At 40.4% G+C, this 144,179-nt stretch overlaps 3 protein-coding genes, 1 non-coding gene and 1 pseudogene across 7 annotated transcripts; 2 read left to right on the top strand and 3 right to left on the bottom strand.

Annotated features, from left to right (window-relative positions):
* The first annotated feature begins 1,943 nt into the window (after positions 1-1,943).
* Positions 1,944-3,042, top strand: LOC143678893 (transmembrane epididymal protein 1A-like). The gene has a single exon (XM_077155763.1). It carries the CDS (start codon positions 1,948-1,950, stop codon positions 2,719-2,721), a length of 774 nt encoding a protein of 257 aa, XP_077011878.1. The 5' UTR covers positions 1,944-1,947; the 3' UTR covers positions 2,722-3,042.
* Positions 3,043-18,767: 15,725 nt separating this feature from the next.
* Positions 18,768-99,256, top strand: RGSL1 (regulator of G protein signaling like 1). Its single transcript, XM_077157185.1, has 24 exons — positions 18,768-18,849; positions 22,100-22,182; positions 25,990-26,064; positions 27,299-27,428; positions 29,442-29,546; positions 30,559-30,720; positions 31,994-32,976; positions 38,935-38,997; positions 39,397-39,619; positions 42,790-42,897; positions 51,991-52,096; positions 57,339-57,532; positions 58,855-58,972; positions 59,377-59,485; positions 62,130-62,259; positions 71,675-71,849; positions 75,553-75,691; positions 75,939-76,063; positions 78,319-78,428; positions 91,795-91,887; positions 92,942-93,008; positions 93,990-94,188; positions 96,160-96,246; positions 98,249-99,256. The coding sequence occupies exons 1-22, from the start codon at positions 18,837-18,839 to the stop codon at positions 94,018-94,020; spliced, it is 3,342 nt and encodes a 1,113-aa protein (XP_077013300.1). The 5' UTR covers positions 18,768-18,836; the 3' UTR covers positions 94,021-94,188; positions 96,160-96,246; positions 98,249-99,256.
* Positions 31,258-31,328, bottom strand: TRNAG-ACC (transfer RNA glycine (anticodon ACC)). The gene has a single exon. It is a non-coding gene; the product is annotated as a tRNA-Gly (tRNA).
* Positions 99,257-121,198: 21,942 nt separating the features above from the next.
* RNASEL (ribonuclease L) lies at positions 121,199-134,714 on the bottom strand. Of its 4 annotated transcripts, XM_077157187.1 has the most exons (8): positions 134,600-134,714; positions 131,214-132,848; positions 129,183-129,268; positions 127,534-127,739; positions 127,096-127,228; positions 123,696-123,829; positions 122,887-123,079; positions 121,199-121,579 (listed from the first exon to the last, which is right to left on the bottom strand). In XM_077157187.1, exons 2-7 carry the CDS (start codon positions 132,676-132,678, stop codon positions 122,893-122,895), a joined length of 2,211 nt encoding a protein of 736 aa, XP_077013302.1. In that variant the 5' UTR covers positions 132,679-132,848; positions 134,600-134,714; the 3' UTR covers positions 121,199-121,579; positions 122,887-122,892. The 4 variants fall into 4 exon arrangements, 3 of the variants coding, with proteins under 3 accessions (XP_077013302.1, XP_077013301.1, XP_077013303.1); XM_077157186.1 differs by having other exon boundaries at positions 121,199-123,079; XR_013174152.1 differs by lacking the exons at positions 121,199-121,579; positions 122,887-123,079 and adding an exon at positions 124,809-124,910 and having other exon boundaries at positions 123,719-123,829; positions 127,534-127,597.
* Positions 134,715-135,792: 1,078 nt separating this feature from the next.
* On the bottom strand, positions 135,793-136,429 carry LOC143680209 (mitochondrial fission regulator 1-like pseudogene; annotated as a pseudogene).
* Between the last annotated feature and the right edge of the window lie 7,750 nt (positions 136,430-144,179).

Raw genomic sequence — 144,179 nt, forward strand, 5'->3', positions numbered from 1 at the left:
CATCTCTTCCTCCCATCACATGGCGATCTCTCTTGCAGTTTCAGTTGACTTCTGGCTTCTTCTTGTGGCCTTCTCCTACTGCCTGCATCCGAATGTCCTCTCTTTATGAGGTCTCTTATATGGATCAAGACCTACCCTGGCCACACCTTAACTAATAAAAACATCTTCAAAGGTGTTATTCACCATGGGTTCATCCTCAGAAGAATGCATAAGATTCAGTCCACTACATATATAAACCAGATTTTAATTTGAGACAGCCCACTACTTGGTTAGCTGTTGTGAAGGATCATATGACTGTAGCATTCTAAATAAATGCTTATTTCATGAGATAAAATATTTGAAGGGTGAATTCACACTATGATTATAGCTTGGTATGGTTTCCTTTCTTACCAGTACCTACATTTTACTCCTTGATTCTCAAAATTTAATGTGCACAAGAATTAATAACCTGCCAAACCCCAACCAGGACCATTCCAGTCAATCCTAAAGAACACCTATAGCAATATATAAGATTCCACAAGGGTTCCATGCACGGGGGTAACTTTCCAGAAACCTGCAATTTCCAGATGGGTCCCTGGTCCAGATAAGTCCTGAAACCTAGAGGGCCAAACCTCTCCAGAACATCAGATAGCTCCATCTCCCTATCCCATATTAGTGACAGACCCTTCCAACATGAAAAAGTTAGAACGGCTTAGCGCAAACACCCTTAAAGAGAGGGAAAGAAAGATCAAAGGTGATGGTGGAATTATACAATATAGGATTTAACAAATAAATATAACTTCTGAATCACTAAATTGATATTTCCTTTAGTCTCCAGTATCTTAGAGCAGCTAGAAGTAAAAACCTAAAACTGTGGAGTTGTAACCCACGTCAAAGTCTAAAATATGTACCACAACTAATTGTGGTGCTGTGCTTTGAAATTTATTGCTTTTCTGTATATATGTTATATTTCACAAAAAGAAAGTAAAAAAGCTGTTTGAGGTGATAAAAAAAAATACCTATTCCTTCTAGCCTCCTATATATTTGGAGCAGCTAGAAGGAAAAAATCTGAGAGGATCATATTGTAACCCATGACAAACTCTGGGATCTGTCCTGTAGCTACTTGTTGAAGAGTGCTTTGAAAACTCTTGCTTTTTTATTTCTTTGCTTCGTATATATGTTATATTATAAAGTTAAAAAAATTTTTAATGTTCACAAGAATTACCTGAGAGTGTTTATTGAAAGGCTTATTGCAAATACTACCCTAAGAGATTTCATTTCAGTACCTCTGAGTAGAACATTTTCACTTAGAAAAACACTGCTTCAACTCAAGGGAAGGAATCTCAGATGGTAGCATCTCGGTTCTATCTGGAGATCAGTGGAAGAGATGTTCTGGGGCGTGAACTTTTTCTGGCAATTCTCAAATTATGTCAGGATATTGGGCACTGCATGGACTCACTTCTGGTTCTAGGATTACTTACAACCAGGGACTACTTTCATATCTAGTGCTTGTATGAGGTTATATGTGAGGAAACTTAAGGTTTATACTCAACTTTGTGTGTCTTGCATGCTTCCTCTGAGTTTTCCCTTATGTTCAGTGCAATCTGGGAGGGAAGTACGGAAGGTAGCAATGGCGTCAAGAATAAGTAGAAGGAGTGGCAAGGAGGGCCCTGTGATATTGTCTCTGAGAATGGAAGATGCACAGCTGTTGTGCTGCAGAATATGCTTATTTCATTGTTTGGCAAAGGTTAGTCAGGTCTCAATGAACCAGAGCAGAAGAACAGAATGGAAACCATGACACCCACCCCACCATAGGTTTGGGCTTCCTCCAAAACCATTTCCCTTCTGTATGTGGACACAGTAGGCTGGGGAGAGGATATAAGTAAGTGAGGTGACCCTGAAGAAATGGCCATTCTTGAGCTTTTTGCCTCTGCTCTTGATTAGACCTCTTGATTAGACTTCAGTTCCATGGGAGGCTTTGAGGGGCATCTGTTCCCAGGACTGTCTCTCTTCTTCTATGGACTTTATCATGCTCGATTGGTGTCCAGGGCCTTGATATGCAACACTCCTGTCCAGTATCCCCCACGAAGTCCTTGGAGCAAGGGAAGATGGGCCAGGCTGCAGCAAATATACTATGTTGGGTTAATGAAGATATTGAGCGCCTGCATTTTAGTAGCTCAAGAGGTGCATAGCGTTCATGGGAAGTTGGTACTTATCAGCAAGATATATCATCAGAGAAACTTTTTGTACCGCAAACAGTGGCAGCATCTCACTATATATACGACTTATTTCCTGAGTGGGTGTGCAGACATAATAAGCCAGAACCTTCTGCCCCAGAGGTGTTCTGCTATGGAGCAAGGTGCCCAAGTTCTGGGCATTTTTGTGTTTCTTCCCCTGATGCTGTCGCACATGCAGGACGTAGAAGGAGTGGAACTGCAGGCTCACGTCCTGCTCACCCAGGCCTCGTTCTTCCTGATGCTCGTTGTGACCGCAGAGCTGTGGGCTCCCAACATGCCTCAGATCTGGATGATGAAGGCCTTTTTTTATATGATGTTAGGCTCTTGGCTGATACAGATCGCCTTTATGCTGTACAAACCAATCTCTGGCTATAAATGGATGGATGATGACAAAAATGACATTATGTTTGTCACCACGTCTTTCTGCTGGCATGTGATCCTTACTGCCATTTTGATGCTCTGGATCCACGGCTTCTCCTTTGTGTGGTATCGTTACATTCGGTGACGCCTGGACTTGGATGAGTCCCACAGGTTTCCATGTCCCTTGCCCACGCTGGGACGTCTGGATGAGAAGTTGCGAGCTGCCAGAGAGGACGATGAGGAAACCCTCTTTGAGAGAGTCCACGCCAAGTTAGCAGACTGTGCTAGGGTGGGGTATGCCTCCCTTTCCCCTTCTGGCCTCTCTCAATCTCATTTGCTGAAGAGGATGCAAAGGAAAAGCAAGGGAAGAAAGGGGGGCAGATTCACTCTCAGCTCCCCAAGTATTTCTCCAACCTCACTTCCCTCTCCTCTACTCCAGCCAAGGTAATCTGGTATCCCTACTTTTCTCTGCAAACCTGAACTTTCATGCCTCTAAGTCTTTCTAAATACCCCTCTCCCCACCAATTACTAACGACCAATTACAACTTTTAGTACATCAGGTTATTTCTGCCCATCATAACAACTATCTCTTCATACTTTCTAGTTATGGATCTCTTCAATGTTCCTACTAAATCCCGACTCTTTTGGATGATATATAAGTGCACAGAACTGCTTTTGAGTCTGTTCACTTGATTATTATATTATTCATTAACAAAATGTCAGATCCTTAAAGCCAGTTTCTTCTGCAGGGTCTAGTAAGGCAGAACAACACCCTGCATGTAGTGAGGGCTCAAAAGGACATGTTTGCTTCCAGAGGTTCTCTATCCCTGGCTCCCTGAGTGTCAGATTCTTCCTGGGCAGAGCGGTCCATTGCTCTGAACATGTCTGAATCAGTTCCCAAGCCATGGACTCACCTGGGCCCACTCCTTTCTCATTCTCATGTATAATAAAATCCAATGGCTTGTTTATTCTGCATGTTTTTCTTTTTAACCCTCATAACTATCCTATTGGGTGTATTATAGATGTGTAACCTAAAACTAAAAAGGCTTAAGAAACTTAAGGTAGTCGCATATTTGGTTGTGTCACAATGCTATAGCTGGGTGTCATGAGCGGAAGAGAACATTTACATTATTGGGGTCTTGCAAAAGAATGTCTCTATGACATTGCTATTACTTTTCTCCCTGGTATCCTCAGGATATGAAGAATCTGCCAAGCTTTTCTCACTCCAGGTCACTGCTAAAACATCTGTGTTAGGATGGAGTGGGGTTGGGGCAGGGAAACTAGTTTTCTTTTTTCTTCTCCTTCCTAGAAGAACTAGATGTATCCCTGTTCCTTTGGTTCTAGTCCCAGTCTTCTTTGTTCCATGCTCCATGGCAAAGGGGAATTGAAATTGCTAATCAATTGACCTTCAGATGGGGAGACTATCCTGTATTATTCCAGTGGGCCCAATGTCATCACAAGGGTCTTTACATGTGGAAGAAGAGTTAGAAGAGTCAGTGTCAGAGAGAAATGTGAGGAAGACTCGGCTGACTTTGAAGATGAAGAAAGAAGGGGCCAAGAGCCAAGAATGCAGATGGCCTCCAGAAGGTGGAAAAGGTGAAGAGACAGATTATCTCCCAGAGTCTTCAGAAGGGAATGCAGCACGGCCAATATTTTGATTTGGGTTCTTTCTTCTTAAGGTAGATATTTAGGGCTATAAATTTCTCTCAGCAATGCCTCTGCTGAGCCCCATAAGTTTTGATATGTTGTGTTCTCATTTTCATTCGTCTCAAGATGTTTACTGATTTATCTTGCAATTTCTTCTTTCACCCACTAATTGTTTAAGAGTATGTTGTCTGACCTCCATATAATTGTGAAATATCCAGTTCTCCATCTGTTATTGCTTTCCAGCTTTATTCCATTATGATCAGACAAAGTGCCTTGTATAATGTCAATCTTTTTAAATTTACTGAGATTTGTTTTATGGCCCAATATGTGGTCTATCCTGGAGGCTGATCCATGAGTACTTGAGAAGAATGTGTATCCTGCTGCTTTGGGGTGCAATGTTCTGGATGTGTCTGTTAGGTCTATTCTTTTATCATATTATTCAAGTTTTCTATTTCTTTATTGATGCTCTGACTATCTTTTGATGAGAGTAGTGATTTGAAGTCTCCAACGATTATTGTAGAGAAATCTATTCTTCCCTTCAATTTTGCTGGTGTTTGCCTGATGTATTTGGGAGCACCCTGGTTGAGTGCATAAATATGGCTGTAACTTCCTCTTAGTGGATTGCCCCTTTTATTAACATATGTCCTTCTTTATCTCATAATATTTTTGCATTTAAAGTCTATTTAGTCTCATTTTAGAATTGCTACCAAAGTTGTTTTTTGGTTACTGTTTGTGTGGAATATCTTTTTCTAGCCTTTCACTTTCAACCTATTTGTATCCTTGGGTATAAGGTGAGTCTTATAGACAGTGTATAGCAAGATAATACTTTTTAAAAATCCATTCTGCCAATCTGTGTCTTTTGATTGGGAAATTTAATCCATCAATATTCCATGTCATTACTGTAAAGGCAGTACTTCAACGATTTTATCCTTTGGCTTTTATATATAATTTCTTTTTTGTCTCTCTTTTTACTGTTTTAGTTAGCTTTACTGATAATCTTCACTTCCACACTCTCCTGCTAGCCTCTCTCTCTCTCCTATCTTTTCTTTCTAGCCTGTACCTTCCAACATCGTGATTTTGATCCAGTGGGACCTGTGTCACGCTTCTAACCTAGAGAATTATAAGATAATAAATATGTATTGTTTTAAACCATTAAACCTGTGTGGCAACTTGTTACAGCAGCAGTAGGAAACTAAACCCTCAGTCACTGGTTCAGCTTCCATGCTGCTCCCTGGTCCTGGTGACCCAGGGAGTTCTCCAATCTTCCCACGTAGGGTCTGCCCTTTCTCTGGGTCCCCTCTCCTTGGCTCTCCCCGTCCTCCCCACCACCTTCAATATCTTTTCAGGCTTCGGTCCAGGTCTATGGCAACTCCTTACTCTAGCCTAGCTGAACTGTTTCTCACCTTCGCTAATGACCTCGGGGTTGGGGCGATGAGGAGTCAGTTCTTTCTCTAAATTTTCTCCAGTTTTACTGATATGGCAAAACTCAGTTTTCTACTTCACTCAGGCCTCCTTTTTTTTTTTTAATATATGTAAATCTGAGTATGAATTTTTTTAATCTAAAAATTGATTTTTTGTTGTTGTTGTTAATATACTCTGACCTGGCTTACATCACTTGAGGCAATATCTTTGGACAAACTTGGAAAAAAGTCATAGACAAGATGTGGGAAAGTGAAGCCCAAATTTTGTATTTCAAAATATTCTCTCTCTACAAAGGTAAAAGTAGAAGAAAGGCCAAAGTCACATATTAACCCTTAGATCTGTCCCATTTCAGTACTTTTGAGGCCCATTGAACACTAATATCCTGTAGCACATTAATACATCCAGTAAAATAATAAATAATTATCTGGGGTCTTCAAAGCCACAAATAATTATTATTAAGGCATGAATATAAGGTGAAATGGCGAGATCTGCTATTTGGAGGATAAGGGCCTTTCTGTACTCCTCATATCACGTACTATGAGCACTCTGACAGTAATCCTAACCACATCAGGAAGTAAAACCAACTTAGTAAATTTGAAGTAAATCTGGAGAAAAACAGAAACAACCCAAATAGGTATTTGGGGAGAGAGGTGTCATTTTAGCGTCTTCCACCAGAGGGCACCATCTTCACATTAGCCTGGAAAAGTCACTAGGTTTCCATTTGGTATTGAACTATTAATTTAAAAGAAGTAAAGAAGGGACCAAGAGAAGAGCAGGAAAACTCCATAAGCTAATGTATTAGTCATGGTTTTCAAAGGAAACAGAACCAACTGGAGATGTCTGTAAATACTTGATTTTATAAAAGTGTCTCACGCAACTGTGGAGATGCATGAGTTCGATTGCCGTAGGGCAGACTGTGAGCTAGCAACTCCTATGGTATTTGATAAATTCCCCAGGAGAGGCTGGCTGGCTGACGTGGAGAGACACATCCTCTCTTCTGACTTCTCCTTTAAGCCTACAATTGATTAGTCTCTCATCGCAGAAGACACTCCCCTTAGCCGACTGCACATGTAATTAGCCATCGATGCAATCAAAGGGCTGATGATTTAAGTCCACAAAAATGTCCTCACAGCAACAGGTGGGCCAGTGCTGGCTTGACCGGACAACTGGGCACCATCACTTGGCCAAGTTGACACATGAACCTCATAGCTAACAAAGGTTGCCCAAGCATCCGGTAAACATACTGTGGGTATATTGTTTCCTGTTAAATTTTGATATGTGGACTTGAAACAGAACTCTAATCTACATAATGATATAGATATATAGATATATGTTTGTGTGTGTGTGTGTGTGTGTGTGCATCTCAAAAACACACCAGTGAGCAGAGTTCTCGCCTGCCATGCCAGAGAACCGGGTTCAATTTCCAGTTCCTGCCCATGCACAAAAAAAAAAAAAAGAAAAAAAAAAAAAAGCACCAGTGTCAAAATGCCCCTTGAGCTAGAATAACTGCATCTTAGCAAGTCTATAAAAATCATCAAAACACCCTAGTTCAGTCCATCACATAATAGGCTTGCAATAAATAGCTGGTGAATGAAAAAATATGTTTGTTGCACAGATGAAATGGTTTCATTCTGATCTTAGTTCTGAAGGATGCATAGGTATTAGAGGAATGCAGGGCAGGCATTCTGAGCTTTTGTGTATTGCTGTACCAGGATGTTGAAACACAGCCACCACACGCAGGCAGTGCAGTTCCAGTGATGGGGATTTCATGGAACCAGAGAAAGTAACTGAATTCCTACCCCTAAGGAGGGGTGGCTGAGGAGAAGCCATGCAAAATTATTTTGTGGAAAATTTGATGATTTGTTTTTCAATTTGAAGTCAGAAGGTTATTAATGGACTCTTATTCGTTGAGATGGAACGATGCACCCAGAAAGAAATGCTTACAATTGCTTGTATTATAATCAACATTAATTCATGAAGGCATACGTTTAATAAACTAATTACTAAGCTTTTACACTTGACATACATGTTTATACATTTTGTAATTTTATATAAAATTGTTTTCATTTTTTCTTTATTTTTTTAATAAGCCCATACATTTGATAAATTTTTCTCCTAAACATTTCCATATTTAATTAATCAAAATTCCTTAGATGTTTCCAGTAATGAATTTAAGATATCGGAGTCTTTTAAATATTTCGAAGGCCTAACAAGGTAGTCTTAGAAACCTAACAAAGAAAACTTTCCTAAGAAATTTAACAACTCTTGTATACGTAATGTCAGACTTTTCAAATAAAATTAAAAGGAAAATTTATAAGCATCTTATTTGAGAAAGCAAACAGAATATGTATGAAATAATATAACTTTTTTTTTTTTTGTCATAGGCAGGCTCCGGGAACCAAACCCGGGTCGCCGGCATGGCAGGTGAGAATTTTGTCACTTGAACCACCTTTGCACTGCCCTGAAATCATGTAAATTTTAAAGATATATTCACACAAGTTGAACCTACAAAGAAAAGTTGTTTCTTTATATATCTGGATTTTTTTTTTTTTTTTTTTTTTTAGGGAGGAAGGGAAGGAAAGACAGAGAGAAGGAAGGAAGGATGGAAGGAAGGAAGGGAGGAAGAAAGGGAAACATCTTTAAACATTTTCTTGTTTTATTGTATTTTGTTTGTTTGTTTGTTTTTTACATGGGCTGGGGCCGGGAATCGAACCGAGGTCCTCCGGCATGGCAGGCAAGCACTTTGCCCGCTGAGCCACCGCGGCCCGCCCTATATATCTGGATTTTTAACGTACTCACCTAACTAGAAGAAATAAAACTGGTCTTTCCAACCAATTGAGACTTCTTTGTCCAAAATTCAGGACTCTTAACACATTTCATAGGTCAAGAAATATGCGACTACAGAAGCCTTCTAAGATTAACTTTACAGCTGTCAGGGTAGCCTCTTTGGTATAGCCATAACATATTCATGAGGTTTTTTTTAAACCTTGGTTAGGAATTAATTAATTACCAATACAAAAGCTTCTACTTTTTATAACTCAGTATCTTTCTCTGAAATGACCTGTTACTTAAGCAGTTATTTTTTTTATTTTTTTATTAATTAAAAAAGATTAACTAACAAAACATTTAGAAATCATTCCATTCTACATATGCAATTAGTAATTCTTAACATCATCACATAGTTGCATATTCATCATTTCTTAGTACATTTGCATCGATTTATAAAAAGACAACAGAAAAAGAAATAAAACGATAATAGAGAGAAAGAAAACCACTATACCTCACATGCAGCGTCATTCAATGTTTTAACATAATTACATTACAATTAGGTAGTATTGTGCTGTCCATTTTTGAGTTTTTGTATCCAGTCCTGTTGCACAGTCTGTATCCCTTCAGCTTCAATTACCCATTATCTTACCCTATTTCTATCTCCTGATGGTCTCTGTTACCAATGACATATTCCAAGTTTATTCACTAATGTCGGTTCACATCAGTGGGACCATACAGTATTTGTCCTTTAGTTTTTGGCTAGCCTCACTCAGCATAATGTTCTCTAGGTCCATCCATGTTATTACATGCTTCATAAGTTTATTCTGTCTTAGAGCTGCATAATGTTCCATCGTATGTATATACCACAGTTTGTTTAACCACTCATCTGTTGATGGACATTTGGCTGTTTCCATCTCTTTGCAATTGTAAATAATGCTGCTATAAACATTGGTGTGCAAATGTCCGTTTGTGTCTTTGCCCTTAAGTCCTCTGAGTAGATACCAAGCAATGGTATTGCTGGGTCGTATGGCAATTCTATATTCAGCTTTTTGAGGAACCGCCAAACTGCCTTCCACAGTGGTTGCACCATTTGACATTCCCACCAACAGTGGATAAGTGTGCCTCTTTCTCCACATCCTCTCCAGCACTTGTCATTTTCTGTTTTGTTGATAATGGCCATTCTGGTGGGTGTGAGATGATATCTCATTGTGGTTTTAAGCAGGTTATTTTAATGGAAGACTTTCCAGGTCTTGAGTCTTTATTTTTTCCCTATTACTACAGTGTAAGTGCACCAATAGCTAATACAAATAGTATTATGAACCCATTACTCAGGCTGAAATTTCACTTTCTTTGTCTTTTAAAAATTGTATATTTTGCATTGACTACCATCTGGAAATCTTAGTATTTAAATTTATTTTATTGACAATGATGGCAGCAATTGGGGTAAGATACAAATTTTTCTCCTTGTGTCTTTTGCTTTATGAAACCAATTTTCACTAGTGATAGCAAACATGGAAGAGGAAACTGTGGATATGTCAAAATTATATCTAGAACTTTTATCAGTTAATACTGGGACAATGACTTTTATTTGCTCGCTCTCTCTCTTACTCTCTTTCACTGCCCCGACCCCAGTCCAAAGACAATTTTTAAACCTTAATATTTGTAGGAGACTTAAATTTTCAAAATTGCCTTCACATTCATTTCTCAGTTGAGTTCCACAAACATTATTGCCCACCTACTATGTGCCAGGCACAAAGATGAATTGGACAGTGTTTAAACACTATGTATATAACCTCTCCGCTGGGTCATTTCCTTTTAGCTGAGTTCATTCAATTACGATTATGATGTTAGTTTGAAAGAACAGACTGGAAAAGCTGCAGTTGCTTCAGTTTATTGTCATCCAAGTTTCCATTTGTTTAATAAGCTGTAAATATGTAATTTTTGCCCCTTTCCACAACACTTTAGCCTCTCCTACCCTAGAGTGATTTTTGCATTGCCAAACTCAGCTCCCAAGGGTTTTGTAAACTATTTCTCTGGTAATATTTCCTGGATATTCTGTCCACTTAACACATCAACCTCCAAGAGGCTTGCATTCCTTCCTCCCCTTGAAGTCACTGAGGACTGTCTGGCACTGTATTTTCTCACGCACAACTCTTCCATTTCTCTTGTCCTCTTGACAGGAAAAGAATGTTAAGGTGAAAGAGAATCATCCCTAGAAACCTTGATAACTTAGCCAAAAGTGACTGAGAGAAGAAAAAATTTTCAACGTCAACCCAAGAGAGGGTTAAAAGAATTTAGGAGTCCCGGGATTATTAGGAAGCTTATATAATGTTTAAAAATCCTTACTGTTCCCCAAATGAGAAGACTTTTAGAAGATGCAAGGATTGTTGTTTATAATGAATTGCCAATAAATATCACTTGCACTTAAAAGTATTATTCCTGGTTTAGTATATATGCAGGCCAGATACTGTTTTTTAAAAGTGATTTTAGTGAGAAGAGATTCTTTATTGCTTGGTGTTTTTGTGTATCCCAAGATGTGTTTTTAGCCTGCCGTATTTCTTTAATCAATTGCCTTTCTCATTTAATCGTGTCACACACATTCAGAAGTCTGTATGTCTTATAAGTGCCCCAGATAATAATTATTATCAGGAAAATATAGGAAATATTGGTTTTTTAATTAGGTAGTCCTGAATTCACATCTTAGATCTGATACATACTAGCCATGTCTTGGCTCAGCTCCAGAGTCCAGTAATTTTCCAAAGCTTGGGACAGCTCCTTTTCCCCAGAGTACAGTTAGCTTGCCTCGAAATGATAACAGGCCAATCTGGCAAAGACTAGAAAGAACACTTACAATAACTATTTGGAAAAATATTGCAAGAGTCTTCCTAAGAGGTAAAATACTTTCTTTTTATTTAAGAGCTTCTAGGTCTGACTTGGTTTTGAAAATTGGATGAGAGGCCTGATTCTCTGAAATAGTGCCTTGTTTTAGGTCTCAATTCATTCACTCAACAAATATTTATTGAGCACTTCCATGGGCTAGAAGTAGTCTTAGATGTTTGATACATATCACTGAAGAAAATAGTAAAAAATCCTTGCCCTGATGGAACTTATATTCTCAAATATAATTTCAGTTAGCGGTCCACACATTTTCTTTAGTTTTTAAAATTTTTATTCCACTTTTTATTAGAGAATTGCCTACACATTTCAGTTCAGGACCCCATGATCAATAGCCACCATAAAGAATCTGTGGGCTGGATCATTCTGATATCCAAACCCTCACACTTTGTCTTTGAGGGTTAGCGCCCGCTCCCACTGAGATCAGAGAGCCTGCTTTGATTGACAGCATCTTTTTCCTGCATTTCTTTTTTTTATATATGTACTTTTTAGTATGAAAACTTTAAAAAATATATAAAAGTACAGACTAGTATAAAATGAAGCCTTATGTATCCATCAACTCAATTAAAAATATACGGAATCAAGACATTTATCCCCCTGCTCCCCCATCACACCACATAAATTAATGCCTTAATATTTGAATATGAATCTCTATAAGATAAAGACTCAAAAAACATGTCATTGCCTAAATATTATCACCTTTATAAAAATAATTCCCTAATATAATTTTCCCACATCCCGCTATGGTCTAGTTTGCTAGCTGCCAGAATGCAGCACACCAAAGACAGATTGGCTTTTGATAAAAACGGATTTATTTCATTAGTTCTTTAGCGGAAAAGCAGCTAACTTTCAACTGAGGTTCTTTCTTACGCAGGAAGGCACAGGGTGATCTCTGCTGACCTTCTCTCCAGGCCTCTGGGTTCCAATACCTTTTCCCCGGGGTGATTCCTTTCTGCATCTCCAAAGGCCTGGGCTGAGCTGCAAGTGCTGAGACGAGATATGCTGAGCTACTTGGGCTGTGCTCATTTAAGCAACAGCCAATTAAATCAAACATCATTCATTACAACAGGCATGCCTTTTAGCCGACTGCAGATGTAATGAGCAACAGATAAGGCTCACATACCATTGGCTCATGTCCACAGAAACAGAGCTAGGTACCTTCACCTGGTCAAGTTGACAACTGAACCTAACTACCACACACTAGGTAACTGTGCCACTACTGTTGGCTCCACGGCTGTTGAGCATGTGTTGCCATCGGCACCACTATGCATAATCTCTAATTGCCCTTCAGTCTTCAGGTCACCCCTTCTAGATGAAAAGTTCTGGGTGGCCCTTCTGACTTGCTGAGTCCTGTCCTTGCTGCCAGGGGGAGGGAAGGAGACTATCTGCAACGTTCCTCTGGCATATATAGTCAAAGGCAGTCCCTTCAAGACTCACACAGTGATTTTTCACCCAAAATAGGAAAGTTAATCAGAGATTGGCCAAATAAAACAAAACAGAATAAATCCTTATTAAATGCACTTGCTCCTGTCCCAGAGCCCCTTTCCTTGAGCTAATTTACAGGTATCCCAGAACATTGCAAGAGGGCTAAAGATGGAAAATCAGACCCAAAGCCTGGATTATCCAAAAATGATTTACTGTCCTTGCAGTGAAGAAGAGCTTAATCTTTGAAGTGTTTCTGGGTAATAAAACATGAAGAACAACAGAAGTTAAATTTCCATATTCAAATACCCTGAACAATTACTTCTTAGTACAAGTTGTTCCCTATCGGCAAACACATGCTGGTTTTCAAATTTCCAACTTATAAACAAATGTTTTAGATTTTGATAAGATGGGAATGTTCTAGAAGACTCTTCTGTCTCCTTTCTTGTCAGTTGTAGTTGTTTGTTCATCTCTGTGTATAAACAGTTTCTGCTCTTCTCTTTGATTTGGTTGTGATGGCAACCATAAACAGGCCTGCCCCTGCTTATAGATGAGAAACCATGTGCTGGTTTGAAAGGATGTATGTACCCTAAAAAAGCCAGGTTTTAATCAAAATCGCATTTCGTAGAGGTAGAATAATCCCTATTCAATACTGTGTGTAATTAGATCATCTCCCTGGAGATGTAACTTAATCAAGAGTGGTTGTTACACTGGATGGGGGAGCTGTGTCTCCACCCATTTAGGTGGGTCTTGATTGGTTTACTGGAGTCCTATAAAAGAGGAAACATTTTGGAGAACGTGAGATTCAGAGGGAGCAGAGAATGCTGCAGCACCATGAAGCAGAGAGTCCACGAGCCAGTGACCTTTGGAAATGAAGAAGGAAAACGCCTCCCGGGGAGCTTCATGAAACCGGAAGCCAGGAGAGAAAGCTAGCAGATGACGCCATGCTCGCATGTGCCGGGAGAAGCCCTGTGTTCACCATGTGCCTTCTCACATGAGAGAGAAACCCTGAACTTCATTGGTCTTTGAACCAAGGTATCTTTCCCTGGATGCCTTTGATTGGACATTTCTATAGACTTATTGTAATTGGGACATTTTCTCGGCCTTAGAACTGTAAACTAGCATTTTATTAAATTCCCTTTTTTTTTTTATTATTTTTTTATTAACGGAAAGAAAAAAAAAAGAAATTAACACAACATTTAGAAATCATACCGTTCTACATATGCACTCAGTAATTCTTAACATCATCACATGGATGCATGATCATTGTTTCTTAGTACATTTGCATCGGTTTAGAGGAACTAGCAACACAACAGAAAAAGATATAAAATGTTAATATAAAGAAAAGAAATAAAAGTAGTAATAATAATAAAAAACAACAACAAACAAACAAACAAGCAAACAAAAACAAAAAAAACCCTATAGCTCAGATGCAGCTTCATTCAGTGTTTTAACATGATTACTTTACAATTAGGTATTATTGTGCTGTCCATTTTTGAGTTTTTGTATCTAGTCCTGTTGCACAGTCTGTATCCCTTCAGCTTCAATTACCCATTGTCTTACCCTGTTTCTAACTCCTGCTGAACTCTGTTACCAAAGACATATTTCAAGTTTATTCTCGAATGTCCGTTCACATCAGTGGGACCATACAGTATTTGTCCTTTAGTTTTTGGCTAGCCTCACTCAGCATAATATTCTCTAGGTCCATCCATGTTATTACATGGTTCATAAGTTTATCTTGTCTTAAAGCTGCATAATATTCCATCGTATGTATATACCACAGTTTGTTTAGCCACTCTTCTGTTGATGGAGATTTTGGCTGTTTCCATCTCTTTGCAATTGTAAATAATGCTGCTATAAACATTGGTGTGCAAATGTCCGTTTGTGTTTTTGCCCTTAAGTCCTTTGAGTAGATACCTAGCAATGGTATTGCTGGGTCATATGGCAATTCTATATTCAGCTTTTTGAGGAACCACCAAACTGCCTTCCACAGTGGTTACACCCTTTGACATTCCCACCAACAGTGGATAAGTGTGCCTCTTTCTCCGCATCCTCTCCAGCACTTGTCATTTTCTGTTTTGTTGATAATGGCCATTCTGGTGGGTGTGAGATGATATCTCATTGTGGTTTTGATTTGCATTTCTCTAATGGCCAGGGACATTGAGCATCTCTTCATGTGCCTCTTGGCCATCCGTATTTCTTCTTCTGGTAGGTGTCTGTTCAAGTCTTTTTCCCATTTTGTAATTGGGTTGGTTGTCTTTTTGTTGTTGAGTTGAACAATCTCTTTATAAATTCTGGATACTAGACCTTTATCTGATATGTTGTTTCCAAATATTGTCTCCCATTGTGTAGGCTGTCTTTCTACTTTCTTGATGAAGTTCTTTGATGCACAAAAGTGTTTAATTTTGAGGAGCTCCCATTTATTTCTTTCTTTCTTCAGTGCTCTTGCTTTAGGTTTAAGGTCCATAAAACCGCCTCCAGTTGTAAGATTCGTAAGATATCTCCCTACATTTTCCTCTAACTGTTTTATGGTCTTAGACCTAATGTTTAGATCTTTGATCCATTTTGAGTTAATTTTTGTATAAGATGTGAGATACGGGTCTTCTTTCATTCTTTTACTTATGGATATCCAGTTCTCTAGGCACCATTTATTGAAGAGACTGTTCTGTCCCAGGTGAGTTGGCTTGACTGCCTTATCAAAGATCAAATGTCCATAGATGAGAGGGTCTATATCTGAGCACTCTATTCGATTCCATTGGTCGATATATCTATCTTTATGCCAATACATGCTGTTTTGACCACTGTGGCTTCATAATATGCCTTAAAGTCCAGCATCGCTAGACCTCCAGCTTCGTTTTTTTTCCTCAAGATGTTTTTAGCAATTCGGGGCAACCTGTCCTTCCAGATAAATTTGCTTATTGGTTTTTCTAATTCTGAAAAATAAGTTGTTGGGATTTTGATTGGTATTGCATTGAATCTGTAGATCAGTTTAGGTAGGATTGACATCTTAATTATATTTAGTCTTCCAATCCATGAACACGGTATGCCCTTCCATCTATTTAGGTCTTCTGTGATTTCTTTTAGCAATTTTTTGTAGTTTTCTTTATATAGGTTTTTTGTCTCTTTGGTTAAATTTATTCCTAGGTATTTTATTCTTTTAGTTGCAATTGTAAATGGGATTCGTTTCTTGATTTCCGCCTCAGCTTGTTCATTACTAGTGTATAGAAAAGCTACAGATTTTTGAATGTTGATCTTGTAGCCTGCTACTTTGCTGTACTCATTTATTAGCTCTAGTAATTTTGTTGTGGATTTTTCTGGGTTTTTGACGTATAGTATCATATCGTCTGCAAACAGTGATAGTTTTACTTCTTCCTTTCCAATTTTGATGCCTTGTATTTCTTTTTCTTGCCTAATTGCTCTGGCTAGAACTTCCAACACAATGTTGAATAATAGTGGTGATAGTGGACATCCTTGTCTTGTTCCTGATCTTAGGGGGAAAGTTTTCAATTTTTCCCCATTGAGGATGATATTAGCTATGGGTTTTTCATATATTCCCTCTATCATTTTAAGGAAGTTCCCTTGTATTCCTATCTTTTGAAGTGTTTTCAGCAGGAAAGGATGTTGAATCTTGTCAAATGCCTTCTCTGCATCAATTGAGATGATCATGTGATTTTTCTGCTTTGATTTGTTGATATGGTGTATTACATTAATTGATTTTCTTATGTTGAACCATCCTTGCATACCTGGGATGAATCCTACTTGGTCATGATGTCTAATTCTTCTAATGTGTTGTTGGATACGATTTGCTAGAATTTTATTGAGGATTTTTGCATCTGTATTCATTAGAGAGATTGGTCTGTAGTTTTCTTTTTTTGTAATATCTTTGCCTGGTTTTGGTATGAGGGTGATGTTGGCTTCATAGAATGAATTAGGTAGTTTTCCCTCCACTTCGATTATGTTGAAGAGTTTGAGGAGAGTAGGTACTAATTCTTTCTGGAATGTTTGATAGAATTCACATGTGAAGCCGTCTGGTCCTGGACTTTTCTTTTTAGGGAGCTTTTGAATAACTAATTCAATCTCTTTACTTGTGATTGGTTTGTTGAGGTCGTCTATTTCTTCTTGAGTCAAAGTTGGTTGTTCATGTCTTTCCAGGAACCTGTCCATTTCATCTAAATTGTTGTATTTATTAGCGTAAAGTTGTTCATAGTACCCTGTTATTACCTCCTTTATTTCTGTGAGGTCAGTAGTTATGTCTCCTCTTCCATTTCTAATCTTATTTATTTGCATCCTCTCTCTTCTTCTTTTTGTCAATCTTGCTAAGGGCCCATCAATCTTGTTGATTTTCTCATAGAACCAACTTCTGGTCTTATTGATTTTCTCTATTGTTTTCATGTTTTCAATTTCATTTATTTCTGCTCTAATCTTTGTTATTTCTTTCCTTTTGCTTGCTTTGGGATTAGTTTGCTGTTCTTTCTCCAGTTCTTCCAAGTGGACAGTTAATTCCTGCATTTTTGCCTTTTCTTCTTTTCTGATAAAGGCATTTAGGGCAATAAATTTCCCTCTTAGCACTGCCTTTGCTGCGTCCCATAAGTTTTGATATGTTGTCTCTAGGTATTTACTAATTTCTCTTGCAATTTCTTCTTTGACCCACTTGTTGTTTAAGAGTGTGTTGTTGAGCCTCCATGTATTTATGAATTTTCTGGCACTCTGCCTATTATTGATTTCCAACTTCATTCCTTTATGATCCGAGAAAGTGTTGTGTATGATTTCAATCTTTTTAAATTTGTTAAGACTTGCTTTGTGACCCAGCATATGGTCTATCTTTGAGAATTAAATTCCCCTTTTTAAAAGCCATTCTGTTTCTGGTATATTGCATTCTGGCACCTAGCAAACTAGAACAAACCATATACCATCTTAAGAAAAATTAAAGTGAAAGGAAAATAAAACTTCCCTTCCATAGTGCCTCTTGCTCAGTTCTGTCTTTTCTGAAGTGATTGTTCTGAATGAATGATGGAATGATCAGGATTAGAAAAGTTGCTGTCAGAATTGGGCAGGGAAAATCTCTAGTTGTTAAGTACGCTGTGAATTGATGAAAATCTCACATATTTTGTTTCAATCTTCTGTAATAATCTTAGATATTCGAGGTACCTGTTCCCAAGTAGTTCCTTTCTACATGGATAATATCTTCCCTTATAGCATATGTTGGAAGGAAATTCTGATTACACATACAATGATAAACACAAAAAACTGTGTTGGGGGCTAGTTACACAGAGAAATAGGGCATTGTGAAGAGGTCAAAGGGAGTTATTTTTAAGTCTGTTAAACTACATTTTTCAGGTGAAAAGGAAATTTCATTTATTGACATTGCAAATACTGTCATACTTGTAAAAACATGGGTTCTTGAATCAAATAGGCCAGGGCCAAATTTCAGGTTGTCAACATTCACTGAGAAGTAAGTGATAATAATCTTTGTTTTGTAGGGCTCAGGGATTTAATGAGAACAAAATACAAAACATCCAGTGTAGCTTATGTTTCATGGAAGGTATTTCGCTGATGTTCTAGCTCTCCTCAGAGTCAATGGATAATAAAGTAACCCACAGCCAACCAAAGTAAATTTATTTTGGAAGAAGGAGAAGGGATGGAAAACAAAAGTTTTAAATTTGGTTGAATGTTCCAGCTTATCTGAGACACAAGTCAAGTCATTAGACATTCATTGAGCATCTTCTAAATTTCCAAAACAGTATCAAATCATAGGGGGCACATTAAAATAAATCCCTGATTCCCTGCTCCCCTGCAGCAGACCATTAAATTAAAGAGAAGAACTTAAACATGGGATTTCAGACAACAATGATAAAGAAGCTGTCAATGTTCAAAAATAGGACAGACCAAAGCCCTGAGATAGGAGGAGTCTGGTGAGTTCAAGGGGATCCAGGAGATCAGGTAGGACAAAGACAGGTCTACGCCAGAGATAAGTAGATCACTGACTGATGGAACCTGGAACCTCTTGGAAGAGGAGTCATTGTGCATTCAAAAGTGGTGGGGTTCTGTTGACTGGGGGCTAATTCTGCTCCTAATGAATCACAGTGACAGGAAGAGCATGGTAACATGAGCACCGCTGGTGAGTCTCTGAAAGAGTGATGTTTTCCAGGCTATGAGCCCCCCAAAGAAGGCAAACCACCACTTTCCCAATAATTAATCAGGGACACTGTGGGTGACTTCTATGTTATTCATGCCCTTTGTTTTCCTTCTCTCTTCTTCTTGTCCCTTCTTCTGCTTTCTGCCACTTTTTTATCTTTTTTTATCTTTGGGGCGTAGGATAGCATTGCATTCATAAGACAGCTAAGGTAGGAGGAAGTGAGATGCCAGTCAGACAAATGCGTTCCTTATTTTCTCCCAGGAGAAGGCCAACATGAGGTGTGGGGTTATCCAATGATTTCTTTAGTTCTTGAGTCAATATTGTTGTGTATAATGAGTGCTAAAAGCTTTCCAGATTATTAGGAATTTGAAGGCAGAACAGATGAGAATGGAAAAACAGGAGTGAAGAAATGGTAGGCTGGGGAAGGGAAGGAGGTGGAGAGCATTTTTCCCTTAAGGAACCTCAGAGCACATCAAGATTGTCTTGTCAATGGTAAGGCCTATCACAGGCGAGCCCCTTGTCACTAGCAGTGTGGGTGACTATGGAAAACAGAATCAGTCGAGAAGTTTCTGCTGAACTCCACTTGCCTGCACTCAATCAGATGGTCTCAAATAATGTATCCATTCAACAGATCCATGCGTGGCTCCATGAATGACACACGCACACGAAAAAAGACTGAAGACAGTCTTTTGAAATAACAATAACTCATTGAAAGAACAATTCAGTCAACATTTACAGAACTCAGACAGTGCACGAACACTATTGGTGCTGAGGGAAATATGAAAAGAGAACGTCCCTCTTCTCATAGAGCTCAGTCTAATGATAAAGACAGATACATTACTGAATAAAAACAACATGATTTGTTAATTGAAATAGCAGAAGATGTACATGACCCTGCAGGAGGTAGTAACTGATTTTACCACTCCAGGGTGCTTCATCAAGAAAATTGCGTGTAAACTAGTTCATAATGGATGACTAGTAATTTGTGAAGCAGATTAGATTAGGAAGGGCATTTCAGGTAATGGGGTTCAGGTGGGAACAAAGACATGGCAGTTTGAAGTGAGAGTCCATAGCATGTGCAGGAAATAGCAATGCCTTGATTTTGCTGGTAAACAGGAGGCAGCATGGGGGTAGAGCAGAGTGGCAGGAGATGAGGCTGGGAGGAAACCCCAAAGCCAGATGGGGTGGGGCCTCATGTGCTGTACTAAGGAGACCAGACTATCTTGTAGGACATCAAGGAGGTTTTGAAGGGTTTTAACAATAGTATGAGCATATTGAGGGTGTTCAATGAAAGCAACTGGAAATAAGGAGACCATTTAAGAAACTGATGCAATAGTCTAGGTAAGAGGTGATAGGCGCCCGGAATAAGAGTGATTTTATGGATGGAGAGGCGAGGACAGATTCCAGAGAAATGTAGAAGAAGAAACCGCACAGCATGTTCCTTCATTGCATGTGGTGGGGGAAGGGAGGAATCAAAATCAATGCTCAGGATTTTGGTTTAGACCATTGGATGGGTGGTATCTGCATTAACTGAGATTGGAAATATGTGAAAAAGAGCAGGCTGAGAGGCGAAATGGTAAGATCAGTTTTGGACATGTTGAAATGAAAGTGCTTGACAGGTGTGCATGTAGAGATGTCCCATAGCTCATCAGACATTTAAACTCGAGTCAAGGAGAGAAGTCTGGTCTGAAAATACAGATTTTGAAATCATCCGTTTGTGTACAGATTACGTAAATCAGGGAATGCTCAGAAAAGAAGAGAAAAAGGCTGAGGAGGGAAATAGGAAAACACATATAAAAATTTACAACACTGGACAGCAAGCAAAAAGATATCTGTGGATCAGGGGACAAGAACTGACATTAGCTCTGTTATTCACAGTAGCCCTGATTTTCTGGGTTTCTATTTGTATTTCCATAAATCAACCCCAGTGTTATCAGGAAAAATGATGAAGGGGATTCTTTAGTTATTTTTGTATTATTATAACTGTACTCTAGGGATTGTGAGTGGCACTTACTCTTCTCACCAGAGCTTTAACATGATTGAAGGATAGGTCTAGTAAGTATTATTAGAATGCTCACTTTACTGTCTTTCATTATAAACTTGGGTATGATGGGGAGATGCTGTGTCATTGATAGAACAATTAGTTGGTTATTCAATAGTTGAACCTAGTGCTCTAAAGAGCAAAGACAGTGGATTAAAGTAAAGTTAGAGGCGTCTCCTACTCCTCCTGCAATCTCTGTACTTGGCTTTAGGGCATTCAACATTTATCCCCTTGGACAATCTTGGGCAGCACAATGAGCAAACCAGAGAGGAGTAGTGAACACATTGAACAACCAAATCAGTATTCATAAAAGCTGTTGACAGGCTGTGATGTTGGGCCCTAACCAATAACAAATTGAAATTCAACTGGAATAAATATAATTTCCTGCTGTTGTTTTTATTTTTACATGGGCAGGCACCGGGAATTGAACCCGGGGCTCCAGCATGGCAGGCGAGAATTTTGCTACTGAGCCAGCATCACACCGTCCCTGCACTTGGTTTTTGAAAAACAAAACAAAACAAAACAAAACAAACTACATAAATAAAGGAAGGTGGAAATAGCGGTGTAATGGGAGAGCCCCCCCCACCCCCATGGCTAATCACATTTCGTGCAAAACTGACATAATGTGCCATCAGGCAACTGCTCTATTATACTCTGCCCTAAAAGCATGAGGACTTCAGCTGTGAGTGCCCCTCCAACCACCAAGAGAGGAACCAGAATGGAAATGAGGCCATGGGAGAAATGGTTGAAGAACTGCCTAGTGACTAGTGGAGAGGGGTTGGAAGGAGGCTGAAAAAAGTTAGGATGGCTTTGTAAATATTGGCAGCATTGTCCATTTAAAAGGACTTAGATGCATTCTGTCAGGCTGCAGAGTGCAGAATTCTGACAAGTGGGAAGAAGGTGAAGGGATGCTATTGACAGGAGGAAACATCTTTCTAACCATTTCATCTCTTCATAAATGGAATGGTAGTTCTGTGAGGTGATGAGCTCCCCATAACTAGAAGAATTTAAGCAGAGTGAGATTTCAGAGAAAAGTCCTGTGGAGGGAGAAATCGAGCTGGATGACCCTGAGGGCCATCATCCTGCTGAGATTTGGCTATGTGAAATGATTTATTGAGTATCTTCATTTTCTCATCCTGAATGCAATCTTGGTTCATGAGGGCTTTTTCCCCCCTTTTTCTCCCCATATAGAGATAATTGGTTCTACAAATCTAATAATTCTACTTGAGGATGAAATCTTTGCAGATTTTTTCAACACATTTCTTTCTCTCCCGGTAAGTATTCTCAAACTTATATCCAAATGTTTCACTGACACCTGAATAGTGACTCTCCTTGAGCTGAATGCCAAATTATTATTATTTTTAACTAAAATTTGTTACCGAATAAAAACTATTTCAACCAATTTGAGCAAATAGATATGAGCCAGAATCTCCCCTAAAAATCTCCAGGAGCTTCCCCTTATTGGTATCATCAAACCCCAGATCTCAGCCTCTTTGATTACCTTTTCCTCTATTATACTCTCTGCTGGTATCCAGTGTTTTAGCAATGGTAGCACTACCCACTGAGCATACCTGGTGTCTCCACACCTCAGTCCCTCTCCTCGGGCTATTTTCTCTGCCTTCAATGCCTTCCTTATCATTCCGTCTACCAAACCGTTATCATTCTGCACATAGCTACTTAAATCTTATTCTACTGAAGGAATTCCTAGGTTCTTTTGATCACAATTTATTTCTCTCTGCTTTTGTGCCCTTGCCACTTTGCAACTTTCTCTCATATGCGTGTGTGCATGCACGCATGTACCCTATATTGTCTCCCTCACTTGATTCTGAGATTGTAAATTCCTGCAGGACAAGAACCATGGATTTTCCATCCTGCTCCCTTCACCAGATGCCTGGCATATGGCAATGGTTGAACTGTTAAATCGTTGAAACTATGTGACTAACACAAATCTCAAACATCAAAATACTCTTAAACCCAAAGTGAGACTAATCTTGTATCTTTTTGGATTTAAATCTTTGGTTACATTTTAATGTCAGTGCCTTATAAATTGTGGCATTCTCTTGGGAATGCCATCTATAAAAAGCTGAAATTTCAAACAAGAGGATGAAAACACTCTGCTGCTTTCTTTTAGTCCCTTTATTTGTGTCAGACCATGTCTAATCCCACAAGCGTTTATCAGGCAGTTGCTCTGTGTCAGTGTGTTCCATATTGGTGATATGGATATTAATGATCCTATCTCTGTCCTCAAATAATTCCTGGTGTAATGCAAAAGACAGGTTTTTAAAGTGAGTGCAAAAAGGATTGTGGGTGACATGTTAAAAGTCTCTAGGAGGCAGCGGGACTAGGAATACATAAAAGGGAGAGAGCGGTCCTGATTGGAAGAAGCAGGAAAGGCTTCATTAAGGAGGCAGCATGAGCCCAGTTCTGGAAGAAGAGTAGGGATAGGGAGGTGGTGGGGGAGGACAGGGTGGGTAAAGAAGTAAGAGGATAAAGGCTGGGATTGGGGTAGCAAGAGAAGCAAAGTTCCTACAGATAGAACCGAGTGAGTAAAGGCACCTAGGAATGCAATCCTGTGACACTTTGGGGGAAACTCTGGGTGACACAGTAAGGTTGAAGAAAAAGCTGAGAGAGGGAGACACAGCAAAAAGTAAGGCTGCGTAGACAGACAAAACCAGGGTAGCAGGGCTGTGCTCAGGAGTTTGAGCATTCTCCTCTAGATGAGAAGGAGCCATTTTAAGTAAAGGAGTAACATGATCAGCCTCTCATTTGAGAAGGATCATTTCTGCAGAGGTTTAGCAAATGAGTTGAGATGGCAGGATGCCATGCTAGAGGCAGGAAGGCCACGTGGGAGATTGTTACAGTAGTTAGTAGTCAAGGTGAGAGAGAAGGTGTAAAGGGAAAAGATGGAGAGGATGAGACAAAACAAGATTTTTAACAGAACGAAATTTGTCACTATTTGAAGATGGGTTTTCTAGTTTGCTAACTGCCGGAATGCAATATACGAGAAACAGAATGGCAGAATTGGAAATGTCCCAATTAAAGCAAGTTTATAGAAATGTCCAATCTAAGGCATCTAGGGAAAGATACCTTGATTCAAGAAGGCCTACGAAGTTCAGGGTGAACAGGGCATCATCTGCTAGCTTCCTCTCCAGCTCCCTGGGAGGCATTTTCCTTCTTCATCCCCCAAAATGTCTGGCTGGTGGACTCTCTGCTTTGTGGTTCGGTGGTGTTCTCTGATGTGGCTTTCTCGTGACTCTGTCATTCTTCTCTGCTCTCTCTAAAGCTCCCCCTTTCTCCAAAATGTTTCCTCTTTTATAGGATTCCAGTAAACTAATCAAGACCCACCCAAATGGGTGGAGACATGTCTCCACCTAGTCCAGTCTAACAACCATTCTTGATTGAGTCACATCTCCAGGGAGATGATCTAATTACAGTTTCAAACATACAGTACTGAATAGGGATTAGAAGAAACGGCTGCCTTTACATAATGGGATTAAGATTAAAACATGGCTTTTCTAGGTATATACATCCTTTCAAACCGGCACAGTGGGGAAAGGTAGTGACCAAAACGGTCAAGGGTGATAGGCTTGGGTGTTTGGGTGGATGGTGGTGCTAGTTGCCAAGGTTAAAAAAGAAAAAGGATGGAGGGAGGGACTGCGCCGATGGATAACAGTTCTTTGGGGTGGTCCTTACTCATACTGATGCCTCTACCACTTCCTTAATGAAAGGTTTTAGAAGTAATCAGAAGACATTTTAGTTAGTTAATTCGTCAACACAACTTAAGTCCACAATAACGATTTAGAAGTAGGGAAAGTGATGTGGGAAGGTGGAATTTCAGTTAGAGTATAAGAAAATTGTGGCCATTTAAGCAGCTGTGGTCTATTTGCGATAAAATAGTATTTCACATTGAATACTAATCCAATTTCCAAACTGCTACCATTTAATTCCCACAATCACCCTATGAGATGGGCAGGATTCTCCTTCTGCAGATTCCCATTTTACTGCAGAAGCTAAAAGTCCAGCCTAAGATGACAGTGAAGCTGGCACAGCCCTGGTTGCTGACCAGATTTTCAGTGCTCCACCTCGCCCCCTGCCCTCCGTGGTGCAGCTGTCATGGATAATCTCATAGCCTCACAGTCTACTGCATATCCCTTCACATACCCCGTAACTACCATTACTTAGTACACCAGGCAGTGGATGGTGTGCAAGTACTGCATGCAGAGCATGGAGGGATCACCAAGGACTGAGCTCCTTCATAGACTTCTCGTTGTACAATGCAGCACCATCACCTTCCTTCAGTCCTCCCAGCCAAAGACAAAGGAGATAGAAGTGGCGGGGGGGGAGTTGACGGTGGGCAGAGCACAGGGGGTGACAAATGTTTAGACCTGTAAGTCTCAGGGAGATGGTCAGATTGACAGGATGTGCTCAGAGTTCAATCAGGAGCTGGGCGTTCAGCCACTTTAATTTATCAGCATTTCTGGGACACTTGGAGGCACTTCAGAGCTTGCTGAAGTGAGACTGCTTAGCTCAGATACCTATAAACCTAGATGCCTTTTCCTATCGGTCTCAAAGCTGGTTGCCTAGACATGACAAAAGTAGACAGTAGCTGGGAATTGCTCGTCAATTTTGGAAACTCATAATGCCTGCTTAATTGACTTGTGCCCCTAATTCTCATATCCTCCATCCTTTCTACTTTCTCCAGCTGGAGAGTTTATGTAAATCCAAATCCAATCATTATGAAAAGGTTTTAGATCCTTGCTTTAACTTCATGGAGAAAGTGAATAAAATAAAGCATAAAGCCAACTGGTTTTAAATTAAGGGCTTTGGCCCTTTGCACAAGACAAGTTAGTTCCCAGGTTGGGGGCTGGGGTCGAACAAAAGATAAATGTATCTTGTGATTCTGTCTATCTGGGGTGTTTCTGTGCAAGACAAGCTGATTCAGTAGGATACATTTAAAAATTCACATCCCTTGGAATAGGAAAGCAATGGGACCTGTCTTACCCTGTGACTGCAGATGGACCATGTCATATATGTGAAGTGAAGCACTATCTCCTTGGCTGTTTCTTAGCTTTCTTTTACAGGTTTTTGGTCAGGTACCATTTTATACTGTTGAAAATTCACAGTGGAGCTTGTGGCCAGAAATACCACATGACTTGGTGAGTAAGAGTCTTGAATGATGAGGGGTTTGGGGTGGAGGAAGAGGGAGCTGAAAGCGGAAGTGTGAATGGGAGAGGGAGATGGGGCTAAGCATACCGGAAGAAACTGTAAAGCAGGCGAGTAGAACAAATAGTGGCAAGCCATATACGTATTTTCTTCTTACTGTTTTTATCTCTTGAATCACCAATTGCTGGTCAATTCTTTCTTTTATGTTCTAGTTCATAGTTAGCAAATGGGATTCATCTCTTATTTCCACTCTGATATTGACTAGGGTGTTTGAAGGACTGTGTTGGGAAGAGCTTTGAGGGCACATTAAGTTCAGTGATAAAGAGTCTGGGAATTGATTGGCATCATCTGCCATGAGCAAGGGACAGAAAGTGGCAGCCTTTGTGCCATGCGTGTATCATTTGCATTATAAGGTGTAGATCAAGTTCTGCAATTGGCTACTCATTCTCCTCCGAGGCATCTCTTTCTCCCAAACATTTTTTTCCTCTTTTACCTTTTCCTTTTACCTGTCTCTTGTCTTTCTCTTCTCCCTTTCGTCCCTCCCTGTTCCCTTTCAGCCATGTAGGACTTGGATCTACCAATGGCTTCCATGTACCCTACTGGTGACAGATGGGACCAGAAAGATGGCTCCAAGCTCTGCTTGTAACAAGGTTTTGTTCCCTAGGATCTGCAGAGCTTAGGAGGACATCCCACTCTGATTATTAGATTTGGTTTCCCTAGGAGAACCCTGAAACTCAAAATTTTAATTTTTTTTCTACTTTCTCTGATGGTTTGAGTCCTCAGGGATCCATGCTATACTCTAAACAATGAAATTTGTGAGTCTTTGTGTGTGTGTATTTTACACTATTTTCAGTTTATATTGAGACTTTGTGAGAAATTATGTGAGTTTACAAAGAAGCAAATTGAATAGAGTTATGACATGACAAAACAGACACAAATCTCTTCTGCTTCTCCTCTGTCAAGCAGGTATTAGATCTTATTTTAAACAAATTCACTGAGGAATAAGGAAGAATTTTTAAATGAAAGACTAAGACTTTCCTTCCCTATGTCCATTAATTTCTTTGGGAGCCTCCGCTCAAGTTGCTTCTCATATTAGATTATGCTTTTCAACATTCCCTCTCCTCCAAGCCAAATATTTTGAGTGTGAGCTTATTAATTGCCCCGTGCTAAGTTGCATTTCTTAACATTTCCATATCTCTTTTCCATTCCTATTTTGTTGGACTCTAGATCGCCAAGTACAAAGGATTATTAACCTGGTTAGAGAAATACCGGTTACCATTTTTCTGTAAGACCAACTTATGTTTCCAGTACATTCTCTGTCAGGAACTCATCAGTTTCATTAAATCCCCAGAAGGAGGTAAGCGTGTGTGCCTGCATGCATTTGTGTGGGGCGGGGGTGGGGGGGGGTGGGGAGGGAAACATGGAAATACAGGCTGCATAACAATCCCTGTGCCTGCCAGTCCTAAATTAGGGTACACAGTCTGGCTGCCTGTATAGCTTTAGACATGCAGGAGACCCAGTTCATGTTACGGTAATAAATGAAATCTTGGGCTGAAAAATTTATAAGAAGAGCTATAAGCAAGAGTTGGATGGACTGGACTATTTGTCTCTCTGCATCCAGAAATGAGAGAAATATTGGTGGCCACAGAAAGAACATGGTAAAATTGCCTAAAATATATCCAGAACCTAACAAATCTCACTACCATCTCTGCTACCATTCTGGTCTGAGCTGCCATCGTTTCTCACCTGGGTACTGTATGTATCTCTTAATCAGTCTCCTGCTTCTACTCCTATACTCCCGCACACAGCAGCCGGAGTGAGCCTTTTAAATATAAGCCATATTGTATCACTCCTTCGCTCCCTCGTTCAATCCCCACCCATGGTCTGTGATTTAGGAAATGGTTTCTCTCCCTGATTCTCATTTTTCAGACAAAATTCAGTTGTCCCATGATCCGTCTCAGAGTCTTGCAGTTTTCCCTAAAGTGGCACCCCACCAATCCAAACCCCTTCCAATGGGCTGCGGAAGCCAAGAGACCTAGACCCCATTTCCTCTCTGACCTCATCACCTACTTTCCCCCAGCTCACTCTATCCGGCCACATTGGGCTCCCTGTGGTTCTTCAAATAATGCTGGACACACTCCCACCTGAGGACTCCCTCCCTCTGCATTGCTCTTCCTCCAGATAGCCACTTGTCTCTCTCTCTCTCTCACACCTTAAATCTCAGTGCATTTTTTACCTTCTTGATGAAGCCTACCCCAATGATACTATATCCTATCCACTCATCCAACCCTGCCCCAGCACTCCCAATCCTCTTTTCCCTGCTCTACTTTGTCTTTTCTTCTGTAGCACTTATAACCTTTAAACTTCATAGATAATATTATTTATTATGCTCATTGCTTATGGTCTGTTTCCCTTACTAGACTGTAAGCTTCTTTTTTTAAAAAAATACATTTTAATTGAGAAATCTTCACACACATACATTCCATACATGGTGTACAATCAGTGGCTCACGATATTATCATATAGTTGCATATTCACCACCATGATAATTTTTTTTGAACATTTGCATCACTCCAGAGAAAGAAATAAGATGAAAAAAGAAAAACTCATGCATACCATACCCCATCCACCCTATTATTTTACCCTTTGTCCCCCCATTATTTATTTATTTATTTATTTATTTATTTATTTATTTATTTATTTATATCCATATCTTTTTATTCATCTGTCTGTACTATGGATAAAAGGAGCATCAGACACAAGGTTTTTACAATCACACATTCAGAATATAAGCTTCTTGAGGAAAAGGATGCTTCCTGATGTGTCCCAAGCATCTAGAATATTCTGGCACTTAGTAGACATGTAATAAATATTTGTTGACAGAAAGGATGAATAAAATCCTGAGCCAGAGTTGAATTGGTAGCCTGACTATCTGCCAAAGGAAATTATGTTCTACAGCCGGCAAAGTTAAGATTCAGGAGCACCCATGGAGTGAAATGTTAAACCAAATCAATCTCTACCACCAACCCCCTTCTTCAACATATGTTTAGGAAAATTGAATTCAAATGCAAATTAAGGGCTACATTACTGCCAGGTAGGGTGTGCAGAAGGGAGAGGCCTTGGCTGGAGGATGATTTGGAGCTGTGGATCATGTACACACTTGTGGGTCCCTCACATGCCACCTGGCACTGTGGCAGAGGGGACATCCGGTGCCCTGGTTCAAAAGCATCACATAATCGGCTCCTCTAAGGGCCACCATTTCTCCTCACTCATACTAAGTGCAAGTGGGGCTCTGGCTGTGTGCAAGGCTGACAGAGGGGCTGGGAGAAGAGTTCGTTCTTGCTTTCTTACTGTGGACTTTTCCTGGCAGCCAAGATGATACGATGGAGAAAGGCAGACCAGTGGCTACTCCAGAAATGCATTGGCGGGGTCAGAGGGATGTGGCGCTTCTGTTCCTTCCTCAAGGGCAGTGCAGGTGGGTTCCCAGAATTGTCCTTGGGGTCCCCGCAGTCCTTACTGTTTCTACGATGCCCAAAAATTTGATTGGCAGTTAGGTATGCTTGTGGTAAATATTTTTTAAATGCCAAATAATGCATTTTGGATGAAAATCTGAAAACCGAGTCCATAGTGTAGGTCGGAATAAAAACGATCAGAGTTCATTTCATCCATTTAACAGTGTTCATTGAGTACTACTATGCGGGAGGTTTGCTGGTAGCTGGGGATACAGAGATGAATAAGAGCCGCAAGCTCATGCTACCTAGAACTGCGACTGTGATAGGAACTCAGACAAGGACCAAAAATATATTTAAAAATCTCTATGGTGAAAATATTGGGGTGCACTGACTGGCAACCTTCTACTTCCTGTTCTGTTGGGCGCGGAGTTGCTGGAAGGCTGGCAGCCAGCTCTGGTTAACACTACAATTTAGCAACTTTAAGCTTTAGTCCAGAGAGAAGCCCTGAGAGTTTAAAAGTGAAATCCTAGGTCTTCAGGAAGCAGGTAAGGAAGAAATGTATCATTCAATTTGTCACTCAGAGTTTAGCCCTGGCCAAGTTAAGAAACAGGGAATGCAGTCTTTCATACCTTTTGGTACCAGGGTACTTCTGCAGGCTGTTGCAAGTCCATGTTCTAGGAAATAGTTTCTCTCCCTTATCTTCATTTTTTGGACCAAACTCAAATGTCTCATGATCCATCTCAGAGTCTTGTAATTTGCCCTAAATTGGCAGTTTTCTAATTTAAAAATTTCATAATGAATCTCCACCCTTTTAACTCCCTGCCCTGTTTTCTCCCTGCACCCTTAAGCCCCCACCTCCCAACCCCACACACATTAGGGATTTTCTGGAGATGAGGCTTTAACACAAAGGAGTGGCCTGGGTGATGTTAGAAGCAATGGAGCAGGCTGGTGGGAGATGTCAGTTGCTCCATCCAGATGCAACCGCCCATGGCAAGGTTGGGGTGCAACTCTGTGCCCTCCCTATCTGATTGGTAGGTGAAGAGCTGGTAGATTTCTGGATCCTTGCTGAGAAGATCCTGAGCATAGATGAGATGGACCTGGAACGGCAAGACCATTACCTGTCCCTCCTGCTTGTGTTGAAGGCCACCCATCTGCAGGAAGGTTCCAAGGTGGTGACTCTCTGCAACACGGATATCAGTAAGGATTCTATGCATATTAGACATGAAATCCTTGGGGAATGTAGCAACAACAAATCGACCTAGCATCTGATAACCCTCATTCTCTTGCTTTGCGAACCTGCCCCTTTTCCATTTCCTCTGTATCAAGGAAACCAGTGGGAATCCCAGTCCTTACCACGGAAGGTGTGAGAGAGACAAACTTGGCATTTAGCACTTAGCATGGACTTTGCTCTCTCATGAGTTATTTGCTGCCAGTACAAGCTGGCTGGGAGGAGTGAGGAGGAGCTGGGAAATGAATTGGATAACTTCTGAGTCTGCATGGCTCTGTCTTTTCTTTTTTTAAATTAGGGCTCTCTAGAACTAAAGCCCATAGGCTGAATGTAGTCCACGTGGCCTGCGAGTTAAGAATGGTTTTTACATTTTTATTGGGATTTTTTTTTCCGTGTGCTGTGTGATGGGGCCACATGTCATAATTTTTCCATTTGAGTATCTCATTATTGCAGCACCATTTGTTGAATTTTTGTTGTGTTCTCTGTTTGTTTGTTTTTGGGGGAAGCGCATGGGCCGGGAATCGAACACGGGTCTCCTGCATGGTAGGCAAGAGTTCTACTACTGAACTACCCTTGCACCCGGGTTTTACACTTCCAAGGGGTTAAAAAACAGAAGAAGGGTATGCAGCAGAGACTGTATGTGGCCCACGAAACTTTAAATATTTACTATCTTGTCCTTCATATAAAAAATTTATCAATCCCTGTTCTAGAACATTAGATTAATCCAAATATAAAAGAGAATACATTCTTAATCCAAATACAAATGTATTCCAGAAGATCTGCTGTTTAGGATTAGCCACTTTCCTCTCTGTTCACGTAGATCATTGTGAAGTGATGACACTAAATTCAGGGCTAGTAAGGATTCCTTCATATTATCCAGTCTAAACTCCCTCCTTCAGTCAGATCTGACCTTGAGGAATCCCATTCAAAGGTATTTTTCAGTTCTTTAAACATTTTTTTCTTTTTTATTTTTTCCAATAACATTCAATTGTTAAAAAAAAAAACTCCAAGATTCCCATAAAATCACTTATTTCTATGGAGAAGAAGGAAGGTAACCAGAGAAACTGGCCACTGTGTACTGAGGGAATCCTTAAAAGGCGTCAATGGTATATTTGACTGATTACATCTTAGAATTGAATGAAGAACTAATAAACTGACCTATGCAAAAACATTTGGAAAAATATCATCACCACCACCACCATCATAACATTTTCACCCTTCACCTCTCTGTTTTGCTTTCAGAGGCCCTCTTGAACCTCTCCATCTGGCATCCAAATCAGTCAACCACCAGGAGAGAGATTCTGAGCCACATGCAGAAAGTGGCTCTGTTCAAGCTCCAGAGCTACTGGCTTCCCAACTTTTACATCCATGCCAAGGTGAGCATGGCCAAGGAGGAATCATGCAAGGGGCTGATGCAGGAATATGAGACTCGCCAGTGCAGTATTTGCTGCACCCACACAGGAGGGCTCCCTCTGAACATGAGCGTCAAGAAAAGCCACCACCCCCAGAAATGGTACTCGAGCAGGAAGAACAAAAGGAAGCTGTGGCAGTTGATAGACCACAGTGCTTGGTCTCTGGAAATGGAACAGCCATCCACTTACTCCAAGCCAGACACTACCACTTTGCCCCCACAGGAGCGATGTCCTCAGGAGAAGGTGGTTAAGCAAATGCCTTCCCTGAAAGTGACCGGTACAAAGGAAAGAATAATCAGTCCCCTGGAAAATAATTTTCTGTGTGCCAAAAGGTCCAGCATGAAGAAGGAAGCCAAGAACCACTTCTACATGGATAGCCTCTTTGAGCCAAAGTCCTCTACCCACCTGAAGACTGCCACCCCCATCATTAGTTACTCTTCTCAGATGACACTCAAGAAGGCCATCAAGCAGAGTCTCTCTTTGGGGTACACCCACTGGGCCTTATGTGCTGACACCTATGCAGGGAGTCCTTTCCATAGCTACCTGAAAAAGCAGAATCTGAAAGTAGAGACCCAACTCCTGGACCTCTGGCAGGATCTGCACTATTTCCTCAGTGTCCTGATGAGTAGCAGGAAGAATGGAAATGCCATCTTTCGGCACCTGCTGGGCAACAGGATCTGCGAGCTCTACCTAAATGAACAGATGGGTTCATGCCCACCACTCAAATACCAAACCATTCAGGGCCTGAAGGAGACACTGCCATCTGGGGAGGTGAACCCCTGGATTCCCAAAGCCCAGAAGGAGATCTGCAAGGTAGGCCAGGCTTCCCCAAAATGGGTTAGTATCTGGCAGATTAGGTCAAGACCGACTCCACATCCTGCCTGCTCCTCTGTACTGGCTAAGTTAACTGTACAATTACCCACACAACCCTTCACCAATTGAAGGATTGGTTGATCTCTTGAGAGCAGGCCATGCAAATTCCCAAGAACTGACTCCATTTCTAGTCCAAAGTGGAATGACTGGGGGAAGGAAGGGGAAGTGGTCAATATCCATTTTCTATTCTTTCTTCACTTTCTCCTTACACAGAGTCTCCACAAACCAGGCACCTCAGAGTGTCCTACCACTCTGTGAGCTCTACCTAAATGAACAGATGGGTTCGCATCTACCACTCAAATCCCAAACCATTCAGGAGATGCCAAAGGAGATGCTGCCATTTGGGGATGTGTTTGAAAGGGAAGGTTTGAAAATGCTGTTCTAAGCATCACGTATTGAAATGCAGGGTCTCTTTTTCCCTGACCTGCCAGCCAAAAAAAAAAAGGTTAATTAGGAGTTGTTTATTCTTATCTCAAAATATTAGAGGAAAGACTGGAATGTCATGAAAACTCACAGGAAGTAAAGTCCATAGCACTGAGTAGCAATGCATGACTTTAGTATCCTTAAGATCTTGACAGAAAACAAATGGCAGAGCGAAGTTGGATAACTTACAAAGGCAGAGTGTAAGGAAACTACAGGGGATAGTGCAATATCCCCAGGTCAGTAAGAGAAGACACCTTTCTCACTCCTAGCCTGAAGAGTAAAGAAAAGGAGCAGCGATAGAACCAGGAGGGAAAGAGCTGTGTGGAGTGCAACACTTGGCAGGAGCTGTAATCTTAGTAAAGAGATGTTGTCAGTCCCCAGTGATCTGGCAGCAAGGGAGCAGGGAAAATAGATATTTCAATCTCATTCTCCTTTGGCTTTCCCATCTCCTGCCAGGCCTCCTCACTGGATGAACCCAACAAGAGGACAAGGAAGCCTGTTGGTGTGGCACAGCAGGGTGACGAAGGGTAGAGAGTCGATCTAGAGGGGCAAATGGATGTAAGCAGCAAAGTACTTAGTGCATCTTAAAGCATATGCCTCCGAAAGCACATTCATACATATTGTTTACATTATGCCTCTAGCCACGTCTGAGAGGTAGGCAGGGTAATATACTTGCTTCTGTTGTGTACAAGAGGAAATAAGACTCAGTGAGGGTAAGTGAGTTCTTCCAAAGACACACAGCTGGCTAGTGGGTGAACCAGGATCAGAACCCAGGAGTTCGTGGTTCTAAATCCACAAATTATCATCTGGGTAGTGTCAGATCAGAGTGGGTCCTAGAGCCCTGGCCCCAGTCTAGTGGAGCCACAGCCAAAGCTTTCCTTTGCACAGCTCTCCATTCATGAAAGCCCTGCCCTTTCTTGGGATTCAGACTAAGATTGCCCCTCCCTTGTCAGCACATCCCTACAGCACAACCTTTTGCCTGGGACTTGATCTTTAGCCAAGACATTGGAGGTGCTTGCATGTGGATATGGTTGGCCTTTATCATAGTTTCTTAGACTAAAAATCTTGATATGTTTCTCTCATACACATGTCTGTTCTATCAGTGAATCCAGTTAGCTTGATCTTAAAAATACATCCAGAAGCTGGCCACTTCTCACTATTATAACTGCTATAGCCCAAGCCCCCATCCTCCCTCTCCAGGGTTCCTGCTGTTGGCCTCCAAACTGAAGCCTCTGCATCTGCCTTGCCTCACCTGTCAGCTTGTGTCTGTACCAGCCACAGTGATGCTATCAAAACACAAATCTTGTAATTGACCTGAAAATAGGTAAAAGATGTGAGTGAGGAGTTTGAAAACAAATGGCTCATTGTATCAGAGTAAATTCCAAAGTCCTCACAAAGGTCTGACAAGATCCGGCATGATCTGCAGTCCACTTCCCTGCTCTCTGGCTTCACCTACTATTTTTCTCCCCTTGTGCTCTCCTTCCCAGCCATGCCAGGCACACGGCCATTCCAGATGAGCTGACACTGCCATGACTTGGTGTGTCACTTTCTGGTCTTCAACCAAGAGTCATCTTCTCAGTGTGGCTCTCCATGGCCACTTCATATAACATTTCAACCCTACCTCCCTTTGTTATTTTTCCTGAGAAGTTCTCTCTCTCATCTAAATATCTATCTATCTAGCTACCTATCTCTCTATCTATCATCTATCTATTGCCTATGTATAAGACATATAATCCTTACCATGCACATATGTGCATGTGTGTATATAGTATACATCTATTATATATACATATAATACACCTGTATTTCTAATAGATACATAGTATGTATATATGTTTATTCATACGTGTGTGTGTACACATTTATTATTATTTTTTATTTTCTTTCTCCCTATGAGGGCAGGGATTTTGCCTATTTTGTCACTCTTATCTCCCAAGTATCAACAACACTGCCTGGTTCGATAGATGTTTGTTGAATGCATGAGTCAATCAATCCCAGTTGGAAATGACCTCTCTTTTGGTCTTGTGCCAAGACCACCTTATTTGGTTTGAGATAAGTGACTCTGTAGAACCTCTGATTTTTGGCCATCTGTTCATCCATCCTCCAATTATTTAATAAGGCTTTGTTGAGTGCTGGGAGCATGCCAGTTAATACGTTTGTCTGCCGACTTCAGACTCACTGGTAGGAAAATAGTCTGCACAGAACAGAGGGAAGACTGGTGGTTTAAGTCCACGCTCTGTCACCACTTAGCTTTGTGGTCTTGGGTGAACTCAAATTCTAAATTTTTTAAATTTCTCTAGGCTTCTTCGTCCTCATATGTAAAATGAGGCTTGGCACAAAAATCATTCTTTGTGATTCTATTTGTGAATTTAGGAAGTTTTTAGATGTCTTGAAGATACTGTATTGTAAGGAGCAAATAGGTAGAGAGAAGAGAGAACCTTGAAGACAGAGCTTCTGCCTAAAACTCTGCCATTTGTTCTGAGGAGGGGAAGCCTGAGAGGAGGTGTGAAACAGCCGGAGGAAGTGCTATAGAAACTGGCGGGCGATATGCAAAAGGCTACATAGAACAGCAAGAAATTAAACTAAAAGTGCCTTAATTTGATAAAGAGAAAGTCTGAGAATAGGGTACAAAGGGCACTGAGGTGTCATGAGAAGAGCAGGCAGAAGTGAGTTTGTATTCCAATTTTTCCACTTACAAATCGTTTGATTTTAGGTAGAGAGTTCCTGGGCCTCTCCAATCCCAATTTCCTCATTGGTACGAAGGGAATTAAAATGTTTGGCTCAGAGAAAGACACGGCATGTATGGGTCTGGCAAGTAGTAGGCGCGCAAATGTTCTTCCTCTTTATTAGAGCCATAGAACTTTAGAACAAGACAAGAACTTGGGGTCCCCTCACTTCCCCTATCATTGTCCAGATGATGGGCCAAGGCCTCAGGTCTCGCTGCTGCTTATTGACAAATGCAGAATTCGTGTCCAGATTCACACTCAGTCGATCGCAGGGTCAGCAAACGACAGCTCACAGGCTGAATGTGGCCCACCATCTGTTTTTGCTGGCCAGTGCGCTAGGAATGATTTTACATTTTTTTAGAAAAAATCAAAAGAAGAATATTGTGTGACACGTGGAACGTATATGAAATTTAAATTTTAGAGTCTGTAAGTAAAGTTCTATTGGAACACAGCCATGCCCATTTATTTATGCACTGCCCATGGCTGCTTTCATGCCACAATGTTAGAGTTTAGCAATGAGACCATATGGCCCAGAAAGCCTTAAAATATTGACTGTCTTGCTCTTTACAGAAAAAGTCTGTAGACACTTGGTCCTTTCATCACACACAGCTCCAAGGAGGGCCCAGGAGGGTTTACCAAGTGACACACAAGCTCAATTGTGAAGAAAATCCTAATGCATCCTAACAAAAACAATTACAGGGTTTTTAGACACTATTTTATTATGGTTATTAACTGGTTTGTTACTATTATTTTGTTGCATACCCGATTAGCTCTTCTAATGGAAAATGCTCTATTAAGTACTATTTCTTAATCATTTATTTATTAGTCACTAGATAGAGTAATACATTTTTTAAACTCAAAGAGATATTAATAGGGTATTCATTTTACACATGTTTATTTAATTGTTCATATTTTATATGTATTTAAAATTCTCTATTCATCAATAGCATTATATTACATTTTACATTTCTAGTATTCAGTCATTGAGCTGAATTCTCTCAAAAACATATTTCACTCCAGTTCCCCAGGAACTCAGACATAGCTGAGAAAGAAGTTAAGGCTCATGCCCTTAAATTCACCTTTTGGCAGCATGACTTGGAAGTGCATTGTGGCTTCAATCTCATATTCCTTAAAAATTATTGTTTGTGAGGCTATTCTAGAGGTTATCCTTACTCATTATATAGATATCCCTTTTCAGTTTATGGTGTATTTGAGTGGCTAAAGGGAAGTAACTGAAACTATAGAGCTGTTCTCCAGTAGCCTTGTTTCATGAAGATGATTGTATATTCATATAGCTTTTACAATGTGACTGTGTAATTGTGAAAACCTTGTCTCTGATGCTCCCTTTGTCCAGGGTATGGACAGATGAGTAAAAAATATGGATAAAAAATAAACAAATAATGGGGGAACAAAGATTAAAATAAGTTGGTTAGTTGGAAATACTAGTGGTCAGTGAGAAGGAGGGGCAAGGGGTACGGTATGTATGAATTCTTCTTCTTTTTTTTTGGCATGGGCAGGCTCAGGGAATCAAACCTTCTTTTTTCTTTTTCTTTTTTTTTTTCTGGAGTGATGCAAATGTTCTAAAAAATGTCCAAGTGATGAATACCCAACCATGTGATGATATTGTGAGCCATTGACTGTACACCACATATGGAATGCTTGTATGTTAAGAATGTTTGTGTCTGCATGATGTTTTATCAATAAAAATATTTTTAAATATTTTTTATAAGGTATTGTTTGCAACTCATTGCCTGAGAAATAATGCAGACCACTTAGCCAGACATTAAGTCCCTCACAAATAGTCCCAAACAACCTGCCTGGCCTGATCTCTTGCCACTTCCTCATGCCCCATGCTCTTTGTGAGAATAGTGCATTTCAGTCACAATGGAATACTCAACATTTTCAGATGCTACCTTTCCCATTTCTGTGCCTTTGTTTCTATCACTACTCAGTTCCCAATGTTGAGCTTCTACTTATCCTGCAAGGTCCAAATTCTAGCTCAACTCTCTTTGCTTTTATCAATTCTTCTGAGATCTCCCTGAACCAAGTAGAGATGTGTTCCCTCCCCTCTGTTCCCAGAGACCCTTGTTCATCTCTCTGTCACAGCACATGTCTCATTGAAGGTCACCATGCTGGGAGGAGAGTTTCTTGAACACAAGGTTTATAGTCTATTGATCTCTATATTCCCTGCAATTTAGCATATTAGCGGCCCTTAGAAAATACTTGTCAAATAAATAGTGAAAGTGTGGACAAATAAATCTAGCTAAGCACAGGCTCATAGATTCATAGGGTGTTTTTTTGCTCTGTTTTTTGTTTTAATGTAATGAAATATTCTTCACAAATGGATAAGATCTTCTAGTGGGAGATACGAGAGTAGACATACACCCCAAAAAGAGATACCTGCCTTTCAGAGATGTTCTGAGAATTAAATGCAATAGTGCTTTGGAAAGGAACAAAGTGCTATGCAGATGTCATATAGTTGTCCTTCAGTAAATTATTTGTTTTGTCTCTTCTTAAGTAAATATCGATTACTGTTCTCTGATGCAGGGAGAGGTTATATGGGCTACCATATTCAGAGAGGGAAAGGAGCGGCTATGGGTTGGACATGGCTGATGTTTGATGTTTCATTGAATCTCCAAATTGGAGAGTCCAAAATCTGCAGCGTATCCCACTCCCAGGTGCCACAAGCTGGGAGATGCACCAAGCAGAGCACCCACCTCACAATGCTTGTGTTGTGTTTGGATTTTAGATGCTCAGTTCCTGGTATGACCAATTCCTGGACGAAGAGGACTACTGGTTTCTCCTTTTTACAGTAGGAAGCTCTTTGGGTTAGGGAGGAATTATGAGATCGAGGGAAGGGAAGAAAGTCACTGTTCTATTAGAGAGATCGTTAGATTTTTCTTGGTGTCAATGGGGGGTTACGGTGCTTCCTAATATTGAAAGAACATTGAGAAAGAACTCAAGGGTATAAGAGGACTTTGAAAAAGTCACGTTCCTATGGAACTTACCCCTTATAGAAAATGGGCTTGAATAGAAAGGGGTAGGGGGGTGGATGTAAAGAAGCAATCATTCTCAACAAATTGAAAAACAATCCGCATAGGTCTGAGTAACAGGGAAGCACAGAAGGAAGGAGTTATTACAGAAATCTTGCTGCTGGTCAGTTCCTATGGCAAATGCTGTGCACTTCCAACTCCTGCCTTCCTTCTCATAGACTCAGAGCAGGATTATCAACATTAAGAGGCATAGAAGAGAGCCTCTGAGCAAAGAGGAGAGTGTTCTTCTCTTTAAGAGGATTCACGAAGCCCTGGAGTTAAGTCAGGCTTTGGCTAACATGGAGGAAATGGAGTCTCTCCAGTGGCCAAAAGTAGCTACTGAGGACCTGAGACAAGGCGGGTCTCTGCAGGTAGAGCTGATGTCTCAAGTTGTTCTGGAAGGTAAGGGCAGTCATTGTAATGTTTTTGATCTTTACTTATAGGCAACTGGGAAATATTGATTTTAATATATTGTGATTATTTACTGTGCATCAGCACTGTGAAATGCAACGATTACCTTAATTGATCTTCAAAATAGTCTACTATTAACTGAGTAACTGAGGCGCAGAGAGGATAAGTGACTTCCTAAGGTCACACAGTGAGTGGGGGAGTCAGGATTTGAATCCAGACAGACTGTGGAGCCTGTTACTGGCTCTATAGGCAGCCGGAGCACTCAAGTTTGGTTCAGTAGAGCCCAGCAAAGCCTCAGTTATGGTAAGCACTTCACTTCATACATCTGATAAGCATGTTCCACCTCACTGCACCTCCCTCAGAATCAGATCCAAAGCATTTCTCTGAATATATTTGTTTTTAGAATTTTATTTTGTATTCTAAAATAGAATATTAATTGCTTTCACAATTTGGTGCTACCATCTCCACCATCCAATGACCAAAACTTTTTTATCACTCCACACAGAAACTCTGTACCCATTAGGTACTAATTCCATATTCTCCCTTCTCCCTTCTACTTTTCTGTCTTTATGCGTTTGCTTATTCTAGCTAGTTCATGTAATTGGAATCATGCACTTTTCATCCTTCTGCGTCTGGCTTATTTCAGCCAGCATAATGCCTTCAGGTTTCACCCATGTTGTCGCTATCAGAACTTCATTCCCTTTTACAGCTGAATAATATTCTGCTCTATATACAGACCACATCTTGTTTGTCCATCTGTGCGACATTTTTAATAGCCATCCCCATGCATAACATACAGGCAGTGGAAAGCAGTAATTAGAAGCATAAGGCTTCACTGTCCGGGACATCTGGGATTATATTCTAGCTTTACAATTGACTGTGTAAACTTGAGCCAGGTATTTAACTTCTCTTTAAACCCCAGCTTCCCCATTTGCAAAATGGGAATGATAACAGGCTATTATAAAGATGACATAAAATAATCTATGAAAGCTATTAGCACAATGTTTGATAATAGTAAGAATCCAATAAATGTGAAGCATTATTATTCACATTGAACAAACTGCTTTAACCATCTCTGCTGAGGCAGTTGGAGTACTGTGGTATTTCTCTAACTGCAATCCACAACAAGAAGTACATTTGTCGTTATGACCCAGGAAACATATACCTGAGCGGATGTGTGTGCATATATATATATGAAATAAAAATTTCACAAAGCAATACTTGCCCTCATTACATAAGATGATGCACTCTAATGTTCTCTATTCTATATGATTTCATTTTTTTTAAAGCTGGCAATGATTTGCTAAATTTATATTTCAACATAATAGTTAGTCAAGATGATCACAGTTTGAAAAACAATGATGAAGAAAGTATAAGCTTTGAAGCTTTAGTTCCTCTACTCACTACCTCTGTAAGCTTGGGCAAGTTGCTTCACCTCTTTGAGTCTTATTTTCTATAAAATGTGAATAATGGCCCCTACTTTACAGGATTGTTGAGAGGATGAGAAGTAATATATTTAAATAGCAAGGAAGTACTCAATAAATGGGAGTTGTTAGATCACACTAAAAAATGTAACCCACAACTCTTTTAAAACTTCAGTATGCACTTTATATACAAAATAAGATCCCTCGAATGCTTGCCCATCTAAAGACTCATGCTGTGTGGGCATGAGTTGGTTAAATCTAGCATGAAAGGCTTTTGTGCTTAGCGAAAATTCATATTCTCTCTAAAATCCAGGCACCCCAGAAATTCCCCAGAAATCAAGGGAAGAGAGGAAGAGGGGATGGCTGGTAAATTTCACCATGTACATGTTGGGCAACTTTGGTGGCCATGGAGTGTCAACAGGGGTTGGCCAGGAAAAATGTGAACCACCCTCCACGGAGACTCCCCCTCCTCACCGCTCCCCACACACATCATTACCCTCTACCAATGCTTCATCAGAATGCAAGCCTGGCCTGGTTAAGTGTCTCCCGGGCATTTGTCAAAGCTGGGCCCTGACTCCCTGGTAGGCTGATGTCTCCTCTCAGACCATAGCATAAACATACAGATCACCATTGCCAGAACACTCTGATCTTTCATGGGAGAAATTAGTCTCAGAGAGGTGAAAAGACCAACATTGCTCAGCTAGTTGAGTGGACTGATCCAGGACTAGAAATCTGTATGCATTGCTGAAGCAATCCACTGGTCTTTCCTTTTACGGCCAGACTCCCCTGGCTGACAGATGATGGGGTTATGATGATAACCTTGATGATGATAATGACATAAGGCTGACTGACATTCGTGGGTCCACACCCTTCTAAACTCCAACAATATATGCTAAGAAAGTACTGGACTGCCCTGAGAGTTCTGGGAAAACTCAGTGCTATTAGATTCACACTGAACCCCTGAATGCATAGCACAAATGAGTATTTTCACCTTGGGAGGAGGCAGAATGCTGCTATTCTACTTCAATTACCTAAAACATTGTTAAAACAATCATATTGTCCCACGTCATTTTGGATGCAAAAGGGCATTCCCTCTTAAATCGCCACACATAGCTAGGAATGATGCTTTGTCTATTTTTAGAAAAGTTAATTTATCTTCAAAGGGTTTGAGACTGAGGATGACATTCGTGTATATGAGCTGTCAATCCTGGAATTAAGTCTCAAAGGCAAAGCCAAGGAAGAGAAAATTCATGTTATTTGCTGTGAATCATCCCCAAATGCATCAAGTCTTTTGAAGCAATAGCAGAATGTTTGAAATGCATTTGCAACTCCTTCCTACAACAGATGGCTACTTTGAAGGGGTCGACATTCACTTAGATGAATTAATTTTTGTATGTGTGTTGGGCAATTTAGCTCTTTCACAGTCACACCTCAGATACCCTAGCATCCTTTAAGCAGAAAACCTCCATGGTCAGGTCTGCCTGAGGACAGAGTCCTCCCATCCTGGAGGGAAGTGGAGGCTGTATTTCTTTGCTTCTAATTTGTCCTGGGAAACTTGAATTCCTTATGTAGCGATCCTATTAAAACACTCTTGTCCAAAAACAAAACAAAACAAAACAAAAAAACTACTCTTGTTCTACTTAAATTATATTTTAAAGCCAAAATCTTCATCAAGAGTATATGAATCTTTGAACTCAGAGTGGGCGACTGGACTCAACTCCTGCTTTTCCTTAACAGACTTAAGTAAAATGACCTTTGAGGAACTCTGCTCTAAGAATCCAAAGTTGGCCATAGAGATGATCAGCGATGACTATAAAATATATTGTGAAAAAGCACCTGAAATAGGTACGTCTTTAAGCTTGGGAATAGGTCTGAGGCAACCAAACTCAAAGGGCTAAGCCAGAAGAGGAATCATGCTTTGTTTGAACGAAGGATTGTTGGGGCATAATTACCATGTCTTTTATTTTCCCTACAAATCCATAGACAGGCATCATGAAAGTGAGATGACGTATAAATTGTTATTGAAGAAGATGATGATGATGATGATTGTTACTTTCTACTTTCTCACTGAGTTATCACTCTGGGGTTTTAAATAATGTGTATGCAACTTCTGCTGGGTTTCTAGGAATCCTATATATGTGGCAGAAGATTTGTCAGGGAGTATTATTAGAATGACACCTGTAAGAGAGTGAGGAAAGCAGGACTGAGTGGAGGAAGGCGCAGAGCTGTGAGGCAGTTAGAAGTCTCAGCAGATCCCATAGGAAGCCCTTGAGCTGGGACAGCCTTCCAGAGTCTCCCTCACTGAGCCAAGGGGCTTGGGTTTTTGTTCTCCCACATTGACTCATATGGGATGTGGCTTCCTCTGACAAGGGTGCAATATTGGGTAGGGTAGGGCCCTTTGGCAGAGGCTTCTCCCAGAAAGGACTTCAGCTATGAGCTCTCAGCACCAATACTCCAGGCAGTGCCATGAACGAGTACTTAATCCTAATGTGGTGATCTGGGCCATGTCCCACAGCATCCACTACTGTCCACATGCTTTGTATAGAAATTTCATTCCATCTTGGAACATCTCCTCCAGGAATCTGATTGGTTATTTTTCCTAGAGAACATATATGAGAAGGGTTAGCCTACACTACCACAGTTGCTTGAAGACCACAATTAATATCCTTCTCTTCCTTCTCTACTTCCCATTCTGCATTTTCCCCCATGCTCAGCTAATAACTCTGCTGGTCTTGGTGGCTTACCTTGTCCATGACCTAGATTCTCGTCCCTAAGGGTTCTGAGTCCCAGTCATCATACCTTTTCAGGCTGTGGCTGTTGCCAAAAAATTGGTCAAGGGAGTAACAAGAGTGCCAAATGAATTCTTTCCTGACCCCACTGTGTAAGTGATGATCCTGTTGATCAGGGTCAATTATCCTGCTGGTATAGCAACTTCTTTCCTTGCTCATTGGCCTCTCAGTATGAGGAGATCGAAGTGATGGAGCACCTACTGTGTCTGCAGGTAGAAGCATTCCCTCTCTGGGAATCAGGACGTCTAGGCCAGCATTGCCTAGTACGGGAGTCACTAGTCCAATGTAGCTATTGAGCATTTGAGATGTGGCCAGTATGACTTGAGGTATAGTAAGTCCTCATTATTTGCTAATTCAGTATTTGCAAATTCATCTACTTACTAAAATTTATTTATAACCTCCAAATCAACACACAGCACTTTATGGTCTTTTCTGGATATGCGCAGAGTAGAAAAAACTGGAGTTGCCAGCTCTACACAAGCATTCCCAGCTGAAGTTGAACAAGGCATCGCTCTGTCTTCTTGTTTCAAATGTTATACTGGTAACAAGTGTCCTTATCCTAGCATATTTAACACCTTGTTTTTGCAATGTTTGTGCTATGTGTTGGTGATTTTGTTGTTATTTTAAACTCCCAATCTATAGATCACTTTGGGAAGATCTGATATCTTTGGGTTCTTATAGCTTTTTTTATTGAGATAAAATGCATATAACATAAAATTAACCATTTTAAACTGGAAAAATCATGTAGTTATGTCTTCCATTCACAATGTTGTATGACCCTCAACTCTATCAATTCCAGAATATTTTAAAAATCACCCCAAAAGGAAACTCATAATCATTAATAAGGCACTCCCCATTCTTCTTCCCCCAGCCCCTGGCAATCCTAATCTTTCTTACTTTATAGATTTATCTAGTCTGGATATTTCATATATATATGTAATAATACCATATGTGCTCTTTAGTGTTTGGCTTCTTCCACTTAGCGTAATGTTTTCAAAGTTCATCCATGTTTTGGCATGTATCAATATTTCACTCCTTTTAAAGGCTGAATAATAGTCTGTTGTATGGATATACCACATTTTGTTTATCCATTAATTAATTGATGGACATTTGGGTTGTTTCCACCTTTGTGAATAGTGCTGCTAGGAACATTTGTATGCGTATTTTTGCTTGAATACTTGTATTCAATTCTTTTTAGTGTATGCCTAAAGTAGAATTGCTAGGTTATACGGTGCATGGTTTGAAAGGATTATGTACCCTAGAAAAGCCATGTTTCAATCCTGATTCCATCTCATGAGGCAGCCTTCTCTTTCAATCCCTATTCAATGCTATTGGTTGGAAACTTAATTAGATTATCTCCATGGAAATGTGACTCTCCCAATTGTGGGCATTAACCTTGGATTAGAGGGAGATGTGTCTCTACTCATTCCAGGTAGGTCTTGATTAGTTTACTGGAAACCTTTGAAAGAGGAAATATTTTGGAGAGAGCCACGAGAACTACAGAGCCCACACAACCAGAGACCTTTAGAAATGAAGAAGAAAAACACCCCTGGGGGAGCTTCATGAAACAAGAAGCCTAGAGAGAAAGCTAGCAGACGTCACTATGTTCACCATGTGTCTTTCCAGTTAAGAGAGAAACTCTGAACTTCATCAGTGTTTCTTGAGTGAAGGTAACCTCTTGTTGGTGCCTTAATTTGGACATTTTATAAACTTGCTTTGATCTGGACATTTCCCAAAGACCTAGAAACAGTAAACTTGCAAGTTAATACATTCCCCCTTTTAAAAGCCATTGTGTTTCTGGTATATCGCATTCCAGCAGCTAGCAAACTAGCTAGATAACTCTATGCAGCTAGATAACTCTATGTTTAACTTTTAGAGGAGCTTCATGGAAGCTGCACCATTTTACGTTCCCATCAGCAACGTATGAGCATTCCAATTTCTCCATAGCCTTACAAACACTTGTTATTTTCTGTTTTATTATTTCTATTATTATTATTATTATTGCCTTCTTAGTGAGTGTGTAGTGTCATCTCATTGTGGTTTTGATTTGCAGTTCCCAGGTAACTAATGATTTTGAGCATCTTTTCATGTTCCCATTGGCCATTTGTGTGTTTTCTTTAAAGAAATGTATATACAAGCCCTTTTTAAATTGGTTTGCTTTTTCCATTGTTGCGCTTGAGTTCTTTGTGTATTCTGGATACTAGACCCTCAGCAGATAAAAACTGTATCAATTTTTTTCTGTGACACAATTCAATTCCTTTGATCCATATGTCTATCCTTTTTCCAGCACCACACTGTTTTGATTACTTTGTAATAAATTTTGAGATCAGGGAATGGTAAAGTCCTGAAACTTCTTTTTCTTTTTCAAGATTAAGATATTTAGTATAATTTACAACTTCATATGAACTTTAGGCTTAGCTTTTCCATTTCCACAAAAATGGTCATTGAGATTTCATAGGGATTGCATCGAATATGTAAATTGCTTTGAGGATAGCATTGCCGTATTAACAACATTAAGTCTTCTATCCATGAACATGGGATGGCTTTCCATTATTTAGATTTCCTTTAATTTCTTTAAACAATTTTTGTAGTTTTCTGTATGTCTTGCACTTCCTTGGTTAAATTTATTCCTAAGTATTTTATTATTTTTCATGCTATTATAAATGGACTTTTCTTTTGTTCATTTGAATTGTTCATTGCTAATGTACAGAAATACAACTGATTTTCATATTTTGATCTTGTATCTTGCAATTCTGCTGAATTAGTTTCTTAGCTCTAATAGCTTTTTCATGGATTCTTTAGAATTTTCTCTATATAAGATCATGCCATGGTAAATAGAGATAGTTTTAATTCTAACTTTTCAATCTAGTTGCATTTTCTTTCTTTTACTTACCTAATTGCTTTGGCTAAAACTTCCAGTACATTGTTGATTAGATGTGCAAAAGCAGGTCTCCTTGCCTTGTTTCTGATTTTTGAGGGAAAGCTTTCAGTCTTTCATCATTGAGTATAATTGAGTTAGATGTGGGTTTTTCGTAACTATCTTTTATTGTGTTGAATAAGTTCTCTTCTATTCCTATTACTAAAAATAGCCAGATCTGTAAGTACTGTTGAGTGGTTTTCTCATAAAAAGGTGTTGGATTTTGGCAGCTGCTTTTTCTGCACCAACTGAGATGATTATATTTCCCTCCCTTTCATTCTATTAGCGTGGCCTAATACATTTGTTGATTTTCATAGGTTGCATTCCTTTACATTCCTGGCATAAATACCACTAAGTCATGGTATATAATCCTTTCAATATGCTGCTGAATTTGGTTTGCTAGTATTTTGTTGAAGATTTTGGGTTTCTAGGAATTTGGGGTTTCTAGGAATTTTGTTTTGTTTTGTTTTTTGCATGGGCAGGCACTGGGAATTGAACCCACGTCTCTGGCATGGCAGGCGAGAACTCTGCCGGCTGAGCCCCCATGGTCTGCCCGTTTCTAGGATTTTTTGTCTTGGTTATTTCATATAGGTTATCAAATCTTGGCATACAGTTGTTCATGGTGGATATTCTCTTATGACCCTTTTATAATCTATAATACTTTTATTCTCTAATTTGTTTATCTTTGTTCTAATCTTTATTTACCTCTTTAAAAAAGAGCTCTGGGATTAGTTTGCTCTTTTTTTCTAGCTCCTTTAGATATAAACTTAAATTATTGATTTGAGATCTTTTTTAACATAGGCATGTACAATATAAATTTCTCTCTGAGTATGTTTTTGCTGTGTCCCATAAGTTTTGTTATGCTGTGTTTTCATTTTCAGTCACATTAAATTATTTTCTAATCTTTCTTATGATTTCTTTTTTGACCCACTGTTTACAAATGTGTTGTTTAATTTCCACCTACGTGTAAATTTTCTATTTTTCTTTCTGTTACTGATTTCTAGTTTCAGTCCATTGTTACTGGAGAAGACATTGTGTATGATTTCAGTCTTTTTCAACTTGTTTTGTGGTCTAACCTAAAGTCTATTCTGGAGAATGTCCCATGTGTACTTGAGAAAAATGTGTTTTCTACTGTTGTTGGGTAGAGTGTTCTACATGCGACTGTTATGTCTCATTGTTTGTTCAGATCTTCTATTTCCTTATTGATCTTCTACCCAGCTATTCTAACAATTATTGTAAGTGGGGTATTGAAGTAGTCTAGTTGCCTCAGCTCTCTTTTGGTTACTATTTGCATAGGTTATCTTTTTCTATCATTTTACTTTCAAATAAGTGGTGTTTTTGAGTTTCCTATAGACAGCATATAGTTGGATCATGTTTATTTTATCCAATCTTCCAGTCTCTGCCTTTTAATTGGAGAGTTTAATCCATTTACAGTTAAAGGGACTGCTGATAAGAAGAGGCTTATTTCTGTCATTTTGCCATTTATTTTCTATATGTTTTATACCTTTTTACTTCCTCAGTTCCCCCATTATGGCCTTCTTTTGTGATTAATTGATTTTTTTTTGAGTGTACCATTTTGATTCTCTCCTCAATTCCTTTTCTGTATATGTTTTTTAGTTATTTTCTCATGACTACCTTGGTGATGGCAGTTATCCTAAATTTATGACAACCTAGTTTGAGCAGTTATGACAACCTAGCTTTAATAGCATGCAAAACCTTTCCTCTGATACAGATCAGGTTCCTATCTCCTTTTATGTTATCATCACAAATTATGTCTTTATACCTTCTATGCCCATTGTAACAGTTTGAATCTTTTATGGACCCCCCAAAAGCCATGTTTTAATCCTGATCCATCTTGTGGGAGCAGCCATTTCTTTTAATCCCTATTCAGCAGTGTAGGTTGGAAACTTGATTAGATTATCGCCACAGAGATGTGACCCACCCAGTTGTGGGCATTAACATTTGGTTAGAGGGAGATGTGAATCCATCCATTCCAGGTGGGTCTTGATTAGTTTACTGGAATCCTTTAAAAGAGGAAGCATTTTGGAGAGAGCTTGAGAATGATAAGAGAGCCATGAAAACCACAAGAGCCCATGAAGCCAGAGACCTTTGGAGATGAAGAAGGAATATGCCCCTGGGGGAGCTTCATGAAACAAGAAGCCTAGAGAGAAAGCTAGCAGATGTCATGTTCACCATGTACCTTTCCAGTTGAGAGAGAAACCCTGAATGTCATTGGCCTTATTGAACCAAGGTCCGGATGACTTAGATTGGACATTTCTATAACCTGGCTTTGATCTGGACATTTTCACAGACTTGGAACTGTAAACTAGCAACTTAATAAATTCTCCCCTTAAAAGCCATTCTGTTCCTGGTATATCACATTCCAGCAGCTAGAAAACTAGAAACCCATTAACATAGTTTTATAGTTATTGCTTTATTAATTTGTCTTTCAAATAATATAGGAAAAAAGAAGAGTTCCAAACCAAAAGTATAAAAATACTGACTTTTGTATTTACCTGTGTAGTTACCTTTACCTATATTCTTTATTTCTTCATGTGGTTGCTTGTTACTCTATAATGTCCTTTCATTTCAGCCTGATGTGTTGCCATTAGTATTTCTTGTAATCTATATTACAAACCTGGGCCATATGCTTTTTCCTGTATCTTCTTTTTATTTTCTCTATGTGTTTCAGTTTGGATAATTTCTTCTGATCTAATTCCTAGTTCAAAAATTCCCTCTGTGAGTAATATTTCATTAAATCCATCTATTAATTCTTCATTTCAGTCATTAAACATTTTATTTCTAGAATTTCTATTTGTTTCTTTTATAATAATCAGTTCTATGCTAAAAATTTCCTTTCTGTTTTTTAATTCCTTGAACTACATTTATAATAGTCATTTTAAAGGCCACGTTTGATAACTCTGTTAGCTGCATTTCCTGTGTGTATTTTAAATGACAGGTTTTTTTCCTCCTTGGTTTTTGGTCTAGTCTGTTTAATTACTTTGTTGTTTCTGACTGATTTGTGAATGTTGTCTGTGAAAATTTGTAGTGATAACTATAGGCTCTGGATGATAATAGTTTCCTCAAGAGATGATTTTCTTTTGGTTGTGGCATACACTAAACTTGAGGCATCTAAATACGGATTGGTAGTGATTACAAGTTGACTTTTGTTCCTTGGAAACCCAATTAAAAGCTTGAGGTGTCCTTGGATGTTCCTGAATTCCAATTTTTGTCCTCTTCCTGCCCCAAGGCTCTGCCTAAAGCTCTGCTAAATTTCCCAGTGGTCATTTTCTTAACTGGCAAATTCCTGGTGAGTAAAAGCAGTGCCAAAGGTTTGTGCATTTTCTAAAGGTCTGTGGCATTGTCTTCTGTCCCAGTGTGGCTTTGAATGGCAGATGTCTCTAGGGCAACAGAAGTATTGTGTCAGCTTACGTTTCTGATTTATAGCATCCTCTTTATTCCCGGTCTCTGTGATTCTTTATTTTTATTTTTTACTTATTTTTTAAATACCGAAAAACACCAAACAAACGCAAACATTCCGGTCTCTATGATTTTGTTTTATTTTATCTTAATTTCTTCCAAGCTTACTTGTGACTTTAAAAGTATGCTACTTTTTATCCAACATTTCCAGATGTTTTGTATTGAATATTTTGTTTTGTTTGTTTTAGGGTATTTGGCTTTCCATTGTCTGGATTTTATTTTTACTGTTTTTCAATTGCATTTATTTACTTTTTCTTTGGGGATGGGGAGCTGCATGGTCTGGGAATCTAATCCAGGTCTCCTGCATTTAAAGCAAACATTCTACCACTGAACCACCCATGCACCCTCAGTTGCATTTATTCAGATTCAATATATATTTCTATTACATTGAATCTTCTTTCTATGCTGTTTGTCACTTTAAGTACCACCAAACCACACAAAAATTTCCTGTGAGAGTTCATCCTATATAATAAACATTTGTAAATCATTTGTTATATCACCAGGCCCTGTTCTAATTTCTAACCCTGCCCTTAATGAGTTTATAGTCTACATTTTCCTCTGCAACATTAACTTCTAGCAGCTCTTCTAATACTGAGCTCCTTGGAATCTATTATTCCTCAATATTAATGCTTTAACTCATTTTTTGAATAATGGTTTCTAACGGCAGTAGGGAACCAACGCACTGATTGAATTATGGTGTGATAGAATAAATAGCCAACACTTGAGATGCCTGCAGAGGAAGCAGTATACTCAGAAAAGAGAATAGTCTGAAATGGTTTCAGGTAAAGCAAGAAGATGGAGGAAACCCTTGAAGGAAGGGGTCAAGATTATGGAAAACTTTGCTGCTTATAGAGTTTCAGAGGGTAAGCAGAAGGAATTGGAAGGATAACAGAGGTGTTAAGTAAGACAAAATGTCATGCAGATGATGGTCCAGAACAAGTGGCTGTTTGGGAGAGGGATGACATTTGGTGTTGACCATGTAGTAAGAAGGAGAGACTGATGGACTTGGTCTCAGCAGTCTTTCTAAGGAAGATCGGTAGGCCTGGTGGCCAGCACTCTTAAATAACAATTTAGTCTCAGGTGGAAATTACTCCTAGGTCTTTGTTCTCAGCAATAATGGCCTTAGATGTCATCAGTTGTGGGGACTGCAGTTTTTCCACCTGCACTTTATTGCACTTAATGTCTGTTCTAGTTTGCTAGCTGCCAGAATGCAACACACCAGAGACAGATTGGTTTTCAATAAAAGGGGATTTATTTAGTTAACGCATAGTTCTTCAGAGGTAAGGCAGCTAACTTTCCACTGAGGTTCTTTCTTACGTGGGAAGACACAGGGCAATCTCTGCTGGCCTTCTCTCCAGGCCTCTGGGTTCCAACCACTTTCCCTGGGGTGATTCCTTTCTGCAGCTCCAAAGGCCTGGGCTGAGTTGCGAGTGCTGAGATGAGGTATGCTGAGCTGCTTGGGCTGTGCTACGTTGGGCTCTCTCATTTAAGCACCAGCCAATTAACTCAAACATCATTCATTGCAGCAGGCACGCCTCCTACCTGACTGCAGATCTAATGAGCAACAGATGAGGTTCACGTGCCATTGGCTCATGTCCACAGCAACAGAACTAGGCATGTTCACCTGGCCAAGTTCACACCTGAACCTAACCACCACAATATCTGATACGTGTCCTTGCTACTTGGGCCCTTCTTATTCTCTTCAGTGTTCCTTATAACATGATGTTTCCTGACTTTGTGATTTCTCATTAGATTTTACAGTAGAGATTATCAAGGAACCAAATACGACTGCAGAGCCACAAAGGAGACAGTCCTTCTTTAAAAGGACTCCTTCAAGAAAGCCCTCGTTGAGACCCAGGTAAGATACAGGATTTGGCTATCTCCACATCTCCAGACATAAGCTCTCTCTTTAATCTCAACATAATAATGCTGAATTCATCTTGCTATGTATGGATTTCCAGACGATTTTCCATATATCACTCATATGTGCACAGGCACACCTTATATTTTAAATCATTATTTATTTCCTAAAATTGGCATCATGCAAACTATATTTTGTGTCAATATGTGTGCATCTATTTCCTTCCATATAGATATAGCATGATTTATTTAGCCATACCCTTTTTTATGAACATTTACATTGCCTTTAATGTTCTGTTCTAAATATCACCATAAAATAAACACCTTTGTACTTGTATCCTTGGCTGTTTGTGTTTTTCTGGTTTGGACATGTACTGCTTAGTAGGCTTCTAAACTGGTTCCTTCCTTACTGTCTCTTCCTTTAACATCAATCCTCTGGTAAGGTCCCACCTCTAGGCAAAGACTCTGTGACCTTTTCTTCCAGGTGTGCCCATCCTCCTGTCTTCCCACCTATCTTGGCACAAGTGTCACCTCTACATAAAAGTTCTCCAGATTTTATGTCTGCTACGCTTTTGCTCTCTTTCAAAATCCTGAATTCCTGAAATGCCAAACACTAACAAAGGACCACTTTTTAGGTTCTGTTTTCTATTTTCTGAACTTGATTATAATTTTTTGAAGGTCATGCCATTCTCCCACTCCTGCATTCATTTGTATTCAATAATTATATATTTTTTATTAGAGCAGTTGTAGGTTTACAGAAAAATTTTGAAGAAAGTATGGAGTTCCCATATATGCCCCCACCCCCCCTCACAGTTTCCCCATTATGCTGCATTAGTGTGGTATCTTTCTTACAATTGATGAGTCAATATTATTACAAAGTGATTATCTATTAATGCCTATTAATGAAGGTACTCTTCTAGATTATGGGGCTATAGCAGCAAATATAAATTTGGTAGACCCAGTCACTGGAAGAATATTTTTTTTTTAATATTTTTATTGCGATACCTTCACACACCATACAGTCCATCCAAAGTATACTATATCCACAGGCTCATAATGTCATCACATAGTTGTGCATTCATCTTCATGATCATTTTTAGAACATTTGCATCACTTCAGGAAAAGAAATAAAAAGACAAAAAGTCATACACCCTTTACCTCTTACCCCTCCTTTTCATTGCCTACTACTATTATAATCTATCCCCAATTTTTTGAATTGATAAAAAATATGATCCATTGTAAAATATAACATATACAAAGCAAAGAAAGAAAAAAGCAATAATTTTCAAAGCACATTTCAACAAGTAGTTATAGAACAGATCCCAGGGTTTGTCATGGGTTACTATTCCATCATCTAATATTTTTCTTCTTTTTTAAAAAATATTTTTACTGATAAATCTTAATGTACATACATACAAACATTCTTAACATACAAACATTCCAAATATGGTGTACAATCAATGGCTCACAATATCACCACATAGTTGTATATTCATCACCATGATAATTTTTTAGAACATTTGTATCACTCCAGAAAAAGAAATTAAAAAAAAGAAAAAACTGACACATCCCATACCCCTTACCCCTCCCTCTCATTGACCACTAGTATTCCCATCTACATTTGTCTCCCCTGTTATTTGTTTATTTTTATCTATATTTTTTACTTATCTGTCCATACCCTAGATATACCTATTTTTTTCAACCTCTTAAAAAAGTTCCCAACATGAATATTTTCAGTTACTGATAATATTCATTGGAGGTGATGTGTTGGCTGTCTCTAGATAGTCTTCATCACCTTCAGGTAACTGAAATTATTAACTGAGATTCAATCATTTCTTCCTTTGGCATTTTAATTGTGCACCTCTGTCTACTCCAATAGAAATATCTATTCTCCAATTATTTGATCAGGAATATTACAGAAGTCTTTTCTAAGTCACATATTTATAAGACCATTAAACTCTAGAAAAATATTCCTGGCTGCATATTTCACTCTCATATTTTCAGTTAAGACCACAACAATGGTCCAGGGCTATGATTGCTACAATTCTCTTAAATCCTGCCCCTTACTCCTATTCATTGGAATAAACAGTTATTGATCACATGCAGAAGAAGTCTAGACACTCTGTGGATGGTATTGATAAAAAATAAGACACAATCCCCGACCTTACTCTAATACATAACTAAATAAAATGTAAGGAAGTCTTTTAAAATGTTGTAATAAATTTTTAGGTAAATGCTATGAGAGTATAGTGGAAGGATACAGAAATTGTGAATGAGGATTGAGAAAGTTAGAGTATCACAAGAGGCCCTGAACTATATGTAGGAATTTAATTTCAAATAAATTTGAAAGTATTTAGTGGTTAAGACCAAACCTTCCAAGCTGAAGGAATGACGCAAAGATATAAAATTATGAATGTGAAAATAATATTCAAATACCCGAAAATAGTTCAGCGGTGTTTAAGCATAGACTGCCTAGGATGAAGGGATATAAAGCATAAGTTTCAAGAGCTATATTGAGACCAAATAAGCAAAAATAGAAGTTGATTTAATTGTTAAAGAATTTCTATTGATTCAATGGCAGTGGGGCTGCACTGTGGTTTGTTGGAACAGGGGGTAGAGGACTGGTTTATAAGACTTTAAAAACATGGTTCAGCAGCAGCAGCAACACTATTACAGCGCATTAGAGACACAGAGGCTGGAGGCAGAAATGACAGAAGGTTGTTGCAGCTGTGGGTTAAGGCAAGTGATGGTAAAGGTCTGAATTCAACAGCGGAAGTGGGATTGGAAGGAAAGAGACTGATTAACAAAAAACACACAAAACCTGAAGAATCAGACTTTCGGAATGGTGGAGTGAGAAATGGTAAATCTCATCCCCAGAATGATAAAATTGGGCAAAACTTTTAGAAACAGGAGGGTAGTTCTTGCCTGCCATGTGGGAGACCCAGGTTTTTCCCCAGCTCAGGCACTTCTCAAAACAAACAAACAAACAAACAAGCAAACAAAACAAAATCAACAAATGATTCTGCAATAACGGGATACTCACATAGAAAAAGAATGAAATGTGACCCCTGCCATACAGTATATATATATATAAAAAAATTCAGAACTCTGTAAACTAAGCGCACATGACAAACTGAAGAGAATTTAAAGGTGAAATTATCCAATAGTCCACAAACTTTTCAAGGATATAGAAGAAGAAGGAATACTTCCAAACTCATACTATGAGAATAGTATTATTCTGATACCAAAGACGGCATACAAAAACTATAGACCAACAGGCCTCACGAATATAGATGTAAAAATCCTCAACAAAATATTAGTGAACTGAATGTAGCAGCATAGAAAAAGGACTTTACAGTATGACCAAGCAGGATTTATCCTAAGAATGCAAGGTTGATTTAACATTCAAAAATAAATTAATGTGCCTGCCATACCAGAGACACGGGTTCAATTCCCAGTGCCTACCCATGCAAATATAAATAAATTAAAATATATAAATTAATGTAAAAAAATTAGTGTAATATACCATATTAATAAAATAATGGGGAAAACGTGTAATTTATCAATTGAGGCATAAAAAGCATTTAACAAAATCTAATATCCATTCATGATCATATCTCAATAAACTTGGAATAGAAGGGAACCATGTCATCCTAATAAAGGATATCTATAAAAAACCTACTGAATGGTTTCCCCCTAAGATAGAGAACAACAAGGCATGGATGCCTGATTTACCACTTCTATTCAACATTGTACTGGAAGTTTTAATCAGTGCAATCAAGAAAATGTAAATGGGAATTAGAAAGGCAGAAGTAAAATTGTCTTTATTCACAGATTACATAAGCCTGTATGTAGGAAATCTACAAGAAAACTTATTAGAACTATTAAACTCAGCAAGTACATAGAATAAAATAAATATACAAAAATTGATTGTATATCTATATACTAATGACTGACAATCCCAAAATGAAATTAAGAAAATGATTGCATTCACAATAGCATCAGAGAGAATAAAATACTTAGAATAAATTTAACTGAATTAATGCAGGAGTTGTACATGAAAAAATATAAAACATTGCTTATGGAAATTAAAGATCTCAATAAATGGAGAGACGTTCCATGGTCGTGGGTTAGAAGACTAAATACAGTTAAAATGGCGATTTTCCTCAAAGACATCTACAGCTCAACCCGTTTCTTACAAAAATTTTAGCAAGTTTTTTTTCTCGTTGTTTTTTAGCGTGGGCTGTCTCCTGGAACCCAATGCAGACCTCCAGCTTGGCAGGAGAGAATTCTGCCACTGAGCCACCATTGCACCACTCCCTAGCAAGTTTTTTTCCTTACAGAAATTGACAGACTGATCCTAACATTTATATGGAAATGCAAAGGTCCCAGAACTAATTTTTTTTTTTTTTAAACATGGGCAGGCACCAGGAATCGAACCCGGGTCCTCGGGCATGGCAGGCAAGCATTCTTACCTGCTGAGCCACAGTGGCCTGCCCCCAGAACCAATTTTGATGAGGAAGTATAAAGGGGAAGGAATTTTACCTCCTTATATCGAAACTTATTATACAACTACAGTAATTCAGACAGTATTACTAGCATAAGAACAAACATATAGTTCAATGGAATAGAATTCAAGTCCAAAAATTTCTTTTATTTACGGTCAATTAATTTTCCACAAAGGTCCCAAAGCAATTCAAAGGGAAAATGATAGTCTTTTCAACAAATGGCACTAGGACAGTTGGATATCCACGTATTAAAAAAAACAAAAACCCATGCCCTTATTTCATATCAAACATAAAAATTAACTCAAAAATCAATCAGAGCTCTAAATGTAATAGCTAAAATCATAACACTTTTAAATAAAAGTCTAAGAGAAAATTTTTATGACTTTAGGCAAAAATTTTTTTAGATACAACACCATAATTGTGGTCCACAAAAGAAAATAAGTTGATAAATTGGACTTAATCAAACTTCGAGCCCCAGATAACCAAGACAGAAAGTAGAATCCACTCTTCCACTGGGGTTGTCAAATGGTTGGAGCAAACCCAGGAAGGCTATGTAAACTTTCAAGTTTATCTTCAAGGAAACAGACAGATCAACCCACTCATCCACTCTTCCCTTCGCACATGGCTATATGCCCCGCAGCTGGGTAGCTGCCCCTTCCTATTTCCCAGTGAGGACAGAACGCAGGGTCACCAGCCCTTTTTCTGCTCCAATGATGCTTTCTTGTTTCCCAGAAACTTGACGGAAGTCCTCCTAAGTACACAGCACTTGGACTTCTTCAAGTCATTCCTCAGAGAGCGCAAGTCTGAAAACCCGCTGCAGTTCCTCATGGCCATACAGAAGATCACTATCGAGACCAACGAAAAGCTTTACAAGTCACTCGTTGAAAATGTCATCAAAACTTACTTCCATGGCAAAAACCCTCCTGGTAGGCACCCCATTCTCCTCATCCTGTTTCCTTTTCCCCTTAGTTCTGGAAAGAGTGTCTCGTGTGAGACCCCTGGGAGAGCAGAACAGAGTGGAGGCCACGTGGGGGCAGGTTTGAGAGACAGAGATTAAGAAGGACAGTGAAAGCAGAGAACAGTAGCCGTGATAAAGCCAAAGGAGTAAATTGAGTAAAAGAAGCCAAGGACAGGCCCTTTCACATATGCCCTCTTTTTAATTTTGTTTAATCCTGAGAATAGCTTTGTATGGTAGGGTCAAATAACTCTATTTTTTTGAAACCCAGAGAAGATAACTCATCCATTTGGTGGGGCTCGGATTCAAACCCAAATCTTTTGACCCTCAAATCAACTAGGCTGGAGTTTATACAAAAAGCGAAGTTTAAGTATGCAATTGGGAGCATCCACCACCCATAGCTTGTAAAGAGAGTTGCACTAGGCAGGAGAGCTCTCTGCTTGAAAATTTTTGCTTCATAAATTTTGTCTTGTTTTCTACTTACCTAAGGTGGGAGGGTAAATCTGGCCTGTGTAAATTCTTCTTGTTAAGAAGCAGAAGTTGCGAGAAAAGTACTGACCTGTAACTCTAGAGGGAAAAAAGAGCGTTGAGTGTGACATCACCCTGGAGGCAAATACATTTGCAGCCACAGCAATGAGACTTGAGCCTTCCATTTTAGCACAGATGAATAGATGAGGAAAGGAAAATTGTTTTTTTGTGTGTTTTTTGTTTGTTTGCTTGTGGTAAACCAAAATAAGTTTATAAATTTTATGAAAATAGACAAAGAGGTAAGCTTGTCAGGTCTTTATTTGGAGAAATATTTATTTGCTGAGTCTCGGGATGTCACGTTCTGCACCTCATTTTGAATGGGATAGAAGAAAAAGAGAAGTACCAGATCCTGTCCTTGATAAGTTTCCCAGTTTTATTATTGCACACAACAGTCACTAAAGACACCTGGAGAATCCTCTTACCATACATCTTAGATTCTCCCCTGTCCAGCTACCTCCCTACCCTCTAAAAAGAAAGCATTCAAACAAGCTTCAGAAATGAGTCTCTTAAAAATTTCTTTCCCTTAAGCACTCCTCTTTGAAATTTTAGTGAAACTAGTTCAGAAAAAGGTATCTGCCTTACAAATACTTTGCACATAGCTTTCCGAGTATGTTTGTGAGATTTTCAATCAAGTTGAGGATGGCTCAGAGTGTTGGATGGATTGAAAATAGGGGGTGGTGAGACTCTAAAGCGAAGAAAACACCAGCTACCTCAGAAACGGTAGACAAGAGGATGATGGCTTTTTTCTCTTGCATATTTTTTTAGAAGAAATATTGCAATGCAATGCCCCTTTTATCAAAGAAATCTCTCATATGCGTCACATCAGCACAACTACGTTGTTAACAGTCCAGGGCTGTGTCATGAAATCTCTGGAAGAAAAGTGGTGAGTATGCCCCGTGACGGCAGTGATTCTTCCCGGACCTAGTCATTGGCTTCTGAGAACCACGTTAACCAAGAAGTCTCAGAATCCATTCTCACAGCCCACTGCCACAGCCTACCTACAGAAGAAAAAGCCAAACTTGTCTTGAACCCTTCTACCTACCTATCTATACACACACACACATTTCTGTTAATATGCCTTAACGAAAGAGCAAGACAGTGTTCATCAGGAAATCAGGAAGGACAGGCTGGCATTAGCAGAGGGCCAAAATTGTAACAAGCGTGTTTTTTCGTATCCCACTATCCCCCCTCTTCCCACTTCCTCTGAAAGCTGAGATAAATTTGCTTTAATATCCTTCATGTGTCAGGATTTTGCACTCTTTGATATTCTTGGTCTCCTGCTGGCAGGTTTAAAGATTACCAAGAGCTGTTCCCACCTCGTCCTCAGGAGATGGAAGCTGAAGTACAAATTTCCCACAGGAAGATCTCCAAGACAACTTACCTACACGAATCACAGGTCAGTGAGGAAGAAAGTGAAAACAAGACACTGGGGACAAGGAAACCGCAGCTGTGCATTGTCCACTGTACAAATGACTCTTCATTGTTAGCCTATTTAATCACCAAAGCAATCACTGTTTGGAGTAGGTTTTTTGTTTGTTGTTTGATTGTTTGTTTTTGCATGGGCAGTGTTCCAGTTTGCTAGCTACCGGAATGCAATATACCAGAAACAGAATGGCTTTTAAAAAGGGAAATTTGATAAGTTGCTAGTTTACAGTTCTAAGGCTGAGAAAATGTCCCAATTACAATAAGTCTATAGAAATGTCCAATCTAAGGCATCCATGGAAAGATACCTTGGTTCAAGAAGGCCGATGAAGTTCAGTTCAGGGTTTCTCTCTCAAGTGTAAGGGCACATGGCAAACACAGTCAGAGTTTCTCTCTCATCTGGAAAGGCACTTGGTGAACATGGAGTCATCTGCTAGCTTCTTCTCCTGGCTTCCTGTTTCATGAAGCTCCTGGGGAGGCGTTTTCCTTCTTCGTCTCCAAAGGTTGCTGGCTAGTGGACTCTGCTTCTTGTGGCTGTGTTGTTCGCTTTCTCAGAATCTTTCTCATCCTCCAAAACTTTTCCACTTTTATAGACTTCAGAAACTAATCGAGACCCACCCAAATGGGTGGGGACATGCCTCCACTTAATCCAGTTAATAACCACTCTTGATTAAATCACATCTCCAGGAAAATGATCTAATTACAGTTTCAAACACACAGTACTGAATAGAGATTAGAAGAAATGGCTGCCTTTACAAAATGGGATTAGGATTAAAACATGGCTTTTCTAGGGTACATAACATTGTTTCAGACCAACACAGGCAGGCACTGGGAATCAAACCCAGGTCTCCGGCATGGCAGGCCAGACTCTGCCTGCTGAGCCACTGTGGCCTGCCCTGGGGTAGGTTTTTAAATCCCTGTTTTTCAAAAAAAGTATCTGAGGCTCAGAAAAATTGTTTTTCTGGGAACTTGAGGAAGCCACTTTCTCTTCAATCCATGATCACAACCAACTGAGAGATAGGCACAGGGGTCAGATACATGGAAATCAAAATGTTACTTTTATTACTGCCAGAAGCTGGTTTGGAGGGCAAAGATTGGTCACGAAGCCAAATGGGTCTGCCAACCCTCTCTGCACCCAGCTTAGACTGATGTACACGTGAAGTCACTGGCGTGCCTGAACAAGTTAGGCCTCCCCATTTCAGGCCGAGCCCCTGACCACAGGACAAAAGGCAGGATGAACACAAATATCTTGCAGACAAGCAAATCCCAGCGAGAGAATGCACAGGGCTAAAAGCAGGGCATGCCCATTTCCTTCTTCCAAACTTACCGGTTATCTGTCTTACTCCTTTGCCATGGGGGGAGAGGAGAAAGGAAGCAGGAAGTCTCGACCTGTGGTATAAACAAAGAAAATGAAACGTCCCCTCATATAATCACTTCCTCAATATGTTGTAGGGTTGTTAGTTTCAGAAAAACTTAAGCCCAGCTCTGCCTGACTCCTAAATTCATGCTAAGATACCTCTGAAAATAGTGCCTGAGCCTACTTACGCACTATTCCAGAGAAATGACAATCCCCTCCACATCCCCTACCTTTCTCCTCCACATGTGAACCCACTCCAGGTCAAGTCCCCATGAATGACCACGTAGGATATTTAAAAGAATTCTCCACCTGGAACCAGGGCACTTAGTTTTAATTTCAGGTCTGTCACTTGCTCTGTGGTCTTAGATAAAGAAAAGAGAAAAGGAAGCCCACAGGTACTAAATGCTTATTATGTGCCAAGCACCTTGTCAGGATTTCCATGTATAATCTCTGGCCCTCACCATGATCCTGAAAGCTATTGTTTTCAGGACTGAACACATGGAAACACTGAGACTCAAATTAACTGACCAAATTACACAATTAGGGAGAAGTTAGACTCCAAGTTTCTGATCGCAAATCTAAGTGCTTTTTCTTCTTCATTACTGACTCTCTCAAGGCATGCTGAGATTTGGTTTCCTCTCTACAGAATGAGATAGCTGAACTAGATGACCTATAAGTTTCTTTCTGGCTCTAAATACCAATTTCTCAAGGAAAAAATGAACCAGATAATGGCCACTGAGCACCTATTAAGAAACTGAGGAAGAAACTTATAAAATGCATTTTCAGGTGTGAGTGTGTATGTGTGTGCATGTGATTGTACTTTTCTTTTTTAAATGCTTGGAAGTGGTTGGACTCATTTTCTTGTTTCTTCACTTCAAAATCTACCTGATATTATTGTGTTGTGGGTCACACTTAACTCTGTGCTCTGATCCTCACTACTTTTAGCTCCTGCACTCCTTCTGCCAGTCACTGCAAGCAAATCTTCATCGCTGAGGAACTGGTGGAAGGAGCTCGGCCACTGGCCTGATTCATGACTGGTTGGCACTGGACTCTTCCACCCATGAGCAGCTGAATCTGGGGCAGCTCATGCAAAGTTTCTGCTTTGAGTTTCCTCATCTTAAAGATGAAGCTAAAAATTATTCCTGCATGGGAGTGTAGTGAGGACCAAATGTAATGAATGTCAAGCTTCTGGCACATATTAGCATCTCAGTAAACAGCAGCTATACTACTGAAAATGTCATACCCCCCTGTCTTTCCTCAGAAGAAGGGCTGGCTTAAAATGGTCAGCTTTATCAGGAGCTTTTGCAAGTACCGCAGGTTTATGCTGGATCCCACTAAGCGCCAAGAATTTGAAGACTATCTTCACCTGGAAATGCACAATAACAAGGAAAGTAAGTAATTTCACTCTGTACTTCCCTTCCCTGTTCATGTTTTGGCCATGAATGTTAGCCCAGATAAGAAGCTACAGAGCTCACTGCTCCGTGGCGTGTCTCCATCACCCTGAGGACTAGCAAGAACTCCTGGATGCACAGCCAAGCCCAGGCTTGACTAGAGATGGGTACAATCTCAGTGGCTTCTGCTTAGGGAGACAGCCAAAGTGGGAAAGATTTAGTTCAAGGAATATGCTAGATTCTCCATTTTGCGAAAACTCTTTCCTTCTGTTGTGTAATTTGGTCTTTAGGAAGTTCTTTTACATTATTTTATAGTTTGTAAAACAGAAAGTAATAAAAATTACAGAAGTATATGGTATAGAAGTGAAAAGCCCTCAAAAGATAACATTTTTAATCCTTTGTGAACTTGCCTCCTGATTATTTTTCTATGTGTATTTTAATATGTATATAATTTCTCATATTTCCATCATATAGCTTTATGATATAATTACATAATATAAATTCTGTCATTTTGAAATATACTGTATTTGCAACTTGCTTCTATGTACTTGTATCTTGGATACCATTTCATATCAGTATGCTTATATCTGCTTTGCTGTTTTGACTGCCAAAGAGTGTCCATTGTACAAATGTGTTCAACTACTTCATTCATTCATTCATTCATTCATCCTGCTTTTCTAGGATCTGCTTTGTGGTAGGTACTCTGCCAAGTGCTGGGGATACATCAGTGAACGTGCAGCATAGGAATTGCTCTCATGTCTCCTATAATGCTGTGGGTGGGACAGAAAATAAGAGCCACACATGGAGCCAGATTCTTGAGTCTGAATCTGCCACTTTCTAGTGAAATGATGTTGGGAAAGTGACTTTGTGCCTCAGTTTTCTCATTCATAGGATGGGAACAATGATGGTACCTGTCTCATAGGGCTGTTGTGAGGACTGTAAGCTAATACATGTTTTAGAACAAGGCTTGGCACATGGTACGTACTATAGGAGGGTTAGCCCTTATGTTGCCAATACATAATTGTGATGAGTGAGCCTGATGATAAGTGCAGGGAGACCCTAAGTTGTCAAGTGGTTTATGGAAGAGACTTCTTCCAGAAAATAACATTTCCAGGTATGTGCAGAACATTAAAATAAAAAGAATGGTGCAGTGAAAGAACTGCAATCAGGCCGATTGGACTAGAGATTAATGAGATGGAAGGAAAGTGCCTGCAAAGAGACTGAGTTATATCTCACTTAATGACTTCTGAGTTGCTCCGTTTTTGTTTTAACAAGCAATGCTGAAAAAAATACAACCATAATTTGTGCTTGTATGTTCTTTACAATACAAAATTCCTTAAGATGGAAATCCTGGGTAAAAGGTTAAGAAAAGTTAAATTTTGTCCCTCCAACAACATTGCACCAATTTATACTCTCACCAGCAGTATAAATGAATCCCTAGTTCCTTACGAACTCACCAACAATTGGCATTGTACGTTTTAAAAGACTGGCAATCTAGTAGATGAAAAATAATATGCCATTCCTATTTTTGTATATTTAATTAGTAGCCGAACATCCTTTAATATATTTATTGGTCATGTGTGTTCTTTTTTTTTTTTTTTTCCAAAGCTGAACAGGTTTGTTGGGGTGAGGGAGCAGGGAGAAGATAGGTGGGAAAGCGAAAGAGAGAAAGTAGGTGGGAGCCGGAGCCAATGAAAGGAAAGAGAAAATGGCTCCCATGTGTTTTCTTTTTTGAATTGTTCATATCCTTTGTCTATTTTTTCTGATGGAGTTTTAGTATTCATATTTTTTTTTGTAAAAACTTTTTTATGTATCTAATATAAACTGCTTTATCACCATTAATTTAGGATGTGAGATTTGTTCTTCTTTAATGTAAAATCAGCTCAAGCCCTCATGCCCCAGATTGGCAGCAGGTCCAGTTCCACCCTTCTTTGACTTCCTGCTTCCCCAGCATCATATGAGAGCCCAGGAAGAAAAGTGATTATGCAGCCCAATGGGATGGCTGCCTGACTTCCAGTTCCTCTTCCACGCAGGGAAGAGCCTGGGGACAGTCAGTCTACTGTTCCAGCTCTTTTGGTATGAAGTTCAGTACACACACAAGCGAGTGTACAAGCAACCAAGAGCCAAGCCAAGAAATTGAAAAGTGCATAACCCATGCAACCCCGTGTGCTGCTCTCCAAGCACACTCCCTACCCTCAAAGGAGGTAACTGCCATCTTGAACGCAGGTGTTCGTTTATTTTATTGTCTTTTAAAATGTACATATGTTTTCATACTCCTCCTATGTTATCCTGAATCAAACAAATTTTTAAGCCTCTTGGGACCTCCGCTTCATTAATCCTATTGATTTTTTCAGGCCAGAGTGTGCGTTTTTATTTCCAAGAAAACAGAGGCAATCAGAAAAGAACTTTCATAGCTTTTCATCACTAAATCACTCAAACTCCCCCGAACTCATACCTTCGTGTTCCAGGGAGTCAGGTGCCCATTCTTGCTCCTAAGTAAGCATTCATCCCCTCCTAGCCACTCAAGAATATCATTACTGCAAGCAATTTTCTTGTGCATCTTAATTTTTTCTGTTGGATGATTCAGTCAGCACCAAATATGGCCTCATATCTCTTGACTAAAAAAATAATAACACCTAACTTGAGCCTAACATTCCCCTCCAATTATCTGAAACATTTTTCTGTTTCCCTTTGGAACAAAAATCCTCAAGAGCTGTACATTCTTGCCACTTTTTTTTCCTTCTCTTCCATTTTTTATTTATTACTTTATAGGCTTTATTTTCAGTGCAGTTTTAAGATTTACAGAGCTTGTGCAAAAAGTCCAGAGTTCCCATTTACTTCCTCTCCTTTTCCCCTATCCCAACAATTTTCCCTTTCGTTAACATCTTGCGTTAGTGTGGTATATTTGTTACAACAGATGAACCAATACTGATACATTATTATTAACTAAAGTCTAGCTTACATTAGGGTTCATTTTCTGTGTTTATAGTTCTGTGGGTTTTGACAAATGCATAATGTCATGAATCTACTATTATTAGATTTATCTACCAGAGGTCCATTATTTTCTCTACTTTCATTATTTTCACTGTCTTAAAAATGGCCTTTATCTATTCATCTCTCTCCATCTCCCACACCTAACCCCGTGGCAAGCACTGATCTTTTAATTGTCTCTATGGTTTTTCCTTTTCCACAATGCCATATAGTTGGAATTGCACAGTATGTAGCCTTTTCAGACTTGCTCCTTTCACTTAGCATTTGAATGCATTATAAACTTTCTCCTTGTCTTTTCAAGGACTGTTAGTTCATTTCTTTTATCTCTGAATAATATTCCATTGTATGGATGTGCCACATTTTGTTTATTTATTTACCTATTGAAGAACATCTTGGTTCCTTCCAAGTTTTGACGATTATGAATGAAACTGCTATAAGCATTTGTTGCAGGACTTTTTGTGGGTATCAATTTTTTTGTTTGTTTAATTTTTTTGTTTTTTATTCTTTGTTTGACTTTTTTATTGTATAATATGATATGCATACAAAATAAAGAAAATAAAAAGCAATAGTTTACAAAGCACTCTTCAGCAAGTAGTTACAGGACAGATCCCGGAGTTTGTCATGGGCCCATGACATCTCAGATTTTTCCTTCTATGGGTATCAGTTTTTAACTCAGTTGGGTAAATACCTGGGAGTGTGAGTGCTGGATCCTCTGGTGAGCTCATGTTTAACTTAGTAAGAAACAGCCAAACTGTCTTCCAAAATGGCTGTATCATATTGCATTCCCACAGCAATGAGAGTTTCATTTGCTCCACATTTTTTCCAGCATTTGGTGTTGTCAGTGCTTTGGATTTTAATCATTGGAATAAGTATGTAGTGGTATCTCATTGTTGTTTTAATTTGCAAGTGAAATTGGTCTCTAATTTTCTTTTCTTATAATTCTTGTCGAGTTTTAATATCAAGATTCTATTGACCTCATGATTAGTGTTAATGTTTCCTGGAAAGATCTTAAAATTTGGATTCAGTTAGTTTAGTCATTGGAGGATGATTTGGATTTTCTACTTCTTGTGTTAATTGCATAAGTTATATTTTTCTGGGAATTCCTCCATTTCATCAGTCTTATCAACATAAGATTGTTCATACATCTACTAATGATATTTTTTAATTTTTTGTTTTATCTTTTCAAACATGTGACTATTTTTGTTATAGTCTATCCACCAATCAACAGAAATGCCCTATTTTCCTCAAGGAAATTGCGCACTCTTTTGGATTTCTTAACTTCTCTTTATCCCATTTATTTATATCACTTTTATTTTTTTTATCAGGGGTCCATGATTTTCTTTACTTTCATTAAACCTAATTCCAGTTCTCAGTCAATAGTCTATATGCAATATTAGGCATTGGCCCTTATCTTCCTTTGAAGTGCTTGCTCCTTCTGACACAATCTTCTCTCCTATTATTGCCATTTCCGCAATTCCCTATGAACTCGGCCATTGTAATGGTTTCTAGGACCTTGATCTCTTCCTGTAGCCCATTCTACTATTTCTATCCTGAGTCCTTTCCACATAGCCTGGTTTAACCAATACCTCACCTCATATTGGCCTTGCCGATCTTAGAACTCTGATAGAGAATACCATGTATGATGTTGGCTATTCCCACTAGAATCAACACAATTTAACTTACTTTGGATCTTTAATACTGCCTTAAATTTTTTTTCTAGTTTTTTTCTATCATCTGCATCCAAGTCCTTGTAATTTCAGTAGACTTTGATTTTCCCATGAAATTTCTCATACTCAGAACAAGGCCATCTGACATGAATTATTGTTTCTTGACTAGAATTAGACTTATTGTATATCACCATCTAGTTTGTCCTCCTTTCCTTCAGACTTATACAAATGAATGTCTCATTATTTTCAGTGTTAACATCTATACCTTGACCCAATACATTAATATTTTCTGTAGTATCCACCAATTCGTTCTTTCTCATATGTATCAGATTCCTTAGTTTCCATGATATTAACTCTCATTCCATTTTAATCATTATGTTCATGACTTCATTTAAAACCTTGATTGAATTTATATGGCTTTAAATTCTTATCCATCAGTACCATCATCTCTACCATTTCTGGGTATGTTTCTATTCACTGTTTTTTCTGCTGGTTATGGATCATAGTTTCTTTCCTCTTCATATATCTGTTACTTTTTGGTAAATAGTAGACAGTATTACATAAGTATTATATTGTTGGTATCTGATTTTGTTGTCTTTGCTTAAAGAGTATTAGTTTTTGGTGGTGTTATTGTTGTTAATTGCTCCTTCCCCTTGTGGGTAACTATTTTGTTGTGGTTACAGTATGTCTTAACCTTCCATGGATATATATGTATATGAATATGTATGTGCATATATATATATATATATATATATATATATGCAAATCCCCTCTTCCATTCTTAAAAAGTTGCATAGTTTACACATTTTTCTCCACTTTGAATTATTTTCATTTCTTCACCTTTCCTGGAGATCAGTATACAGTAATTTATAATGACAATTCTCATTTCTTTTTCCAGGTGCATGCGATTCCACTGATATAACATAGTTTATTCATGGAGTTCCCTAGTGATTGATGTTTAAATTGTGCCCACTCTTTTTCTATTACAAGTAGCCCCTGTGATGAATACCTTGTGCATAAATCTTCTCATATTTTGCCAGTGTGTTGGTGAAATAGGCATTTACGACAGAATTGCATGATAAAAAGATTATTATATTTGTAATTTTGGTTAACACTGTCGACATCTCTTCCATAAGAATGTCATTTTGCATTTCAATCAGCAACATATGAGAATGCCCATTTATTATAATCTCATCCTCAGAATAATGCTGTCAGACTTTTGAATTTTTCAATTTACTGGAAAAGCAATGATATCTCAGGACATTTTGAATTTGTGTTTCTCTATTATGAGTGAATTGGAATATCTTCTTATATACTTGAGTCATTTGAATGCTTTTTTATTGTTAACTCTCTGCTCATTTCTCTAGCTCATTTCTTTAAAAAAATTGTCTTCTGCATTATTAGAAGTTTTAAAACACTAGATATATTAACTCTGTTATATAATTACAAATTATAAATTACAGGTTGTAATGTTCTTACTTTGCTTCTTTTGTATTTTGTCATGAAAATATGTTTGGTTTTGAAAAATTTTTATGTAGTCAAATTTATCTATCTTTTTCTTTATTGCTTATAGGTTTGGGAGCATATTTATGAACATTTTCCACTTTCTAGTCATACAGGAATTCACACATGAACTCTTCTAATCCTTATAAAAATTTTTCACATTCATACATACACATATATACACACATGTAGTGATCTTTTATTATAACAATAACCATAGTAAATATCATTTCTTTTGATCTCGACATTGGTTTTTTATGTCTTCTGTCTTATTGATTAGTCTTGCTAATTCTATTAGTCTTTTCATAAAATCACCTTTTGTTCTTTGATCACTATATGTGTGTATGGCCTATACTAAAATAAATATAAAAAAGATTTCTGTGAACTGAGATCAAAAGTAGAGTACCCTCTACTGTCTGAAATAGTTTAGGCCATGAGTACAATGCCATTTAAAAAATCTGCCTCAAGCTTTGTACAGTTTTGGGTCTGATGAATACCTTATTTCCTCCCATAACATGCTTTCTCACTTTGTCTCTGAAATATATCTCTTCGCTGCCTCCATTCTGCTCCCTGAGGGTCTCCCGTGATCCCTGACCCTCTATATTGTCCATCCAGAGTTAAAGTTCTCTCCTTATTGATCCCCAAAGTACTTGCCTCAGTTCTACTAAGAATCTGTATTGGGTCATGGGTATGTTAGCCTTATTATGCTGAAGTATGCACAAAAAGCTTTTAGCATCCAGGCTCAGATTTCAATGGCAATTCATTTATTCAATAGATAGCACCTTCCATGTGCTAAGCTCGGGGCTAGATTCTGAACATAAAACAATAGACAAGACAAATGTTGGCCCTGCTTTAATGGAATGTACATTCCAGAGGAGGAAATAAGCAAAACAAGAAGAATAAAATGGTTTGCTTATTTAGTATTAACTAAGGGAAATACATAATGCTGTAAGAATCCCTGACAGAGAGAAGGAACATAGGCTCCAGGATACTGGAAGACTTCCTGGAGGAAATAGCAAATAAGTTGAATTTTGAAGGATGAGTGGGAACAAATCAGGAAAAGGATGAAGGGGAAGACTTCCAAATACAGGAAATGGCATATATGAAAACCCAGAGTTACAGAAAGATTAGTATGCTTGAAAGACAGAGTAGGGAGGGTAGAGGGGTGAGAAATAAGGCTGAGGGGTCATAGGGCTTAGAGAACATTGAACCTCATGGGCCACTTGAGGAGTTGTAGCTTCATTTGATGGGCAATGAGATGTTTTAAAGGGGTTATACATTTTAAACTTCTTTTTGGAGATATAATTGAAATGCAGTGAACTGCATATTTTAAAGTGTGCTAAGTTTTTTTGGGGGGAGGTGGGGGTGCAGGGGCGGTGGTACATGATCTGGGAATCGAACCCAGGTCTCCCGCAGGAAAGGCAGGTATTCTAACCACTGAGCTACCTATGCATCCCTGCTAAGTTTTGACATATACATACACCTGTGAAACTATCACAGCCATCATGACAATGAACATAAATATCACCCTCAAATATTTCCAACGGTTCCTTTTCATTCCTCCACATCATCCCCTCACCTTCCCCACCTCACTCCCACCCCCTGCAACCACTGATCTGCTTTCAATAACTGTAGATTAGTTTTCATTTTCTAGGATTTTATATGAATAGAATTGTACAATAGGTACTCTTTTTTCACCTGGCTTCTTTTAGTCATTATCATGTATCATGTTGTTGAATGTATCAACAGTTCATTTCTTTTTATTGCTGAGCACTATTCCAAAATATGTATTTACTAACATTTATTCCTCTATTCACCTATTAATGGGCATTTGGGTTGTTTCCAATTTTTGCCTGTTACAAATGAAGTTGCTATGACTATCTATGTAAAATTTATTATATCCGTATAAAACTCAACATGTGCTTTCATTTCTCTTGGTAAATACTTAGGACTGGGATGGTTGGAATGTATAGTAGGCATATGTTTACACTTTTTAAGAAACTGAAGTTCTCCAAAGTGATTGCACTATCTTACATTCTTACTAAAGGTATAAGAGTTCCAGTTTCTCCATATCTTCATCAACACTTGATTTTATCAGTCTTTTTTATTGTGCCACAGTCTAAAGGTGTGTGGTTTTATTTCATTCTGGCTTTAATTTGCCATATCCTAATGGTCAGTTTTGCATTGGCTTATTTGCCATAGGCATTCTATTGTAGTGACATGTTGTTTAAATCTTTTGCCAATATGGGTAAGAAATAAACAATATAATAGGGGAAAAAAAACAACACAAGCCCTAAGAGAGATTGCAACTTTAGTATGTAGAAATGTCTTGGGATATAATAGGTGCTAGGCATTTACTGAATGTCTTAGTTACCTTCTCATCTTACATGTAACCCTTGACCCTATATAGGGAGCATCATTCCCACATCAATTATTCCTAAAACAGTACCTGGAATAAAGGATTTAGGGGGAGAACAGTACATTTTAGAGTAGATTAGGCTATTTTCTTAAACTCAGGTAGGCAATTAACTTAGGTATACCTGTTAGATTCAGCCCCAAACTTTTCTCTTCTCATACCAGAATCCATATGGATGGATTTCTTTGGACATACTTTAGTCAAGAAACTTCCTAAAATAAGTGTCTTATTTTTCTGGCACATAATTTAAACCTTCTAGAACCTTCTGTGCTCTCCTTTACTCATTCCCAAATGAGTAAAGGAGAGCACAAACCTCTTTTGTGCTCTTTAGCTTCCTGACTTCAGTTTCTTCTATTAACTTCTTCTATACTCATGTTTCAGGTTTTTTTCATAGTTTATTCCTAAATTAGTTTCCCAATAAACCTTGAATAAGCATCTTCAGAACCATACAGTCCACTGTGAAGGTCATATCTGCATGTTCAGTTTTCCGAGTCTCCATGGAAAGGTTAGGGATTAGCATAACTACAATGTGATTAAATTTCTCTTAGATGAGCACCAGGCAAACGCCTTTCAGTATTTAGTGGTTTTGTTTTGATTTTGGATCTGTGTGTGTGTGTGTTGTATGTGTGTAGTCGCACAATGTGGACAAAAGGCCTTTTCAGCAGTCCTTTTACCAATCAAGTCTAAATAAAAGGTTGAGCCCAACAACAGCCTAGTTCAATAGTTCCAAGGGGTGGATCCAGAGTTCCTTTTCTTCATTGGCTATGCCCAAATTGAAGTCTTCAGGTTTAAGAGTGATTTAGTCAAAACAGATTTTAATTTCTTCTTTCTTGCTCAGATTTCACTGCGGCTCCCAACGTAGCTGGACGCCCAGGCATATATCCTGCTAATATCAAGAGTGGAGATCATGAGAATGAAGAAATAACACTCTTGAGGCGGCGCATATTGGGCCACAGGATTATCACTGTCAACTATCTGATCAATGATTTATATTTCTTTTCTGAAATGGAGAAGTAAGTTTCCCACATCCACTTTCCCTCCTGGCTTTCTGTCCTTACTACCTCTCAGCAAGGACTGGGTTGGCCCTATAAGTGGCATAGTGGTTTCAGGTCTGCCTGGCAGGAGTCTCTATTTGAAAACCTTCCTGAATGTCGTGACTTAGCAATTTCCAACATGCTTTCTTTTGGGTTCTGAAAGCTCTTCAGTATTCTGGAGTTCCCAATATTGAAATGTGCTCACTTATTCTCAGGAAGTAGAGCATTTTTTCCCATCATTTATAAATATGATAGAAGGATTCTTATGTAGCACTATTGGACCAGTAGTCCTTTAGTTAAAGTCAGGAATTATACTAATAAGCATTATGTGTATGTGTATATGACATTAAACAGATACCGTAAGCTAAAACATATCAGCATACATTCATTCACCTGTCAAACTTCCGATATAAAGTCAAAGTCATTCCACTGATTGGAATTATCTTTCTTGTTTCAATGATACCCAAAATGCTATCTACTAATTCCAATTTTGCTTTCTTCAAAATGGAGCAAGAACTCAAAGATTGCTGCAAAGTAATATAGTTCTTCTGGATTTTTTATGCTTGTTTTTTGCTGTTTTAAATCATCTTGCCCCATAATTCAACAACAATTTACTTTCAAACAACTTGCCTTTATTGGAATGTTCCAAAGCATTTAGATTTATTTTCAGAGAAACAATAGCCACCTTTTCTTTTCATGTTCATAATTCATCCATTTAACTAAACAACAAATTATAGTATCGAGGACAACAGACAAAACATGACTCTCAGTAAACATCCGCCTGAACTGGTTGGAATAGATGTGTGAGGGCGTTCTAGGGATGGCCCACCAGGACATGCCATCTCTCCAGGTCATGAGCCTCATCACATGTTCTTGAGAAGGAATGGAGAGCACTGGTAACCCAGCGCATCAGTTAGGGGCACTTGGTTAAGAGACTTCTACTGCAGAGAGATGTGGGTCTGTTTTGCAAAGGTTTGTTGATTGCTTACTCTAAATTAAGCACCAGATTTGGCTTTGAGACACAAAAATTACAAAGACGTGTTCTATCTTCTCCAAGGTCCCACAAACTAATGGGGATGGCAGACAAGATGCAAATAAAAATTGGAAGTGGTAAAACAAGTGCTGTGGTGGAGTCAGGCACAAGAAGGCCATTTAGACAAACATGAGGCCTCAAATAAGGTCTCCTAGGAGACAGGTCACCTATGCTGAATTTTGGAGGGCGACTAGGGGTTAGTCAGATAGACGGTGTGTCAGGGCAAGGAAAGGGAGGCCAGTCAGAATAAACAGCCTCTGCTGCTACCATTGGAATTCCTTCTGCCATCATCCCTCCTGACTGGCTCCTCTGTGTTCTTGCTTGCCCTCTACAGAGTATTTTCTGTGCAAGGACTAGAGTGACCTTTAAAAAATATAAACTGGGTCATGTCACTGTTCTGCCTAAGATGTTCCAGTAGTTTCCCCTCACTACTAGGGTAAAGATCAAACCCATTCCCATTGCCTGAAGGGCTACATGTGAGCGGGCTCTGCCTGCACCTCGGAGCTCATTTCCTTCTTGTCAGCACCTGCTCCCATGCCCTAGCTATACAGATCTCCACTCTGTCCCTCCAACAGGCCAGGCTGAGCAGATGCCTGCTTTGCAGCCTTTGCTTGCTAGTACCTCTGTGTGAAGGACCCCTGGTCCTCAGATCTTCAAAGGACTGGCTCTTTTTTACTCATCATTCAAGTCTCACTGCTCCCCCCTCCTAATCACGTCATCGCCTTTTGTTGTCTTCATAACACTCTATAGGACATTGAATTATTCATTTATTTACTTATCTTCTCCCCCTCACCAATTGTAAGCTGCTGGAGAGCTGAATCTCTTTTACCATGTTCACTTCTGAAACAGTGGCACAGAATAAATCAATGAGTGCACAAAACATGCTGTTTTAGTCTGTAGGCTGCTGAAGTGCAATATACCAGAAATGGAATGGCTTTCCTTTTTTTTTTTTGGAGTAGCTTTGCAAAAGGCAATTTATTGGGCAGACCATGATGGCTCAGCAGGCAAAGTTCTTGTCTGACATGCTGGAGACTTGGGTTCGATTCCCATGCAAAAAAAAAAAAAAAAGCAATTTATTAAGTTGCAAGTTACAATTCTAACATAATGAAAATGTTCAAGCAAAGGCATCCAGGGAAAGATACCTAGATTCAAGAAAGGCCAATGTATCTGGAATACCTCTGTCAGCTGGAAAGACACATGGTGACAACTGCTTGCTCTCTCTTCTCATTTCATAAGGTTCCCTGGGGATGTTTTTTTTCTGCATCTCCAAAGGTCTCTGGCTGTGTGAGCTCTGTTGGCACTCTCCAAAATGCTTCCCTCTTAAAGGGCTCCAGTAAGTAACCCCACCTTGAATGGATGGAGACACATCTCCATAGAAACCATCAGTTCTAGTTTGCTAGCTGCTGGAATGCAATATGCCAGAAAAGGAACGGCTTTTAAAAAGAGGAATGTATTAAATTGCAAATTTATAGTTCTAAGGCCATGAAATTGTCCAAATTAAAGCAAATCTATAGAAATGTCCAATCTAAGGCATCAGGGAAAGACACCTTGGATCAAGAAGGCTGATGAAGTTCAGGGTTTCTCTCTCAACTGGGAAGGCACGTGGAGAACACGGCAAAACGTTTGCTAGCTTTCTCTCCAGTCTTCTTGTTTCATGAAGCTCCCCCGGGGGTGAAGAAGGAAGGCTGCGTGGGCTGTCTTGGTTCTCGTGGCTCTCTTCTCTTGTGGCTCTGTCGCTTTCTCCAAAATGCTTCCTATTTTAAAGGATTCCAATAAACTAATTAAGACCCACCTGGAATGGAGTCACATCTCCCTCTAGTCAAAGGTTAATGGCCAAGTCACATCTCTGTGGAAATAACCTAATCAAGTCTCCAACCTAAAGTCCTAAATAAGGATTAAAAGAAATGGCTGCTTCCACAAGTGGATCAGGATTAAAACATGCTTTTCTAGGGTATATAATCCTTTCAAACTGGCATACTATCTAATCAAAAGTTACCACCCACAATTGGATGGGTCACATCTTCATGAAAACAATCAGAAAGGTCCCACTCAGCAATGTTGAATGTAGATTAAAGAACATGGCTTTTCTGGGGTACACAACAGATTCAAACTGGCACACATGCTTATAAGAGAAAGTCCTTCGTATTCTACTATCAGGGAAATTTAAAATGCTTAAAACTTAAAATTGCTTGAGAGAAGAAAACTCTGTAATTAAACCATTTTATATAAGGTATAACTGACATATTTGTTAGAAAAAATATGCTTCTGAAGAAGGTGGTGGTAATTTGGGGTTTCAGCAAAGAAGAAGGAACAAAAGAACAAGATTAACCTTTAGCCCTTGAAATAGTCAGAGATAAAACTGCTTCAGGGGTCACAATGGGTAAAGAATGGAGGATGGGATAAATGAGGGGGGTTGTGGTGAAAAAATACATTTGAAGGTGTGCCTAGCATAATTTCTGACATGTAGTAGGTGCTCATTTAGTATATATTTGCCAGTGGGTGAATAATGATTAAATGAATGGAATTGCTAGCCAGCCCAGGATTGGCCCTGCCTCTTCTTAGGCTGGGGAAAAGATCTGGCCTGGTACCTGATCCAATCACTGCTTTCAAACTTTTCTTGCTGATTTCCTACTTCATGCCTCTTTTTAGATTTAACAATTTGGTGAGTTCAGCTCACGTACTGCAGCTCAACCGGACATACAACGAGAACGACCTGCTCCTAATGAGGGCCAAGATTGGCGTCATCCTGAGGCTCTTTTTGCAGTCTGACATCCCTCCAAAGCTGAGGGTAAAGGGGACTCCCCCTCCTCTCAGCCTTTTTCCAAGAAGCATTTCCCCTGAAAGGACCCTGAAATCTAATGGTCCATCCCCTCCTAAGTTCTGGGTCAATCAGATGTCCTTTGCCTGAGCAGCCCCCACGAAAAGTTTCTCCTGCCTTCTTGAGCAGGGGTAGTCTTGAGGGTCCTGGGGGCCAAGAGAGGATTTATGCCTTCCCTGGAGGCCCTGCCGGTGACAGGCTCCCGCTCTGTGGGCAGGTGAACATCTCTGAGTCCCAGAAGGACGCCATCCTTGCCGCCATCATGGAGGGGCACCTGGACCGGAGCATCTTCCACGGGGCCATCATGTCTCTCTTCCCCGTCATTATGCACTTCTGGAAAAGGTACCTGTCTCCCCTACCCAGGGACCATGAGCTCAGGAAAGCACCTTTGACTCTCTAGAGGGTTTTCTGTCTTCCTCCAGCCCTTTGTTTCAGTCTCCAGTTCCACTGGGGGGACTGAAATGCTGCCCGCCTGTTCTACGTGACAGGTGCTCTGTCGCTCATACTCTCACCCTGAACACTGAGTCAGAAGATAGAAGGCAGAAGTAGACCGGGAGTCAGAATGCCTAGATTTCAGGCTCCTGTTTCTGTGCTTGCCTGGAGCCAAGGGCATGACATTCTCTCAAGCCCAGGTTCCTCACCTGAGGAGTGAGGATAGGCCACAGCTACTCGGGGAGGAAATAGCCCCATGCTAACATAACCGTGCTTGCACTTAAGGACCCTCACAGAGCATGTAAGCCAGAAATGTTTTACTGGGTCATGCCTAAACTCCTATCATCACCACTGATGGGGACATAGAAGCCAGAGATTCCTATTTTCAACAGGAACTAGAAATTCAGAATTTTATGTCATACCGCCCAAGATTAAAGTGGTAGATGTGGTAACTAACTCATGATGAGGAATCTGTGAATACCAAGAGACAAAAACACAAATGAAAGAAACAAAATGTCTGCAGACTGAATGTAACCCTTGGCTTAACTGATTCTTAACCTGTCCTCCAAGATTTGGGCCAAGACACTGGGCCTACGTTACTGCAGCTGGTTATTTGCCCACTGCTCCACCATGGCTCCAATTCTTACCTTCTACCTGGTGGATGGCAGACCCTTGGGTGTTGGTGGCCAGAGGACAACTGCCTGAAATTTTTCCAGACAAAGTTAATTGGAATGTTTAGATTATTAAATGTCCAGGCTCCTCTACCAAAAATATTACTTTATTAAAACGGAAGTGTAAAGGTTGCTTACCAGTCACCAGCCTTCATTTTAATCCCTAAGGGAATACATTATTTAATACAGGGTTGAAAGAAATAGAAAAACCTCAGTTCAAGGTAAGGAGCTTAGCTTTTTGAACATCAATTGCTGTCTAGCACTGCTTGAGTTGACCTTCATTCTCCTAAACAGAACTAGATAGAAATGCTTCCTGAAATGTTCTGGGGGATTAAAAAAAAATTTTAAAGAACCTCTGGGAAATATATGCTGCTCCCGGCTTGAGTCCATGCTCTGTTTTCCTTCATAAGCATTTAGGAAGCTGAGGGGTGTTTCATACAGCACTGTGAAATCTCTAATCCTCATACAGTTGGCCCTTCAGTTGCTTCCATAGTTTTCTTATAAATTGAGTTTGAGATTGTGCAAATTGTGTTCACATATATTATCTCAGATGAACCTCCCAAGCCTGTGAAGTGGGTGAGGCAAAGTATTATTACCCCTTTTTCACAGATGAGGAAACTGAGATACAGAGTGGTTAAGGGACTTGTCTAGGATCACGTACTTGGTAAATGCTAAAACCAGGATTAGAAACCAGATCTCTTGACTACCATAAATAGTGCAGCCCTGGCATATTGGGAGAACCATGATGGGAGGGAGACCCAGCTCAGCAAGTAGGATGGGAGAAGCCAACTGATAGAACAGACTGCCCCTTGGGAGAGGGCAGCAAGAAGACTCCTGGAGCCAAGGAGGCATAGAAAATAAACCCAGATGATCTCCAAGGGGGGCAACCTAAGGGCAGCTGAGGGAGGGATAGCAGGGGATTAGGGAGTAGGGGAGAGAGCTGGAGAATATGGTGAGTGCCTGTAGGTAGCAGGCACGAAATCTCACGAGGCAGAAAATCCACAAGTCTGTGTTCATGTGAGGAAGCAGGGTCGATTCCAGGGAACGGGTTTGTTGGGAATGGGGTGAGGGAATCAAGGTCCCAGCGAGAGTGAGCATTGAAACCAGGGGTCAGGACCTGAGCAGAGGCCAGTCAGATCACCTGGTTTACCAGCTGGGTTAGAAAGCGATACCACAGCCTGAGGCCCAAGCAATCACCCTGGGGCTGTCACCCCAGGCATGGGTGCAGCACATTCTTCACAGACTCCATTCACTGGTGGTTCCCTACACACTTCCCATGCCAAGCCCTCACAGGAGCCCCGTTTGGGCAAAGAGGAAGCCTGAAAAGTAGGTCCCCTGAGGGGACTCCTGAGGCCAGGACCTGCTCCTTTTCTCTGTTCTACACCACCCCTGCTGTCTCTTAGGGCTGATCCTTGCCTGCTTTCCCCTGTACCCAGTGTTCCAGCCCCCCTTAGGGGATTTTCTCCCTGTGACCAGAGGCTACTCTTCTCCCAGATTTTGTTCCTGGAAGGAAAAACGATCTTACTTGCAATCCAGGGGGAAGAAATTCAAGGAGAAAAGAAGTCCTCCTAAACCTCCATTCAAGCAACCTCCTTGGAGTGCAGGTAAGCGCCCCGGCGCTCCCACCCCTCCAGGACCCTCAGCCCCTTCCTCTAGCACAGGAGACATGTGGCGGGAAAGGAGGGCCCAGGAGAATAGACTTAAGACTTCACAGAGCTTGTTTGCTGGAAGGGTAGGCATTTTTTTTTAATTTATTTCTGTTTTATTTGTGACACATAACCACATACAAATGCAAACATTCTTATCATATGATCATTCTGTTCTTGTTATATAATCAATAACTCACTATCATCACATAGTTGTATATTCATCATCATGATCATTTCTTAGAACACTTGCATCAATTAAGAAAAAGCAATAAAAAGAAAACAATTACCCAATATCTACCCTATTTCTATCTCCTGATGACCTCTGTTCTTAACTGAAATTATACGACTTCGTTCGCTAATGTCAGTTCATATCAGCGAGACCATGCAGTATTTGTCCTTTTGTTTCTGGCTAATCTCACTCAACATAATGTCCTTAAGGTCCATCCATGTAGTTACATGCTTCTTGACTTTATTCTGTCTTACAGCTGCATAATATTCCATCACATATATGTATATATACCACAGCTTGCTTAACCACTTGTCTGTTGATGCACATTTTTGCTGTTTCCATTTCTTGGCAATTGTAAATAATGCTGCTATAAACATTGGTGGGCAAATGTCCGTTTGTGTTCTTGCCCTCACGTCCTCTGAGTAGATATCTAGTAATGGTATTGCCAGATCATATGGCAATTCTATACTTAGCTTCCTGAGGAACTGCCACATTGCCTCCACAGCTGTTGTACCATTTCACATTCCCACCAGCAGTGGATAAGTGTGCCTGTTTCTCCACATCCTCTCCAGCACTTGTCGCTTTCTGTTTTATTGATAATGGCCATTCTGTTGGGTGAAAGATGATATCTCATTGTGGTTTTTTTTATTAATTAAAAAATTAACTAACACAACATTTAGAAATCATTCCATTCTACATATACAATCAGTAATTCCCAATATCATCACATAGATGCATATTCATCATTTCTTAGTACATTTGCATCGATTTAGAAAACGAAATAAAAAGACAACAGAAAAAGAAATAAAATGATAATAGAGAGAAAGAAATAAAAATTAAAAATAAATAAATTTAAAAAACTATACCTCAGATGCAGCTTCATTCAGTGTTTTAACATAATTACATTACAATCAGGTAGTATTGTGCTGTCCATTTCTGAGTTTTTGTATCCAGTCCTGTTGCACAGTCTGTATCCCTTCAGCTCCAATTACCCATTATCTTACCCTATTTCTATCTCCTGATGGTCTCTGTTACCAATGACATATTCCAAGTTTATTCTCTAATGTCGGTTCACATCAGTGGGACCATACAGTATTTGTTCTTTAGTTTTTGGCTAGTCTCACTCAGCATAATGTTCTCTAGGTCCATCCATGTTATTACATGCTTCATAAGTTTATTCTGTCTTAAAGCTGCATAATATTCCATCGTATGTATATACCACAGCTTGTTTAGCCACTGGTCTGATGATGGACATTTTGGTTGTTTCCATCTCTTTGCAGTTGTAAATAATGCTGCTATAAACACCGGTGTGCAAATGTCCATTTGTGTCTTTGCCCTTAAGTTCTCTGAGTAGAAACCTAGCAATGGTATTGCTGGGTCATATGGCAATTCTATATTCAGCTTTTTGAGGAACCGCCAAACTGCCTTCCACAGTGGTTGTACCATTTGACATTCCCACCAACAGTGGATAAGTGTGCCTCTTTCTCCACATCCCCTCCAGCACTTGTCATTTTCTGTTTTGTCGATAATGGCCATTCTGGTGGGTGTGAGATGATATCTCATTGTGGTTTTGATTTGCATTTCTCTAATGGCCAGGGACATTGAGCATCACTTCATGTGCCTTTTGGCCATTTGTATTTCCTCTTCTGAGAGGTGTCTATTCAAGTCTTTTTCCCATTTTGTAATTGGATTGGCTGTCTTTTTGTTGTTGAGTTGAACAATCTCTTTATAAATTCTGAATACTAGGCCTTCATCTGATATGTCGTTTCCAAATATTGTCTCCCATTGTGTAGGCTGTCTTTCTACTTTCTTGATGAAGTTCTTTGATGCACAAAAGTGTTTAATTTTGAGGAGCTCCCATTTATTTATTTATTTCTTCAGTGCTCTTGCTTTAGGTTTAAGGTCCATAAAACTGCCTCCAGTTGTAAGATTCATAAGATATCTCCCTACATTTTCCTCTAACTGTTTTATGGTCTTAGACCTAATGTTTAGATCTTTGATCCATTTTGAGTTAACTTTTGTATAGGGTATGAGATACGGGTCCTCTTTCATTCTTTTGCATATGGATATCCAGTTCTCTAGGCACCATTTATTGAAGAGACTGTTCTGTCCCAGGTAAGTTGACTTGACTGCCTTATCAAAGATCAAATGTCCATAGATGAGAGGGTCTATATCTGAGCACTCTATTCGATTCCATTGGTTGATATATCTATCTTTATGCCAGTACCATGCTGTTTTGACCACTGTGGCTTCATAATATGCCTTAAAGTCCGGCAGTGTGAGACCTCCAGCTTCGTTTTTTTTCCTCAAGATGTTTTTAGCAATTCGGGGCACCCTGCCCTGCCAGATAAATTTGCTTATTGGTTTTTCTATTTCTGAAAAATAAGTTGTTGGGATTTTGATTGGTATTGCATTGAATCTGTAAATCAATTTAGGTAGAACTGACATCTTAACTATATTTAGTCTTCCAATCCATGAACACGGTATTCCCTTCCATCTATTTAGGTCTTCTGTGATTTCTTTTAACAGTTTTTTATAATTTTCTTTGTATAGGTCTTTTGTCTCTTTAGTTAAATTTATTCCTAAGTATTTTATTCTTTTAGTTGCAATTGTAAATGGAATTCGTGTCTGATTTCCCCCTCAGCTTGTTCATTGCTAGTGTATAGAAACACCACAGATTTTAGAATGTTGATCTTGTAACCTGCTACTTTGCTGTACACATTTATTAGTTATAGTAGTTTTGCTGTGGCATTTTCAGGGTTTTCGACGTATAGTATCATATCATCTGCAAACAGTGAGAGTTTTACCTCTTCCCTTCCAATTTTGATGCCTTATATTTCTTTTTCTTGTCTAATTGCTCTGGCTAGAACTTCCAACACGATGTTGAATAACAGTGGTGAGAATGGACATCCTTGTCTTGTTCCTGATCTTAGGGGGAAAGTTTTCAATTTTTCCCCATTGAGGATGATATTAGCTTTGGGTTTTTCATATATTCCCTTTATCATTTTAAGGAAGTTCCCTTGTATTCCTATCCTTTGAAGTGTTTTCAACAGCTAAGGATGTTGAATCTTGTCAAATGCCTTCTCTGCATCACTTGAGATGATCATGTGATTTTTCTTCTTTGATTTGTTGATATGGTGTATTACATTAATTGATTTTCTTATGTTGAACCATCCTTGCATACCTGGGATGAATCCTACTTGGTCATGATGTATAATTCTTTTAATGTGTTGCTGGATACGATTTGCTAGAATTTTGTTGAGGATTTTTGCATCTATATTCATTAGAGAGATTGGTCTGTAGTTTTCTTTTTTCGTAATATCTTTGTCTGGTTTTGGTATGAGGGTGATGTTGGCTTCATAGAATGAATTAGGTAGCTTTCCCTCCACTTCAATTTTTTTGAAGAGTTTGAGCAGAGTTGGTACTAATTCTTTCTGGAATGTTTGGTAGAATTCACATGTGAAGCCATCTGGTCCTGGACTTTTCTTTTTGGGAAGCTTTTGAATGACTGATTCAATTTCTTTACTTGTGATTGGTTTGTTGAGGTCATCTATTTCTTCTTGAGTCAAAGTTGGTTGTTCATGCCTTTCTAGGAACCTGTCCATTTCATCTACATTGTTGTATTTATTAGCATAAAGTTGTTCATAGTATCTTGTTATTACCTCCTTTATTTCTGTGAGGTCAGTGGTTATGTCTCCTCTTCCATTTCTGATCTTATTTATTTGTGTCCTCTCTCTTCTTCTTTTTGTCAATCTTGCTAAGGGCCCATCAATCTTGTTGATTTTCTCATAGAACCAACTTCTGGTCTTATCGATTTTCTCTATTGTTTTCATGTTCTCAATTTCATTTATTTCTGCTCTAATCTTTGTTATTTCTTTCCTTTTGGGTGCTTTGGGGTTAGTTTGCTGTTCTTTCTCCAGTTCTTCCAAGTGGACAGTTAATTCCCGAATTTTTGCCCTTTCTTCTTTTCTGATATAGGCATTTAGGGCAATAAATTTCCCTCTTAGCACTGCCTTTGCTGCGTCCCATAGGTTTTGATATGTTGTGTTTTCATTTTCATTCACCTCAAGATATTTACTAATTTCTCTTGTAATTTCTTCCTTGACCCACTGGTTGTTTAAGAGTGTGTTGTTGAGCCTCCATGTATTTGTGAATTTTCTGGCACTCTGCCTATTATTGATTTCCAACTTCATTCCTTTATGATCTGAGAAAGTGTTGTGTATGATTTCAATCTTTTTAAATTTGTTGAGACTTGCTTTGTGACCCAGCATATGGTCTATCTTTGAGAATGATCCATGAGCACTTGAGAAAAAGGTGTATCCTGCTGTTGTGGGGTGTAATGTCCTATAAATGTCTGTTAAGTCTAGCTCATTTATTGTAATATTCAAATTCTCTGTTTCTTTATTGATCCTCTGTCTAGATGTTCTGTCCATTGATGAGAGTGGGGAATTGAAGTCTCCAACTATTATGGTAGATGTGTCTATTTCCCTTTTCAGTATTTTCAGTGTATTCCTCATGTATTTTGGAGCATTCTGATTCGGTGCGTAAATATTTATGATTGTTATGTCTTCTTGTTTAATTGTTCCTTTTATTAGTAGATGGTATGCTTCTTTGTCTCTTTTAACTGTTTTACATTTGAAGTCTAATTTGTTGGATATTAGTATAGCTACTCCTGCTCTTTTCTGGTTGTTATTTGCATGAAATATTTTTTCCCAACCTTTCACTTTCAACCTATGTTTATCTTTGGGTCTAAGATGTGTTTCCTGTAGACAGCATATAGAAGGATCCTGTTTTTTAATCCATTCTGCCAGTCTATGTCTTTTGATTGGGGAATTCAGTCCATTAACATTTAGTGTTATTACTGTTTGGGTAATACTTTCCTCTACCATTTTGCCTTTTGTATTATATATATCACATCTAATTTTCCTTCTTTCTACACTCTTCTCCACACCTCTCCCTTCTGTCTTTTCGTATCTGACTCTAGTGCTCCCTTTAGTATTTCTTGCAGCGCTGGTCTCTTGGTCACAAATTCTCTCAGTGACTTTTTGTCTGAAAATGTTTTAATTTCTCCCTCATTTTTGAAGTACAATTTTGCTGGATATAGAATTCTTGGTTGGCAGTTTTTCTCTTTTAGTAATTTAAATATATCATCCCACTGTCTTCTTGCCTCCATGGTTTCTGCTGAGAAATCTACACATAGTCTTATTGGGTTTCCCTTGTATGTGATGGATTGTTTTTCTCTTGCTGCTTTCAAGATCCTCTCTTTCTCTTTGACCTCTGACATTCTGACTAGTAAGTGTCTTGGAGAACGCCTATTTGGATCTATTCTCTTTGGGGTGTGCTGCACATCTTAAATCTGTAATTTTAGGTCTTTCATAAGAGTTGGGAAATTTTCAGTGATAATTTCTTCTATTAGTTTTTCTCCTCCTTTTCTCTTCTCTTCTCCTTCTGGGACACCCACAACACGTATATTTGTGCGCTTCATATTATCATTCAATTCCCTGAGCCCCTGCTCAAATTTTTCCATTCTTTTCCCTATAGTTTCTGTTTCTTTTTGGATTTCAGATGTTCCATCCTCCAGTTCACTAATTCTAACCTCTGTCTCTTGAAATCTACCATTGTAGGTTTCCACTGTTTTTTTCATCTCTTCTACTGTATCTTTCATTCCCATAAGTTCTGTGATTTGTTTTTTCAGACTTTCCATTTCTTCTTTTTGTTAATCCCTTGCCTTCTTCATGTCCTCCCTCAATTTATTGATTTGGTTTTTGAAGAGGTTTTCCATTTCTGTTTATATATTCAGAATTAGTTGTCTCAGTTCCTGTATCTCATTTGAACTATTGGTTTGTTCCTTTGACTGGACCATATCTTCAGTTTTCCTGGTGTGATTTGTTATTTTTTGCCGGCATCTGGACATTTAATCAGATTTCCCTGAGTGTGAGACCCAGCAGGTTGAAAGACTTTCCTGTGAAGTCTCTGGGATCTGTTTTTCTTATTCTGCCCAGTATTTTGCGCTTGTCTGTCTGCGGGTCCCACCAGCAAAAGATGTTGTGGCTCCTTTAACTTTGGAAGGCTCTCCCTGCTGGGTGCATGGTGGAGACAGAGGACAGGTTGTAGGCTGGTTTTAATGGCTTCAAATTGTGAAGTCCTGGGATCTGAATTCCTTGAGAGAGGGATTCCACCTGAGTTGCATTTCACCCCTCCCGTGGGGAAGGTTCATGTGGTAGAGAGCCCTGAAAGCAGCCTGTTTCTGCGTTTGGGGCAGTTGCAACCTGTGTAATCCCAGCGCTGAGTCCAGAGGTGGCCAAGCCTATGTAGAAACAGCAGCAGAAGGCTCTGTTTCGCCCCCTTTCCTCTCTTTCAGTTAGCCCAATAGGCGACTTCTGCCTTGATCAGTTTCGCCTGAGCTGGGGGCCTATTTTTAGTAGTCAGAATTTGTTTATTAATGCCACTATTGGTGTTTGGTTGGACTCAGTCCTTGCTACTGTTGGAGACTCTTTCCTTTCCCTCCAGGAGGCTGCCTGTGGGGGAGGGGGCGCCAGTCACCGGCCACCGCGGCTTAGGGAACTCGCTGATCCGAGCCTTGCAGCCGTACCAGGAAGCCGCCTGTGGGGGAGGGGTGCTGGTCACCGGCCACCGCAGCTTGGGGATCTCGCTGATCCGAGACTCGCGGCCAGTCTGGGAAGCCACCCGCAAGGGAGGGGTGCCGGCCGCCAGCCGCCATGGCTTGGGGAACTCACCTCTCCAAGACTCTCAGCCGTCCGGGAAGCCGCCCGTGAGGGAGGGGCGCCGACCTCCAGCCACCTCGGCCCGGGTAAGCGTGTGCCGCTCGGGGAACTCACCACTGCGGAGTCTCGCAGCTGGTCCAGCCAGTCCAGACTGGTGTATGCTGTGTGTCCGGTTTCTGTCGTGGCTCCAGGAGCTGTTCTATACTGTTTTTGGTTATTTAGTAGTTGTTCTGGAGGAGGAACTAAGATGCGCACACCTTACTAAGCCGCCATCTTGGCCCCCAGCCTCATTGTGGTTTTGATTAGCATTTCCCTAATAGCCAGAGAAGTTGAGCATCTTTTCATGAGCCTTTTGGCCATTTGTATTTCCTCTTCTGAGAAGTGTCTGTTCATGCCTTTTGCCCATTTTGTAATTGGGTTGTCTGTCTTTTTGTTGTTGAGTTGAACAATCTCTTTATATATTCTGGATACTAGACCCTTATCTGATATATTATTTCCAAATATTGTCTCCCATTGTGTAGACTGTCTTTTTACTTTCTTGATGAAGATCTTTGATGCACGAAAGTATTTAATTTTGAGGAGTTCCCATTTATTTATTATTCAGTGCTCATTCTTTGGGTGTAAGGTCTAGGAAACCGCCTCCTATTATAAGATTGGTAAGATATTTACCTGTATTTTTTTTCTAAAAGTTTTATGGTCTTAGATCTAATGTTTAGGTCTTTGATCCATTTTGGGTTAATTTTTGTATAGGTTGTGAGATATGGGTCCTCTTTCATTATTTTGCATGTGGATATCCAATTGTCTGGGCACCATTTATTGAAGAGACTGTTATGTCCCAGGTGAGTTGGCTTGACTGCCTTATCAAAGATCAATTGTCCATAGATGAGAGGGTCTATATCTGAACATACTATTTGATTCCATTGGTCAGTATATCTATCTTTATGCCAATACCATGCTGTTTTGACCACTGTAGCTTCATAATATGTCTTAAAGTCAGGTAGCGTGAGGCCTCCAACTTCATTTTTCTTTATCAGGATATTTTTAGCTATTCGGGGCACTCTGCCCCTACAGATAAATTTGGTTATTGGTTTTTCTAGTTCTGAAAAGTAAATTTTGGGGATTTTAATTGGTATTACATTGAATTTGTAAACCAATTTAGGGAGAATTGACATCTTAAATATATTTAGTCTTCCAATCCATGAACATGGTATGCCCTTCCATCTTCTGTGATTTCTTTTGACAATTTCCTGTAGTTTTCTTTGTATAGGTCTTTTGTCTCTTTAGTTAAATTTATTCCTAAAATATTTTATTCTTTTGGTTGCAATTGTAAATGGAATTTTTTCTTGATTTCCCCCTCAGATTGTTCATTACTAGTGTATAGAAACACTACAACTTTTTGAGTGTTGATCTTGTAACCTGCCACTTTGCTGTACTCATTTATTAGCTCTAGTAGTTTTGCTGTGGATTTTTCAGGGTTTGTGACATATAGTATCATATCATCTGCAAACAGTGAGAGTTTTACTTCTTCCTTTCCAATTTTGATGTCTTATATTTCTTTTTCTTGTCTAATTACTCTGGCTAGAACTTCCAACACAATGTTAAATAACAGGGGTGATAGTGGACATCTTTGTCTTGTTCCTGATCTTAGGGGGAAAGTTTTCAGGAAGTTGAATTTTGTCATATACCTTTTCTGCATCAATTGAGATGATCGTGTGGTTTTTCTGCTTTGGTTTGTGATATGGTGTATTACATTAATTGATTTTCTTATGTTGAACCATCCTTGCATACCTGGGATGAATCCTACTTGGTCATGGTGTATAACATTTTTAATGTGCTGCTATATTTTGTTGAGGATTTTTGCATCTATATTCATTAAAGACATTGGTCTGTAGTTTTCTTTTCTTGTAATATCTTCGTCTGGCTTTGGTATGAGGGTGATATTGGCTTCATGGAATGAGTTAGGTAGCTTTCCCTCCTCTTCAGTTTTTTTGAAGAGTTTGAGCAGGATTGGCACTAATTCTTTCTGGAACGTTTGGTAGAATTCACATGTGAAGCCATCTGGTCCTGGGCTTTTCTTTTTGGGGAGCTTCTTAATGACTGATTCAATTTCTTTGTGATTGGTTTGTTGAGGTGGTCTATTTCTTCTCAAGTCAATGTTGGTTGTTCATGCCCTTCTACAAAGTTGTCAATTTCATCTACATTGTCTAGTTTATTAGCATAAAGTTGTCCATAGTATCCTCTCATTACTTCTTTTATTTCTGTGGGGTCAGAGGTTATGTCTCCTCTTCCATTTCTGGTTTTATTTATTTGCGTCCTCTCTCTTTTTGTCAACCTCACTAAGGGTCCATCAATCTTATTGATTTTCTCATAGAACCAACTTCTGGTTTTGCTGATTTTCTCAATTGTTTTCATGTTCTCAATTTCATTTATTTCTACTCTAATCTTTGCTATTTCTTTCCTTTTGCTTGCTTTGGGGTTAATTTGCTGTTCTTTCTCTAGTTCTTCCAAGTGGACAGTTAATTCCTGAATTTTTCCCCTTTCTTCTTTTTTGAAATAGGCATTTAGGGCAATAAATTTCCCTTTTAGCATTGCCTTTGCTGCATCCCATAAATTTTAACATGTTGTGTTTTCATTTTCATTTGCCTCGAGATATTTACTGATTTCTCTTGTAATTTCTTCTTTGACACACTGCTTGTTTAAGAGTGTGTTATTGAGCCTCCATATATTTGTGAATTTTCTGGCACTCTGCCTATTATTGATTTCCAGCTTCATTCCTTTATGATCTGAGAAAGTGTTTTGTATGATTTCAATCTTTTTAAATTTATTGAAACTTGCCTTGTGACCCAGCATATGATCTATTCTTGAGAATGATCCATGAGCACTTGAGAAAAAGGTGTATCCTGCTGTTGTGGGGTGTAATGTTCTATATATGTCTGTTAAGTCTAGCTCATTTGTCATATTATTCAAATTCTCTGTTTCTTTATTAATCCTCTGCCTAGATGTTCTGTCCATTGCTGAGAGTGGGAAATTGAAGTGTCCAACTATTACAGTAGATGTGTCTATTTCTGTTCTAGTTTGCTAGCTGCCAGAATGTAATATACCAGAAATGGAATGGCTTTTAACAAGGGGAATTTAGGGTGGGCCACGGTGGCTCAGCAGGCAGGAATGCTTGCCTGCAATACCAGAGGACCCGGGTTCGATTCCTGGTGCCTGCCCATGTAAACAAAACAAAACAAAAAACAAGAGGAATTTAATAAGTTGCTAGTTTACAGTTCTAAGGCCAAGATAATGTCCCAACTACAACAAGTCTATAGAAATGTCCAATCAAAGGTTTCCAGGGAAAGATACCTTGGTTCAAGAAGGTCAGTGAAGTTCAGGGTTTCTCTCTCAAGTGAGAAGGCACACAGTGAACACAGTCACAATTTCTCTCTTGGCTGGAAGGGCACATGGTGAGCAAGGCATCATCTGCTGGCTTTCTCTCCTGGCTTCCTGTTTCATGAAGCACTCTGGAAGGCATTTTCCTTCTTCATCTCCAAAGGTTGCTAGCTGGTAGACTCTCTGCTTCGTGGTGCTGCAGCATTCTCTGCTCTGTCTAAATCTCTCATTCTCCAAATGTTTCCTCTTTTATAGAACTCCAATAAACCAATGAAGACCCACCCAAATGGGTGGAGACATGTCATCACCTAATCCAGCTTAACAACCACTCTTGACTAAATCACATCATCCTGGAAATGATCTGATTACAGTTTCAAACATATATTATTGAATAAGGATTATTCTACCTTTATGAAATGGGATTTTGATTAAAACATGGCTTTTCTAGGGGGCATACATCATTTCAAACCATCACAATTTCTCTTTTCAGTATTTTCACTGTTTACCTCATGTATTTTGGAGCATTCTGGCTCAGTGCATAAATATTTATGATTGTTATGTCTTCTTGAATTTTTCCTTTTATTAATACATAGTGTCCTTCTTTGTCTCTTTTAACTGTTTACATTTGAAGTCTAATTTGTTGGATATTAGTATAGCTACTCCTGCTCTTTTCTGATTGTTATTTGCATGGAATATCTTTTCCCAACCTTTTACTTTCAACGTATGTTTATCCTTGGGTCTAAGATGTATTTCCTGTAGACAGCATATAGATGGGTTCTGTTTTTTAATCCATTCTGCCAGTCTATGTCTTTTGATTGGGGAGTGTAATCTATTCACATTTAGTGTTATTACTGTACGAGCAGTTCTTTCTTCTACCATTATGCCTTTTGGATTATATATGTATATCTGATTTTTCTTATTTTTACCTTTACTTATAGTCTTCATTTCTATACTCCTCTCCACACTTTTCTCTCCTGTCTTTTCTTATCTGTCTCTAGTGCTCCCTTTAGTATTTCTTACAGAGCCAATCTCTTGGTCACAGATTCTCTCAGTGAATTTTTATTTGCAAATGTTTTAATTTCCACCTCATTTTTGAAGGATAGTTTTGCTGGATATAGAATTCTTGGTTGGCAGTTTTTCTCGTTTAGTATCTTAAATATATTATCCCACTGTCTTCTCGCCTCCATGGTTGGAAGGGTAGGAATTTAATTAACTTGCCCCTCACCATGGGGCAGCACTCGGAGGAAAGGATATTTAATCTGTGGCTAGCAGTCCTGGCAAGAGAGCAGTCCTCCAGGTACTGCTCCCAGCAGCAACTCCCATATACCTCTGGGCATGCTTGTTACAGCCTGTGTGGTGGTGAAACAGAGGTGGCATCTTGGTTTGCTGCTGTTTAAGGAGTCCCCTGCTTCAACTATTGCCATTAAAGCTACCATTTCAGGAACATTTATTATCATCGTAAGTAAGAAAATGATAAAAGACTGAACAAGGGGTATAATTATATATACACACATATATCTTTAGACATATATATATAATTTTATGAATATATGAGGAAAAACTTGGAAACATGCAAGTGTTAACAGGGTTATCTTTGAGTGGTAGGATTATGAAGGATAGATGAATAATAGAGAGATTTACTGTTCCACATTTTCTAAACTTTATACAGCTAGTGTAAATGGTGTAATCAGAAAAAAATGAGAGAGAGAGAGCTTTTTTGGTGAAGAAGGATATCCGTGGAGGAGTTAACAATAAAATTGATGTCTGCACCCACACTTTAGTTCAGATCAGTTAAAAACCAGTGCTTGAGCAAAAAGGAATTTTGATGAGAGGAACAAGGGTACCTGGTGAGGCAAGGCTAGGTGTCTCTGCAGTGGAGGGTTCGGGGAGCCAAAGAGAACAGGCCTAGGTTTGGGGACAGTGTTAGCCTTAGAACAAAATATGGGGACAGGGCAGGAGAATTTAAAAACAGCAACTAGGGGCAGTGCAAGTGTAGCTCAGAGGTAGAATTCTTGTCTGCCATGCGGGAGACCTGGGTTTGATTCCCGGACCCTGCACTTCTCCCCAAAATATGAAAACTAAAAACAGCAACTAACTGCCCATGAAGGAGCTGAGCATTCCACTGCTTTTAGTGCAAACCTGCCCCATTCTTTTGTCCATGTTCCCAGATATTCGATCCCTGGCCCCACCCCCAGCTCTTTCAAACAAGTCTTCCACCTTCTTTTTGGAGTGCACACAAAGGCCCAAGTGACCTAAATCTATCTCTGGCTTGCCTGAAATATTGCAGAAGCAATTCTAATTTGTTTTAGAGTTCAGCTCAGTCCCTGGCCCTTGACAGGGTCCTCACCTCTAGTGCAAATAAATCACCTGCCTCCCTGGCTGAAGTAGCCCTGATAATCAATGGACATTATTTAGTGTTCTTGTCTCTGCCTTGAGAAATGCCATGACAGCAGACAAAAATCCGCAATCTCTTCAGCATATGGGACTAAATGTCCCTGTGGATGAAAAAGCTCAGTTAGGATGGGGGGCAAGGCTGGAGAAAGAGTAGGAAAATAGTCGGAGAAAAATGAAAGGGAGGCAAGTAGAAAGGACAGGAAAACAACTCTCATTCCAAGGCATATACAAAGGAGCTTCCACCTTTGGTTTATTTCTTATGTCTGAGCTCCAGGAATGAAATTCCCAAATGTCTTCTAGTATTCAAAAGGAGGAAGAGGGTAGTGGGATGCCCTGAATTAAGGAGTCAGGCCACTTGGCCTCCAGGCCTGGAGACCCACTGGGTATAAACTGAGTGACCTTGACCATGCTGCCTCCCTTCTCTGAGCCTCAGGCCCCTCCTCTGAGACACAAAGTTTGGGATTTAGATAATGTTCTAGCACTAACATCTGTAACCTAAGGAATGTTAGACAAAGAGCTTTCTTGCTTATTTAGAGACTCCTCTTGTCAGATGTTGTCCTGAGGGTTTCTCATGCCCCCTCCCCTCTTCCCTTCCCAGGGGACCACGCCATCTTAAGGTTCACCCTGCATAGAGGTGTGGAGTGGTTGCGGCCTCAGCAGCGGGAAGTGATAGCAAGTCCACTCCAAAACTGTAAGTTTGGAATTGGAATCTCATTGATACCAAAAGTCCACTCCTCAATTAGGGGGTAACTGGCTATCCATTCCCCTTATTTACCATGAGGAAACCAAGACCCCTAAAATATAAGGTGACTTTCTCAGGATCACATCACGTATGAGTGGCAGAGATGGCATAGAAAATGGGTCTCCCACTCAACTTCCAGGTCACTGTCCAAAGCTCTCATTGGGATAATGTTATCTTCTTGGTTCTTTCATAGTCCCTTAAAGGCAGGTAAGCTTCTCCTATCCCAGCTCATTTACTCTGCTCATTTACAGATATGATGTGTGTCTTTATGAAGAGGCAATCCTATCGTCCCAATTGTCACCTCCCCCTTGGATGGAGACCACCTGAACAAGCCCTCCATCCCACAGCTCCTGCTATCTGGAGTCTCGTGCTACTGTTCTTAGCCCTGTAATACCCTGTGGTCTTAACCTCCCATACTGGGTCTATATTATATTCTTTTACTTCCTCATCTTCAGTCCCAAGGAGTCAATCTCCTTCCCAAGCACCAAACTTACTTTCATTTCTACAACAAGCCTTTCCTTTCTATTCCAATTGTCAGCTACATTCCAGCTGTGGATACTGCTTCTCTGCTTCACGCAGGTATGGAATGCCAGCTTGCCTGGTCTGCACATTTGCACCTGTTAACTCTTTCCTGAATGGGGGAGACTACCATGAAGCCCACAATCCAGGTTGTCCAACAAGCCCTAAAATCTTGTGATTCTAATGTTTATCTGGCCCAATCTCGTTAATTTAATTCTCTGGGTCTCTGGAGGTTGGTATCATGACCTTTGCATCTACATGAAATGTTTCTTGGAACAAAAAAATATATCGCACCAGATGGATCAGGTCTTCTAAATATCCCTAGAACATCCTTGTTTTACCTTACTTTCACTTTCCCAAAGCCTGCCCTGGAGGTTTTCCCTGGAAGCTCTCCTGGGAGAACCCTTCCCAAGTCTGGAGGTCCTCCAGTGGCTGTATCTGTGCCATAGATCTTAATGCAGTTTCTCTCTTTGTTTGTCTTTAGCTTCATCTAGCAACCTTTCCCAGCTGAAACATGCGCCATCCCTCTTGCAACTGAGTCCTCTCACAGGGTAGGCAAGAGCTGGGAAACTTCTTCGTGTCAGAGCTGCTTTGTTCAAGTATACAGTGGGAGATGGGAAAACTTCCAAGAGAACCTAGTTCTACCTCCTGACATTCTCCTCCATGTAGGACCAAGAAGCTGAGTTTGCCTCCTGCAGCGAGCCCTGTAGTTAGAACAGACAGCCAGGAAAGTGTTTCTCTGTGGTGATCTCATGCACCTGCCAACTAGATGGGGCCCCTCACTCACCCTCAAGTAGAAAAATATCACTTGGGAAAGAGTGTCCCAGATGATATTTTATTGCTGACTTCCCTTAGACTCAAGCCCTTTAAGGTAAGCTACATAAAGTGGGAAAAAAACAGGAGCTGCTCTGTCCTGCAACCTGGCAGGATATTGGCAATAAGAACAGATAGGATTTGAGCCTGTCAAAATCTGATTCAGCATGGGTTACCATGGATCAACAGGCAGAGTTCTCGCCTGCCATGCTGGAGACCTGGATTTGATTTCCGGTGCCTGCCCATGTGAAAAAAAAAAAAAATCTGATTCAGCGTAACTTATCTCTGCTTTGGGAGAATCTTCAGGGTGGGTCACAGAAGCCATAGCTGAGGAGTGCCAAATTGCTGTTTAGAGGTCAAGGTTATAGACAGAAGGCTCTTTGAATGGAGGCCTCCCTACCTTCTCAGACCTGCTGCAGGTCCAACAGGAACTTGGCACTAAACAGGCATCATTTGCCAGTCCTGGTTTCTGGAAGACAAACCTAATCCCTTGGGACTCTTAATCCTGGAAGGGCAGTGCAGGGCTTCAGAGGTTACAAATTCTTGGGGGGAGGAAAGATGAAATAAAAATGTGAAAGGGCCTGTCCTGAAAGCAAAAGACTTTACTTTTGACCACTCTCATTCCTAAAGAAAATGACAGCCACAAACCAGCCAGCAGAGAGTGTAAGTATGGTTACCTCATCACCATTGTGATAATGGACTATTCTCTCTTCTTTCAGATCTAAAACACTCAAAAAGGAGAAGAAGTAATCAAGTCAGGCCCCCAACAGAGAGGCAAACCATCTCTCAGAAGCCTCCTAACACTGACAGAACCTCTTCTGGTCAGAAATGAAATAACCTCGTGCCATATGCCCCCTGGATAGATCAAGAAGGGGAACAGGATGACGGCCCAGATGTGGTGGGGCTGGACTGCAGTGGGTAAGATGCAAACAGAGAGCATGGGCAGAAGCACCTCTGCTCTCCCTGAGCCTGGTGGTCCATTAGAGATGGTCTTCTACAGTGGTCATGTGGCAGAATGACCCCCTCTTGGAGTCAGGCGACCGGCTCTGCGGCTTCATGGTCTTGTATAAATCCCTGGCTGCCTCAGGGTAATTGAAAAATCCTATGAAAAATGGATGTAGAAGGTCATTGAACACTGTAAGAAGCAAAGTGCTGTTATCATAAGCAGTACCAGATTTAAAAGGCAGCTTGTAATGCTAGGACCTTCCATTTGAGCAATGATTCATATCCATTGACTCAGTAGATCTTCACAACTCTGTAAGCAACAATGGTAGATTATTTATTTATTTATTTATTTAATCATTTATCTTTAAACAGAGGAGATACTGAACACAGAAAGGGTAAGTGACTTTCCCAAGACTACGAGATAGTAAACAACAGTCCAACAGCAGTAAACATGCTGCTTTTGTTCTCATTCCAGAGCTCATTCCATGGGAACCTTCTATGCAAATTTGTCTACACAAAAGGAACAGCTCTCCTTTGGAGTTTTGTCCTTTGAATAAAATCAGGAGTAAAATGACAGCATTTCTTGAATGAGCCATCCACTTGAGATCATTGGGGAAGTTGGGTCATTGTCCTGTTGGGTTGCAAACAAGGAAGGACTAGAAAACTTATTGAAGAATCCTATCAAATTTCTAGCCAAAGTTTTCTGCTCTGCTGATATCCTTGATTTCCTAGACTTTTCTCAAGGATAGAAAATGTGATATCAGAACAAGGCTCATGGATACCTTGGAGTGTGAGACCCTCTGGTGGGGCTCTGATTGCAGGAGGTCCAGGAAGGACTGTAGGCAGACATGGCTATTGGGAGATCTGAATGGAGGCAAGGGCCACTGGGAGGGCATGCACCAAGGCAATCATTACTGTTGGGGAGGCCCAGAAGAAGGCAACAAGGACAAAATAACAGAACTAGAGCCTCAACTATTAGGAGGAATAGAGAGCATGAGACAGAATTCTTGTTCCTGCAAATCAAACAAAGAACTAAAGCAAAACCCTGGAAAAGGAATGGAGAAGAGCCCAATTACTGGGATTGAGGTACCAGAAAAGAGTTTCATCAAAAATGAACAACTCAAGAGCCCAGAGAGGATGCTCACAAAACCAGGGAGGATGCTAGGCCAGCAACAGATGATTGATGAAAATCCAGTAAAATACTGAATCATGGTCACATGTCTAAATACCTCACATAGGACTGGGGCATGGATGAACCTGTAAGTTGGAAGGAGGAAAAAAAAAGTTCAACTCTTTACCCCATTTTCTCATTTCTTAATTATCTCTCTCTGCATATACTCCATACTCACCTATGGGCACGCTCATGTACTCGTATACACAGGCACCCACAGACATGTTATTCTAAAAACCTCACAGCATTTACTAGGACCACCTTGAATAGGATTGAAAAAAAAAACTGCTCTTTTAGTGAGTCTTACTGATTGCTTCCTTTGGCTTCTTATGCTCTCACAGCAGATGTCCCAGATCTAGCAGGTTCTAACATTAAGCTTTAGGCTAATGTCACAATGTCAGTCACTTATAGAATGTAGGCAGGTGACATAAATGAGTAGAAAAGCCCAAGAAAGATGACAAGGAGTAGCAGAGACTGTGGTGAACTGGAGAACACAACTCAAAGAGGACAGAGACCATCAGCTCCAGGAAGCCAAGTCCAGTGCTGCCAGAGCTTCTTAGTTAAAAAAAGGGAAAGAAAAAAGAGAGAAGGGAAGGAAGAAGAGACAGAGCAAGTAAGGAAAAAGAATAGGAAATACAGATTTTATACAAAGTTTCCTAGTTTTTCGCTGTAAGCCAAATAAAACTTGACTAGAGGAAGACTGGCCCACAGACCACTAAATTGCAATCATTGCTTTAAGTTTTGTTTTGTTTTATTTTCTCTCTTGGAAATAGATTTGGGTCCTGGCTCTATCTGAGACAGAGAACATGGAAGGGAAGGAAGAGAAATACCAACCATAGACCCATAGATCTCCAATAAAGGTGAGAAAGAGGAGCCAAGTAAAGAGCCTGGACTAATTTATTTCCTGTGTTTTTTTGACTGTCGCCATAAAAATTACCATACATTTAGCATCTTAAAACAACACAATATTACTGTCTTACAGTTCTGTGGGTGAGAAGTCTGACACGGTTAATACCAAGGTTTCACAGGACTGCATTTCCTTCTGGAGGCTCTGGGGGAGGACCCATTGCCTTGCTCAGTCAGACTGTTGGCAGAATTCACCTCTTAGCAATTGTAGGACTGAGGTCTCTTCCCAGCCTCTGGAGGCTGTCTACATTCCTTGGCTCTCTTTCCCTCATCTTCACAGCCAGCAAGGGCAAGTTCAGTCCCTTTCACACTTCAGTTCTCTCCTGCCTCTTCTTTTGTCATCCCATTTCTCTGATCCCTTCTTCTGTCTTTCTTTTCCAACTTTAAGGGGTTATAGTGTGCCCACCTGATAATCCCAGATCATCTCCCTGTTTTAAATTCCTTAACCTTTATTCCATCAGCAAAATTCATCTTGTCATGTTGGGCAGCATGTTCACAGACTCTAGAGGTTAGGGTATGGATGGCTTTGGGGAAGGATGGGAGGGGGCATTGTTCTGGCTACCACAGTCCCCTAGGCCAACTTCTCCAGAAAAGAATGGGTAATCTCATAATCTGGGCCTCGGGCTAGAGCCTCGGGCACGCCATGTGTCTTTCTTACCTCTGCCTTTCTCAGTCATCTGAACTCCTCCTCTGCCATTTTCTCAAATACAATTGTTTCCCGTGGGTCTATGGTTGAACTTGTCTTCTTACAATATACACTCTCCCATTGGCTTGTGTCCCTAGCCCTGGCTCCTCTTCTAAATTCGGAACCCATATTTCCATTTACTTAATGGGACACTGCAAATTTTACTTATCTCAAACTAGCTTCATCTCCCTTATTGCCAATCTCTATTCACCATGTTACTGATGACCTAGTCTTCCAAGGTAGAAAACTTAGAGTCACTCTCAATTCATTCCTCTCATCTCCCACATGTTAACTTAGTGACAGGAAGTTCTGCTCATTCTGCTTTGGAAATGCCTCTCTCACATCCAGCCCCTCCTCTATCCCCACTGCACTGCCTCAGTTCAGGTCCTCATCTTCTATCCCTGGCCCTTTGAAGCAACCTCGTTGTTTTGGTCTCCTTGCTCCCCTCTCCACCAATACCCAACACATGTCTAGTTAACTCTACACTCCAACACCACATCTGATCTTGTCATTTTCTTAATGTGAAACATCTTTATTCCCTTTCTTTTCTTGGTTGAGAAAGCCTCTTAACTCCTTAGTATGGCATACAAAGCCATGACAATTTGACCCCAGGCTAAGTTTCCAGGTTCATCTCTTGCCTCTCCCTCATGCACTCCAGCCTCCTGCCACATGATAGTCTAAAATGTCCTTCCCTTTTTTCTCTGCTTGATGAAATCAGGTGTCAGTCACCCTGTGATGTCTCCTGGATTTCTCCTCTCTTCTCTCACCCTCTACTTCTGTGATACATTTTTTTTCTGTCTTTGAAAATACATGTTTATGTCCCGTCTCGCTTACTGGACTATATACTTTTTTCTTTTTAACATGGACTATATACTTTTTAAAATGTTTTTACTTGGGTAGGTACTGGGAATCAAACCCAGGTTTCTGGCATGGCAGGCAATTATTCTGCCACTGAGCCACCGTCACATTGCCCTTAGACTATATACTTTTGAAGGGAATGAACCACATCCTATTTTCCTTTTAACATCCAGTACATGGTAATATATGCCCATCATTATTGCCCTAGAAGTATGTGTTGAATGCAGGAGTAAATGTACTGGGCTAGGTGCTGGAAATGTAGTGGAGAAAACAGAACCTTGAGTTTGAGCCTTCACTGACCTCACAGTCAACTATAGTAGGCAGTGCTATTAACCAAAAATCAAATCAATAATCAATTATGATTGTGACTAGCACTCTGAAGTGCTAGATTTAAGAACTTCTTATTTTTTCAGGAACCGCGTACAACCCATTCAGTCAAAAGAGTTGCAGAAAGAGGCAGAGGAAAGCAGAAAAAGCAAAAAACTGAGGGAAATCTGCCTTCCTCCTTCAGGAATCTCTTCAGATCTGTGTGTCAAGCAGAGACATGAAAATCCACAGCGGTGTGAAAAGTCATCTGTTCCTCTCTTGCGAGTGCTTCCAACTGATCCAAGTCACCACAGCAGACAGGGTGGCCCCTGCAGGCCATACCTAAGGGTGCCAGTCCTACCTCTCCACCTCCATCAGGGGTGAATGAACATCAGCCAGAATAAAGGACATCCCTATTCATAATCTGCGGGCCTCCCATCCTCTCCTTAAAGAAAACGGCCTGGGAAATCCATGTGTCAGTGTTCCTCAATGGTGCCCCCAGAGGGCTCCTGGTGGCACTTCCAATTCAGGAGATTAGTGTACAGCAGACTACATCCAGTCCTGGACCAGGCCCAGGGGCTGGCCACTCTCATCCAGCAGCCCCGACACTGGATGGACCCTCCCCTTACTGATGCCAAGCACCAACCCAGGAGGCCCTGGTGCCATTCCTTCAGAGCTCAGGTTTCTCCATGATGCTGGCTGGTTTCAAATCCCATCTCTGCTCCTTAGTAATTGTGTGACCCTTAGCAGTCATTTAGCTTCTCAGAGTCCCAGCACCCTTGTGTATGTAATGGAGATGATGATCCCAATCTCACTGGGTTGTTTGGGGATGAACTTGAGGTGACATAGGCCAAGTGCAGCCAGCACAGGACCTGGCAGAGTAGGGGGCAGGGAATGTCAGTTGCTACTGCTTTTTCCACCTTTTTCTAAACTTTCCAGAGCATGTAGAATGTGATTGACCCAGAGTGGAATAATTGAAGAGTTAATTCACAGGGAAATTCCCAATGCACCTTCTCCAAGAAGCTACATAATCCATGGGGCCAGGACATCCAAAAATTTATTTAATTCCTACTGCACACATAGTCCTTTGGAGGTTTTGTAGATGTTTGATATTAATAAAGGAGAAAAAAGACTTCCTCTTGTGCCCTGTATCTGCACACTTGGCCCCTTTGCACATACATTCAAATCTTAGCAATCCTCTATTTAGAACTTACTATGTAATAGCAAGAATAGGAATCATAAGCCTTGTTCTACAGATGAGGTAATAGAAGCATAAAGGTACAGGATCACAGCCCAGACTACATAACTAGTGAACAGCTTCAAAATCTGATGAAAAATCTGAGGTCTCTTTGGTGTCACACTGAGATTCTGTTCAGAAAGACTCAATAACTCCCTTAAATGTCAGAGGGAGGTTAAGGAGTTTATACTGGGTATTTTTCCTAGAGAATTGACAAAATATATGTTTGGGTGGAGGTGCATGGAAACAGGTACATAGAGAGAGTGAAGAGATACAGGGTTGCCAGACTTCGCAAGTGAAAATACAAGATTCCCAGTCAAATGCGAATTTTTGAGAAGCCGCATGTGCTGGTTTGAAAGGAAGTATGCCCCCTAAGAAAAGCAATGTTTTAATATAAATCCCATTTCATAAAGGTAGAATAATCCCTATGTATGTTTGAAACTGTAATCAGATCATTTCCCTGGATGATGTGATTTAGTCAAGAGTGGTTGTTAAACTGGATTAAGGGATGACATGTCTCCACCCATTTGGATGGGTCTTGATTGGTTTATTGGAGTCCTATAAAAGAGGAAATATTTTGGAGAATGAGAGATTCAGAGAGAGCAGCACCACAAAGCAGAGAGTCCACCAGCCAGTGACCTTTGGAGATGAAGAAGGAAAATGCCTCCTGGGGAGCTTCATGAAACCGGAAGCCAGGAGAGAAAGCTAACAGATGATGCCATGTTTGCCATGTGCCCTTCCAGCTGAGAGAGAAGCCCTGACTGTGTTCACCATGTGCCTTCTCACTTGAGAGAGAAACCCTGAACTTCATCGGCCTTCTTGAACCAAGGTATCTTTCCCTGGATGCCTTTGATTGGACATTTCTATAGACTTGTTTTAACTGGGACATTTTCTCAGCCTTAGAACTGTAAACTAGCAACTCATTAAATTCCCCTTGTTAAAAGTCATTCCATTTCTGGTATATTGCATTCCAGCAGCTAGCAAACTAGAACACCACAAATAATGTTTTAGTATAAGTATGCCCAAATATTGCACGAGATATACTTATACTAAAAAGTTATTCATTGTTTACCAGAAATGCACATGTAACTGCGCCCCCTCTATTTGTTCTGGCAACCCTCAAAAGAGAGAATGGACCTGGGACATTTCATTAGTGAGTCCAGCACTGGTATTGGGACTAGGGTCCCAGTAGACATGATGGGAGGGTCTGCTTTAGCCGGGGGACTGCCTTTCACAAATTCTACCCCCTAAAACCACACCCTGCACTTTCTGTGGGTGACTCAGCAAGCACTGAATCCCTGCAAGTCAAGGGAAGACTAAGAGACAAAGTCCAAGGGACTTCAGGAAGAATGGAGGGGAATCCCAAGTTCTCTGGACAGCAGGACTAGGGGAGAGGAAAGAAGGGTATAAAACAGGGCATCTTGATCTTAAAGGGCTTTCATTGGCCTCCTCTGACAAATGCAATGCCTATTATGATATTGTTTCTATGAGACATTATGATTCTGTTTCCAGCTATCATCTGTCAGAGACACGTGGAAATGATGCCCACTCTACCCTGAGAACTACTAACCCATGCGGTGCCACAGAATGTGGGGAAGGCTGGAGGACACAGAAGCACACAGGAAAGGTCCCAGCAAGAAAGAGACGGCACTGTTAAATGAGGTTAATCTGAGGTCGGTTTCATAAAGGGACTATTTACAAAGGCATGAGTGGCACGGGGAGACCATAGGGAGAGTACAGTAGCCTGCAGCTAAGAAGATCTGGAGAGAGTGGTAGCTGATCCCAGGAGAGAACAGTGAAAGTTTTATCTCCTTGCTATGAGCTGTGACCTTCAGAGGCAAGCCCCGGAAGAAAGGCACTTGGTAATAAGCCCCGTGACCTACTCCTTTTCCCTCCCTCTGATTTCCTGCTGAGGCTTCCCACTGTCTGAACCCATCAGACATCAGCCAGAGAACGAGGAGGCTCACTGATGTAGTCTGTGCTTGTCCGCTGTGGGGCAGAGGGCCGGGTGGAGAATGGTGGAACTGGAGTAGCGCATGTACACAATCCACTGGCATCAGGGGAGCTTCTTAGAGGAGGCATGCTCGGACTGGGTCAGGGAGGAGGGATACCAGCCAGACAAACTATCAGGAAAGGCAGAGGTCCTGGGAGAATAGCAAATGTTCTTGTTTTCTAGCTGCCAGAATGCAATATACCAGAAATGGAATGGCTTTTTAAAAGGGGGACTTTAATAAGTTGCTAGTTTACAGTTCTAAGGTAGAGAAAATGTCCCAATTAAAACAAGTCTATAGAAATGTCCGATCAAAGGCATCCATCCAGGGAAAGATACCTTGGTTCAAGAAGGCTGATGAAGTTCAGTGTTTCTCTCTCAAGTGAAAGGCACATGGTGATTACAGTCACAGTTTCTCTCTCATCTGGAAGGGCACATGGTGAACATGGCATCATCTGCTAGCTTTCTCTCCTGGCTTCCAGTTTCATGAAGCTCCCCAGGAGGTGTTTTCCTTCTTCATCTCCAAAGGATACTGGCTCGTGGACTCTCTGCTTCATGGTGCTGCAGCATTCTCTGCTCTCTCTGAATCTCCTTCATTCTCCAAAATGTTTTCTCTTTTATAGGACTCCAGTAACTTATCAAGACCCACCCAAATGGGTGGAGACATGTCATCACCTAATCCAGCTTAACAACCACTCTTGATTAAATTACACCTCCAGGGAGATGATCTGATTACAGTCTCACACGTACAGTATTGAATACAGATTATTCTTCCTCTACGAAATGGGATTTTGATTAAAACATCCTTTCACACCAGCACAAACATGTCTAGAGATGTAAGGGAGCCAAGAATGGTCCCAGAACCACAAGCAGTTAGTAGGTCCTACAGGACAAGAGGGAGGGCTAGTGAGAAGAAAGAAGGATGATACCTACATGATCACAGATAGTAAGAGCTAACATTCATTGAGCACTTACTATGACAAGACACTGTGCTAAACATTTTACATGTGTTATGGCATGCAATCATTCCAGCAAACTCAACAGCTAGATAAAATTGTTGTCTGCGTTTGATAAGTTAGAAGGCCAAAGCTTAGAAAGTTTAAGTAATATATTCAAGGTTATGATACTGATCAGGCATCTGAACCCTGGAAGATTGTCTCCAAAGCTCACACTGTTAAGCATGACTCTTTTCTGCTTGCTTATGTTGTACACCAGAGCTCGCCCACCCAAGCTGCCCACTGGAATCACCTGAGAGATTTTTAAAGTGCTGAAGTCTAGGCTGCACCCAACATTCTGATTAAATTTGTCTGAGAGGGACCCAGGCATGGTTTTTTTTTTTTTTTAAAGCTTCCCAAGTGGTTCTAAACTATAGCCAGGCTTAAGAACTTCTGATATGGTAATATCCTTTAACAACCTTTAATGCCAAAGGAGAGAGGCAGGCAGTGGGAATGAACATGGAGGGCTTGCCTTCTTGGGCATTATAGTCAGCCCTCTCTCACTGGCTCCAGTTCTTTACATTTTATTAATAGAAATGTTGTCTCTACGACATGTATTGCTGTGCTCTGGGAAAGGGAGCCTGGCCCTGCCATCCTCCTTGAGTGCTTATGTCACAACTGAAGTGAAGGAAGTGGACGGCATAGGTTCTCCTTTAGTTGTCTTCCAGATAACAACTCAGCATTTCTCTGGTTTTGTTTCAAAACCAATGATAAATTGATGAGTTTGCCTCAATCCCTTTAGTCTGTAGTGGCTCCTGGGTCTGTTCCAGGAGGATGACACCAAATGTATTTTACATAATGTTTTATTTCTCCTAATGAAGTATGTTTATAACTGTTAAGTTTTCTAAAGTTGCTGAAATGCAATATACCAGAAATAAATTGGTTTTTACAATGGGGGTTTATTAATTTACAAGTTCATGAGGCCATGAAAATATCCAAATCAAGGCATCTTTAAGACATACCTTCTTTCTGAAGAAAGACTATGTGCCAGTTTGAAATTGCTGTGAACCCTAGAAAAGCCAAGTTCTGTACTCCTCATTCAGTACTGCTGGGTTGGGAGCTTTTTGATTATCCATGTAGATGTAACACACCCAATTGTGGGTGGTAACTTTTGATTGGATGATTTCAATGAGTTGTGTCTCCACCCATTCAAGGTGGGGTGGCTTAATGGAGTCCTTTAAAAGGGAACCATTTTGGAAAAGACTTCAGAGCCATGAGAGCCCACGCAGCCAGAGACCTTTGGAGATAAAGAAGGAAAACGCCCCCAGGGGAGCTTCATGAAACAAGAAGCCTGGAGAGAAAGCCAGCAGACATTGCTATGTTCGCCATGTGCCTTTCCAGCTGAGAGAGAAACCCTGAACCTCATCAGCTTTCTTGAACCAATGTATGTTTTCCTGGATGCCTTAAATTGGAAATTTTTATAGCCTTGCTTTAATTTGGACATTTTCACAGCCTTAGAACTGTAAACTTGCAACTTAATAAAGTCCTGTTTTTAAAAACCATTTTGTTTCTTGTATATTGCATTCTGGCAGCTTGTAAACTAGAACAGGCTGCCAGCATACCTCAGCTCCTTTCCCACATGGCACATTGTATTTATATTTTTTAATTTAACTGCCTTAATGAGATGTAATTAATCTATCATAAAACTCACCCATTTAAATGTATAATCCAATGTCATTTTTATAATATATCTATATAAATTTTATATAAAATGATAAAAATTTGTAAAAATATTTTAATTGTATATAATTTATCTAAATTTATTTATATTAAATTTTATATAATATATAATGTTATATAATAATAATTATATTTTTATATAATTATATAATTTAATTATATGTAATTTTTACTTTTATTAAAATATTTTTATTAAATATTTATAAATATTATTTATATACTTGTATAAATATATAAAAATATATTTATATTTTTATTTTTGGTATAATCACAGGGTTGTGCTGTCATCAGCCAGCACAATCTAATTTTAGAACATTTGTCTCCTTAATAAGAAACACCATACTTGTCAGCTGTCACTACCTATTTCTCCCAACTAACCTCTGGCGGCCCTAAGCAACCATTAAACTACTTTGTGTTTCTATGGATTTACCTATTCTGGACATTGTTGAGGGGCGCACCGAAAGAGAGACCACATAATTCAAAACTGCAAGCCAATTTGGAGTCTTTATTAGCCGGCCGGCGACTGCCTCAGAAACCCCCAAGAAGGAAGATTCAGAGAGCAGCCCCCAGAGGTTTCCAGGGTGTGCTTATAAAGGCTAAAATCACGTTGTGGTTTTGCAGTTGCTAGCAAGCAAGTGTATCATAGAAGCAGAAAAATGCCATTAGCTGTTGCCGAAACACATCCCGTTCTCTCAGTTTCTTAACATTGGTTATTGTTTAACTCTTGGGGACATTCCGCCCCAATGTTGTGGGGACTTTCCCTGCTTGGGCCTGATTGACTCCTCCTGGCCCTCCACAGACATTTCACATAAACGGAATCGTTTAATACGCAGCCTTTTATGTCTGGCTTCTTTCACTTAGCATAACGTTTCAAAGGTTCGTCCATATTGTAGCATACATCAGTACTTCACCTTTTTAATTGCTGAATAATATTCAGTTTTATGGATTTACCACTTTTTATTTATACATTCTTCAGTTGATGGATATTTGGTTCGTTTTCACTTTTTGGCCAAAGTGAATGATATGAATAATGCTGCTGTATTAGTCAAGGTTCTCTAGAGAAACAGAACCAACAGGAGATATGTGTAAATATGAGATTTATAAAGGTGTCTCACACAACCGTGGGAATGGAAGAATCCAAAATCTGCAGGGCAGGCTGTGAAGCTGGCAGCTCCTATGAAGGGTCTAGACAAACTCCGCAGGAGAGGCTTGCTGACTGAAGAAGCAGTGCAAGAGTCTTCTTTTTCCTGTTTTTTTTTTTCATATATATTTTTTTACATGAGCAGGCACCGGGAATTGAACCTGGGTCCTCATGGCATGGCAGGCAAGCATTCTTGCCTGCTGAGCCACCGTGGCCCGCCCAAGAGTCTTCTTTAAAGCCATCAACCTATTGGATTATATCGGTTGGGAGGCGCGCCTTAGTTGCTCGCAGATGTAATCAGCTACAGATGCAATCAACTGACTGATGATTTAATACACCAGCCTTCCAGCTTATCAACCAGCCACAAAATATCCTTGCAGCACTGGTTAGGCCAGTGCTTACCTAACCAGACAACTGGGCAAAATCACTAGGCCAAGTTGACACCACAATCTAACCATCACAGCTGCTATGAACATTCCTCTACAAGTTTTTGTGAGGACACCTGTTTCTGTTTCTCTTTTGTTTTTAAGTACAAACTCGATGGTTAACATTTAAGTAACTGCCAATTTTGTCTTCTGAAGCAGCTGTACCATTTCACATTCCCCTAGCAATTTATGAGAGTCCAATTTCTCCACATTCTCACTAACACCTGTTATCGTCTTTTATCTAGCCACTCCAGTGTGTGTGAAGGGGAATCTCATGGAGGTTTAGATATGTATTTTCCTAATGATGAGGAACGTCTTTTCATATGCTTATTAGCTGCTTGTACATCACATTTAGAGAAATGTCTATTCAAATCCTTTGCTGTTTTTAAATTGGATTGCTTGTCTTTTTATTGTTGAGTTGTGAGAATTCTTTATCTATCCTGGATGCAAGTCTCTTATCAGACATATGGCTTGCAAATATTTTCTCCCATTTTGTGGGTTGCCTTTTTCACTTTCTTGATATCTTTTGCAGTAGAAAGGTTTTAATTTTGATATAGTCTAATTTATCTATTTTTTCTCATGTCACTTGTACATTTGGTGTCATACCTAAAAAACCATCACCTAACTCAAAATCACGAAGACTTACTCCTATGTTTTCTTCTAAAGGTTTTATAGTTTTAGCTCTATAAAACTTATAAGTCTGTAAAACAATAGGTCTGTGACTATATTGAGTTAATTTTTGCTTATGGTGTATCCAGTTATCACAGCTACATGTGTTGAAAAGACTCATCTTTCTCCTATTGAATTATCTTGGCGCACTTGTCAAAATTCAGTTGATGATAGGGCAGATAATGGTGGTGCAGTGGCAGAGTTCTCGCCTGCCATGCCGGAGACCTGGGTTCAATTCCCAGCACCTACCCATGCAAAAAAAAAAATTCAGTTGATGATAAATGTATGGGCTTATCTCCATACTCTCAATTCCTTTGTTATATAAATCTGACCTGATGTCAGTAATACAGTGCCTTGATTACTATAGTTTTGTAGTAAATTTTGAAATCAGCAAGTGTGAGTTCTCTAACTCATTCATTTTTAAGACTTTGGCAACATCCAGGTCCCTTGAATTTCCATATGAATTTTGGGATCAGCTTATTGATTTCTGCAACAAAAAGAGAAGCCATCTGAGATTTTGATAGAGATTGTCTTTAGTCTATAGGTCAATTGGGGGATTATTGCCTTCTTAATATTAGTAAGACTTCCAATCAATGAACATTGAATGTTTTTCCATTTATTTAGATCCTTAATTTTAACAGTTTTATAGTTTTCAATGTACAGGTCTTGCCTTTTGTTAAATTTACATCTGTTTCATTCTTTATGTTTCATTGTAAATGAAATTTTCTTGATTCATTTCAGAATCAGTGTATAGAAATAAAATTTATTTTTATATATTGATCTTGCATCCTGTAACCTTGCTTAAGTCATGTATTATCTCTAATAGTTTTTTATTGGATGCCTTGAGAGTTTCCATATACAATAGCAAGTCATCTGCAAATAGAGATAGTTTTACTTCTAAAATTCCAATCTGGGTGCATTTTTATTTCTTTTCTTATCTAATTGTCCTTGTTTCAGTTTGCTAAATCTACTGGAATGCAATATACCAGAAATGGATTGGCTTTTACAAAGAGCAATTATTAAATTGCAAGTTAAAATTCTAAGGCCATGAAAATTAAGGCCCCAACAAGAGAATACCTTCTCAGAGGAAAGGCAACTGGCATCCAGGCTCGTCTTTCACATGGGAAGGCACATGGTTGTGTCTTCTGTCCTTCTCTTAGATTCTCTCAACTATCTCCAATTAAGGATTCCAGGAAAGGATCCAGAACCCCTGGAATTGGGTGGGTCACATCTCTAGGAAATGACCTAATCCAAAGGTCCCACCCACAACAGGTCTGCACACATGAGATTGGATTAGAAGAGCATGGCTTTTCTGGAGTACATAAAAGTTTCAAACCAGCACAGCCCTGGCTAGAATTTACAAAACAATGTAAAATAGGAGGGTTGAGAGTGAATATATTTGAGTTGTTTCCAATCTTAGGTGGAAAGTATTTGATCTTTCAGTATTAAGTATTGTGTTAGTAGTGCATTTCTTGTAGATACCCTGTACAGGTTCCCTTCTATTTCTAGCTTGTTGAATGTTTTTTAATCATAAAAAAGTATTGGATTTTGTCATGCTTTTTTGTGTGTCTATTGAGATACTCATATGGTATTTCTTTGTCTTTTATTCTATTAATATGGCATATTATATTAATTGATTTCAGATGTTAAACCAACTTCATATATCTGGGAGTATCCCATTTGGCTATGGTACATAATCTTTTTTGTATGTTGCTGGGTTCCGTTATGAATAAAATTTTATGAATAAACATTTCTTATGAATAAAATTTTATTTAACAATTTTTAGTTTTATTTTTAGTTTATTTCCTTAGTGGTTTTTCTAGAGCCTACAATATATATCATAACTAATCAAAATCTACTTCCGATTTATACTTAGTTCCAATGACATATAATTCCTACACAGCACCATTGCATCTCCCCTTTTGTATACTATTATTTTCACTTTACATGCATTTCTTCTATATAGGCTACAAACTTTTGATTGTGCTTCCATTACATCTATAATGGTATGCTTGGTGATCAACATTTTTCTGAGGCTTTGTTTATTTTTCTTCATTCTTTTTTCTCTATTTTCTTCAGACTATAAAATCTATATTTGGTGGTTATACTTTATAAGTCCAGAATTTCCATTTTGTTCTTTTTTCTCTATTGATATTCTCTATTTATGTGACATTTTCATCATACGTCTCTTTAATTCTTTAAACATGTTTTTCTTTGAAAATATTTGTAATAGCTGATTTCCAGTCTTTTTCTGCTATGTCCACTATCTGGGCCTCTTTAAGGGAAATTGTTACCGTACACTTTCTTGTTTCTTTGAATCACTCATACTTTTTGTTGAAAACTGAACATCTTAAATGATATGTGATAGTGACACTGAATACTGATACCCCTGGGGGTTGCTGCTGCTTTTGCTGTTCCTTTAGTCATTTGTTTACTTGTTTAACGATTTGGCTGAACTTATTCTGCAAAGTCTATTTCCCTCACAGTGTGCAGCCTCTGATGACCCTGCTCAGATTTTTCCCCCTCATTATTATCTAGGAATCCTTAGAGAAATTATTGATTTCAGTTCTGGAGTGTGGTAGTTAGATTTAGGTGTCAACTTGGCCAGGTGATGATGCCCTGTTGTTCTGTTGCTGTGATCTTAAATAATCAGTATGTGAAATTAATCTATGGCTGATTGCATTTGCGGTTGGCTAAGGGGAGTGCCTTCCACAATGAATGGGGTTTAATTTAATTAGCTGGAGGCTTAAAAGAGAGAGATCAGAAGGGAGCACAGCACAGCCCAAGTAGCTGAATCCCATTAAGGATTCCAGGAAAGGATCTAGAACCCCTGGAACTGGGTGGGTCACATCTCCATGGAAATGACCTAATCTAAAGGTCCCACCCACAATAGGTCTGCACCCATGAGACTGGATTAAAAGAGCATGGCTTTTCTGGAGTACATACAAATTTCAAACCAGCACAGCCCTGGCTAGAATTTACAAAGCAATGTAAAATAGAAGGATTGAGAGTGAATATGTTTGAGTTGTTCCCAATCTTACATGGAAAGTATTTGATCTTTCAGTATTAAGTATTGTGTGTTGGTAGTGCATTTCTTGTAGATACCCTGTACAGAGGCCCTTCTATTTCAAGCCCAGATGTCTGGAGATGGAGAAAGAAATTGCCCTGAAGAAAGCCATTGGAACCCAGAAGCCAGGAAAGAAGGCCAGCAGACATTTCTGTGTGCCTTCACTTGAACAGAGAACTTCAGATGAAAACTAGATGCCTTTCCTCTGAACTATACATTTTTTGGGTAGTGGTGCATGGTTCGGGAATCGAACACAGGTCTCCCGCATGAAAGGCAGGCATTCGAACCACTGAACTACCCACGGAGCCCCCTTCACTATAAATTTTTTAACTAAATAAATCCGTTTATTAAAAGCCAATCTATCTCTGGTGTGTTGCATTCTGGTACTTTAGCAAACTAAAACATAAAGCAAAAGATATACAAGATGAGCTAGAACAATCTGATGTATATCAGATTGCAAAGAAGCTATCAAAGACAGCTTTTCTCCTTAAGCCTTTTCTCAAAGCGGACAAAGAGAAGCATTACCTGAAGTTATAATTTCTAAAAGAATTTCCCTTAATCACTGTTTTTTAGTGTCACCCCTGAGTGAAGCTGTAATGCAGTGGCTATGTACGTCCAGCTGGTGTTAGCATTACACGCAGATTCATTTGTGAACTTGGAAAATGTTTTTCCTTCTGCTAATTGGTCAGAAGTAACTCCCCACAAAACCATTGGTGTAAATTGTGGGAGAGGCAGTGGAGCAACAGAAGCAAGTGCCATGGGCATCAGATTCACCTGCTTGGGAAATAAATTTGTGAGCTCTGGACCTGCTGAGGTCCATTTGCATTTCATTTATAATGAAACATGCTGAATACATAATTTTATGGTTAAAGGGATCCAATAATACCTGGCTTATTATGGGCAATTTGGATTGCATAATCACTTCTTTTACTTTCTATCAGAGCTCTTTAGCAAGGTTTTATTTTTCAAAGTGAACAGTGCAAGGTGCCGCATCATATTTCTCCCTTTCAAAGGAACACCTTAAAATGCCCCTGACCAGTGGACTCCTAGAAAATTCACTGATATATGGGCATTGGTGTCAGGGTGTAAGTGCCAGGCCTGGGAACCTTGGCAGGGTTTATTTCTCATTCCCTGGCAGACATGAGCCTTTAAAGCATCAAGTGTACTTGCTTATTCCTGCTCAAAGTCTAAATTAGCATAATATTAATGTAATGGATCAGCCTGATGGTCTGTGGAATGTCAAATCAGAGAGCAGGATAGCTAATGTAGCCTTAGTGGAACACAGTACAGGTATATTCATGCTATCATGTAAATGCAAATTGCTTCTGATCTGATTTCTTGTACTAATAGGGATTAAAATGAAGTATTGACCTGGTCAATAGTTACATATCTGGTGCCAGAGACTTTACAGGGTTTGTTCCTATAAATGTATCACATCTGAAATCAAAGCCATAACTGCCATCACCAGTGGATTGAGTTTACAATAATTTGTTGTCACTCACCATCACTTATGTGGCTTGTGCACAGACCAAGAATGTAAGTAAAATGGGGATGTGGTAGGAATTGCAGCTCAAGTATATGATAGTGACACTAATCTCTGAATTCCCCTTGGAACAGACAAAGGGGAGAGAGGAATTCCGATGGGCCTAGCCACTCTAAGAGCCCTTATTCCAATGGGAAAGAACGTGGGGATTCTGCCAGTCATCCAGTAAATCTAGAATTGGATTTATCCCCAAACTCTATCCATCTCCTGACCTCCACTAGCCCCTACCCTGACTAGTATATATGGTAGTACTCCAAGTCTTTGAACATCAATGTAAGCTCAGAGCCAATATCTAAAAACCCAAAAGTTCTAGTATTTCACTTCCCCAGTTTAATCACCCTGGTAAATGGCCAGGTTCTTTAGGGGGACGATTAAGGAAAGATTCACCATATTCACATGTAGCTGCATTTCAGAATCTCCCCCTGAATGAACCCAGCCTCCTTCTCAGTCGAGTAGCTCTAGATCTGTGAACAGGCTTATTCTACAAACTAGTCAGCTTTGCAGTAGAAAGAACTATGATAAAATCAAAGTAGCTAACAGCAATAAACACATTTTTATTCATGTTACAGGACACAGTCTACAAGTTAGCTGCTGTAGCCCTGATTCACATATCATTTTACCCCATTTCTTTAGCATAAGAGACTTAGCAGGGTTGAGAATCAACACTGCACCTTGCAATCTTACATCAGGCCTGGGTTTGATACGCATCCATTTCTGCAACTACAGGAGATGGGATTAGCTCTATTGGCCAGCCCATAGATAATTTTCCCTTGGGTCAGTAATCCTCTTGTGATCCAGTCAGCTATTACCAGGAGAATGTGGGTGATTAGGTAAATTATGCTCATCCAGGCCCACCCTTTTATCAGGATGGGGCAAGAGGTGCAATTCTTCATAATGGAATTTTAGTTGGGAACAAACATGTCTATATAAAGGCAAACAAGAGGGTTCAAATGAGCACCTGAATAAGGACCCGAATGAGGATACAACTTGAAGTACAGATTCATTTTCTGTAGTAATTCAGATCTCGTTATATATTGTAAGATTTACCAGTGCATTTACATTTAATCCCCATGCTGGTTTGAAACTGTCATGTACTGGAGAAAAGCGGTTCTTTTAATCTTAATCCCTAAAAGGAGTAGACCTATTGTAGGATGGGATATTTGATTAGGTTGTTTCCATGGAGTTGTGACCCACCCAATTTTGGGTATGACCATTTAATTAGATTATTTCCATGGATTTATGACCATGCCCAGTCAAGGTGGGTCTTAATTAGTTTACTGGCCTTAAAGGGGCTCATTGGAGAGAGAAAGAGCTCAGAGCTGACACAGAGAGCAGAAAGATGGTGTCAGGTGACAGATGTTTGGAGATGCTAAACTAAGAGATAAAAGCCAAAATTGCCCCAGAGAAGCTAAGCGAGGATGCCTAGATGCTTAGAGAAAAAGCCTATCGAAACAGGAGCTGAGAGAGCCGTGTGAAACCAGAAGCCGGGAGAGAGATCCAGCAGACATTGCCATGTGCCTTCTCATGTGACAGAGGAAAGCAGACATTGCCTTTCCTTTGAGAAGGTATCCTCTTGTTGGTGCCTTCATTTGGACATTTCCAAGGTCTTAGCACTGTAAATTTGTAACCTAATAAATCCCCTTTGTAAAAACCAATTCATTTCTGCTATATTGCATTCCAGCTGCTCTAGCAAATTGAAACAATCCTACCATATAGGTAAATCTCTGCTCTTTGGGAACTAAGGAAGGAGAGGGTACCAAATGACAGTGTGGGTGTTCCTGTAAGTGATGCATTGGAAGGTCTATTTTCAGAGTTCTTTGGAACCTGTTTGAGTTTGTCAGACTGCTCTGACACATACCGAAACAGTGGGAACTATCTCATGGGTTTGGAGGCGAGAAGTCCAAAATCGAGGTGTCAGTAAGGTGGTGCTTTCTCCTGGGAATCTATTGCATTCTGCTTAGAGTCTTGCTGCAATGCTGAGGGCTCCTTGGCCTGCATCTCTGCCTTCCATCATATGGCCAACTCTTGCTTTTTGTGTCTGCTGAACTCTGGCTTCTGGCTCTTCTCTGTAGCTTTTCCCAACTCTGACTTCCAGTTTCTTCCCTTTATTAAGCTCCCAGTAATACAGATTTAGGCCTATCCTGATTGAGTTGGGTCACACCTTCGCTGAAATAACATTTTCAGAAAGTTCTATGTACAGTGGGTTCACACCCACAAGAATGCAGCTGGGGTACATAATTCAATCTACCACAGAGTCTAAAACTTAAATTTACAACATATTCATCCAACATTGGTTTCTCCATACCTACACCAGGTAGCCAATCTGGTTTATTGGGTTTGAATTTTCAAAACCTTAACTACGGTTCTTAGTACTTTCTTCATTATAGATGAAATGGCTCCACGAACAAAAGGTAAAGGCAGGCTTTAAAACTATTTTTTAAATAGATAATATACATAATGGCACTGGTGTAAAGTGAAAAGAGGGTATTTGGGCTCACTCCAGGCCCCAACAGCCTCTTCAAGCCCTGGAGGAGAACTACAGGGTCAAATGATATGTGCATCTGCAATTTAGGTAGACATCACCAAATACCCTTCTACAAATGCTGTAACCATTTATACTCCCACTGGAGACATATAAGAATTCCTGTCTCTACTCACCTTTGTCAGCATATGGAATTACCAAACATATATCTTTGCCAACTGATAGATGAATACTATTAGAGTTTTTCTCATGAGTAAAGCTGGATATCTTTTTAAATGCTTAAGAATTATGTGAATTATCTATTCTTATCTCCTAGAACCCAGATACTTTTTAAAAATTCCATTGTTTCCTCTACCCCCTCCTATTTATCCAAAGAAGACAACAGAAAAAGGAAGCTAGGGAAGAGGAGGGAGTGTGCTGACCCTTATCCTTACACCCTGCAAGTGAAATGACATGTCCTGGTGACTAACAGGACCCGTGCTCCTCACAAATCTGAGGGCAAGCAATCCCTTGTAGCAACTATCCTCTGAGGTGGTTGATCAAAAATATTAATTATACATTTCCCCACTCATTTTGGTGCCCCTTGAGGCAAGTACCAGCCAGAAGCCTCCACTATCAGGCCTAGCTGTGGGATCCTTGCCCAAGGTGTGAGTCCTGTCTTCTCTCAACTGCCCATGGAACTTTTTTTTTTTTAGCTAATGACTTTTTCTGCCATCACCGAGCAATTTAGTGTGAAATACATGTTGCAACAAACACAAATAACTTTCTGCCTTGTGACTTTCAGATACAACAGTTCATACTTATAAACTTTTTTTTCATGTTACCTCCAAGCCAGAAATAACATGTAGGGAAGACTTGGTTATGAAGAGTGCCAAGGGACCTCCAAGATGGAGATTTTCTCAAAAATTCATTTTTGTTCTACTTAGACACTTCAGAGAGTTTATCGGCACCAAGTGGGACAACTGGGGAGCCCATTTAACAGAAGGTGCAAGGTTTGGTAAAGAATGGTGAAGAGTCTGGGGATGTGTCCTGGTTAACCCAAGAGGCTTCAGGTTCTCTCAAAGGGCACTTGTCCAACTTTCCAACAGATATTTCATCATACCTGGACACTTCTCCTGAAAATACTTGGAGGGACCCCCAGTTATCTTCTGCTTTCTGGAATGAAAAATAATTAAACCTCATACCCTAGGACATCTTCATTCTCAAAACACAGGCAAGGATTTATTCAATATTAAGCAAACCTCTGCCACAGTTTTATAGAACAGCAGGTGTATCACCTAGACTTTTGCCCAAAGGAACGGGGCATTTGAAAAGAAGGAGTCTAACACACTTCCATAAAAATACAGCCCCTTCTTCTATGCCGGCACCCAGTCACCACTTCTGAGTTGCAACAATCTATACTCATTAGAATGCGCCAATAGCAGGTATTAAAATGAAGATGATTTTATTATAAAGGAAAATAATTTATACTTCCAGTTTCTCAGATGTTTTCCAAACACTACAAGAGGGACTTAGAACATGGAGATGGCTTAGTGTAAATCCAGCACCACCTCTGGAGAAGAATACCAGAAAGCCCCATGATGGCACATGATAACGCTGATTTTCCAGGAAAGGCAACACACCAGTTCATTCCAGTTTGTGGTGTCAAAAGGAAAGCACTGTCTTAGAAACTCTGCTATTCATGAGCTGTATAGACTGGAACCTCAGTATCTACAATAAGAAGGAGGTTAGATAAGACGATCTCTAAGGTCTACCCTAGCTCTCACATTCTAGGAGCGCAAGTCGTAAGTGTGAAGGTTTTCAAGCTCTGAGGCAAAGGATGCTGAGCTGTGGCCCTGGACTGGTAGGCTAAGCCCAGCCCAAGAAGACAGAGTCAGGCCATAGGTCATTGCACATAGTGGGTTTTCAATAAATCACAACTCCCATCATCTACATCATCATCATCCTCACTGGCATCCTGAAATCTGTCTCTCCAGTTCTGGTTAAGTTCCCAGATGTTTCAAGAACCACATCTCATCCCCTTTCCATATGATGGCCCTTTAGATATGATAGCATATCTCATGTCCCTTTCTGGGTCTTCTCTCTTCCACAAGGACTGAAATGAACTTATTTTAGACCCAACAATCTTCTGAAACCTAACCTTCCCATTTTCTCACAAAACTCCAAGTACCCAGAGTGGGCCTTTTGTTTCAAAGGGGTTGGATGCTGGGTTAACAGAATACATCTTCAAAGGATTTCTGACATACCACCTCAGCGAAATTAAACAGATCCTTACATTTGCAAGAGGGAAGTCCTAACACCCTTTTGAAGTTCCAAATGGGTGGGGGCATTCATGAGTGACTTTGCAGAAAATAGCTCCCTGATGTTTAAACTACCCACTCCACATAAGAATCACTCCTCAGACAGTTGCTTCTGCCTTCACTACCTTGCGTGAACTCTTGCAAAAGACAAAGGCCAGTTAAGTAACACAAATGTATTAATTAGCAAGGACTATATCTGTACTGACCCCAATAAGAGTATGTCCTTCCCTGGGTGATGGTCTCTTTACCTAAAAGAAAAGGCTATAGTAGTGAAGAGAACAGGATTTTTTTTGTTGTTAAATCAAAACTTATGATACTTAAAAGTTCTGTATTTCCTACTTCATGAAACCCAGGTATAGTAGCTAATGGGTCTCTTTCCTGCTTTCTCTGCAATGCTGCTACTAAGGTCTTCCTAAATGCAAATATGACTATGTCCCTTCCACGTCAGGGTCTTCTAGTGATCTCTCTGTTGCTTGAGGATGACACTCAAAGTCTTTAACAGAGTGTCAGGAACCCACATGACCTGGACCTGCCTCCTCCATCAATCTCATCACCCACCAGTCACCTGCATTCCCCCTACGCTGCATTTACAGAAAGTTCCATGCCTTTGCCCAAGATGAATCTTCTCCCTCGAAGGCACTCCCTACTTGCCCTCCTGGGGAAATTTCACTCCTCCATTCGGGCTTGCATTTTTCTGTGGTGCTTTACGTAGTGCTCACACCCCAGCAGATATGATCTCTGGCTTCTCTCTGCTGCTATGGTCACTGCCCCTATGGCCACACCTATGGTGCTAAATTGTTATTACTTGTTGGTTTCCTGGCCTTTTATCCCAAACAGCCTGAGAGGTTTCTGAGAGCAGGGGCTACGTGTCCCTCCTCTCTGGGTGCCCAGTACCCAGTACGCAGCAGGTGCTCATGCATATCAGCCAGCAGAATGCAAATATGAAAAAACAAGTACGACGCAAACCATTAATTTCCATGGAAACATGGGTAACCAGCAGATAAACAGGTATGATGCAAACCATTTATTTCTGTGAAAACATGGGTAACCAGCAGATTTTCCCTTTTAGAATGTATTTGCCTTCTCTCCTTTTTCCTTACATTTTAATCTCTTGTCTATTCTATTTTGCTTCACTTTTCTATTCCTTTTCTCTCTCTCCTTCACCTTCCCCTAATCTTTTTTCTTCTCTTTCCTTTTTTTCAACTTCACCTCTGGCCCTCATATGCTCTATCTTCTCTGCATTTGCTCCTTTGTATTTCCCCTCTCTCCCCCTTCCCCACTGTTCTTTCCCCAAACCCTTGCTTCTCATTCTCCCTATTCCTGTCATTTCTCTCTCTGCCTCCTGCTTTCTCTTTTCATCATGTGCATACAGAAAACACGGTTGGTAGACATTGCTAATTGTTCCTCAATATCCATCCTCTTTGATTTGTATTTCATAGTAGACTCGGCTTCAGCGGAGCCCTGGTTATTGACTATAGAGCTTCCTCGTGGCTAGGTAAGGCCATGCAACTAGGTTCTGGCCACAGGATTATTGGCAAAAGGGATGGGAGTAATTAAAAGGAAGTTAGCTGCTTGCTCTTTCTGTCCCTTCCTTCTTTCAGTCTATACTCACTCTCTCAACAATCTTGTCTAGTCTCAAGGCTTTAAATACTACCTCTCAGCTACGACTTACAAATGATCTCCAGCCAATTTTTATCTGAACTTCTGATATGCACTTTTCAGGCTATATCCTTTCAAATGCCTCACAAGAGTCTCGTGTTTGGCATCTCCAAAAACTGAACTCTTGATCTTCCCTCCACATTTTTTCCTTGTGTACTATAACTTTTTTTTAGCCATATTTATGTCTCCCCCCTGCCCTGAACTCCCATGAGGGCAAGGATTTTGATCTGGTTTATTCACTGAACTATTTCCAATGTTCTAAGGAATTTTTGGGGGGGTGGGGGGGGTAGGGTGGGGTGTGCATGGTTTAGGAATCAAACCCAGGTCTTTCGCACGGAAAATGAGCATTCTACCACTAACCCACCCTTGCACCTCTTTCCAGTGGTTTAAACACCTAAGGTAGGGAAAAAAACCAAAACTGTCCTCTAACTGACTCATGGGGCATAACTGCCCTCTTCCAGGACTACCAGTCAACTTTGACTTTAACATGAAAGAAATATGAACCTCCTAGCTTGTTTAAGTTATATTGTATGGTATTTGTTAAAAGAGCTAAACAAATTCCTAATTATATCAATGTTTTTAAATCTCAAAAAAATCTAATAATCTAAAAGAGAATTTTCAGGAGGAGAAAAAATGAAAATATTTGGATTTTTACTTTTCATTGCTCCAATTCATCCTTTCTGTACACAAAAACCTACTTCAAATTCTTGTGCTAAATTTTCATAGGTCAATATCTGTGACCAACATAGTGAAGTATACACATTAATCCTCAAAACTAATAGAAATCAATATTGCCTATGAAAATCTAATCCTATCAATGGTTGTCTTTTCCCCCCACCCATTTCTCTCTGTCACTGGCACCCCCCTCCCCTTGCTCTAAGTCTGTGCAAACAAGACATAAAGCAATTAAAAGAGTACACAAATGAAAAGCACTATGGAGGAGATGAGACTTTGCACCATTCATTATTTTGTTGTTGTTGTTGTTGAGATTTCTATTTCCTGTGCTAGGAGAAGGAAGAAGGGGAAGTAAACATTTGCTGCATATTTATTTTATGGTAGATGATTAATAATAACTAAAATTTCATGCCTAGTAAATGCCAGGCACTAGTCCAGGCATTTTTGGCAATCCTGAGAGCGCCACAGAAAGGAAAAAGGGAAGCTGAATTTCTCTAGAATTTCTCTGAATTTCTCTCCTCTAGAGAGAGATCCTGCTGTCCTTCACCTGGAACATCTTGCCTCCTAAGGTGAGTGGAGGTAGGTCCAAGACTTACCTCTCTCTTCTTCTGCAACTCCAGCAGAAACCCTCCATAAACCCAAATCAAAAGGTTCTACTCAATTCCATTGAATTTAGAACCATTTTCTTTGCACCTATAATACGCCAGGCACTGTGCAAGGAACCGGGAATATGGCTTTGGCTCTCCCAGGCTGGGTGGAGAGAGGGACACACATGCCACCCACTATGGAACCTAAACACACAGAGCCGAGCTTTTGTTGCAAGCAAGAGCAAGGTGGCACCAGAAGAAAGGAATTTTGTCTGGAAACTGAAACTTAAGAGGCAGCTGGGCTGGTTAGAGGAATTGCAGACTGTATGTCCACAGTCCTGGCTCTTGCACCCCACAGGCTAGGGAGAGTTAAGAGCCCAACAGCTAAGAGAAGAAGAGACAGCTTCTCTTATGGGCAGCTGTCTATATGAAATCAGATGAGGAGTACCAGAAAGCATCACATAACCTCCCCTATCTGGGCGCTAGGTGCTCTACCCTTAAGATATGCTTTTTCTTTGGTTCTTACAGCCTCTTCATTCACTGTAGAACCCATGTTAATATGGCAGAGTCCCTCAGAAGGGGAAATCAACTCAACTCAATGCAATCCTGGCCTTCAAGATGCTCATATTTTATAGAAAAAGGAAAGCTTATAGCTAGATAATTATAATGCAGTGAGGTATTGGAATCACACAAGCATTTATTTCTCCATTCAATAAATATTTGTTGAAACTTGCTTTGTTCTAGTCACTCTGCTAAATATTAGGGATGGGTTGTGATAGTGAACAAGTCAGAGAGCATTACTGCTTTTGTAGAGCTTATTATATTCTCATCACGGGGAAGAGGAAGATATTAAAAAAACCACATGTGCACAAATAGACTTTATAATTTTAGATAGTGATTAGCACTACGATGTCATAAAAATGAGGTTTGAGACTGTCGCTGGGTAAGGAAGGTTGATCTGAGGAACTATAAGGTTGCCGAAGCTTAGAAGATGAGAAGGAACTAGCACGCAAAGACTGCAGGATAAACCTCCAGGCAGAGGGAACAGAAAGAGCTAGGGCATTGAGGAGGGCAAGATCACGGCATTCCTGAGGAGGTAAGACCAGCGTGGGTATGAGCTAGGGATGTGAGAGATGATAAGCACAGGTGCAAGCATGAAGCTGTGGGCTCTCAGTTCCCGCTGGTCCCTGTACGGAAGGGTACATGGTTTGGGTTTTATTCTATCATGGAGAGCCACTGGAGGATTTTAAGCAAGGAAGTGACCTGATCGGATTTACATTTTTTAAACATCACTTTGCGGAGAATGGATCATAAGGGGAGCAGTGTGGAAGCAGGAGAGTCAGTAATGAAGCTCATGCTTCAGTCCAAATGAGAAATGATGGTGCAGAGCTGAAGGGTTGTGGACAGATTTGGGATCTATTTTGAAAGCAGAACTGGTGCTGTTAATAGATGCTAAGGGAAAGCTGAAAAAAAAATGTTCAACAGAGACTGATAATTTGGGGACAGTTAAGTGGATGATGGTACCACTGAGAGGAGGAAGCTAAATTTCAAAACCTGAGTGTCACCTGCCTGGTTATGACGATCCTCTAGGGAGGAGAGAAAGAATTGCCGGAGCAATTAAGTCAGGAGTACTCTGTTCAGATGCTGAGCAGAGGGGCTGGCAAAGAACATTGGAGAGACTCAACCAGTGAAGAGAAGCAGGGATGCTGCTGAAGAAGCCAGAGAAGACAGTTTCAAGAGCGAGAGAGGAATGAGCGGGATCAGATATGGCGGTGAGGGTGACTAAGACGGAGAAGTTAAGCATGGAATGTGGTACTATGAAGGTCATCGGTAGCCCTGAACTCAAGGCTTTGCTGGAAAGGGATGGATGAAAGCCCTCACTCCATGCACACAGCGAGCTGTCCAGCCTGCCTGAACTCACCTTCTATGGCACTCCTGAAAGACCACACCCTTTGGCCTCACTGACCTGGGTTTGCATCCTGGCTCTTCCACTTACTACCTATGTGAACTTGAACAACTTATTAATCGTTTCTGAGCTTTAGTTACCTCCTCTATAAAGCGGGAATAACTGCATCTCATAGACTTGTCATGGATGTAGCTGGATATCTTATGTAAAAGCAGTAAGCACTGGGACCCAGGTGGTGCTCAATAAGTGGTAGTTTTATTACTTTTCCCATCATCTCACCTATATTCCTTGTCCTGGACACTCTGGATAGGCACCTCCCTTCCTCTCTCTGTAACTTGACAAGCCCAAGCACAAAATCGCCTTGCCTAGCACAGTACCTAACATGAGCTACCTGCGCAGTTAAATGTAGGTGGTAACAACAACAGAATGAGAGGATGTGCAGTTTCAACAGAGACCCTCAGAGAAGAAGGGAGAATAAAACAATAAGTTCCTTCCTTCTCTCTTTACAAGAACTCCCAGGGCCCACATTGTTCCAGAATTACTGGGGAACTGAAAATGTGCCCTTTTCCCATTATTAAAGATCAGGGATACCTTTTCGTTAAAGCTTACCCAGGAATTGCTCATTAAGAATTTTCTACCTTAGATATCGCTACTCCCTAAAGTGGAAACATCACTGATAGAAAATCAGGTTTGATAAGATGATTTGAAATTTTATTGGATATGTTTCACAGAGAGGCATTTTGATTAACAGATCAAAAAACAAAAGCTTAGTTTTAAGATCTAATACAATCTGGCCACTCCTAAAACCCAGCGAAAAGCTTTGTTAGTTTCTTCCAGCTCTTCTTATCTTCATTCAGTGACACCCATTTATCCATTAATGGGCTACCTCCTTTTCAGAAAGACCCTCAAACACTGTTTTATTTACCAGCTCCTCCCATTACAAACCTGAACCTCCACACTGAGATCAAGTAGAAAGAACATCCAACTCAACGTCAGAAAGTCTTTTCAAGCCAAGGCAGAAACACTTCTCTAGCTATGTGTCCTTAAGTAAATCAGGATGTTCCTAACTTCAGTTTCCTCATCTGAAAAACGAGTATAGGAACATTTACTTTACGAGATTGTTCTGAAAACTAAAAGAGGTAAAATATGCACATGTAGTATTATTATTCATGGACAAAGATGGCTCATTCATCAAATAGGAAACATTCATTGAGCATTACCATGTGGCAGGTACGTTACTACTCGGTGAAGATACAAATCCAAAAATTCACACTCATTCACCCTAAGGAGCGCAGACTTCAGGGGGGGGAGACAAAGCTCCCAAGTGAAGACTTGCACGCTCTGATGTGGCTTTGGGTGCTGGAGAGCTAGAAGAATACTCAGCCTGGGGTTGGGGGTGAGGGTGGTTGGAGGACTTCCTGAGGAGGTGACCCCGGCACGGTCTCACTACAGCAGTAAATCAAATCTCGAGTCATCCTTCTGGGGGTGGGCTGTACCGTCTATGGACTTAGGCCCAGAGCCAGCCCAAAAACTTCCCGACCCCATAAGCAGGATTTCTCAGCCTCGATATTACTGACATTCTGGCCTGGATAATTCTTTATGGGGGACTGTTTATCATCAGATGCTTAGCAGCATTGGTGGCCTCTAATCACAAGATACCAGTAGCACATAGCCCTCACCCCCACCCCCAGATGTGACAACCAAGACATTTCCAGACACTGCCAAATATCCCCAGGGGAGCAAAACTGCCCCCAGTGAAGAATTACCACCCTAAGGTAAAAAACAGTGCCCAGTGCGGATGGCTCTAGAGGGAATGGAACTCAGACAAGTAGAACCTACACATATAGTAAGTGCTCAATAAATACTGAAAGAATGAATAAATGAGTACCTGAATCCTCTGTGACATGTTCCTTTCTGGCTTCATCCAGGAGAGCCCTGGACTGGTAATTTAGTTCTCAGGTGACCAAGAGAGAGATAACAATAGTACCATGTGGCACGTATACACTGCTCTGTGCAAGTTGTATGATTTTGGGTAAACAGCTCGAACTCTCTGAGACTTGTATTTCTCAGTTCTTAAATAGGGATACTAAGTCATGTACTGCAGAGTGGTTGGGAGAATTAAATGAGATAACTCATGTAAAACATACAGCACAAAGGGTCTAGGCACTCACTTCTTTGTGCAATTGACAAGAAGGATCCAGACAGAATGTCCTCCCAGCTCCTGCCATGAAGCTTTCTTTACCCACTGAAATGGACTAGGGTAACTGGGGCATGTACTGCTTTTGTTATAAACGTGTGTGGAATGCCAGGCGCTGTGGCATCAGCCACCCAACTCATTCTTCACAAGCAACCTGGTTAGACGACAGAGACTCAGACAATTGCAACTTGCCAAAGATCACACAGGGCCATTGGGCTTGCTTTCCACAGCCGCCGCTCCATCACACTGAAGCTTGGGAAGGTCCTGGGTCTGGGGAAAATGTCTAGTGTATTCTGTGCCCTGTAGTTTCGTATAGACATAGATTATCAGATCAGGAAATGTATTCTGAAAATACTGGACAGGATCTCCAATTATCACCTTCATTCTGAAATGAAATAAAAATTATTTGACAGGCTCGCCCCCAATTCCTCTCCCCCTCTTTTACAGCACGTGACTCTCAACAACTCTTTGCTCCCTTGATTTCTTGAGCACAATGAAAAAGGACTTAAGAATCAGACAGAGCAAGATTCATATCCTGAAGCTTCAATCAGTTGTGCAATCTTGGGCAACTTAATCTTTCTGAAACTCAGTTTTATCATCTGTAGAATGGAGATCATACAAATCCACAATCCCTTCTCTACAATTCCACAAACCCAAAAAAAAGCCCTGGAAACTGAAAGTTTTTTTTTATTATAAGTTTGCAGCTACCATTTTTGGCAGGCAAAGCTGACAACAAATAGAGGGCCATTTTTAGACTTTTGAAACTCTACATTCACTTCACTAGCTGCCCGCTCCTCTTGTGTTTCTTCACAGAAGGGAGCTTACTAGTCTTCTGAGCACGGGGCTCAGCAACAGCTGAAGGAGAATGAATTCGAGTCCTCCGTGCACGCATTAATGAAACCTTTCCCGAACAGCAGGAAATACTTTTCTTTCATCAAAACATGTTTTCTATTTTCCATCAAACAGCAATACTGTGAAAGCACAGTGGAAGCAATACTTACTTTTTATACTTTTTTTCATTAATGTGTGCTCCCAGATTCCGAATGAACTTTAACAGGTCACCCACAGTATCCTGGTAGAAATTTTTGTTTTTTTCATAGAATTTATTCATTTTTCTCATAACATCTGGGTCTATCTAAAAAATAAAACACGACACAAAAACATAGTAGGAACACAAAATAAATGCTGATGGAATTTTAACAGCAAAAGGCAAAATACACATGTGAATATATTTCACAGTTACCATTACTTTAATAGAAAATAAAAAAGGAAGGAAGAGTTGTACATCAAATGCTAATGGCAATTATGCTAGGATGTGAGATTATAAGTAATTTTTAAATGTGTGTCTCTAGTTCCCAAGTGAATTGTTTTGATAAGAAATTAGCTATATTAAAAGCACTTTTTTTTTTAGGATGGTGAGTGATTTAAAATTTTCATGTTCTTGTATTATTTATTTATTTTTCTGCTTTTTTTCTTTTCTTCTCATATTATTTTCTAAACATTTTTTATTGTGAAATATAATATATATACAGAAAAGTGATAAATTTCAAAGTACAGTTTAACAAATAGTCTCAGAACAAATTTCAAAGTGTAGTATGAGTTATGATTTCTCAATTTCAGGTATTTCTTTCTGGCTGTTCTAATACACTAGAAACAAAAAAGAAATACCTATATAATGATTCAGTAGTCACACTCTTTTGTTAAATCCTAATTTCTCCGTTATAACCCTTCCCTCTCACTTGATCATTATCTCAATTTTCAAGGATATTTAGGCACAACCATTCTTTCAACATTCTGGGAGAGACTGGTACCTCTAAGTTTCAGGGCTTATTTGGTGTAGGAACAACCTGAAGCAATATGATTAAAACCACTTTAAAAATGTCTTTGTCTACGACACTGGAAACTTCGCTGCTAGGACAGTACATTATTTTTATACTCGTGACCATCCTTCCAAATCCACACTGGATTACATTTCCTCCTTAAATGGAGTTGTCCTGACAGAAGTCAGGCCTGTCAACCATTTCCAAAATGGGTGTGCGTTTATTTATTTACTTATTTATTTTTCCAACAAATTTATTGATGGTAATATCAAAATTTGAACAAAGAATACTCACAAGCATTTTTGTAGTTGACACTGGCTTTTGATTCTATGGCTCAAATTAGGTGATACACGTTAGAAGTTTTAAGATTGTGCAAACTCGGTTCCTGAAATTCCACTTGTAGAAATTTAAGAATTTAAATGGTAGTCATGAAGGTCGAAATAAGTTATAAGGATGTTCATTTACCAAAATGTACAAGATAGGGAAAACCTGTAAACAATCTAAACATTTTACAATGTATTTAGCTACTTAAATAAGTTGTGATACACGCATATGAAAATTACTATGCAGCTTTTACAATGTTATGAAAGAATGAGTTCACAATATATTCAAGAAGTTACAGAAGAGGCCGGATGGTATGTTTATATATGTGTATTTATTTTTAAGAAGTGTATTTCCAAAGGTTACTTGTTTCACTTGCTTCTTGGTCTCCCAGGATGACTCTTTTCAGGTTGATACTCTCCTTCTCTGTGCCTGCCACCCTGTACGCTGTGCATATTTAGGGGAAGCTTGGCATAAGGGAATGAGATGCAATAACCATGCAGCCCGGGTGTCACTTAGGAAGAAAGTAACTAGCGACTCATCTCATGTGAGGGTGCTGCTGATTCAGCCTGGGTGTATCCTATGAGAGACACTGGGCAAGGTTTGTGCAGCAGTATGGAGGAAAGAACATGGAAAAACATGGGTTTTAGAACTGATGCTGCCAAAACTCAATCATGTGACCAAGACTACAGGTGAGTTGCTAAAATCAACAGAAAAACAAAGCATAAAAAGGGAATTAAAAGTAAGACCCTCCATGGATGAAGTTTAGGGGAAACAAAACAGGGCTCTCTTCCCAGCAGTGTCATTCTCTGACTGTCAGCCCTGGGTGAGTCAGGGACCACCTCTGTGCCTACATTTGCTCCATGATTAAAATTTAAATGGTTGGGGAACTTGATGCCATCTCAGCTCTGAACAGTGGAGTGGCTTGAGTACAGGGCCTTGGCAGCCAAACTACTGAGATTCAAACCCTGCTGCATCCCTTACTGTCGCTGTGCCTTTGAGAAAAGTACTTGCCTGTGCTGTGGTCTGCCCATCTGCCAAGTGGAGATAATTGCTTCAAAGGTTGTTATACAGATTAATGGTGGTACTTGTGGAAAGTGCCGAGAACAATGGGCGGGACATTGTCAGCACTATATCACTGTCAGCTGTCACTCTCATCTACTGTGGTTTCTAAGCTCTGTTTCCACATGTTTAAGTTTTAGCTGAAGGTTTATAGACTGTCCCTCAGCAAGGAGACATGGCTCACCTATTCCAGGGACACAATGATGGATGAGACAATGGATGGTCTCCACCCCTATGGAATTTACAGGCTAGCGGGAAGACGGACACTGGATATTAAGCCAGCATTTATAAGCATGCTATGTATCCCACAGACAAGTCAGAGAGTGAAAACAAAGCAAGAACCAGAAACAAAGAGGAGAAGCAGAGCCCAGTGGAAGCCTAGAATGAGGAACATGTGTGCAGCCAGGATCACGGTCTAGACCCTCCCTTAGTGCTCTGCACATGTCTGGGGTGCTGAGCACACACTCCATCCCCATCGCTTCTCTGGGTCTTCCTGCCCTACAGGGATCATGTGCATTCTTCATTTGCTCCTGGGCTTGCACTGGTTTCCCACAAAATTGGTATCTGCACAGATGTGTGCCAAATAATAATGATCAAAGATCTGACAGTATTGACTAGATCAAGATGGTGATCGATTTTGTAGTTATTATACTTAGTTCAAGTTGGGTGCAACTCTTCTCGAAAAAGAAGAACTGAATGATCATCTCTTCTCCATAGTCTCTGTTTGCAGACAGCATGTAGGTCTGCACGCTTGGCCTCGGAGCTGGGCTATTCACCGACAGAGGCAGCGGCCAGCCTGTCCCAGGACTGAAAAGTTTCACAGCGCAGAACCTCCTCTGGGCGAAGCTCAATTTAACTGACTACTCTCGTCATAAGAACAAATGCAAAGCTGGAGGGAAATAGCCAGAGGAAAGGCAAAGTCTCCCGGCTTTTCCTCAGGAGGAGCTAGGAAGAGGGTGGAACCGGTGGGCCTGGGGCCCGGAAGCGTGTGTGTGGGTGGGCTGACTTTTGCAAAAGGGAGAGGGAGGCACTGGGTATGGGTAGGGAAGCAAGGAAAAATCACCTCTTTCACCCCCTGGTTTCACTGGGTCAAGAAAGAAAAGCTAACATCAGACATTAACCACACTTGTTAGAAGAGGTAAAGACCCTTCTACGCGGATTCTTACTCCCAGAATAACCCCATGGGGATTATCCCTACCACAGCAGTCCAACGGTCAAAACTTCTGGAGCGTTCCAATGGCCCCCGCGCCAGTTTTTGGAGGATCGTACTTGTAGTATCTCGCACTTTGATGTCGGATTCATTTCCCAGATCCTGAAGGGTCCTATAGCGGCTGAGGATGACAAAAATATCCTGATGATCCCCTCCTTTCCACCTTTTCCAGAAAGAAAAAAGCACTGGATTTTTATTTTTCATAAAAGTAACAATACCATGTCCTAAAATATTCTGCATAATGAGAAAGGCTGGAAACCCCCCATACATCCTTCAGAGGAGAAAACCAAAATACAGAGAGGCTAAGTCACCTCTCCAAGGACACACAGCCAGCCAGTGCCAGCCTGAGAGGAAAGCCTGGGTCTGCTGGTTCCCCATGCCCTCTTCATTCTCAATGTCTATGGTTTAGGCTCCAGTCTTACTTACCTCTCCCAACTCCAGAAGAAGGGATGACCCAACATAGCATGCAGTTGGGTCTGCAAGCTTCCCCCTGGGGAGAAGAGGTGATGAATGAGATCCTGGATTTCCTCATCTGGATGAAGCTGAACCACCTCTTCATTATTCTGAACCTTCAGCATCTCAAAAGGGATGTCTCCCATTTTTACCACATACAGGACTAGACGTCCAAGAGCCTGCACAGAAACCACAAAATGAAGCCAACGTGGCTGACAGGTTATCCCTCTCCATGGATAAACGGGGAGGGTATAGTGCAGGCTATAAACAACTGGAAGATGTAAGGAATCTCAAGGAGTCTGCAGACTGGTTAGGGAGAGAAGACACAGGTTTGTCCGTAATTCTTCAAGGCAGTAAATACCCTACGCAAGTTTGATTGTTGAGGAGCAAAATATAATCCTGAGCCAGAGTTGTCAGGGCAGATTGCTTGTAGGAAGAGGGCTCTGAAGAGGCCTTAAAGGTAGCAATGGAATTTACATGAACAGAGGAAAGGAAGAATGGTTTTAAGTACTAAGGAACCGGGACTTTGGGTCCAGGGTTATGTCAGGCAGCAGATAAAGGAGCCAGTCCAGGTCAGAGGGACACAGTGACAGCCCCAGGGGTTAGAGGAAGAGAGGCAGAGGAGGAGGCCAGCAGAAAGACCTTCTGCACCAACCAGGTAAGACACCAGTCAGGGTAGGAGCTGAAATCTGGAACCATGATACAACAAAGACCAAGCTTTAAACTAGCAGAGGCAGGAGGCCAGACAAATGGTTGGAGAGCTCCTGCCCACTGGTGTGCAAACTTAGCACCCTGGGGAATGCCACAGAAGGCCACAGGAGGAGACTTCCCAGACGTGGTCAGAATCAGCCTGGGCCTGTTCGTCTGCAAAGGCTGGGTTCCATCTTCTCTTCAGGAGAAGCAGTTTTTGCAGGATCTCAAGCTCAGACTCTTTCCCACTGGAGGTTGACCTCATCGCAGAACTTTCAGAAAACCTTAGAACCTGGCCCTCCTCAGAGCTCAGCACACAAGCCTGGCTGGAACGGGACAACAAATCTCATTGACTTTGTTGCTAAGCAGACAGTGCTTCACTGGAGAGACACCTGTGCAACACGCTCAATTTATTTAGCTAATGGAGGAAGAGAAAGATCCAAATGGATTCAGAAAGGGGCCAAAGCAATAGCCAACTCAACATAGACCTTGGACTTTATACCTTTCATTCTTGACACTGAAAGCTCTACTCCCAGGATGAGACTCAGTGGATGGCTGCTGTCTGTAAGGAATGAGTGAGGATAGCAAGCGGGACTAGGGAAAACTTTGAACCTCATCTTTTTATAATTAGAGAAGTTTCTTTTTTTTAAAATTTCCATTTCTTAACTTAAAAACAAGAAAAAAATAATAACAGTGCTGTGTTCATCCAAAAGTATCCCTGATTTGATACACCCAAACTCCCGGTTTGGAACTGTACCTGGCGCCACCCCCAAACCCTAAATTCACTGGCACAATGTGAAAGAGATACGAACGCTCTTTCCATCCTGATTTAAATAGGGCTATTCCTGTAAGCCATAGGAAATAAAGCAACGAATGAGTGAATAAGGGAGGAAGCAGAAAGATGAACAAGTAACACGGATTTTAACAATTACCTGTAGATCACTCTCAATTGCCTGTGGATGTCCAGCATGCTTGATGCTTTTATCAAAATCTGCCAAGCGAACAGCATTCTTGGAATCTGAGAAATAATTTGCAGAGGTGCAGTGAAAATCCTCATTCTCGGTATTGTGAGTCAATTAATTTATATAAATATGTCAAACAACTACAAGCCATCATCTCCGAAGAAGGCAATAATAAAGCTTCCATCTGTCCTGTCGCTTATTCCTCAAAACACCCCCATGCACCCTGCTTCATCGGATCTGTCCTGTCAGAGCAGGACTTGCATCTTAGTTTTTCTAGACTGGGAGGAAGGGGAGTAAATTTGACCAGCTGCCCCATCTGTGTAATTCCTGGAAGCAAACAGCAAAGATCTATAAAGTTGCCGGCAAAAAGTTAGGGTTACATCCTATGGCTGAAGAACGACCAAAAAAGCCCAAGTTTCCAAATCCAGGACCACCTTAGCGTAGTTTTCCACCAAATCAAGCCAACCAGTCACCAGCTGCTACTCCATGTTAATAGACATCATAGATCAACCACGTGCTTGCACTGAGTCACTCTTCCTTGTCCAGTTCATGATCCGCATGAAGGTCTTCTCTTCTTGAAAGAAGCCACCACGTCTCAGAAAGAGGGATGAGTGGATCAGAGAGGTCTCAGGGGGTCAAGAGGAAAGGCGGGCCAGTGAGTGCCTGGTCCTCTAAGAGCTGGCCCTTACTTCTGGCTTGAAGGACTTGGAGAAGGAAGCCTCGGAAACCCTAACTAGGATGATGGCTAGAGCAACTGTGTGTTTCTATAACCTCTCCATTCTGAACTTGGTCCAGAATCTAAGAAAAATGAATACATTAACTTATTCAACAAGATTTTATTGAGGGGGGGAAATGATAGTAAACAAGTACATAATCAAGTTCCTGGAATTTAGAGTCTCTAGGAGAAGAGATGGATATTAAATGAATAATTATACGAGTAAACACAAAATTACTGCAATTTTGAAGATGCTAGCAAAATGTGCAGGATGCTCTGAAGGTACCTGGCAGGAAAACCTACGTGGCTAGGGGGCGTGTGGAAGAAGTCTTACTTAAGGAAGAGACACTTAGACTGAAAGGATGACTAGAATTTGGATAGGTGAGAGGAGTGGGGAAGAGAGGGAAGAAAGAATTCCAAATAGGAATTCCTGAGGCAAAAAGAACCTGGAGAATTCCACTGTAATGGAAGGAAGGCCTGGGAAGAAAAAGGCTAGATGAAGTAAGAAAGTGGGCTGCAATTAAGCTGATGGACCTTTCACTTAGTCCTCATAGCAACCTTACGAAGTAGACATTATCAGTTCCAAACAAGGAAACTGAGGTTCACAGAATTAAATGATTTGTTCAAAGCTAACAATACTAGAAAGTGGCAGGACTGAGGTTCAAGCCCCCTGAACATCACTAAAACCCAGGTTCTTTCTATTGTACCATACTGTACATACTGTATGTACATACTGGGAATTTGCACTCAGCTCTACTTGCTTCCTTTCATTCGTTTCCATTTGTTTTGTTTCTGGCTTGGAGCAGTGGATGCGGACTTTGACTTGCCAGTTTGGGCGGCCACATCCTCACCCTGTTGCATCTTGCCTTGACATCTCCAATTCTGACCTCAGTTTCACCATGGGGTTTCACAGCCACTTCCTCTTTGTCTGTAGCAACTCACCTTCAGGATTCCCTGACTTGCAGACTACTCTAGGAATTCAAATTCCTGGAACTGGCTCCCTCCAAGACACGCATTTATATCTGCATTTTTCCAAGGGCAATCTAAGGTTAGCGTGGTATTCCACTGGCACTTACCAACCTCCCTGTGTGTTAAGGGAATCCAGTTATAACAGGGAGAAAGGAAGGACTGCAGTGCCATTATGAAATTGCTGCGATAACCCTCTGATTGAATTGACTACCTGTAAAAATTCACTCTAGCTCTTTCCAAACTGCAGTGGAAAGTTTTTCCTTTCGTAAACAGAGACTCAGCAATTTCTAAGGGAGGATTGGGTACTGGGGACTCACCTATCAGAATGTTTTGTGGGTGCAGATCCTGGTGAGCATATCCCACCAGGTGTAGTTCTGCAACAGCCTTAAATACAGATAAAAGCGCACTGCGGGCAAACTCATCCTCCACCTTCTCCGCAGCAACTCTGCTGTGCATGGCCAAGTGCTCCTCTAGAGTCCGCTCACAGAGGGCGAGACACACATACAGACAGTCCCTGTGACTCTCAGTCCCATAGAATGTCACCAAGTTACAGTTCTCTCGGCTGTTTTGCAGACAGGAGACTTCCTTTAGTGCATGTTCACTGCCTTCAAGGAATCGCTTCACAGCGGCCTCTCTTCCATCGTAGAACCCCAGGTAGATGCCCCCTTCAGAAGTGTCAGCAATTTTATATTCTTCATCAATCATGATCTTGAGTTTGCCAATCATGGGGCGGTATATCCTGTGGAGATGTTTCAGGGCTTCCCCCCAACATGAATTCTGAGGAACCCAGTCCTCAGCAGGAGGGGGAAAATCTTCTCTGGCTCCATGAGAGAGAAGAAATTCTGCAAGGGAAATGTCATAATTCCGCCTGGCTATTATAACAAGATTCCCACAATCCACGCGGGCTCCTCTGTGGCACAGCAACCGGGCAATTCGCTCCTGTCTGCCCTGGACCGCAGCCAGCAGTGCCGTATTGCCCTCGCTGTCTGTGTCGTTAATGTCTATATGCTCTTGTTCCAGAAGCATCTGCACCAAACCCAAGTGCTTCTTTTCCACGGCCAGGATCAGGGGCGTTTTCCCTCTTTCTCCTCTTATGTTGACATCGGCGCCGTGGTGCAGCAGAAGGCGCGTGATGGTCTCCACGTGCTCATGCCTGGAGCTCAGCAGAGCGTGGATCAAGGCGCTTCTGCCCATATTGTCCCGGGCATTGACATCCGCCCCCATCTCGGCCAGCAGCACCTTCAAGGCTTCTACGTGGCCATGCTCGGCAGCGTCCATGAGCGCTGTGGCCCCTCCTTTCCCAACTCTCTTTTGATCCCCCTTTGTCTTTCGCCTCATGTTCACCTCTGCTCCATTCTCATACAGGAATTTTAATGCATCCACCTTTCCATACACAGCTGCTTCCATGAAGGCTGTAAAGCCATTTAAATCACACTCATTGACATGCGATCCTTTAGAAAGGAAAAGTTCTAAAAGCGTCACATTCCCCACGATCCCAGCGACCAGGAAGGGCGTGGCCCCGTTCTTCTTCCGCCTGCAGGGGTCCGCCCCATAGCGAAGCAGAAGGTCCACCACGTCCTCCCTGCCGTGCTGCACTGCGTTATGCAAGGGTGTCCAGCCCCCTTCCACTTCCTGGAAATTGACATCAGCCCCTCTTTCCAGCAGTCGTTGGACCTGCTTGATGTCACCCTTTTGGACAGCTTCGATCAGGAGACGGTTGTCTTCCACTGTGGCCGTGGAGGGCGCGAGTCCCTCGCGGGGGTCGTGGCTCTCGGTCTCCATGCTGGGAAAAAGCTACAGCTTTTTGCCCTTTTCTTTGGAAAGATGAAATCTTATTTCCTTTAGACTCGATTGCAGATATATGAAGTGCTTAGAAACTCCTGTTAGGAGGGTAAGGAAGGATGATCTTGCTAGAAGAAGGACGATGCTGCATGAGTCTTCTAACATTTCACCTGGAAACGGGAGCTACACTTCGTAATTTTATAATAGCAGGAAAACATTTGAATTATAGAAATTAATTTTACTAGCAACTTTTTCAAAGTATATCTATTTACTTAATACAGAACTTACTTTAGTACAGAATATTATCAATATACATAACTTTTAAAATAAGAAATATTATTGCTATATAATCCCACTGCCCAGAAGCACTGCTCCTATTTTGATAGTTCAATAAATATTTTTTAAATAGTTGGGATCAGGTTGTGTAAATAATTTTATATACTGCTTCCTTTCATTTAATGCCATAATAGAAATAATTTCCTGTTAGTATAAAGTCTTATAAAACATTTTCAATGACTGTGTAATATGCCATAATGCAGTTAGCTCCCTATTACTGACATTAAAAAAAAATTTTTACAGAAATTTTTTAAAAGAAAGAAAATAAACAATTCTGGATAATGTTAAACAATTTTTTGTACATGAAGCCATTTTAGCTAATTTTTTTGTAAGAAGTTTCAAAGGATCGAGTAACAAAAAAATATTATTGTCTTTAGGCTTCTCAACCTATATTAACAAGTTTTTTTCAATGTCACATAAAAATGCCTTTACTAGAGATAGGTGCTCTCTTAAAAAAAAAAATGACCCTTGTGTAAGAAGAAAAATGTATTTCATGTTTTTTTGTCAATTTACATTTCTCATACTACCAGGAAGGTTGCTCATTTTCAGAGTGTTTACTGTCTCTGCACTTCCTTTTTTTGCACTGTGAGTTCATATAGGAATACAGCAGAGAGCAGTGAAAAAAAGCTTGGGTGTCAGCCTCAGCAAGATCTATGTTTGAACCCCTGGTTGTGTAATCTTAGATTTTAATTCTTAATTGTCTGACCTTAGACTGTTAGTCCCTTTGGGCCCCAATTTTCCATTCCCTTAAACAGGAATAATAGATAAGTCATGTGTGTAAAGGGTATTATACAGTACAGAGTACTATATGATGTTAGGCATTCAATAACTGGTAGAGCATGTAATACCCTTTTATGGAAAAAATGATACATTTATTCTCCCCAACCAAATGCATGCAGATACTATACAAATGGGGAGCTGGGGTTCAATTTGATGCAACACCCCCCCCCCGTCAGATCTGAGCACTATAGATCTAATTCAAACATTAGATAGCCCTACACTGTAACCTGAATATTTAAATAGCTGCAACTACTACAAAATTCACAAAGCAACTGTTTCTCAGCTTGCTTTCTCAGTACCTGCTTCTCCAAACAGTTTCAAAGCCCTCCGAGATTTAATCAATTGTGCAACATAAACGCAATTTCTGAGCCACCCGCTTTCTGTGCAAGGAAGTTTGGGGGCCAAATGCTTCCCTTAACAATCTTCTTGACAAGCGGGTGTGAGATGAGATGGTATAAAGGAACAAAGATGGAAAGGTACTTGAGGAAACCTGGGTAAAACATGAGAACGGAGAATACAAATGCTCCAGCCAAACAACTGCAACGGACAAGCGCTGCTTTTAGTTTCGTTTCCTCAGAGGTAATTAGAGGTGCCTGATAAAGAGAGGATTTGAATAAACAACGTGTGAATTATGGCAGGATCTTGGAGGAATGGGCTCTGGACTAAAGAGCACCAGCCCGCGCACTCTCCCTGGCCTCCGCTCCCCCGCATCCCTTTCACTTCCAGTCTCTGCCTCCCAGAGCCCGGGAAATCCTTCCAACAACTTCTGGAGCTTTACCGGCGCTCCTCCTGCTGCCCGTCTTACCTTCGAAACTCAGACTTCCCCTCGGCTTCCCCTTTGGCAGTTTCAAGTCCTCAAAGACTGTTGTCCAGGGAGAAACGTTCCCTCCCGGGGACTGGGCCGGGCGGAACCAAGACAGGAAGAGGGAAGGAGTGGAGGGTGGGCCAGCCCCAGACGTCACTTAGCCCGGGCCGACAGCCTCTAGAAACCTTGGGAAGCGAGCGCGCCTCTGACGGAGGATCACCTAGCCAATCGATTGGGCGCCCAACATCCGTTTGCTTCCCTTTCAGCCTTTCAAGTTGGAGCATCCAGCTCCAGGCATCACTTTTTTTTTTTTTTCCCCAATCTCTCTCCAAATTCTTCCTTTAATGTCAGGTAGTGCTTCAACCCAAACACACACAGTGTGCACACCATAGAGAAAGGGACCTGAGGGCACCTGAGCCATGCGGTGGGGTGGCAGGTACAAACCTTGGTTCAACATAATGGAGCAGTCAAGGACCTAGAAGGATGGTGTGCTCTTCCCCTCCCCATTTCTCTATGCAGAAGAGAAAGAGTTTTCCATCAGTGAACCTGGTGGGGCCCCAGGGCTTTGAAGTATAGGTTTGACAGCACAGCATTACGACCCAGACCTCCCAGCAGCAGCCCAAGTGTCAGCTGGTCCAGGGGCCTGACCCCCTAAAACTGTTTTTGGGCAGGGAATGGGAGAGGGTGACTGCTGGACATTAGTGTAGGTTTATGATGGAGCAGCACAGGAGTTTCCCTGCCCTGTGAACATGTACTTAAATACGTATAGCCCCCTTTCTTCAGCCCTGCAATGCTGCAACGAAGCAGCTGACAGCGAATGGCAGGTGGGTACAAAGTGTCTGGTGAGCTCAGTTTTGGAGTCTAAGGCTGTGAAGGAAGTCATTCCTTTGTGACTTAATTGCGAACAAGGGCAAGAAAAACCAGAAACTTCTATCTCACTCTTAAACCTGGGTTGACCCAACCTAAACAATTACCTGTAACAAGTGTCTCAGCTCAAAACACAAACCTTAGCTTCTGCTCCAGTTTGAAGTGTGGGAAACATATAATCCAGCTCTTCTTTTTTCAGTCCAAGCCCTAGCTTGTTGGCAAGACTATTGTGGACGATTTCTGATTGAGAGGCAGAAACATCTGCAGTGAGGAAGGCAGCTATTGAAGCATTCCAGGAGCAGGAGACTGAGTTTGCAGCCTGGGTGCTATCGATTTCCTTTTCTACTGATTTCTTCATCCTTCAGAGCAACCTTCCTCCTTAAGAGCTTAGAGATAAGGACAGCAGGGTATTCCTCCTTCAATAAACTCCAGTTTAGATCTCAGCTGTTTCATCCAGTGACAGTCCTTCAGGAAATCCATCATGTCTGCAAAGCTGCTGGCCCTGGACAGAGAGATGCAGTCATCCTGGTCAGATGAGCCGCAGGTGGCTTTGTGCTCTGGTTTGCAACATTCAGGGCTGGTAGAACAAAACAGGGGCACTGATGGAAGCTCAGGGACCTCTACCTTGTTCTCCTTGGTGATGTCACCACAGTGGCTGCCACTGTCTTGGTCATCTGGCTGCACAGCTGACTCAGTTCATTCTGCAGCAATGTGGTATGGCTTAGGCCAGGAGCCTCTCTTCAGGCCTGACCCGGGCATAGGACTCCTCTTCATCTGCAGCCATCCAGGCGATATCAGTCAAAGTAGGGACTGGGGGCACATCCCTCAGACACAGGTTAGAGGTAATGGACAGGAGCTCAAAGGAAGCCCAGAAAAATGGATTCGGGCCAGGTTGGTCCCAATTCTTCGCACTATGCTTTGAGCAGCTCCATGTGGCCTGTTTTGTCAAATTGGGATGCCACATTAGCTCCCATTCCCAACATTTCAACTGGCTCCTGCACTTAAAGGTCAGGGCAGCTCTGGGGGCTTACGGAAGTGGAAGGCATGACCCCTTCATCTCAGGCCATTTCAAGGAACACCAGACTTCCTCCTACCACACTCCGTTCATCACTCTTGACCCAACATTATTCCAAATCCCCCATCTTCTGCAGGAAAAGACTGGAAAATAAACACTTCTGAGCACCTACTGTGTGCTGGCACTATGCTCCTTGCTTTACATGGGGCATGGCCCCAACTGACCCCTAACAATCTCATTGATGATGGGGCTCAGAGAAGCTAAGCAATCCCAGAGCCAAGCTCTCTCCCCTCAGCTGCAGGGTGGTGTCCTCACATGGGCACTGGCCAGGGCATCTGGAGGCCTGAGCCAGCACTGTGATATTTAGCTGTGGGACCTCAGGCAGAAGATTTACCCATGTTGAAACTCAGTTCTCACGGTTTAAAAACCCAGGGAACAGGGTTTTTAAAGCTCCTGTCTGTTCTGGAAGTTCTGCTATTTATCATTTTCCTAGCACTGAGCTCCTTATGATGCACTGAATGTTACAGTGGGAAGTATTCCTGTCCTCAGAGAATACCCCACCTTGTTGGGGACATAGGTGGTAGATAGTGATGTCGGGCAGTATGTGGTCACATGCCTGTGCCACGTCCTCCAGTCCCAGGGTTCTACCATCCCTTATAGCCCAATAACCCCCAAATCTCCTAGCCCCAGACTTCTGCTGAGCTTTAGACCCACAAAGCCTGAACATGTCCCAAACAGAAACCTTCATCTACCCCTAAATCTGCCCCTCTTCGTGTTTCTTCCAACTCCATGAATTCATGAATGTCACTGCCACCTGGATGCCACCCCTCCTCCCAATGCCAGGTCTCCAGCTCTCATCTGCAAAGAATGACTAATCTCAGCCCTTATCATTGCTAATTGCAAGAAACTGATGACTTGCTTCCTAGCCTCTAATCCACTGCCCCCCCTTGCTGCCAGAGGTCACCCACACATTCTCCTCCATTGACTAATCATCGTTTCAGACAAAGTTCAAAACCCTTAATATAGTATTCGTTGAATTAATATTTATTGTGAACTCTATTGCCAGTGACTACTGTAATACTTGGGATATAGGGACTTACCAGACGAGTTCTTCGTGGAACTTACATTTCAGTAAGGGGAGATAGCTCCTAAGCAATTGAGAAAACCAATATATAATATAATTTCAGATTATGATACGGTCCCCGTCTGCTCCAGTTCTTCATGGGCATCCTCACTGCTGCCATCCAGTTCTCCATCACATCATACAGCTTCCTAGCTCTGTCTTTGCACATGCTGCATTTACCTCCTGAGCAAACACTAATAATGATGACGATGGTGGTGGCAATGAAGATGTTAACGATAGCAAACACTTACGACTGTTCTAGGAACTGTTCTGAGCACTTCGTATATCATTTAATCCTTACGAGGTAGCTACCATTTTCATGCCCATTTTATAGATGAGGAAGCAAAGGCACAAGGTAGTTAAGTAACTTGCTCTGTGGTAGGAATTTGAGATACATCACTGAACAACAGAGAGTAAGATTCTTGTCCTCGTTCTGGTTGGGGGACCCAGACAATAGACAAGATAAGTTAATCATATAATATGTTTTAAGGGGAAACTCCTGCAATAAAGTGGAATAGGAGAGGGTTTGCCAGGGGTGGGAGTGTCGAAAGTGCCAAGATGGGGATTGCAGTTTTAAATAGGATACTTGGGGAGGGTCTCATTCTGAATACAGTATTTGAGCAAAGACTTGAGGAAGGTGATGAAGCAAGCTATGTACATATCTGGGCCAAGCACACTGTAATCAGAGGCAGCAATCAGCGCGAATGAGACAGGAACATGGCTGGTGCAATCAGGGAGCAGCTGGGAGGTCAGAGATGCTGGAGCAGAGTGAGCAGGGGGAGATGGTGGAGCGGGGTGGAATGTGGTCAGAGAGGACATGGAAGCCCAGGTCATGTAATGCCTTAGGGACCATATAGGGACTTTGGCTTTCACACTTAGGGAGATGGGGGCCGTGGACAGTTTTGAGTATGGACATGATCTGAATTTTGTATATCATATGATAACTGTATTATAAATTGTATATGTTATATACTATGTATTAAGTTATTGGTTGTCTATTATATATTGCATATTATCTATTATGCTTTGGTATTGTGTTGAAAACAGTCTGGGCATTGAGGGAAAAGGTAATAGTAGGACAGCCAGTTAGAAGGCTCTTGCAATAATCTTGCTGAGAGCCAATGGTGGCTCAGACCAGGGAGGCAGCTGAAAATCGGTGGTGGATATTAGTTCGCCCTGAACAGCAGATTTGATAAAGACTCTTGGAAAATGTTGACCCTTCTAGTCATGTTAGCATAGGTTAAAGCCCAGCAAGCCACAGCACACCTATAATCAAACAAACTGAGGGGTCATGATTTCCTGGAGTAAGGGAGAACGCCTCCCTGGCCTCTTAGTAAGAGTGAGTCAGACTTGTTGGAGGGGTTGGGGTTTGTGTTAGGGGATTTGGGCGAGGTTTCAAGGAAGTAGGGGTTTGTTCTGAATTGGGTGCCGTCTGGAAGTGGGAGCAATCTGATGATTGGTAGCGGACTTTCGTTATGTAGGACTCGGGAGGACACAGTGGAGTTAGAGGTGTCCTTGATAAAGAAGCAGCGTCACTCACACGAGCTGGGACAGGGGTGTTGGTTACTTCTGCGGACACACAGCATCCTTATCTTTGTCCAGTCTTCAGTCCTGGTGAAGGGCTGGTCTTATTTTGTCTTTTTCCATCATGATCACAGAGTAACCCTCATGGAACTGTTAATGTTGAGAGGGAACTCACAGCCTCGTCCTAACTACCAACTGCCAGGACTATTTTTCATTTTGTTTTTGTTTGTTTTCTCTTTCTCACAAACTGTAAATCCAAAACAGACATTAATTTTACATGTTGAGGGGCAAGCTCAGCTTGAAAAACTCCGACGGTTCTGAGTGGATCATCTCAGAAAGTCAAATATCACCCCCCTTACCCTGACACACACACATCACTAGCCATTAGGGAAATATAAATTAAAACCACAGTGAGATACAACATCATACCCTCTGGAATGCTGCTATTAAAAAAATAAAAACCAAAAATACAAGTGTTAGAGTGGATGTAGAGAAATAGAAACACTCAGTGATTGTGGGAATGTATGGTGTGGCCGCTGTGGAAAACAATTCAGCATTTGCTTAGAAAGCTAAGTACAGATTTGCCGCATGAACTGGCAATCATGCTACTAGGTATATTCCCAAATGAATTAAAAGCAGTGACTCAGAGATATTTACACAACCATGTTCATAGCAGCATTATTCACAATTGCCAAAAGTTGGAAGTAACCCAAGGGCCTGTCAACAGATGAAAGGATAAGCAAATGTAGTATATACATGCAACAGAATATTATGACGCCGTGAAAAGGAACAAAGGACTAATACATGTGACAACATGAATGAACCTTGAAAAACCATATTGGGTGAAATAAGCTAGACACACAAAATATTTGACACAAAGTCAAACATTATATGATATCACTGATATGAAATAAGTAGAATAAGTAAATTCATGGACAGAAACTAGAATATAGATTGGAAAGGGTATAGAGAATGGAGAGTTAAGGCTTAATTGGAACAAAATATCTTTTTTTTTTAAACTACTATATGTATATATATATATATATATATTTTTTTTTAAATATATATATATATATTTTTTTTTACATGGGCAGGCACCGGAAATCAAACCCAGGTCCTCAGGCATGGCAGGAGAGCACTCTTACCTGCTGAGCCACGGTGGCCTGTCCCAAAATATCTTTTTTGGGTGATGGAAAATTTTGAGGATGGTGGTAATGGTAGCACAGCATTGTTAATTGACACCACTGAATCATTAATCTGAATGTGGTTATTTAGGTTGTATATATTCTAGTAAAATAAAAGTTTTAAAAAATGAACAAAATAGACATTTCTCCAAAAAAGATACATAAATGACCAATAAGCACATGAAAAGATATTCAACACTATTAGTCATTAGGGAAATGCAAATCAAAACCATAATGAGATACCATTTCATACCCACTAGAATGGCTACTATTTAAAATGAAGAGAAAATGGAAAATAACAGGTGTTACAGAGGATGTGGAGAGATAAGAACACTCATTCATTGTTGGCGGGGATGTAAAATGGTGCAGCTGCTGTGGATGACAATTTGGTGGTTTCTTAGAAAGTTAGGTGTAGAAGTATCATGCATCCCAGCAATTCTGCTTCTAAATATATATATCCAAAGAATTAAAAGCAGAGATTCAAACATATTTGCCCCCTGATGTTTGTACAGCATTATTCACAATTAACAAAAGATAGAAGCGGAGCGGGCCATGGTAGCTCAAGGGTAGAGTTCTGTGACCTGGGTTCAATTCCCGATGCCTGCCCGTGCAAAAACAAAAAAAAAGTTAGAAGCATGTCAAGTGTCCATTAACAGATGAACGGATATATATATATATACACATACACAATGGAATATTATTACATCATAAGAAGAAAGGAAATTCTAATATAAGTGACAATGTGAATGAATATTGAAGATATGTTAAATGAAATAAGCCAGACACAAAGGATAAATATTGTATGGTCTCACTTGTACGAAACAATTAGAATATTCAAATTCATAGACTCAGAAACTGGAATACAGGTGACCTGGGGCTGAGGTAGAAGTAGGGAATGGAGAGTGGAGTAGCTTAATGGGTGCGGAGTTTCTGTTTGGGGTGGTAGAAAAGTCTCCGTGATGGTCGGTGGTGATGGCAGCACGACTTTGTGAATGCAATTAGCACCTGAATTGTATATATGAAAGGGGCTAAAATGGGAAATTTTAGGTTGTACATACGTTACCAGAACACAAAAAATTAATAAGCCATAGAGCTGTACAACACAGCGAACCCTAATGGAAACTATGAAACATAGTTAACAAAATAATTATAATAATATTGTTTCATCAATTGTAACAAAGTTAACACACTAATGCAGAGTGCTGATGGGGAAAAATGTGTGTGTGTATCATGGACGTCTACGGGAATTCTGTACTTTCTGCATGATTTTTCTGTAAACCTAGAATTTCTCTACTAAAAGAAGAAAATGAAAACACACACACAAACGTTGACCAAAAACATTCATCTAATACGGAAGTTCTCATCTACTTCATCACGACTTTGCTAATCAATTCTAGATTTCCCCACTTTCCTTTGACTGCAGAAATCATTCACCTTATCTATTCTGTGATCTGTGAAGAATGAAATAAGGTGAGAAAGTGGAAATATGGCTACAATAGGAAACTTTTTAGTTAAAAAAACAAAACAAAAACACAGGAATAATCATGACCCAGGTAATTAGAAAACAGACTTTGGAAGGAACAAACAGGGTAATAACAGGAAACAAAGGTAACACTAAACAGCTGGCAGAGTTAGGATCTCCGCAGTGCTGGTGACTTACTGAAAATGGTGGACTGAGCATTCCTTTCTCCTGGGCATGGTCAGGAAACAGCCAGAATCTTGCTAGCAGATATCAAGGCATTAAGTCCCCAGAGCATTTGCGATCAAAGACTCTAGAGCTGGTCTGTGTTTAATCCACGCTCTCCCACTATGGTAGAATGATTACTGAAAATAGTCACACTTCTACATCCTTTTCTGTATCCCAGACCTTTGCAATATAACTTGGTAGCTTCTTCCATTAAGAGTATATTCCCTCTCCTTGAATCTGGGGACTTGTTTTGTCCAGTGAAAAGTGGCAGAAGTGACCATGTCAGTTCCAAGCCTAGGCATACTTTCACTGTCTTGGAATCTTGCCACCATGATGCAAATAATCTTGGGCTGGCTTGCAGATGAGAGAGTCACGTGGCTCAGTCAACACCATAGCCCCAGCCAGCCAGTCCCCAGATATCTGATTAAGGCCATTTTAGATCAGTCACTCTCACCAGGTGACTCAAGAACAAGCCCAGCTGAGATCAGCTAAGTAAGGCTGGCCCAGATAAGCTATAGGTCTACGCAGTGTACCCACAGATTCATAAATAATAAGCACTTCGTATTTTAAATCACTGAGTTTGGGGATACCTTGTTACCCAACAATAGCTAACTGATATAACTAGTAGTAGCTTTTTGAATTTGAGCAATTTACTTAATCTTTCTGGGCCTCGGTTTTTGCATCTGTAAAGCGAGGGTGATAATAATAGCAACTATCTGATAGGATGGTTGTAAAGATTATAAAAATTAATATATGTGACACGTGATGCACTTAGAGTAGTGTCCATCACATACAAGTGTCTATGAAGTATTGATCACCTACCATGTATTAAGCACACAGATACATATTTTCCCATTGTGTTATTGCTATTCACATTTTACAGGAAAAAGGGTCAGAGAAGTTGAGTAATGGGCTGAAAACCACTCAACTAATAAGTGGCAGATGTGGGATTGAACTAATTTGTCTTAACTTTCCAGCCTGCTATCTAAATCATTATACTACCTTGTCTTTGAAGCCGCCTCTCTGAAATGGCAAGGTGTAAGGAGCTAGGACAATTACGCTCCTCCTTAAGTAAGAATCCATTGCAAATAAAAGATTGAATCTCATGTTATTACTTTTTGCAAAGTTTAAATTAAAATATGGTCCAGGTGGTTTAGTGACCAAAGCTTGGAAATCATCAACACTGTAAGTAAAGAGATACTTTTCTAAATGATGAAAACTCATATTCCATTATCTAGCACCTAAATGCATTAGATCCCTTGCCCTTAGGACCGTCCGTTCCTTGGTTATTTAAATTTTGAATTTTTCCTTTCTTCCCTAAAGCAATTGAATAACTCATCCAATTTAGAAGATTCATTGACATGAATGAACTTGAGGGCAGTACTTAATAAGATCTGAACACAGCTTTTTTTAAATTTAAGAACTTCAATTTTTAAAGTCAATGTTAATTTCAGCCCTATTGACTGAAGAAACGTCGATTTAACCCCTTTACCCACAGACTGTTTAGTAGCCATGATAATACTTATCATTTCTATTAAAATTTCGTATCTTTATTCAAATTACTGATAAACAATAAAACTGAAACAGATAAATTTCAGTGATTGTAATTCTAAAAAGCCAAATTTATCAAGCAAGGCCAAGGAAAAAGCTTGCTTTGCCTGATATGACCACAGGGAGGCAGCAGAGAGTAAGGAATGAGCTACTGGTCTTTCACAGGTGTAGGGAAGTCACTGCGCAGAAATGGACACAGCACTAGCAGACTTGGGTTTGAGTGAGTCTTGTCAACCCTGTAATAGGCTGGTTCATGTCCTGGCTCCTTATCTGAAATTCTGGAATGCTCTGAGCATTAGGTGAAACATGGTATTGGAGCATTTTCTTTTAAGTAGACTTAAAAGAAAAGCAGTTTTGGAATCCTGGGTTTGAATCCTGGTTATGCCATTTTATCCAAAAGTCAATAAACATTTCCTGATTAATGCTTACTGTGTACAAGGCACTGTGCTAAGTACTGGGAATCAGATAATATCTAACATTCATGGGATGTCAACATTGGGCCAAGCGCTATTCAGACCACTTTATATGTCTCATTTCATTCCATTCTCCCTGTGAGGGAGCACTTTTCTTATTTTATATGTGAGGGAACTGAGCCTTAAAGAGGCTTAAGCAACAGTCCAAGGTCATAT

The sequence above is a fragment of the Tamandua tetradactyla genome, chromosome 4 (genome assembly GCF_023851605.1).
Source record: "Tamandua tetradactyla isolate mTamTet1 chromosome 4, mTamTet1.pri, whole genome shotgun sequence".
NCBI classification, from domain to species: Eukaryota; Metazoa; Chordata; class Mammalia; order Pilosa; family Myrmecophagidae; genus Tamandua; species Tamandua tetradactyla.

Excerpts from the sequence above, each read along its gene's own strand:
- LOC143678893 (XM_077155763.1), top strand. The coding sequence starts at position 1,948 with ATGGGAGGCTTTGAGGGGCATCTGTTCCCAGGACTGTCTCTCTTCTTC.
- RNASEL (XM_077157187.1), bottom strand. The coding sequence starts at position 132,678 with ATGGAGACCGAGAGCCACGACCCCCGCGAGGGACTCGCGCCCTCCACG. Across the intron at positions 129,269-131,213 it reads CCCACAAAACATTCTGATAG|ATTCCAAGAATGCTGTTCGC; the intron begins GTGAGTCCCCAG and ends ATTATTTCTCAG. Across the intron at positions 123,080-123,695 it reads AATGAAAAAAAGTATAAAAA|AATGAAGGTGATAATTGGAG; the intron begins GTAAGTATTGCT and ends ATTTCATTTCAG.
- RGSL1 (XM_077157185.1), top strand. Across the intron at positions 27,429-29,441 it reads CATTAAATCCCCAGAAGGAG|CCAAGATGATACGATGGAGA; the intron begins GTAAGCGTGTGT and ends TTTTCCTGGCAG. Across the intron at positions 39,620-42,789 it reads GTCTCAAGTTGTTCTGGAAG|ACTTAAGTAAAATGACCTTT; the intron begins GTAAGGGCAGTC and ends TTTCCTTAACAG.